Source organism: Balaenoptera musculus, chromosome 1 (genome assembly GCF_009873245.2).
Source record: "Balaenoptera musculus isolate JJ_BM4_2016_0621 chromosome 1, mBalMus1.pri.v3, whole genome shotgun sequence".
Classification (NCBI taxonomy): domain Eukaryota; kingdom Metazoa; phylum Chordata; class Mammalia; order Artiodactyla; family Balaenopteridae; genus Balaenoptera; species Balaenoptera musculus.
This window is the reverse complement of record NC_045785.1, coordinates 151,844,712-151,961,423: the sequence shown is the minus strand read 5'-3', so window position 1 is coordinate 151,961,423 and position 116,712 is coordinate 151,844,712. Positions and strand designations below refer to the sequence as shown.

The 116,712-nt window shown below is 45.3% G+C and overlaps 3 protein-coding genes across 6 annotated transcripts; 2 read left to right on the top strand and 1 right to left on the bottom strand.

The window, feature by feature from the left end:
• The first annotated feature begins 38,068 nt into the window (after positions 1–38,068).
• On the top strand, positions 38,069–71,875 carry RBBP5 (RB binding protein 5, histone lysine methyltransferase complex subunit). Of its 2 annotated transcripts, none has more exons than XM_036872365.1 (14): positions 38,069–38,236; positions 48,834–48,859; positions 49,705–49,877; positions 57,469–57,609; positions 58,413–58,575; positions 59,767–59,876; positions 60,935–61,054; positions 61,143–61,296; positions 61,394–61,465; positions 62,103–62,220; positions 63,501–63,570; positions 64,286–64,515; positions 65,255–65,446; positions 70,921–71,875. In XM_036872365.1, the coding sequence occupies exons 1-14, from the start codon at positions 38,218–38,220 to the stop codon at positions 70,947–70,949; spliced, it is 1,617 nt and encodes a 538-aa protein (XP_036728260.1). In that variant the 5' UTR covers positions 38,069–38,217; the 3' UTR covers positions 70,950–71,875. The 2 variants fall into 2 exon arrangements, with proteins under 2 accessions (XP_036728260.1, XP_036728270.1); XM_036872375.1 differs by having other exon boundaries at positions 38,087–38,236; positions 65,255–65,332; positions 70,921–71,874.
• A 2,481-nt stretch (positions 71,876–74,356) lies between these two features.
• Positions 74,357–76,501, top strand: TMEM81 (transmembrane protein 81). Its single transcript, XM_036824820.1, has one exon. It carries the CDS (start codon positions 74,512–74,514, stop codon positions 75,328–75,330), a length of 819 nt encoding a protein of 272 aa, XP_036680715.1. The 5' UTR covers positions 74,357–74,511; the 3' UTR covers positions 75,331–76,501.
• Positions 76,502–79,504: 3,003 nt separating this feature from the next.
• CNTN2 (contactin 2) lies at positions 79,505–111,678 on the bottom strand. Of its 3 annotated transcripts, none has more exons than XM_036831462.1 (23): positions 111,596–111,678; positions 102,266–102,421; positions 97,859–98,003; positions 97,600–97,775; positions 97,345–97,440; positions 96,757–96,966; positions 96,371–96,470; positions 95,050–95,225; positions 94,495–94,631; positions 93,924–94,053; positions 92,399–92,549; positions 92,150–92,277; positions 91,642–91,817; positions 90,998–91,118; positions 90,338–90,496; positions 89,708–89,857; positions 87,534–87,604; positions 86,983–87,217; positions 86,525–86,637; positions 85,233–85,419; positions 84,779–84,891; positions 84,123–84,291; positions 79,505–83,715 (listed from the first exon to the last, which is right to left on the bottom strand). In XM_036831462.1, exons 2-23 carry the CDS (start codon positions 102,333–102,335, stop codon positions 83,606–83,608), a joined length of 3,123 nt encoding a protein of 1,040 aa, XP_036687357.1. In that variant the 5' UTR covers positions 102,336–102,421; positions 111,596–111,678; the 3' UTR covers positions 79,505–83,605. The 3 variants fall into 3 exon arrangements, with proteins under 3 accessions (XP_036687357.1, XP_036687347.1, XP_036687337.1); XM_036831452.1 differs by lacking the exon at positions 111,596–111,678 and adding an exon at positions 111,202–111,332; XM_036831442.1 differs by lacking the exon at positions 111,596–111,678 and adding an exon at positions 102,578–102,644.
• Between the last annotated feature and the right edge of the window lie 5,034 nt (positions 111,679–116,712).

The window sequence follows — 116,712 nt, the reverse complement described above, 5'->3', positions numbered from 1 at the left end:
CGGCACTATTCTAAATGCTTTACCTATACTCACTAACTTAATCCTCACCACAACCCCATTTTACTGATGAGAAAACTAAGGCACAGAGCGATTAAGGGTCATGCAACTGATACGTGCCAAAACTGGGATGTGAAACTAAGGAGTCCGGCACCAGAACCTCTGCTTCTACAGAGGACCACTGCACTGTGCTGCCTCTAGAAGAAAATGTATGTAACTGTGTTCACTTATAGTTGGGGGGGTCAGGAAGAACTTTCTTGAATATGATCAGGAACCCAGAAGCCATAAGGAAAAAAAGTGATAGAAATTATATAAAGAACATGTATAAGAGCCAAAGACACCAAAACCAAAATTAAGACTAATCACTAGTTTAGAGAGAAGAATTGCAATATATAACTGATAAAAAGTTCATACTCCTAATAATATGAAGAAATGAATCAAAAAAATCTAAAGGCAAATTGGTTAATAAATATTTGAAAAAAGATGTTCATCCACACTAACAATCGGGAAAAACCAAGAAGATATTTCATCTATCAAATTACTAAAAATAAATATTAAAAACCTATTCATAAGTGTGGAGGATGAGCATACCTATGTTGTCGGGAAGTGGATACAGCCGCAAAAGGGCAATTTGGCAGTAAATATTACAAAAAATGTTAATGTATATATCCTTTGCCCCAGAAATGACTTCCAAGGAGTCCCTACCTACAGAAATATTTGCACATGTGTGCAAAGCTATGTAAGTACAAGGGTGTTTATTGCATCATTATTTGTAATACTAAAAAGTTGGAGGCAGTGTTAATGTCTGACAACAGGGGAAGATTAAATTCTGGTGCTCATACCATGGAATGCTATACAGCCGCTGAAAGGAATGGTGTAGATTTCTCTGTACTGACAAGGAAAGATGTTTATACTATATCATCAGGTAAAAAAATAATTTATATAAGAATATATTTAGTATGACCCCTTTTTTGGTAAAAATCCCTTCCATTCTTCCATAACCCCAAATTATCTGGAGATCTAGTCCATCTCTCTCTATATATGCATAGAAAAAAGTTTGTAAGGATATATATCAAAATGATAACAGCGGTTTTCCTAGGGAGAGAACTTCCAACTTTTAGTGTATTGAATTTCTGTTATTGTATTGTTTATCTGCTATGAACATCATTTTTTTTTTGTAATTTAAGAAAATGAATGAAATGGCTAATTTAGGAGAAGGGAAATATGTATTGGAAAGACTTTAGGGGCTCACAAAATCAACAGGAAACTAAAAGTTCAGGCTCATAGATTGAATCAGTGGGTTGGAACCAGAGCAACTCTTCATCGTGGCTGTGAAGAACCATCTTCACTCCTGATGCGTCCACAGCCAGGGAGGATTTTCTCAACTGGCCCAGTACAGGCCCCAGGCCTATCTCCTACCTGTACTGGTTCTGAACTGGAAGGCTCTCTCCCCTCCAGATTCCATGGTGGGAGGCAAGCGCCTGGATTTGCCTGCTCACTAAAACCGCATTCAATGGAGAAGTAATTCCTGAAAGGTAATCAAAGAACAGTTAGAAAAGGGACCTAGATTCAGGGCAGGCTCCAGGTTGACAGATGTCCACTATAGTTCACCTCTTGGGCTGCTCGACATCCATATCCACTCTTCTGGCACTACTGGGAGGCAAGGTCGTGGAAGGAGATTTATAGATTGGAGCCTGTGCATGGAGGGGAAACAACTGGGTCTCTGGTAAGTTCATTTTTATTTTTATTTTATTTAATTTATTTATTTATTTATTTTTAAAAATTTATTTATTTATTTATTTTTGGCTGTGTTGGGTCTTTGTTGCTGTGTGCGGGCTTTCTCTACTTGCAGTGAGCCGGGGCTACTGTTTGTTGCGGTGCACAGGCTTCTCACTGTCGTGGCTTCTCTTGTTGCGGAGCACGGGCTCTAGGCGCACAGGCTTCAGTAGTTGTGGCACGTGGGCTCAGTAGTTGTGGCTCACGGGCTATAGAGCGCAGGCTCAGTAGTTGTCGCGCACAGGCTTAGTTGCTCTGCGGCATGTGGGATCTTCCCAGGCCAGGGCTCGAACCCGTGTCCCTTGCATTGGCAGGCGGATTCTTAACCACTGCGTCACCAGGGAAGCCCTCATTTTTAAATCTCTGGACTTTTTTTCATTGTAAGAAGACCCCCTTAGCTTTTGTTTCCTTTCTTCCGCCTTCCTTGTTTTCCTGGCATGGCTTCCCAATGAGATTAATCACAAAGGCCCTCTGTGCTCTTCCCACATGCCAGTCCCCTGCCTCTCTCCCCCACCTCAAGGTTACTATTGTGCTTATCATTCTCTTGCTTAAAAAAAATTTTTTTTCCCCAAATACACATGTACCCTAAACAATACATAATTTGGTTTTGCATGTTCTTGAGCTTTACAAAAATGCTATCACCTGTATTTAACCTTCTGTAACTTTATTTTCACTCACATGTCTCTGATTTTTATCCAAGCTAATTTGTTGTCACTGTAGTACAATACACTTCACTGCAGTGTATTATTCCAATGTGCACATGTACTGGAGTTGAGCCATTTGCTTTTTCTCAGAGAACCAACTTTTGGTTTGGTTGTTTTCCCATTGTATCTCTTGTTTACTATTTCATTAATTTCTGCTCTTGTCTTAGTTATCTTCTTTGTTCTCCTTTTTAGGATTATTCCATTGTCCATTTTCCCAGCACCTTCTTTTTTTTTTAATAAATTTATTTATTTATTTATTTTTGGCTCCCTTGGGTCGTGGTGCGCAGGCTTCTCATTGTGGTGACTTCTCTTGTTGTGGAGCACGGGCTCTAGGCGTGCGGGCCTCAGTAGTTGTGGCACGTGGGCTCAGGCTCAGTAGTTGTGGCACACGGGCTTAGTTGCTCCGCGGCACGTGGGATCTTCCCGGACCAGGGCTCAAACCGTGTCTCCTGCATTGGCAGGCGGATTTTTAACCACTGCGCCACCAGGGAAGCCCCTCCCCCCATTTCTTGAGTTGGATGCTTAGCTTATGGATTTTCAATCTTTCTAATGTAAACATTTTACAATCTTTCAACCTTTCAATCTTTCTAATCTTTCAATCTTTCTAATGTAAACATTTACGTTCAGAATTTCCCTTTAAATACAACTACTGCTGCATCCCATAAATTTTAATATGTAACATTTTTTGTTATTATTCAGTTTTAAGTGTTTTCTCATTGCCATTGTGATTTCTTCTTTACCCTGAGTTTTACATAGGCATGTTTTAAAATTTCTAAGTGTGAGGATAAATTCCTTTATGTTTTTGTGGGCAGACAGCATGGTCTGTATGATGCCAGTTTTTAAAAATTTGTGGGAACTTGCTTTATGAACTAGCTCATGGTGAATTTTTTTTTTAATGGTTAAGATGATAAATTTATTTTATGTGTATTTCACTGTGATAAAAAAATTGGTAAAAAAAAGGATTGAAGTTCTGATACACATTACAACATGCATGAAGTTCAAAAACATCACACTAAGAAGCCAGTTACAGAAGACCACACATCATATATTCCATTTACATGAAATGTCTACACCAGGTAACTCCTCAGAGATGGCGCAGTTTGGTGGCTGTCGGGCGCTGAGCGGAGGAGCTGTGACGGCTCGTGGGCACGAGGTTTTCTTTCTGAAAGTGTTTCAGAAACGGCAGAGGTGGTGAACCTACTAAATGCCACTGAATTGTTCAGTTTAAAGTGGTTAAAATAGCACATTTTATGTTAGGAGTACTTTACACCATTTAAGAAAAACCCTATAGAACCGATTAAATTCAGGCTGACAACCCGCACAGAAGGTGCTGGAAGGGGCTTTGCTGCCATGAACACAGGCCCGGCCGGACATGCCCAGGCATGACCTCGAGGCTGCATCTCTGCCGTGTGTCCCTGTCTGGCTACCGCCCGTCAGACCCGCCAGCATCTGCATGCGGTCCTGACCCGGGTCAAGGGTGCCATTTGTCCCACCAGCCTGACCCTTCTCACTCGCCTGGCCTTGGCAGTGAACACCAACGCCCACGCAGGTGCCAGGATCACGCCTGCACCCGGGCCATCGGGGGACCAGCGCAGGGCCGTCCTAACTGGCCAAGGTCATCGTCACGATTGAGCCAGACGAGCAGAGCCCGGGAGGGGATGCCACCCCCACCCTCCGTCCACCCCAACCCCCACCGGCCGCCGAGAGGCTGCTGAATGTTCCAACAAAAGCGAGTGGCCCGGAGCTCGGAGCCGCCCCTGGTGAGCATCTCAAGGACCTGCTTGCGAGTGGGGATGGCCCCACATTCTCCGCATTCCGCCGCGGTGAGGCAGCCCCTGCCCACGCGTCACCCCACGTCACCCTCCGGCAGAGACCCCGTGACCCCCACGACCCCAGGAGGGCACCACATCGGCTGTGCCGACCCCCATCACCATCCCCTACATGAGGCCCCAGACAGGGCGGCGTCCACGCGGGGATGAAGCCAGGAGGGCACCGAGTCAGGGACAGAACGGGCAGGCCCAAGCCCCTCGGGGCGGCACTGCCAGGGCCCTGGCCTGAGCTGATGGTCGGGCAGCCGGAGACCGAGATGCAGAGATGCTTGGGCGACCCCCGCGCCGCGGGCCAGCACGGGCTGCTGGCGACGGCTCTGGGCAGAGAGACAGCCTGTCACTGTGGTTGAGAGCCATCAAGGGAGCACAGGAACGAGCTGGGGGACGCCTGGTACAGAGCACAGTGGAGGGGACCCTCCTTCCAGCAGGAAGGTCTACCTTATTTTGTCCTTTTATGTGTCTGAAAAGACAACGTGAACTATCAAAAGTGTGCCCCTTCCGTGAGACGTGGGTACCCCGGGGCGGGGGGTCACGGGGAGGGGCACCCCGCGGGGATGAGGACCCCTGGGAGGCCCACCCGCCTCCGAGCCCCCCACCGACGAGCTCCTCTCTGGCCACCTGGGGCTCCTGCGGGTGGGCTTCTGCTCATGGGGTCTGCTCCCAGCTGGCCGCACTCCCCACCCCCTCAATGTCCTGCCTTGACCCACATCCTGGCAGGTCCAAAGGCCGCTCGCAGCGAAACCGCACATGCGCACAGGAGCCTGCTGTCCTGGACGGGGCGGGCGGCGGCCAGAAAGTCTTACCCGTGGGACTGACTCCCCCCACCCACCTTCTCAGGGCGGCTTCCAGGCCTCAGAAGCTCCAGGTTCGCCCCCCACCTCTAGCTTTATCTACCACCATCGGACATCTGCCTCCCAGCCAGGACGCACTGGGACTCCTCAGTCTCCCCCCAGTCTTCCCAACCCTGCCCCTCACGTCCGCCCCCACATCCACCTGCTGGGGCAGCACCTCCCGCCGGCCCCTGGGCTGCTCTGGCCTCTTCAGACTGCCTGCTCCACTCCCGCCAGGAATCCACGATCGGGATGTCTCCATGGCCTTGCTGACTGCTCCTCCAGGGTCCCCTGTTCTCTCTGGGAGACCCCAGGGCCTGGCCCTCATCACTGGCCACAAGGGCTCCCAAATCTCTCTTCAGCCCCGACTGCTCCCCGAAATGCAAGACTCACGCACCCAAGTGCCCACTGAACAGCTTCACTGGGTCTGACAGACCACAGACTGAGTCTGGCCTCTGCTCAAATCTGCTCCCACCCCACACAGGACACTGCTGGCACCCAGAGGCCGGGCCCAGGGACCTGATCCGGAGCCCACCCTGGGACCCCTGCTGGCAGGAGGCTGAGCCAAGTCCCCCTAACTGAACAAGAGGCCACCGTGGTCCAGAGCCCCTCAGCACCAGGCCAGGTCCCAAGGAGGGTCTGGTGATTGGTGTAAAGTTTCTCTATGCCCCATCCAGTGGGGGCCCTGCCCTGAAAGACGAGGCAGGGCACACTGTTCAGGGTTGGGGGCCTCCGGGGCGTGGTCAGAGCTCTCCTCTGACCCACAGCCCCTGGGACTCTATCTTCAACCAACAGACCTGCCGTGGAGGAGGAACGGATGCCTCCCTGGGGGGCCCAGTATGGACTGGGAGGGGCCGATGCCCAGGTCTGGGGGTGGCCGCAGCTGGGACAGACACACGGGAGCAGTGTCCAGCCATCCCAGCCAGGGCCCTTCCCGCCGGGGGACATCAGGGCTTCTCCTGGGCTTTACCTCATGGCACCACTGACCAAGCCGGTGCCCTGTCTGATGGTGGATACACCCCTAGCCAAGGGCGAGGACACCAGTGAAAACCCCACACGAGGCCACACCAGCTGCCCACTCTGCTTTCAGACTCTTCGCGAGGAGCACCTAAGCCTCGGGCCACCAAGCTCCATCCTTCCCCGCCTTGCAGAGCAGACACGTCAACCCATCACCGTGACACACGTCATGGGAGGGGCGGTACTCACTGTCTTCTCCCGGACAGGGCATGCCTGGCTCCTCGGGGATGCTGGGGAAAACGTGAAGGATGAGCCCTTAGTCCTTGCGCTGACAGGACAGGCGGAAGGGCTCCTCCAGCTCCATCTGGGAGGACACAGTGCAGGGGTCACCTTCACTGTCCACCCACTTGAGGGTGAGCGGGTGGTCCTGGTGGAGGTGGCACATCTCCCGCACCTCCTCACAGAGCTTGTCAAAGGTGGTGGCGGAGTCCAGGCCGGTGATCAGAATGTCCCCGCTGTAGTGCGCCTTCAGGCGGCCATGGCCTCCGCCCCCGTCCATCTTGCGGCCAGTCCTGCTGGGCATGGCGCGCTCCGCCGGCCGCCGTCAGCGCCGCACCCCGGACGCTCGGGCCATGGCGCGGGGCCCCAGCGGCTGGGCCGGGGCGCAGGTTGGGTAGACGGCGGAACGCGGAAGGGAGCGCGCGGCGCGGGGACCGAGGAGCACGGGCCCGGCCAACTCCGCGGAACTTGGCGGCAGGCGGGGCGGGGCCTCATGGTGAATTTTAAATAAGAGTTTTATGTGAACATGAAAATAATCAGTATTTTCATTACTTTTTAATGATTCATTGATGGAAGTCCATTTTCCCCTTTGAGACTGTAAACAAGACGAGGGCACTGCTATTCTGTGTTGTTCAGTGTCTGGCACACAACAGGGATTATGCTGAATGATTTCTCCTTGCCCCTCCAAATCTACTCTTTTACCTCTCCACCCAGCTCTGTGGACCACATCATTTCTTCTGGGGTTTCCAGCTGGGTTCAGCTATACCAGTGGGAGTTTGGAGGGTGGCGGGAGAGAGAGATTGGGGTATTTTTCACCCGAGCTCGCTTCCAGCTGGGCTGGATTGGCAATGGCTGCCTGCTTCCTGAAGGTCACAGCTCCTGTCGGATGGGTCTTGCCTGTAGCTACAGCTCTGGCAGTGTAGCTTCCACTAACCACTCTTCCCTTTACCCCATCAAGCCTAGGAGCTTCCCACTGCTATTAGTCTTAGGATGCTTTGCTGATTTCCCATAACCCTGCTTACATCTTTTAAATAGTCCCTTCATTAAACTTCCTTCAGTTCCTCCTTTTGAGTATGCCATCTCTTTTCTGATAGCATCATGATTGATACAGTAGCATAATGAATATTTGTTGAATGAATTATATGAAACCATCACACAAATTTGCACAGAGCAAGAGAGAACTTGGTGTTTGAGTGATGCTCAAGTTGAGTGATGCTGCAGAGTAGAGTGCAAGGGGCCACTGGAGAGAAATAAGACTAGAAAGACTGGCAGGGACCAGATCATGAAGGACCCTGTAGGCCATGAGTTATGTTCCTATAGGTCTAGTTCCCTGAGAAACAGACTCTGAGATCGATATTTATATGCAGGAAGTTATTGGGGAGATCTCTAGACCACTTAGGATCAACACCTTAGAGACACAAAGGAAGCGAGAACAAGCAGAGGAGAACTCTGAAGTGCAATGAAGCTGCAAAGGAGGCCCGAGCCGTTCCATGGGGAGCTGTGGACCTTTAAGAATACTACAAAACTGTCCTACCTTGAGACTGCAGGGAAGAAGTCCATGGTCTCTGCCACTTTAAATGTCACACAGTACTCAGGAGAGGGCACAGCCCATGTCCTTGGCCCCAAGGCTGGAGCCGGAGCTGGCAGACCTTGGAGCCTGCGTTCTTCAGCAGAGAGTTACACTTTTTTCTCCTTCAGCTTCTGGTGCCAGAACCAATTCTGGACATGCTTTATCATTTAGCACCATGAAGACCTAGAAAGTGGAATGAGAAACTGGGAAAAAGATCTCTGCTGTTTCCTCTTTTCTTTCCTAAGAGAGGTGATCCCTGGGCAGCAGCTCAGGCTTTTAGAGACAGACTTGGAGTTGGAAAGACTTTTTAAAGCACCCTGTTTAAGCCCCTCTCTTTCAGCAGAGGACACTGTGATCCAGAGAGGAAAGGTGGCCACACAGCTAGTTAGAGGCCAGGACAAGACTAACACCCATGTCCCTGATCCCCAGGCCAGTTTTGCTTTTTTAATTATTCCCTTTGGCCCTCTGAGCTGAAAGGAGGCTGGCAGATGGGCTCCTTCATCTCTTCCAGCCATGGGGTCTGGCATAGCCTCATGTATGGAACCCCCATCCAATGTCAGGCACTAGAAAGGAGTCTGTGACAGCTGATGTCATCAATCCCGTGGGCCTGGGATGCTAGGATGTGAGAATAGCTCAAGAACAGCTTGCTGAACCAGAAGCTAAGGTGAGGGATGCCGGCCAGGGCAGGTAAGGGGAGAGGCAGCCTGAGGATGTTACCAAGTGCTCACAAAGTGAGGGTTGGGGGATGGGGCACCAGCTGGGCCAGGGTTTCCCTGAGGGGTACCTTTTCCCTCCCCAGACACAGGGGAGGAGAACCTTTGGCTGGACAACACTGCAAGCTGGATCCAGAAGAGCCAACTGCAGCAGGAAGAGAAGGGCCTGGCAGAGAATGAGGGCTTTGGGCAGCTAGAGAAGGTATCTGTCTTTGGTGGGCCTGGCGAGCTGAGTGAGGTTGGAGACAATCTCAGAAGGTCAGGCTGGCCCAAGGAGGTGGAAGATTTGTGCCATTCGTGGCTTTCAATTGTCAGCTGTTGGCTGCAGGTCCTGGAATTCTTGAGCTTGTATTCAGGAGAGCTTGTGTTCAGGAGAGCTCTGTGTGCTGTCTCTGGTGTGTGTGGTCCTAACAGATGTTTCTGAGTAATGCAGAAGAATCTGTAAGTCATAGGCCTGTTCCATGGGCCAAGCCACTGGACGAGAGGGACAAAGGTTTTCATGTCAGCATTTGGATAGAGGAAAAATGTGGCAGAGGTTAGGTGGGTGCTTTCCCTGATGCTGGAACCCTGGAGGGGAAAGAGATCGGGGTAGATGTGAACCTACAGGTCAAGCCCGTGACTGCCTTTCCTTCTCTCCCTCTTGAACCTGTACTATGTCCAGACTTGCAGGGCCTGGCCGTGGGACCTACCATTGTGTCCTTTGAAAACAGGAGCCCCTGATCCTCATGCTCAAGGACAAGGTGGGGGGAGGGAGAGTGACTGGTGTCCTGCTGTGATTAAGTGGTGAGTCTGAGTGGTCATTACCTCTTTCCCTTCCCTAGACTGTGAACCTGGTAGGCAGAAAGGGAAGACTGCCAACACGGTGGGAGGACGAGAGCATGGGTGACAGAGCATGGGCAGGAGTAGGCAGATGGGCAGGGAAGGTGTGGTGTCTAGCAGGGCGCTCAAGCCACTCATTCTCAGCAGGCTCAGTGGGACAGTAAGGTGGAGGCTTTCTGAGAGATGCTCATCCCTGTGTCTTATCCCTCCCTGGCCACACACAACAAGGAGCTTGAGCAAGAGGGCTGCACTCAGGCCTAGTGGCCCACGTGCCCCAGCTTGTCCTTAAGTATCTTAGTGTTCAGGAAATGTGCAGTTCCTGGTGAGGAGCCCCCGGCTGCCCACCCACATTCTAGAATTGGGAGAATACACCCATCTCCTTGGGGTGAAGTGCTGATTCAGCTGAAAGAGGTCTAGTGTTCGCCACAGTGCTTGGGGCACAGTGGAGTAAACTGTAGCCCTTATTAGTCTCTAATTTATAGGAAGAGCATCGCCTTGGGGTCAGACACAGCTGAATTCAAATTCAGACTCTGCCCCTTAGCCAGGCTACGTGTCAGGCGCAGGTCATTTTTCTTCTTAAAACCTCAGCACCTCATGTGAAAATAGTGATGTCAGTGGCTATGTTTTGCAGAGTTATTGTGAGGTTGTGAGGACTGGTGATATAATATGTGAAGAGTTGCTTGTGTGTGTGTGTGTGTGTGTGTGTGTGTGTGTGTGTGTGTGTAATATATTTATATATATAGAGAGAAAGATAAAGCAGGAGAGAGATCAAGCGAGCCTGTTGCCGGCCCTGCTCACCTTTTTTACCCTCCTCATCTTTTCTTTCTTCACTCTTTTCCCTCTGTTCTCTTCTCTCACTCCTTCTGCTTCAATTGATCCTTAAGAAGCCAAAGTAGAAGGAGAAGAAAAATGACAAGGAGGAGAAGGAAGGGTGGTATAGATTGAAAATCTGCGCATTTCGATGACTACAGTCAAGGCGGGATTGGCTCCAAGGAGCAGAAGCCACTGTGATGATGGTGGGCCTATTAAAGAAAAAACTATTCAATGACATTTGTTCAAGACTTTATCCTGGACCATCGTGATAGGCATAGGGACCACTGCAGTGGGATTCTTACAGCAGGGGAGAGAGATTAGGCTCAACTCCAAATACAGCATGGGCAAGTGGGAATTTACAGCCAAGGAGCTAAGTGGGGGTCAGTGTATGGAAAATTACTAACAGGAAACAAGGGGGTAATAGGAATTCTGGCTAAGCTGACCTAACAGGATTCCTGCTGAAGACAAGGCCAGGGTGATCAGACATCACCTGGGGGATGGGGGAAGATGAGGAAACTGATCAGATATCGAGGGTGATCAGATATCGAGGTCGGGGATTCTAGTTAAACTAACTTAGCAGGGTTCTTGCTAAAACTAGATTTTACAAGGAAGTGCACAGATGGCCCTAGGAGAAGGTTCAGGAGCCTGACTAATGTTTGGTCAAGCAAAGAATCTTTGTCAGGCCCCATTCAGGTAGATTTGAGGACTATATCTGTTGAGGGATGGCAGGCTTCCTGCGGAAGCCTCTGTCCCTCATTCTGCAGGCTGGGGCTATCAGTGAGTTCTTCGGGCTAAAGAGAAGTCCCCGTGAGGGAGAAAAGGAGCCTCCTCCTCAGCTGTCCCCTTCCCCCCCATCTGATGTCTGCTTCACAGAGAACACGAACATCTGAAAAAGGTGAGCAGGGCTGGAGGAAGCCATTGAGGGCAGCAGAAGAGAAGGGAGGAGGGAGCCGAGGGCAGAACGGAGGGGGAGGTGTGTAAACAGACATCCTGTTGCCCCATCAATCCTGAGTGGAGATCCTGGAGCAAATCTTCTCACTTCGAGGTAACCGAAGGGGAGCTGTAGCTGTAGAAACAGCTGGAAAAGGCCTGCAGGCTAAAGCAGCTACAGCAGCTCAAAGACAATGGTGAGAAGGTGAAGAGGCATCTCAAGGCTGGATACTGAGCTGGACATTGGTTGGGACACTGAAGGCTAGAAGCTTTGTTCAAAAGTGTATCTGTGGTACCTTTCAGTATTTGTGCCCACATTGGGCTCATCTGTAATTTGGATTCGTTTCCATTTATTTTATTTATGTCTTGTGGCTTTTGTTTTCTTAACATCATCTTATTAACAGATTTCCAGGTTTCTATAGCATCTTCACAGTTGAAGTCTTAATGTGACCTCTCCTCCCTTCCCCCTCCCTTTCCCTCTCTTTCCCTCTCTCCATCCCACCCCCATCCCCCTGAACCATCCCTCCCTTCTTTCCTTCCTACCTTCCTTCCTTCTTCTTTTCTCCCATATTAGTGAGTTACTACTACATTCCAGGCCCTGTTCTTGATGCTGGGGATACAATGGAGAACAAGAAAGTCCCTCTTGGGCAGCAGTCCCCAAACTTTTTGGCACCAGGGACGGGTTTCGTGGAAGACAATTTTTCCATGGACGGGGCTGGGGGATGGCTCAGGCGGTAATGCGAGCGATGGCGAGCGATAGGGAGTGGCAGGTGAAGCTTTGCTCACTTGCCTGCCACTGACCTCCTGCTATGCAGCCCAGTTCCTAACAGGCCACCAACCAGTCCTTGTCCATGGCCCAGGGTTTGGGGACCCCTGCTCTTGGGGACTTCCCTGGTGGTCTGGTGGCTAAGACTCCACGCTCCCAGTGCAGGGGGCCTGGGTTCAATCCCTGGTCAGGGAACTAGATCCCACATGTCACAACTAAGAGTTCGCAGCTCACAACTAAAGACCCCACATGCCACAACTAAAGATCCCACATGCCACAGCTAAAGATCCCGCATGCCGCAACTAAAAGATTCGGCATGCCGCAATGAAGATTCCGCAAGCGGCAACGAAGATCCTGTGTGCCGCAACTAAGACCTGGCACAGCCAAGTAAATAAATAAATAAATATTTTTAAAAAGAAAGTCCGTCTTAGAACTTATTTTCCAATGGCAGTTGATATAAAATAACATACAAAAACACAAGAGAATAAGTTAATACCAGAAAGAGGTAAGTGCATGGAAAACAAGATGGAAGACAATAAAATGAAAGGTGTCATTTTAAATTAGGTGGTAAGGAAATAACTCTATGAGGAATAACTCTGTGACATTTGAGCAGAAAAATGAATAACAAAATTTAATGAACTATACAAAGTTGGAGGGCTACAGAGAGGGCAAGGGAGATTGGATGTTCTAGGCAGTAGGAGCAGCAAAAGCTCTAAATGGGAACAAACTTGGCATGTTTATGAAACAAGAGAGTAAAGGTGGCTGAAGCCCAGAAAGCAAGGGAGAGAGTTTGAGGGTGAGGTAGGAAAAGAAGTTAGGATCAGCTTATGGGCTGTGAAGGCCAGGGTAAGGATTTTAGATTTTTTTATTAGTGCAGTGAGAAAACACTGGAGCAGAGGAATAATATATTTAACTTATGTTATGAAAAGGTCACTGCCTGCTGGGTAGACAATAGGTCATAGAGGAGCCATAGAAGAAGCAGAGAGATGTACTGAAGAATTGTAGTGATACAGCAGAGATGGAGCAGAATAGATGGATTCAGGTTAGATTTTGGAGATTGAGTTAATACAATTTGCTTGTAATTTGGATATGGGTGTGCTGAGGAAGGGAGCATTGAGAATGATTCCTAGGTTTTGGCTTGGGCAGCTGAGTCCCTGATGGTGCCATTTACTGAGATGAGGGAGATGGGAAAGGAACAAGTTTGACAAAGAACTCAAGACTTCTGGTTTCCAGTCTGGTTTGTAAGACTTCTGGTTTGTAAGAAGCTTGGAAATTGCCACTCCATCCTAACAACAAGTAAAACACTGAACAGACTGAAAAATAAACAGATCCATCAGAGAAGTGAGGTCACAGAGCAAACCACTGCCCCTAAAATTGGAGAGAGAGATAGGCCAATACAGAGCAGAAACCTGCAGGAGCCAGTGCCAGGGTATGAAAACCGGAACTGTAACTGACGAATTGCTGGAGGCTCAGTGTGGACAAGTCTGAGAGCTAGAAACTCCAGGGGGACCCAGTCATAGGGGACCCCCACACTTTTATGAGTTTTACCTCCAGTAGCTTGGCCATCTCTCACAGTAAATATTGAAGAAAAATCCCCTCTTGCTTCCAGCAGTGGTGGGGGAAAAGGAACCATGTTGAGCTATGCCAGAACATTCTGTTCTTCTTAACAAGGCTTGCCCTAAAGAGAAGTTATTTTACCAGAGTTTAAACTATTGGGGTTTGTTTTTTAGAGCCCAACCAACCTGGGGGAAGGGAAATACCCAACTCCAGCCCACTCTAGCCATCCTGTGCCACCTAAGGGGTGGCTAGGGGAGGACTGAGAAGCACGTGCGAATTTCACAGTCCAGCGGCACAGGGTTATTAAAAGACTGACACCTAATCACAGGACTACAGAACAGTTCCTCTCCCCACACCACATCATCACACTACTAAAGGCCTATTTACCATAGTTCCTTTTACCCAGTATATCATGTCTTCATCAGACAAAAACTGAGGGAATTTGTTGCCAGTAGACCTGCCTTTCAAGAAATGTTAAAAAAAAAGTTCTTCAGAGAGAAGGAAAATGATATAGGTCAGACATTCAGACTTACAATATGAAAAAAAAAAGAGCACCAGAGAAGGAATAGTGAAGTTAAATAAAAAGTTTTATTTATCTCATTTTTAATTGATCTCACAATAACAGTTTCTTCAAAATAATAATAGCAATCATTTATTCAACTATATATTCTTATGTATGTATAAATATATGTATATATAATTTATATGTTTACGTATAATTGAAATAAATGACAGCAATGATATAAGGAATGAGAGGAAGGAACAAGGATTATTTTGCTATTATAAGGTACTTGTATTACCCATGAAGCAGTACAGCTGACCCAAGGGTTAGGGGTGCTGATCCTCCATGCAGTTGAAAATCTGCATATAACTTTACAGTCCGCCCTCCATATGTATGCAGATCTGCATCCATGGATTCAACTACTGTGGATCATGTAGTACTGTAGTATGTATTTATTGAAAAAAATCCACATATAAATGGACCCGTGTAGTCCAAACCCATGTTGTTCAAAGGTCAACTGTATAGTGTTACTTGAAGGTAGACTTAGATTATTTATAAACATATATTGCAAACTCTAGGAAACCCACTAAAAGAACTTTTTTTAAAGAAATATAACTGATATGATAAAAAAGGAAAGAAAATGGAATCGCTTCTTGGCCTTTTGGCTAAGATCATGTGTAGGAAAGAAAATGGAATAATATAAAATGTTCATTTAAAACCACAAAAGGCGTCCCATCAAGCCTCTTAGATAGCCTCAACCACCAGAGGGCAGACAACAGAAGCAAGAAAAACTACAATCCTGCAGCCTGTGGACCAAAAACCACAGTTACAGAAAGATAGAGAAGATGAAAAGGCAGAGGGCTATGTACCAGATGAAGGAACAAGAAAAAACCCCAGAAAAACAACTAAATGAAGTGGAGATAGGCAACCTTCCAGAAAAAGAATTCAGAATAATGATAGTGAAGATGATCCAGGACCTCGGAATAAGAATGGAGGCAAAGGTTGAGAAGATGCAAGAAATGATTAACAAAGACCTAGAAGAATTAAATAACAAACAAACAGAGATGACCAATACAATAACTGAAATGAAAACTACACTAGAAGGAATCAATAGCAGAATAACTGAGGCAGAAGAACGGGTAAGTGACCTGGAAGACAGAATGGTGGAATTCACTGCTGCGGAACAGACTAAAGAAAAAAGAATGAAAAGAAATGAAGACAGCCTAAGAGACCTCTGGGACAACATTAAACGCAACAACATTCGCATTATAGGGGTCCCAGAAGGAGAAGAGAGAGAGAAAGGACCTGAGAAAATATTTGAAGAGATTATAGTCGAAAACTTCCCTAACATGGGAAAGGAAATAGCCACCCAAGTCCAGGAAGCGCAGAGAGTCCCATACAGAATAAACCCAAGGAGAAACACGCCGAGACACATAGTAATCAAAGTGGCAAAAATTAAAGACAAAGAAAAATTATTGAAAGCAGCAAGGGAAAAACAACAAATAACATACAAGGGAACTCCCATAAGGTTAACAGCTGATTTCTCAGCAGAAACTCTGCAAGCCAGAAGGGAGTGGCATGATATACTTAAAGTGATGAAAGGGAAGAACCTACAACCAAGATTACTCTACCTGGCAAGGATCTCATTTAGATTTGATGGAGAAATCAAAAGCTTTACAGACAAGCAAAAGCTAAGAGAATTCAGCACCACCAAACCAGCTCTACAACAAATGCTAAAGGAACTTCTCTAAGTGGGAAACACAAGAGAAGAAAAGGACCTACAAAAACAAACCCAAAACAATTCAGAAAATGGTCATAGGAACATACATATCGATAATTACCTTAACCGTGAATGGATTAAATGCCCCAACCAAAAGACATACACTGGCTGAATGGATACAAAAACAAGACCCATATATATACTGTCTACAAGAGACCCACTTTAGACCTAGGGACACATACAGACTGAAAGTGAGGGGATGGAAAAAGATATTCCATGCAAATGGAAATCAAAAGAAAGCTGGAGTAGCAATACTCATATCAGATAAAATAGACTTTAAAATAAAGAATGTTACAAGAGACAAGGAAGGACACTACATAATGATCCAGGGATCAATCCAAGAAGAAGATATAACAATTATAAATATATATGCACCCAACATAGGAGCACCTCAATACATAAGGCAACTGCTAACAGCTATAAAAGAGGAAATCGACAGTAACACAATAATAGTGGGGGGACTTTAACACTTCACTTACACCAATGGACAGATCATCCAAAATGAAAATAAATAAGGAAACAGAAGCTTTAAATGACACAATAGACCAGATAGATTTAATTGATATATATAGGACATTCCATCCAAAAAGAGCAGATTACACGTTCTTCTCAAGTGCGCACGGAACATTCTCCAGGATAGATCACATCTTGGGTCACAAATCAAGCCTCAGTAAATTTAAGAAAATTGAAATCATATCAAGCATCTTTTCTGACCACAACGCTATGAGATTAGAAATGAATTACAGGGAAAAAAACGTAAAAAAGACAAACACATGGAGGCTAAACAATACGTTACTAAATAACCAAGAGATCACTGAAGAAATTAAAGAGGAAATAAAAAAAATACCTAGAGACAAATGACAATGAAAACACGACGACCCAAAACCTATGGGATGCAGCAAAAGCAGTTCTAAGAGGGAAGTTTATAGCTATACAAGCCTACCTAAAGAAACAAGAAAAATCTCAAGTAAACAATCTAACCTTACACCTAAAGAAACTAGAGAAAGAAGAACAAACAAAACCCAAAGTTAGCAGAAGGAAAGAAATCATAAAGATCAGAGCAGAAATAAATGAAATAGAAACAAAGAAAACAATAGCAAAGATCAATAAAACTAAAAGTTGGTTCTTTGAGAAGATAAACAAAATTGATAAGCCATTAGCCAGACTCATCAAGAAAAAGAGGGAGAGGACTCAAATCAATAAAATCAGAAATGAAAAAGGAGAAGTTACAACAGACACCGCAGAAATACAAAGCATCCTAAGAGACTACTACAAGCAACTTTATGCCAATAAAATGGACAACCTGGAAGAAATGGACAAATTCTTAGAAAGGTATAACCTTCCAAGACTGAATCAGGAAGAAACAGAAAATATGAACAGACCAATCACAAGTAATGAAATTGAAACTCTGATTAAAAATCTTCCAACAAACAAAAGTCCAGGACCAGATGGCTTCACAGGTGAATTCTATCAAACATTTAGAGAAGAGCTAACACCCATCCTTCTCAAACTCTTCCAAAAAATTGCAGAGGAAGGAACACTCCCAAACTCATTCTATGAGGCCACCATCACCCTGATACCAAAACCAGACAAAGACACTACAAAAAAAGAAAATTACAGACCAATATCACTGATGAATATAGATGCAAAAATCCTCAACAAAATACTAGCAAACAGAATCCAACAACACATTAAAAGGATCATACACCACGATCAAGTGGGATTTATCCCAGGGATGCAAGGATTCTTCAATATACGCAAATCAATCAATGTGATACACCATATTAACAAATTGAAGAATAAAAACCATATGATCATCTCAATAGATGCAGAAAAAGCTTTTGACAAAATTCAACACCCATTTATGATAAAAACTCTCCAGAAAGTGGGCATAGAGGGAACCTACCTCAACATAATAAAGGCCATATATGACAAACCCACAGCAAACATCATCCTCAATGGTGAAAAACTGAAAGCATTTCCTCTAAGATCAGGAATGAGACAAGGATGTCCACTCTCACCACTATCATTCAACATAGTTCTGGAAGTCCTAGCCACGGCAATCAGAGAAGAAAAAGAAATAAAAGGAATACAAATTGGAAAAGAAGAAGTAAAACTGTCACTGTTTGCGGATGACATGATACTATACATAGAGAATCCTAAAACTGCCACCAGAAAACTGCTAGAGCTAATTAATGAATATGGTAAAGTTGCAGGATACAAAATTAATGCACAGAAATCTCTTGCATTCCTATACACTAATGATGAAAAATCTGAAAGAGAAATTATGGAAACACTCCCATTTACCATTGCAACAAAAAGAATAAAATACCTAGGAATAAACCTACCTAGGGAGAAAAAAGACCTGTATGCAGAAAACTATAAAACACTGATGAAAGAAATTAAAGATGATACCAACAGATGGAGAGATATACCATGTTCTTGGATTGGAAGAATCAACATTGTGAAAATGAGTATACTACCCAAAGCAATCTACAGATTCAATGCAATCCCTATCAAATTACCAATGGCATTTTTTACGGAGCTAGAACAAATCATCTTAAAATTTGTATGGAGACACAAAAGACCCCGAATAGCCAAAGCAGTCTTGAGGGAAAAAAATGGAGCTGGAGGAATCAGACTCCCTGACTTCAGACTATACTACAAAGCTACAGTAATCAAGACAATATGGTACTGGCACAAAAACAGAAACATAGATCAATGGAACAAGATAGAAAGCCCAGAGATTAACCCATGCACCTATGGTCAACTAATCTATGACCAAGGAGGCAAAGATATACAATGGAGAAAAGACAGTCTCTTCAATAAGTGGTGCTGGGAAAACTGGACAGCTACATGTAAAAGAATGAAATTAGAATACTCCCTAACACCATACACAAAAATAAACTCAAAATGGATTAGAGACCTAAATATAAGACTGGACACTTAAAACTCTTAGAGGAAAACATAGGAAGAACACTCTTTGACATAAATCACAGCAAGATCTTTTTTGATCCACCTCCTCGAGTAATGGAAATAAAAACAAAAATAAACAAGTGGGAGCTAATGAAACTTCAAAGCTTTTGCACAGCAAAGGAAACCATAAACAAGACGAAAAGACAACCTTCAGAATGGGAGAAAATATTTGCAAATGAATCAACGGACAAAGGATTAATCTCCAAAATATATAAACAGCTCATTCAGCTCAATATCAAAGAAACAAACACCCCAATCCAAAAATGGGCAGAAGACCTAAATAGACATTTCTCCAAAGAAGACATACAGATGGCCACGAAGCACATGAAAAGATGCTCAACATCACTAATTATTAGAGAAATGCAAATCAAAACTACAATGAGGTATCACCTCACTCCTGTTAGAATGGGCATCATCAGAAAATCTACAAACAACAAATGCTGGAGAGGGTGTGGAGAAAAGGGAACCCTCTTGCACTGTTGGTGGGAATGTAAACTGATACAGCCACTATGGAGAACAATATGGAGGTTCCTTCAAAAACTAAAAATAGAATTACCATATGACCCAGCAATCCCACTACTGGGCATATACCCAGAGAAAACCGTAATTCAAAAAGACACATGCACCCGAATGTTCATTGCAGCACTATTTACAATAGCCAGGTCATGGAAGCAACCTAAATGCCCATCAACAGATGAATGGATAAAGAAGTTGTGGTACATATATACAATGGAATATTACTCAGCCATAAAAAGGAACGAAATTAAGTCATTTGTTGAGACGTGGATGGATCTAGAGAGTGTCATACAGAGTGAAGTAAGTCAGAAAGAGAAAAACAAATATCGTATATTAATGCATGTATGTGGAACCTAGAAAAATGGTACAGATGAGCCAGTTTGCAGGGCAGAAGTTGAGACACAGATGTAGAGAATGGACATATGGACACCAAGGGGGGAAAACTGCGGTGAGGTTGGGATGGTGGTGTGCTGAATTGGGCGATTGGGATTGACATGTATACACTGATGTGTATAAAATTGATGCCTAATAAGAACCTGCAGTATAAAAAAACAAACAAAACAACTAATACTAAACTTTCATTGGGTTATTTGTATGGAAATATGTTAATATAAATGTTTCAGACATTACATGAAATTTCTAAAAATCTTATATTTGTATTTGTATGGAAATATGTATGGAAATATGTTAATATAAATGTTTCAGACATTACATGAAAAAAAAAAACCCACAAAAGGCAGAAAAAGAGTGGAAGACAAAAATAGGAACAAAGAACAGGGCAACCAATAGAAAACTGTAACAAATTAGGTAGATACTAATCCAACTATACCCATAATCACTTAAATATCAATGATCTAAATATACCAATTAAAAGACAGATATTGTCAAAATGGATCAAAAAAAAAAACCCAACTATATGTTGTCTACAAGAAACCCACTTTAAGTACAAAGACACATATAGTTTAAAGTAAGTGGATAGACAAAGATATACCATGCTAATATTAATCAAAGAAAGCAAGAGTAGCTATTTTAATTTCAGATGAGCAGATTTCAGAGCAAAGGAAGTTATCAAATATAAAGAGGGGCATTCCATAATGACAATAGGGTCAATTCTCCAAGAAGACATAATAATCTTTAATGTGTATCTGCCCAACAACAGAGTGTAAAAATACACAAGGCAAAACCAGATAGAACTGCAAGGAGAAATAGATGAATCTGCTATTATAGTTGGAGACTTCAACACCCTTCTACCAGAAATGGACGGATCCAACAGGCAGAAAATCAGTAAGAACACAGTTGAACTCAACAGCATATCAATCAACTAGATATAATTGACATCTGTAGACTACTTCATCCAACAACAGCAGAATACATATTCTTCTCAAGCTCACAGGGAACATTCGCCAAGATAGACCACTTTCTGCGCCATAAAACACACCTTAACATATTGAAAAGAATAGAAATCATATGCTTGCTCTTAGACCATGATAGACTTAAACTAGGAATCAATAACAGAAAGGTAGCAGGAAAATCCTCAAATACTTAGAGATTAAACAACACACTTCTAAATAACACATGGGTCAAAGAAGAAACCTCAAGGGAAATTTTAAAATATTTTGAACTGAAAAAATATGATTTATCAAAATTTGTGGGATACAGCAAAGCAACTGTCATGGTTAATTTTATAATATGTCAACTTGACTGGGTTAAGGGATGCCCAGAGAGCTGGTGAAACACTATTTCTGGCTGTGTCTGTGAGGGTGTTTCTGGAATAGGTTAGCATTTGAATTGGTGAACTGAGTAAAGCAGATGGACCTCCCCAAAGTGGGTGAGCATCATCCAATCTACTGAGGGCCTGAATAGAACAAAAAGGCAGAAGAAGAGTGAATTCATTCTCTGTTTAAGCTGGGATATCCATCTTCTCCTGCCCTCAGACATTGGAACTCCTGGTTCTTAGGCCTTCAGGCTCAGACCAGGGCTTATGCCATGGCCCCTACCTGGTCCTCAGGCCTTTGGACTCTGGCTGAATTATACCACCAGCTTTCCTGGTTCTCTAGCTTGCAGATGGAAGACTGTGGGACTTCTTGGTCTCCATAATCACGTGAGCCAATTCCTATAATAAATCTCTCTAAAAATATATGTTCTGTTTTTCTGGAGAACCCTGACTAGTACAGCAGTGCTTAGAGGAAAATTCATAGCATTGAATGTATATATCAGAAAAGAAAAAGGATCTAAAACCAGTCATCTAAGCCACCTTAAGAAGCTAGAAAAAGAAGAGCAAATTAAATCCAAAGTAAGCATAAGGAAAGAAATAATAAAAATATAGAATCAGAAATAAATTACATTGAAAACAGGAAATCAACAAAACCAAAAGCTGGTTCTTTGAAAAAATCAGTAAAATTGATAAGCTTCTAGCTAGGCTAACTAAGAAAAGAAGAGAGAAGACACAAATTACTAATAGCAGAAATGAAAGAGGGGACATGACTACAGATCACATAGACATTAAAAGGATAATAAAGGAATATTATGAACAACTCTATGCTAACCTTGATGAAATGGACCAATTCCTTGAAATACACACTTTGCCAAAACTCACACAAGAAGAAACAGATAATCTGAATCGGTCTGTGTCTATTAAAGAAATTGAATCAATAATTTATAACCTTTCAAAATAGCAAGCACCATGCTCATACTGGTTCACTGGTGAATTCTGCTAAACATTTAAGGAAGAAATTATATCATTTTTCTACAGTCTTTTCCAGGAGACAGAAGCAGAGGGACTGCTTCCCAACTTATTCTACCAGGGCATTTCCCTAATACCAAAACCAGGCAAAGACATTACAAGAAAAGAAGACAACGGATCAATATTTCTCATGAACATAGATGCAAAAATTGTCAACAAAATATTAGCACCAACAATGTCTGTAAAGAATTAATTAATTAATTAATTATAGAATTATACCATGATTTAGTGGGATTTATCCCACATATTCAAGGCTGGTTCAACATTTGAAAATCAATTAATGTGCAGTCATCCTTCAGTATCCATGGGGTATTGGTCCTAGGACTTGCCATGGGCACAAAAACCCTCGGTTGCACAAGTCCCATAATCGACCCTCTGTATCCACGGGTTCTGTATCTGTGGATTCAATCAACTGCAAGTTATTTTGTGGATATGGACAAATTGATTCTAAAGTTTATATGGAGAGGCAAAAGACCCAGAACAGCCAACACAATACTGAAGGAAAAGAACCAAGTCAGAGGATTGACACTACCTGACTTCAAGACTTACTATAAATGTACACTAATCAGGACAGTGTAATATTAGTGAAAGAATAGATAAATAGACCCACATGAATATTGTCAACTGATCTCCGAAAAGGAGCAAAGGCAATACGATGGAGAAAAGATAGTCTTTTCAACAAATGGTACTGGAACAGCTGGACATCCACATGCAAAAAAATGAATTTAGACTCAGACCTTATACCTTCACAAAAGTTAACTCAAAATGGATCACAGAAACTAAATGTAAAATGCAAAATTATAAAATTCCTGGAATATAACATTTTCCTAGGAGAAAATTTAGATGACCTTGGGTATGGTGATGACTTTTAGATACAACACCAAAGCCATGATCCATGAAAAAGAGAAAAGAACTCTTAAAACTCAACCTGATTAAAAGATGGGCAAGGGATTTCCCTGGTGGTCCGGTGGGTAAGACTCTGCTCCCAATGCAGGTGCCCACATTCGATCCCTCGTCAGGGAATTAGATCCCACACTCATGCCACTACTAAGAAGCCCGCATGCCACAACTAAAAAAAGATCCCGCATGTCACAACTAAGAAGCCTGCGTGCCGCAACTAAAAGAAGATCCCGCGTGCCGCAACTAAGACACGGTGCAGCCAAAATAAATAATAAAATAAAATAATAAATAAAAAATAAATATTTTTTAAAATGGGCAAAAGATCTGAACAGACACCTCACCAAAGAAGATATACAGATGGCAGATAAGCATATGAAAAGATGCACCACATCATATGTCATCAGGGAAATGCAAATTAAAACAATAAGAGATACCACTACACACCAGAAAATTGACAACACCAAATGCTGATGAGGATATGAAGCAACAGGAACTCTTATCCATTGCTGGTGGGAATGCAAAATGGTACAGTCATTTGTTTTTTGTTTTTTTAAAAATATTTATTATTTATTTATTTAGGCTGTGCCAGATCTTCGTTGTGGCATGTGGGATCTTTGGTTGAAGCATGTGGGCTTCTTAGTTGCAGCATGCATGTGGAATCTAGTTCCCCGACCAGGGATTGAACCCAGGCCCCCTACATTGGGAGCGTGAGGTCTTACCCACTGGACAACCAGGGAAGTCCCAGTGCAGTCCCAGTCACTTTGCAAGACAGTTTGGTGGTTTCTTACAAAACTAAACATATTCTTAGGGTACAGACCAGTAATCATGCTCCTCGATATTTATCCAAAGGAACTGAGAACTTATGTTCACACAAAAACCTCCACACAGATGTTTATAGAAGATTCATTGACAATTGCCAAAACTTGGAAGCAACCAAGACATCCTTTAGTAGGTGAGTGGATAAATAAACATTGTCTGGTACATCCAAACAATGGAATACTATTTAGCGCTAAAATGAAATGAGCTATCAAGCCATGAAAAGACACGGAGGGAACCTAAACACATATTACTAGGTAAAAGAAGCCAACGTGAAGAGACTACTCACTGTATGATTCCAACTTTATGACATTCTGGAAAAGGCAAAACAGTGGAGACAGTGCAAAGATCAGTGTTTGCCAGGGGTTGGGGGAAGGGCAGGATGAATGGAGCACAGAGGATTTTTAAAGCAATGAAGCTATTCTGATACTATAATGATGGATACATGACATTATATATTTGTCAAAATCCACAGAATATACAACACAGGAGTGAACCCTAAGGTAAACTATGGACTTTGAGTGATAATGATGTGTCATTGTATGTTTACCAATTGTAACAAAAGTACCGCTCTGGTGGGGATGTTGATAACGGAGGAGGCTATGCCTGTGTGGGGGCAGGGGGATGTGTGGGAAATTCCTGTACCTTTTGTTCAATATTGCTGTGAACCTAAAAACACCTAAAAAAATTGTAATACGCTTTTTAAAAAGTGTATTAAAAATTAATAAAGATATTCACTTCTGACTTAAAAAGAAGCTGGGTTCTGGCCTGGCATGAGGTGGACTTCAGGTTCCATTTACAGAGCACTGAGGGTGGAGATATTGGGGAATAAACTTTTCTTCTTCCTCCTATAAAGACTTATTGCCAAACAGAACAGTTGTTCTCTTTTTGGAAGCACCCATAGCTTGAACTCTGACTTCTCTAACAAGTTATCTAACTTTCCTTAAAAAAAAAAAAAAAGGCCCTGTTGGACTAGGGGGTAGAGAGGGTAAACAGAAAAAACTGGGTAAGGGAAAAAACTGCATTGAAAATCCCATCAGGTTTTTGTCTAATGTTCCTAAAGGGCTTTAATTTGAACTTCATCAAGAATATTAGCATCCAGTCCACAAAAGATGATCAAAATAATTAGAATTGGAAAGTCAGAGAATTGAGAAGAAACCAACCTGTTCTTTTCATATGGTTTTTCTTTGTTGCTTCTTCCTTTATGCAATGTTTTCCTGTTTTTGAAGAGGAGCAACTGTGGATTTTCTTTATCAAAGTGATTTTGAATGGCTGGGTTTGGTTTTAGAAATCGTTTTGTAAGTCTTTTCAGTTTGAAATGATACTTCCTTCCCTGACCCCTTCCAACACAAATGGGGTTTGAACATTCTCTGTTGTTAAGGAGTGGAATTAGTTAGGACCCTTGTAATCAACAGAAATGTTTTGGGATAGCACAAGCAAAAGGGTTGTCTTTGGGACTTTCCTGGTGGCCCAGTGGTTAAGACTCTGTGCCTCCAATGCAGGGGATGCGGGTTTGATCCCTGGTCAGGGAACTAAGATCCCACATGCCATGTGGCCAAAAAAAAAAAAGGTTGTCTTTTATAAAGGTCCAAGGCTATTTAACAGAATGAGAGGAATTTAATGCAACATGTTCTGGAAACAAGTTGGATGCAGAGAGCATTATCTTTGACTTGTTTCTGAACCTCTTCTTTATTATTCAATCTGCAGCCAACTACCATGGTTTAGGAGCCAACGGCCCTGTAATACAAATGTATTCTCGTCAATAGATGTATCAGACTATGGAGGCCAATTAGTTCCTACTTCAAATTCTTAGGAAAGGAGTCTAACTGGGTTCAGTTTGGATCAGGGTCTTACCCATAGAGCAATCAACTGTGGCGGGGAGACAGGGTGCACCACGTGCATGGGGTTCTCTTTCTGCAAACTTGTGGTTGATGAGTAGAGGCAAACTAGACTAGCTGTGTAATTTGTGGGGCCCTGTGCAAAATGAAAATGCAGGGCTCCCTTGTTCAAAGATTAAGACTTTCAAGATGGCAACAGCAGGACATTAAACCAAGTGTGGGGCCCTTCTAAGTCTGGGGTCCTATGTGACTGCACAAGTCTCATGCCCTGAAGCTGCTCCACGCTCTGGTCCTAGAGGAAGAGCCTCCAAAAGGAGTTTCTAGACTCCATATGTTGGAACTAGAACCAGTGTTTCCTGTTTTTTGGAAATCGTAACTTTAGATTGACTTATGTTTTCCACCATTTTTCTAGTTCCTTATCGCCTCTTCAGATCCAGTAACTTTATGTGGAATTGCTTGAATGTAAGTTAGTTGTATTTTTAAAAGTCTTTCGTCCTTTCCTTTTATTGTTAGGCAATGATCTTCTGGAAGGTTGTGCAAAATTTGATTCGGGTTAACCACCTTCATGAGAAGAGTTGAAGGAGAAGATAATGTCCTTTTTCTTTCTTTGGCTGTGCTGCCCAGCATGCGGGATCTTAGTTCCCCGACCAGGGATCAAACCCGTGCCCCCTGCAGTGGAAGGGCGAGTCTTAACCACTGGACGGCCAGGGAAGTCCCTGTTCTTTTTCTTTTTAACTTTTTATCTTGAATTAATTTTAGACTTACAGAAAATTTGCAAAGATAGGCTTAAGAGTTTCCATATATCTCTCCTCCATCTTCCCCTAATGTTACCATCTTACATAACTACAGTACAATTATCAGAACCCAAAAAATTAACATTGGTGCAATACTACTAACTAAAGGCCTTTTTTGAATTTTACCAGTTTTTCTACTAATGGCTTTTTCTTTTTCGAGGATCCTCTCCAGGATCCCACATTGCATTTAGTTATTTCTCCTTAGTCTTGTGCAGTCTGTAAAAGCTCCTTAGTCTTTCCTTGTCTTTCATGACTGACTTTTTTGAAGAGTACTGGTCAGTTATTCTGTCAAATGTCCCTCAATTTGAGTTTGTCTGATGTTTTAGAATAGCTAGACTGAATATTACAGGTATGATGTGTGTCCTCAGTGAATTATATCACAGGTTCATGATGTTATGTATCTTATTACGGGTGATATTGACATTTATCACTTAAGGTGGTTTATACTGGGTTTCTCACTGTAAAATTACTATCTTTTCCTTTATAGTTAATAAATATCTTGTGGGAGATATTTTGAGACTACGCAAACTCTGTTTCTTCTCAAACTTCTGCCCACTAATTTTAGCACTCATTAAAGGAACTTGTCTGCAACAATTACTAGTGTTTACCTAATGGTGATATTTTCTATAGTTCTTTTTGTCTTTAGGCTTATAGTATCCCATCAAGATGCTGTTTCCCAGAATTCATCTTAGTTCTTTTCCTCCCATCCTTTTAAGTGTAGTTATGTTATTGCTTTACAGTAGGTTCATTTGTTAGTATTTTTATTCCATTTGGGTTCTCTCCACATCCTAGTTGGTTTTAGTTGTTTGTTTATTTTTGGGGTATGTGATACACCACTATGGTTCTAAGGGTCAAAGCAATACAAAAATATACACAAGATGGCGTACTAGGAGGACGCAGAATTCGCGTCTCTTCACAACTAGGGCACCTACCAGGCACCAGTGGGGGACCACGGACACCTAAGGGGACAGGAGGAACCCCCAGCCACCAGGTAGGACGTGGGGCGTGAGGGGAGTGAAGGGGGAGGAGAAGTGGAGGCAGGACGGGACTGGCGCCCCTGAGGGGCAGCTGGGGGAGGGGAAGGGATCCCACGCCCGAAGGGGAAAACTGGGGAACAACTGGGAGGGCAGAGGATCAACAGGGAGCATGGCCAGGTTTCCCCTGCCCACTTGGGCCCCCAGGAACCTCTGCTGAGATCCCAGGCCTGATCCTCTGCCCACCAAGGCCCCCTCCAGATGCACGGGTCTTGAGGGAGTGGGAGGGGGGGAAGGGGGAGCAAAAGTAAAGGCCGGACCTCCAGGACCAGCACCCCTGAGGGGTGGCTGGGGGATGGGGAGGTGTTCTGACACCAAGTGGGACCCCCCCCCCATGGTTAGGGGTCCAGCGGCGACGGGGGGAGGCCCTCGGGGAGATGGTGGGGGAGAGGCACGAAGGAATGGAAGGGAACGCGGCCAGCGCTTTCCCTGTCCACTTAGGCACTGGGGAGCCTGTTGGGCTCCCAGGCCTATTTCCCTGCCCTCAGAGCCTCCCTCTTGCTGCTCAGAACCCAAGCCCTGCCCCTACCCCACATCCAGACCTCTACACTTGGAGACCCCAACGTGCTGGGCCTAAACCCCACCAACACACCCTCACTCAAGGCCCTACCTCCAAACTCCAGAACTCCTCACTCCAGACGCCCTCCTTTTGACGTGCTGCCTCTCCCCTTCTGCCGCAGGTCCTAAGCAGAAGCACCGCCCCACGCTTGAACGTCGCCTGGCCTAGGCCCCGCCCCATGCTCAAACGTCACCCCCCACACACCTAGGTCCTGCCCCACCATAAACCCCACCCCTGCCTAAATTCCACGCCCGCCTAAACTCCGCCCCCATAGCCAAGGCTTTTCTTTTTTTTTTCCTTTTTTCCTCTTTTAGATTGGGGTTCTGTTTTACCTTGTTGATTCATTGTTGTTGATTCTTTTATATTTTTATTTTTCCTAATAAATATTTTTCTAATTTTATTTTATTCTTTATACTTTGTTACTGTTCTCTCCTTTTGGCTTGTTCCACCACCCCCCTTTTTTTCTTTTTTCTGTTGTGCTTTTATTTTACCTTGTTGCAGTTGTTTCAATTATAGTTTTATTTTTCCTAATATATACTTTTTATCTTTCTAATTTAATTTTGTTTTTTATTCTTTGATATTGTACCGCTGCTTTTTTTCTTTCTTTCTTTCTTTCTTTTTTTTTACTGCGCTACAAAGCTTGCGGGATCTTGGTTCCCAGGCTGGAAGGTCAGCCCCGAGCTCCTGTGGTGGGAGCTCCGAGTCCTCCCAGAGGTCCTCATCTCAGCACCAGGACCTAGCTCTATCCAACTGCCTGCAAACTCCAGTGCTGGACGCCTCAGGCCAAACAACCAGTAAGATAGGAATACAGCACCACCCATCAAAAAAAAGAAACGACAAAAAAATATGTTACAGATGAAGGAGCAAGGTAAAAGCCTACAAGACTAAATAAATGAAGAGGAAATAGGCAACCTACCTGAAAAAGAATTCAGAGTAATCATAGTAAAGATGATCCAAGATCTTGGAAACAGAATGGAGAAAATACAAGAAACATTTAACAAGGATCTAGAAGAACTAAAGAGCAAACAAACAGTGATGAACAACACAATTACTGAAATTAAAAATACTCTAGAAAGAATCAATAGCAGAATAACTGAGGCAGAAGAATGGATAAGTGACCTGGAAGATAAAATGGTGGAAATAACTGCCAGGGAGCAGAATAAACAAAAAAGGAATGAAAAGAATTGAGGACAGTCTCAGAGATCTCTGGGACAATATTAAACGCCCCAACGTTCGAATTATAGCGGTCCAGAAGAAGAAGAGAAAAAGAAAGGGTCTGAGAAAATATTTGAAGACATTATAGTCAAAAACTTCCCTAACATGGAAAAGGAAATAGTCAATCAAGTCCAGGAAGCACAGAGAGTACCATACAGGATAAACCCAAAGAGAAACATGCCGAGACACATATTAATCAAACTATCAAAAATTAAATACAAAAAAAAATATTAAAGGCAGCAAGGGAAAAGCAACAAATAACATACAAGGGAATCCCCATAAGGTTAACAGCTGATTTTTCAGCAGAAACTCTGCAAGCCAGAAGGGAGTGGCAGGACATATTTAAAGTGATGAAAGGCAAAAAACTACAACCAAGGTTACTCTACCCAGCAAGGATCTCATTCAGATTTGATGGAGAAATTAAAACCTTTACAGATAAGCAAAAGTTAAGAGAATTCAGCACCACCAAACCAGCTTTACAACAAATGCTAAAGGAACTTCTCTGGGCAGGAAACACAAGAGAAGGAAAAGACCTACAAAAACAAACTGAAAACAATTAAGAAAATGGTAATAGGGACATACATATTGATAATTACCTTAAATGTAAATGGATTAAATGCTCCAACCAAAAGACATAGACAGGTTGAATGGATACAAAAACAAGACCCGTACATATGCTGTCTACAAGAGACCCACTTCAGACCTAGCGACACATACAGACTGAAAGTGAGGGGATGGAAAAAGATATTCCATGCAAATGGAAATCAAAAGAAAGCTGGAGTAGCAATTCTCATATCAGACAAAATAGACTTTAAAATAAAGACTATTACAAGAGACAAAGAAGGACACTACATAACGATCAAGGGATCAATCCAAGAAGAAGATATAACAATTGTAAATATTTATGCACCCAACATAGGAGCACCTCAACACATAAGGCAAATGCTAACAGCCATAAAAGGGGAAATTGACAGTAACACAATAATAGTAGGGGAGGGGAAATTGACAGTAACACAATAATAGTAGGGGACTTTAACACTCCACTTTCACCAATGGACAGATCATCCAAAATGAAAATAAAACACAAGCTTTAAATGACACATTAAACAAGATGGACTGAATTGATATTTATAGGACATTCCATCCAAAAACAACAGAATACACTTTCTTCTCAAGTGCTCATGGAACATTCTCCAGGATAGACCATGTCTTGGGTCACAAATCAAGCCTTGGTAAATTTAAGAAAATCGAAATCATATCACTTATCTTTTCCGACCACAACACTATGAGACTAGATATCAATTACAGTAAAAAATACAAACACATGGAGGCTAAACAATACACTACTAAATAACCTATAGATCACTGAAGAAATCAAAGAGGAAATGAAAAAATACCTAGAAACAAATGACAATGAAAACACAATGACCCAAAACCTATCGGATGCAGCAAAAGCAGGTCTAAGAGGGAAGTTTATAGCAATACAATCTTACCTCAAGAAACAAGAAAAATCTCAAATAAACAACCTAACCTTACACCTAAAGCAATTAGAGAAAGAAGAACCAAAAAAACCCAAAGTTAGCAGAAGGAAAGAAATCATAAAGATCAGATCAGAAATAAATGAAAAAGAAATGAAGGAAACAATAGCAAAAATCAATAAAACTAAAAGCTGGTTCTTTGAGAAGATAATTAAAATTGATAAACCATTAGCCAGACGCATCAAGAAAAAAAGGGAGAAGACTCAAATGAACAGAATTAGAAATGAAAAAAGAGAAGTAACAACTGACACTGCAGAAATACAAAGGATCATGAGAGATTACTACAAGCAACTATATGCCAATAAAATGGACAACCTGGAAGAAATGGACAAATTCTTAGAAAAGCACAACCTTCTGAGAGTGAACCAGGAAGAAATAGAAAATATAAACAGACCAATCACAAGCACTGAAATTGAGACTGTGATTAAAAATCTTCCAACAAGCAAAGGTCCAGGACCAGATGTCTTCACAGGCGAATTCTATCAAACATTTAGAGAAGAGCTAACACCTATCCTTTTCAAACTCTTCCAAAATATAGCAGAGGAAGGAACACTCCCAAACTCATTCTACGAGGCCACCATCACCCTGATACCAAAACAAGACAAAGATGTCACCGAAAAAGAAAACTACAGGCCAATATCTCTGAAGAACATAGATGCAAAAATCCTCAACAAAATACGAGCAAACAGAATCCAACAGCACATTAAAAGGATCATACACCATGATCAAGTGGGGTTTATCCCAGGAATGCAAGGATTTTTCAATATATGCAAATCAATCAATGTGATACACCATATTAACAAATTGAAGGAGAAAAACCATATGATCATCTCAGTATATGCAGAAAAAGCTTTTGACAAAATTCAACACCCATTTATGATAAAACCTCTCCAGAAAGCAGGCATAGAGGGAACCTACCTCAACATAATAAAGGCCATACATGACAAACCTACAGCAAACATCATTCTCAATGGTGAAAAGCTGAAAGCATTTCCTCTAGGATCAGGAACAAGACAAGGATGTCCACTCTCACCACTATTATTCAACATAGTTTTGGAAGTTTTAGCCACAACAATCAGAGAAGAAAAAGAAATAAAAGGAATCCAAATCAGAAAAGAAGAAGTAAAACTGCCACTGTTTTCAGATAACATGATACTATACATAGAGAATCCTAAAGATGCTACCAGAAAACTACTAGAGCTAATCAATAAATTTGGTAGAGTAGCAGGATAGAAAATTAATGCACAGAAATCTCTTACATTCCTATACACTAATGATGAAAAATCTGAAAGAGAAATTAAGGAAACACTCCCATTTACCACTGCAACAAAAATAATAAAATACCTAGGAGTAAACCTACCTAAGGAGACAAAAGACCTGTATGCAGAAAACTGTAAAAGACACTGATGAAAGAAATTAAAGATGATGCCAACAGATGGAGAGATATACCATATTCTTGGATTGGAAGAATCAACATTGTGAAAATGATGATTCTGAAATACTACCCAAAGCAATCTACAGATTCAATGCAAACCCTATCAAACTACCAATGGCATTTTTCACAGAACTAGAACAAAAAATTTCAAAATTTGTATGGAAACACAAAAGAACCCGAATAGCCAAAGCAATATTGAGAAAGAAAAATGGAGCTGGAGGAATCAGGCTCCCTGACTTCAGACTATACTACAAAGCTACAGTAATCAAGACAGTATGGTACTGGCACAAAAACAGAAATATAGATCAATGGAACAGGATAGAAAGCCCAGAGATAAATCCAGGCACAAATGGTCACCTTATCTTTGATAAAGGAGGCAAGAATACACAGTGGAGAAAAGACAGCCTCTTCAATAAGTGGTGCTGGGAAAACTGGACAGCTACATGTAAAAGAATGAAATTAGAACACTTCCTAACACCATACACAAAAATAAACTCAATATGAATTAAAGACCTAAATGTAAGGCCAGACACTATAAAACTCTTAGAGGAAAACGTAGGCAGAACACTCTATGACATAAATCACAGCAAGATCCTTTTTTGACCCACCTCCTAGAGAAATGGAAAGAAAACCAAAAATGAACAAATGGGACCTAATGAAACTTAAAAGCCTTTGCACAGCAAAGGAAACCATAAAAAAGACAAAAAGAGAACCCTCAGAATGGGAGAAAATATTTGCAAACGAGGCAACTGACACAGGATTAATCTCCAAAATATACAAGCAGCTCATGCAGCTCAATATCCAAAAAACAAAAAACCCAATCCCAAAATGGGCAGAAGACCTAAATAGACATTTCTCCAAAGAAGATATACAGATTGCCAACAAACACATGACAAGATGCTCAACATCACTAATCATTACAGAAATGCAAATCAAAACTACAATGAGGTATCACCTCACACCAGTCAGAATGGCCATCGTCAAAAAATCTACAAACAATAAATGCTGGAGAGGGTGTGGAGAAAAGGGAACACTCTTGCACTGTTGGTGGGAATGTAAATTAATACAGCCACTATGGAGAACAGTATGGAGGTTCCTTAAAAAACTACAAATAGAACTACCATATGACCCAGCAATCCCACTACTGGGCATATACCCTGAGAAAACCATAATTCAAAAAGAGTCATGCACCCCAATGTTCAATGCAGCACTATTTACAGTAGCCAGGACATGGAAGCAACCTAAGTGTCCATCGACAGATGAATGGATAAAGAAGATGTGGCACATTTATACAATGGAATATTATTCAGCCATAAAAAGAAATGAAACTGAGTTATTTGTAGTGAGGTGGACGGACCTACAGTCTGTCACACAGAGTGAAGTAAGTCAGACAGAGAAAAATACCGTATGCTAAACATATTTATGGAATCTAAAAAAAAAAAAAGGTTCTGATGAACCTAGGGGCAGGACAGGAATAAAGACACAGACATATAGAATGGACTTGTGGACACATGGTGGGGGAAGGGTAAACTGGGACAAAGTGAGAGAGTGTCATGGACATAAATACACTACCAAATGTAAAATAGATAGCTAGTGGGAAGCAGCTGTGTAGCATAGGGAAATCAGCTTTGTGCTTTGTGAGCACCTAGAGGGGTGGGATAAGGAGGGTGGGAGGGGGACGCAAGAAGGGGATATGGGGATATACGTATGCATATAGCTGATTCACTTTGTTATACAGCTGAAACTAACACAACATTGTAAAGCAATTATACTCCAATAAAGATGTTAAAAAATATATACAGTATCACTACGTCCTCATCCCTGTTACCCCATTCTCGTTTACCCCCCCTTTTTTCCATTCTTTTCACACCTGCTTCCTATAGGTAACCAGTCTCCTTAGTTTCTGATTTATCTTTTCTGTATTTCTTTTGCACATATGGGCAAATGCAGTATGTTTTCTTATATTCCTTTCTTTCTTAGGCCAGCATTGTATAGATAAATCTTTTGTGCTTTGCATTTTTCTTTTAGCAGTATGTCTTGGCAACCACTTTATATCAATTCACAGAGTTCTTCCTTGTTTTTTAAAATAGCTGCTGAGTATGCCATTGTATTATATACCATAAATGTATGAACACTTAGGTTGTTTCCAATATTTTGCAATTACAAACAGTACTGCAATGAATAACCTGTGTATGTGTATTTTTCCATTGTTGGAGGTGTACATTCAAGTGAATAGCACAGATCTTTCTTCGCCTCCAATTCTTCTTTTCTCCAGGGAACCAAGAGCTATGCTGATGTTACTGCCCATATAATGTTTTCTTTCTTAGCTCTACCTTTGAAGTCTGTAATCTCTGGCAATAAGCACAGATTGTGGTCAAGTGTACACTTTCTGAGAAAGCCTTCACCCCCTGTCTCAGCCAATAATTTGGGTGGCGCCCCCAGCCTTGTACTACAGTAGTGGTTTTCAACCTTGTCTGAACATTAGAATCACCTAGGAGCTTTTAAAATACCATGCCTAGGAATGCTCTAGGTAGATTCTGCAATTAATGCAGGCTCTCTGGGTGTGGGACCCAGGCACCTATATTATTTTGAAGCGCCACAGAAAGTCCAACGTGTGGCTAAAGTTGAGAACCACTGGTTATATCTTTGAAATGCTACAATAATCTCCTGGCCCTCACCATACTGCCTGTGATTTGAGCCAGCTGCAGGAGTGTATCCTAGCTGATTGGGAGGTGCTCCACTCAGAGAATTCCTGATTTTTACCTGGAGAAGAGGTAAATACCTGCTGGCCTAATTTCAGGAGGATCTGTAAAAGTCTTTAATGAAACAGAAGTTCAGCCTAGCTAAAAAAAGTTCTTTCTCACATAGAATCTGAATGACAGGTACAAGTTGCTTCAGGGCGAGAAGGAAGAATATTAAATTTCCCTTTCTCCCCTTCAACACACAAATATGGGTACCTTCCTTTGTAGTTGGTAGTATTAATAAGACTTTGTAGGGAATTCCCTGGTGGTCCAGTGGTTGGGACTTCGCACTTCCACTGCAGGGTGCATGGGTTCGATCCCTGAATGGGGAACTAGGATCCTGCATGTCGCATGGCGCAGCCAAAAAAAAAAAAAAAAAAGACTTTGTAAAGCAAAAGTCGACCAATAACACTGTTTATCATCAAATCAAAGATGCCACAAGTTATAAGACACATGATTATCTTATCTTAGTGATTCTTAGCACTAAGAAACAAACCCACTGCTAAATATGAGATATAATCAAATGTAAGATATATCCTTATTTCATAGATTTTTAAATGTGGAAAAGTGTACATATTAGAATTGATGAAATACAGTAGATCTTTAGACTAGACTTCTTCTTTGAACTCCATGCTTGTAGGATCACTTGAATTTCTCACAGGCTCCTTAAACCCAACTTGTCCCAGTGGGGTACTCTTCATCTACCTTGCCAAAGCTATTCCTTTTCCTGCATTCTCTACTTTGGCAAATGGAACCACCAAACTAGAAACATGGGAGTCACACCAGCCTCCTGATCTTCTAATACTTTCCACATGCAAAAGGTCTTTCCCATTCAGTCAGTTCTGTCTGGTATCTCTCTCTTGAATGCATTGCCTAGGTCTTCCTCATCTCTACAAGATTACTATAGTAATCTCCTAACTGCTTTCCACCCCTCTAATCAAGCCCTGCTCCACACTGTCCTTGTTTTCTTTCTTTAAGCATCAATCTGATCATATTATTCCTTGCTTAAAAATCAAACAAGATGAATACGCCATCCAAAAAATAGAGGATATGAACCGGTCACCTCACAGAAGAGAAAAATACACACTTATACATGTGAAAAGCTGATCATCCTTATTAGGAAATAAATGTAACAATGACATTTTTTCACCCACCCAGTTGGCAGTGTTTGAGAGAACTGATAATAACAAATGATTACAAAGGTGTGCAGAAATACTCCTACATACCATCGTTGGTAGTACAATATTTTAGATGCATTTTGGCCATGTTTTGGATATGTGAAGGAATGCAAACTGCCTGTTAAAAACCAAAATTCAACTGAGTAAGTTTGAAGATCTAATTGGCATTATTAAACTAGATGGGCAGCATTCCATCTTGTAAACAGAAGGGCACTCTGAGGGATGTACAAAATGGAAGCTTTTTATAGGAAGAAGGGTAGGGTAAGGGAGCTATTAGCAAAAGAAAAGAAAGGATTATTTTTAGGTCAACAGACCTTCTTTCTGGGAGGAAGGGAATGGCAAGGGTTTTATCATGCAGATTGCCCCTTCTGGGGGGTGTTGGGTGGTAAGCAGAGGTGGAGAGGGCCCAGGAGACATATTACCTCGTTGGTGCTGAAAATTCCAGACTAGCCAATAAAGATTACATTTCTGGTGAAGGTTGAAACTGCATTTAGATCAGGTATTAGATCTAGATCTGGTATCACGGGCTTTAGCACAAGTGAGGCCATTTTGGGCCTGTGGTTTTCTCTTTAACATGTCTAATTTCTGAGCCTCAATTACTGCACTTGGTCAAATGGGGCCAGTAGCTACCCTAATGTTCTCAAGGAAGTGAGATAATTTTTTTCTTTTTTTAATAAATTTATTTATTTATCTTTGGCTGCATTGGATCTGTGTTGCTGCGCATGGGCTTTCTCTAGTTGCAGCGAGCGGGGGCTACTCTTCCTCGCGGTGCGCGGGCTTCTCGTTGCGGTGGCTTCTCTTGTTGCGGAGCATGGGCTCTAGGTGCGTGGGCTTCAGTAGTTGTGGCACGCAGGCTCAGTAGTTGTGGCACACGGGCTTAGTTGCTCTGCGGCACGTGGGATCTTCCCGGACCCGGGCTTGAACCCGTGTCCCCTGCATTGGCAGGCGGATTCTTAACCACTGTACCACCAGGGAAGTCTGGAAGTGAGATAATTTAGGGGAAAGTAGTAACAGCTAACATTTACTGGGCACTTGCTGTTCTAAGCATTTCATATGTGTTCACTCATTTAACCTTCACAATAACCCTGTAAGCACTACCCCCATTTTACATATAAGAAAACTGAGACACAGAGGATAAAATACTGCCCAAGGGGTGAAGTTAGTACTAAGAGAAGAGCTGGGATTACTGGCTACATAAGAGGCCACGTAATCTACGTAAGAGGATCTAGCGCCAGTCCTATTTTTTTTGCAGCCAACCTACGCCCATCTTTCCTTTTTGTCATAGCCCACAGCATTCATAGTCAAAACCTGTTTATACAGAATTTGCCCATTCGCTAGTTACATCAACTGGCCTCTAGTTGCTTTGGGTATCTCATCACCGTTCTGTCTGATTGAGTTCCAGGGAACTCAGTCACCTCCCATTCCAATTCACTTCCAGGGTCCTGGTCAACGCTGGGTACACGGTAAATCCTTAGATAAATTCTATCGGACGTTTCTGTGGGATCGATGGCATACCTTTACAAATGTGAAATAATTTTCACAAGACTGAGACAGATACACGATAACTAGCCTACATACAGGGCGAGTACCGCCTTGTCGAATACAGCTGCGCTCCACACCCGAGCTCTGGGGCCGACTGTTCCTGCTGTGCTACTTCAGACACTCGGCCGGAACCCTTCCGGCGGCATCTGAGGCAGCCCGCCGGGACAACGCCGCTGAACACACAACACGGGAAGGATTAGTAGTCTAACTATGTGCCTAAACTCTGTAGCTCACTTACATGATCCGAGAGAAAACAGCCCCAAATTCTTGCACTTTTAAAAAAACCTGAGTGACGATAGCATTTTTATCCATTAAAAAATATCATAGTCAAGTGATTCTGAGAGAGTTTTTTCTTCTTTTTGGTTAGGCATATATATGGACAGCCCACTTGAAACGAACAAGGAAGGCGAGGGAAGAAAGCGGAAGCCGTGAGGTCTTCTAAACCAGAAAGTCTCCGGAGCTTGCGCCAGGCTCTTTGCGGCGCCCCCCAGTCAGACGCAGGTTTTGGAAGCGGGCGGGAGAGAAGGTGTCGTTGCTGGAGCTGAGACCGGACGGCCAGAGTCCTCAGGGATGAACCTCGAGTTACTGGGTGAGGAGGACTATGGCTGCTTCTTAGAGAACCTTTTGGTCCTGGAAAGGAGGGAACCCAGGCGGAGGGGACTCAGGCTGCAACATTATGGACACAGTTCTAGATGCATCTTTGGGCGCCTTGATATGGAGCAGCAACAGGGAGAGGAAGGCTAGCTTCTGCCTGAGCGGAATGCATTGCTTTTCCCGAGGCCACTTTGCAGTTCACTTGTGAAGCGTTAGGGACAGATAGTTTGTGACTTAGTTTCGGTTACAAGGATTACAGGTGCTGAAGTAGCCCAGAGCAGGCAGGACCAGAGTAACTGGGGAAGGAATCTGAGAAAGTGAGGCTTGAGGTAAAGCTCTGAACACTTGTCAGGGTTTTGGGTGAAACATGGGGTTTTGAAGAAACATGGGGTGCCTAAGGAGGGGATCGTGTTTATCTTCTAGTACAAGTCCCTCATTGAATAAATTAAAAAAGCCTCAGAGGGTACTGACTTGAAGGCACTAAGCAAGTAAATGGTATAGTTGGCATATAGTTGGCACTGGAATCCAGTTACCTTGACTTTCTATTTAAGGTCTTTATCAGGGACGGTGTGTAAAACACTGAGGGGTGAACTACAAGGCAGTTTCCTTCTGTCACTCTCTCTGATTCATTTCCTCCTTACCCTTTACCCAAGTTGTTTATAAACTGTAGGTTCTTCTGGGTTTTCATTAGGGAATGTTTAGCATCGTAGCCTAAGGATGTCTGAGGTTTTCAAGAACTAAGCGACTTGCTATTTTCAGTGGTTGTGTTTCTCTTTAAAAAAGTTAAATTCAGAAGATATAGTGGCAGTCCTAAAGACTGTAAAGCTATTTAAGAAATGGTCTTTGCTTTTAAGGAGCTTTTTGTTAAGTGTGGAGAATAAGGTGTTTATATAAATAGCCATACTATATTGCAGAACGTAGGTCACCCTTTTTTTAAAAATTTACTTTTTATACAGTAGGTTCTTATTAGTTATCTGTTTTATACATATTAGTGTATATATGGCCAGCCTTAAAGAGTCTTTACTAAGGGCTAAGAACATTTGGAAGAGGGAGTGAATATCTTTGGGGCAGGGGAAGAAAGGTAATCAAGAAAGAACAAAAACAAACAAAAAAACCAAACCTGTGGAGGATTTGGAGTTTTGAGTGGATATTTAAGCTTGGTAAAATATTGACAGACTGAAGTATGAAGATATTGGGAGGAGTGTTTATTAAGAATACGTTTGAGCTAAGACATCAATGAGATGAGTCCTAAAGATATTTTCCAGCTTGGTGAGGTTGTGGGTACTGTGAATAAGGAGAAGGCCAAGAGAGGGGGTTGGTACCATCTACTCCTTGGAGGCTTTTGAATACCCAGCTGAAAAGCTGTGCTCTTTAAGGAAAGTAGGGCAGATCCATTGAAGGGTTTTGACCTGGTAAGTAATTCAATCAGAGCTGTGATTTTTTTAAAAAAGATTTATCTGACAACAGTGTGTAGTTGAGTCTGCCAATTTGGAGGGCTAGAGTAGATGAGGGATAAAGAAGGTCTGAACTAGAAAATGGAAAGAAAAGACATTGAGAAGGTAGAGTTGACAATTTGAAAATTGACTACATATCATGGTGGTAGTGGTGCTGGTGGTGAGGAAGAGAGTGAAGTGAAAAATGGGAACTATGGTGGTGCTATTCATAAACATTTAAGGACATTTGGAAAAGACAGTTAGCATTGGGTATGTTGAGTGTGGGCCTGTGGTTCAGGAGATGGGTTTGGATTTATGAGAGAGGAGGATTTATTTATCATCTCACAAGGTTTTGACTAGCCCTCCTACAGGTGGGCTAGTCAAAACCTTGTGAGGAGACGATAAGACCCAGGGAGAAAGTGGGAGGGGAAGAAAAGAAAACTGCTGAGGACAGAATCTTGGACAATCATCTATATTTAGGGAATAAGAGGAGGAATAAATGATAATGTATCAACTAACAGTTAAATAGTACTTACTATGAGCTAGGCCTATTTTCAAGTGCTTTTCATATGTTTATTCATGTAGAGGTAGAAGAGAATGCAGGTTGGTGTGGTGTCTTCCATAGAAGCAGTTGTAGAGCAGTTGAGGCTAAGAGCTGAGAAAGGGCTACTCTACTCAGTTCGTGGGCAACTTAGTTCTTGGGCAACTTGGGGCTCCTTAGCAACTTGAACAGAAGCTGGGTTACAGTGATTTTAGGAAGATGTGTGAGATGGACTGGAGGCAAAGGGTTGATCCTTATTTTTAAAAACTTAACTATGGAGAAAAGGTGATAGATAGGCTCATACCTTGAAAGAGAGAGCAGATGGGAAAGATTTTTCTTGTATGATACAGAAGATTCATGTGGGTAAAACTTAGGAAGGAATATTTAGCATTGGAAGGTTAGACAATTTAAAAGAAGGCTGGCTGGATTCAAAAGATATAAATCTCTATGGGAATGACTTGAGTTTTACAGCGAGAAAGTTAATTATTGCAGATATAAAGGAGAAAGGAACAGAAGTGATGTGATTGTGGGAGCATACTAAACCATATCTGGCCAGATAAAGGAAAGGAATGATAATGTGTTCTTAATGTGGACACTCAAATACTTTTACCTCTGCAACCACTTTCTGAGCCCTTGCTGTGTATTAGGCAGTAGGCACTGGAGGTAAAAGTTAAATAAGAGTTTTTCAAACTTACTTTTACTACAGCTCATAGTAAGAAATGTATTTTCTATCACAATCCGTTATATATACACACACATAACTGTTTCTGAAAATGATACTAATTGTTGTTATGCTCAGTGTCCTCTGATATCTTCTGTTCTGATCTATTAAAAAACTTGTATGGTATGGCTCACTGAATGGTTTATCCATTTGTGGTGGATTGGCTCCTAATGTTTGATAAACACTGAAATAAGATACAGCTTTTGCCCTGGATAAATACATAAAACTAGGAGGATAGGGGCATAAACAAATAACTAGGATACGGAACCACAATAAATAGTGGGAATCCACTATATTATCCACTATATTATGGGAATCCAGCTGAAAGAGCAATTAATTCTGCATTGTTGGGGTTGGCGGTAGAATTTGGGGATGACTTTATAGAGGAAGTGCCATTTAACGCAGACAGTAAACATGGAGGAGGATTTTTCCAGAGGGACAAATGGAGAAGGTAATTACCAGTGCAGAGAACAGTAGGGGTAAACATTCTGAGGCATGAACATGTGATATATATTCTGGAAATGGTTAGCAGTTTACAGCTGGTGCTTAGGGTGGATTATGCAAGGTTCTGTCCCAGGTGCTAATGAGGAGTTAGTCAAAGATAAAATGGAAAATACTGGTTGGGGCCAGATTATTGCTTTTTAAAATTATACTTAGGAGTTCAGCATATTGTTTAACAAGGGAGATTTTTGAGCAGGTAAGTGACATGATGAGATTTGGGGCTTAGAAAGTTGGCTGTAGCAGCTTTGTTAAGGATTGATGAGGGAGGCCAGACTGGAGCCAAGGAAATATAGTAATTATGGTAGCGATGGCATCAGATTGGGGTGTGGTAAGATCAGTTATTTAGCCACCTGCAAGTTGCATTTCTCTAAAAAGAAATGCTGCTGATTGTGTCATCACCTGTTAGATTGAGGAAGTGGAATGGAAACTGCTACTCTGTACCTAACTATTACAGTAGGTAGGAATTGGTTGGCAAGTCGAAAATACTTCCACTGGGAGAAAAGGACCACGAAATTTTAGAGTTCATGATAACCAAGTTTTTAAGGAGGTGGATGTTCAGCAATTTAGAGAATAGGTATTATTCCAAGACCTAGAAAGCTAAAAGGCAGTTTGGAGAAAGAGTCCTAACTGGGAAAAAAGGAGGAGGCACCTGAGGGAACTGGTGTGCTTGCACTGGAAGCAGTCTAAACTCAGATTCCAAAAAGGCATGTACAAAAGAAGGGCACGTTGCCGAAGGTGAATACATGAGGGTGGCACTAGCTTTTAAGTATAGTGTCAGGAAAGCTAATGTGACTGAAGGCCAAGATTGTAAAAACGAGGCAACTAGAAAGGGTTTTTAACATTATGTGGAGTGCTAAGAGCAAAGAAGTTTCCTGCTTGTTTGGGCTGGATGGTGTAATACCAAAATTATTCATTCAACACTCAACAAATGTCTTTCATGTGCCTACTCTGGGCTTTTATAGTTTATAGGCAAAAGGGAAGTGGAATGCTTAACTTCTTTTTTTAAAAATTTTATTTTATTTATTTTTTTATACAGCAGGTTCTTATTAGTTGTCCATTTTATACATATTAGTGTATACATGTCAATCCCATAGTTGTCCATTTTATACATATTAGTGTATACATGTCAATCCCAATCTCCCAATTCATCACACCACCACCCCCCCCCCCCCCCCCCCCGCCACTTTCCCCCCTTGGTGTCCATACGTCTGTTCTCTACATCTGTGTCTCTATTTCTGCCCTGCAAACTGGTTCATCTGTACCATTTTTCTAGGTTCCACATATATGCGTTAATATACAATATTTGTTTTTCTCTTTCTGACTTACTTCACTCTGTATGACAGTCTCTAGGTCCATTCACGTCTCTACAAATGACCCAATTTCATTCCTTTTTATGGCTGAGTAATATTCCATTGTATATATGTACCACATCTTCTTTATCCATTTGTCTGTCAATGGGCATTTAGGTTGCTTCCATGAGGAATGCTTAACTTATTTTTCTTTTGCCTTCTCTGGGGAAAAGGATTTTTGTTTGTTTGTTTGTTTTTGAACAAATAAAGTGATCATTGGTTATTGCCAAGAAGAGTCCTCAATAGGTAGGGGTTTTAGGTGGGTCACTTAGCTCACTTCTCTTGGTCGAATTATATTCCTTGGCCTTGAAGGAACTTGCATGTGAAATAATGTCGGTGATCTTTGAGATTTGGGGAGAGAAAAGAAGACATGCTGACAGAAAGAAGATGGGCAGAATTTTGACTATTTTCAATAAAGGGCAGATGTGTTTTGCAAATCATAGACTAGTAACCTTGAGGTCAAATTTGGGCAAGATTATAGAGGCTTTTTAGTGCAGTTATAGTTAAGAGTAGGGTTTCTTGGTCAGGTTCCAGTTTTGCCAGTTTTTAACTGTCAGCTTGGGGATAACCTTTAATCCTAACTTTCTTTATCTGTGAAATGGCGTATGATAGTACTCAATAGTGAATTGAGAGGATCAAAGAGACAGTATGTAGAAGACCTTAGTACGGAGTCTGACACATAAGCATTCAGTAAGCGGTAGCTGCTAATGATAAATGCAGGCTTGAGCACTTCAAAGAAATGATAAGCCAGCATGAGTTTAAGTCTAGAAAACTCATTAAAGTTCTTTAAATTCATGCTTTTCAAATTAACATATACAGTACATATTTATCACAACAGTGGAAACAATACAAATATGCATACAGAAAAAATTACCTTTTTCCTCCTTTCCAAATGGTAGCTGTCTGGAATTTATCCTTTTATACCTTTTCCTTGCTCATATGAGTATAATTAAATACAATTTGTAAGGGCTTTGTTTTTGCTTTTTTACAGAAATAGAACTTTTTATACACATTTTTTGCAACTTGCTTTCTTCACTTAATGCTATGAGACACTATTCCTACACATTAGGAGATAATAGAACTAATGATTTTTAATGCGTTCATGTAGATACACACTCATGATATCACATTTTAACTTAACTATAAATGCTTTTTTTTTTTTTTTATTTTTTGGCTGTGCCGTGCAGCGTGCGGGATCTTAGTTCTCTGATCAGGGATTGAACCTGTGCCCTCTGCCTGGAAACACGGAGTCTTAACCACTGGACTGCCAGGGAATTCCCTATAAATGCTTTTTTAAAAAAAGTGTTCTTTTTTTCCCTTGCCTCCTCCATTCTGAAATTTATTTTTATATGTGATATGAGAGAGGAATTGTAACTATTTTTTCTTTCAGATGGATAGTCAGTTGTCCATCCCTGTATATTAAGTAAATTCCCACTAAATTTAAATGTCATCTTTATCATATATCAGAAACCTTACAGTACATTTAGATTTTTTTTTTAAACGTTTGTCTTTAATCTGTCTGGAATTGCTTAAAATTTCTTAGTTTTTGGAGAAAGCCATTAAGCTTTCCCACCCCAGAATGTAGATTGTCTTTTCACTTATTCATATTTTACAGCCTTAACTAAGATTTTATAGTTTTCTTCTTCATACATGGCATGTCTTTCTTACTACATTTTTTCCTTAAATATTTATGTCTGTAGCCATTGTGAGTGGAATTTTCCCCTTCATTTTCATTTCTGGGTATTAATTGCTAACCTAAAGAAAAGCTGTTAATGTTTGAATGTTTTTCTTGTATCAAACCACCTTGCCTTATTTTCTTATTAATTTGGGTGGTTTTTAAAATTAGAATTTCTGTGTTTTCTAGGTATTCAATGTTATCAGCAAAAGAAATAGTTTTATGTCTTATAGTCAATGTTTAAACCAATTGTTTCATTTTCTTATTCCATTGGCTGGAATCTCCAAGAGGAATATTAACTAATAATGGTGATATATCCCTTTCTAGTTGCTGATACTAATTGAAATGGTTTTAACATTTCACCTTTTAGAATGATAATGTTGTGTTTTTGGTTAATAGTTTTTATCATTTATTGTAGTCTTCTGTTAGATGTGGCTGTTATTAGAATGAGCTATTGCGTTTTAGCAAATTTTTTTTTTCAGCATCTACTCATAGGATTGTATGGCTCTTAAACATTCTTGTCCAAGGGTATATTGAATACATTAGAGTGCATTGTGCTATTGTTTGTTCCTTTGGAACGAGTTTGGAGTAGGCCTGTTTTTTTTTTCCCCTTGCTATTCCATTATGCTTTCTTACATGGTAGAATAATAAACTCCAGATTTTTTGTGTTTAGAATTTGGTTATACTTATATACACTGCTAGAAATTACTTTTCATTTCTGCAGAATCTAGAGGTGAAATACCCTGTACTATTTATGTTCTTGTTTTGTTTGTTTTTTTTTTAAAGAATCAATTTAATTAATTAATTTATTTTTGGTTGCATTGGGTCTTTTTTGCTGCGCGCGGGCTTTCTCTAGTTGCGGAGAGCGGGGACTACTCTTTGTTGCGGTGCGCGGGCTTCTCATTGCTGTGGCTTCTCTTGTTGCAGAGAACGGGCTCCAGGCGTGCAGGCTTCAGTAGTTGTGCCACACGGGCTCAGTAGTTGTGGCTCGTGGGCTCTAGAGCGCAGGCTCAGTAGTTGTGGCACACAGGCATAGTTGCTCCACGGCATGTGGGATCTTCCTGCACCAGGGATTGAACCCATGTCCCCTGCATTGGCAGGCAGATTCTTAACCACTGTGCCACTAGGGAAGTCCCACTATTTATTTTCTTAAGTGAAAGAGGCTCTTGTTTTCTTTTTGTATCATCTTATCAGGTTTTGGTATCAGCTATGTTGGCTTTATAAAACACTAATACATATTTTTTTCTGCTCAGAAATAGCTTGAATAACATAGTAATTATCTGTACCTTGAGATTCAGGAGAAATTGCTCATAAAACCATATGGGCCTGCTGTCCTTTTTTTTATAATTAAACATTTAAAAAAAATTTTAATGGTAGGTCTTTAACAACCTTTCAATGTGTTCTTTTCTCATTGACCCAGTCAAGGAATTTTCTTCTGTAATCAGTTTTGGAAATGTGTCATTCATGTTTTTTGAATTATCAAGTGTATTATGAAGTTAAATCTGACCAGGGTTTATTTCTCTTCGGCAGCTACATTTGGGCATCTTTTTTCCCCCTTTCGTGGTCTTTAGAAGCAAGCCTAAGAATCTAATTGTAACAAAATGTTAAATGTTAGATGATGGGTGGTTAGATGGTGGGAGGATAGAGAATATAAAAGTGGCCTTGAGCATCTAGGGGAGGTGGCCTTGTGCTACCATAACCCTACTTGACAGCATTCTTGCTCAGGCTCTTCAACCAAAGTGGCTCAGACCAGCTTAGTCTTTTTTATACACACCTTTTCTTTGTGTTCCTTTAAACTCCTTATTATAATCCTGTTAACTAGGATGACTCTCAAAAAAAGGGGAAAAAAACCAACAACACCTAAAACATAAAGGAAAAATACAAAATCGGGGGTAATCTGTGTTGAAGGGTAATCATACATTAAAATGGTCCCAGGATTCTGGATTCTCTCAGAATCTTTTTGTTGTTGTTGCTTTTTTGGCCACACTGTGCAGCATGCCAGATCTCAGTTCCCTGAACAGGGATTGAACCTGTGCCCTCTTCAGTGGAAGCTCGGAGTCCTAACCACTGGACTGCCAGGGAATTCCTCTCAGAATTTTAAATATGGCTTTCCCATCTCTGAACACAGCAAGTCATACTCTGCTCCTTCCTGAGTACTTCATATTTTTAGGTTGTGTTTTTTTTTAAATTTTTTAATGAATACTCCTTTTTTCTCTCAATCATGTGAATATAGATCTATATTATTGCTTTGGAAATATATATAAGATATTTTGTTAATACATATTATAATACATATATTACATATAATACATATAATATGTGTAGTATTTTATTTAAAAAACAAACCTTAAATATGTTAATGTTTGTGTAAGCATATAGAAATATATGGAAGCTTTTACCTTAGTGAGTGGGTTGCAGGGAGGAAACTATCATTTTTTAATTACACATATCTGTATTACCTACATGTATTACTTTAGTAATTTTAAAAAGGTTCTTTCAGAATAACCTATCTTAATCTGGTTTCAGCTTTTCATTTCATTCTTGTCTTTAGTATTTGAATGCAATCAGACACTGAAGTCTGGTGCACATTAGAGAAACCAAAATAATTGCCTTTTGCGGGGGGCAATTATTCACCTTTATTTTCATCTTTCTTTTAGTTTTCTTAACTTTAGGGCCTGTATTTCTTCTGATTAGTTTTAATGTTTTCACTGTTTTGATTTCTATTAATTTTTATAAAACACAAAATGTAATAAAACTGGTTTTCAGACTTTTTTTTTAAATCAAGTGTCTTTTTTAAAAAAATTGAAGTACAGTTGATTTACAATATTACGTTAGTTTCAGGTGTATGACATAGTGATTCAATATTTTTGTAGATTATACTCCATTTAAAGTTAGTATAAAGTATTGGCTATATTCCCCATGCTGTACAGTATATCCTTATAGCTTATTTTATACATAGTAGTTTGTACCTCTTAATACTCTATCCCTATATTGCCCCTCCCCCTCCCCTTTCTCCACTGGTAACCATGATTTTGTTCTCTATATCTGTGAACCTATTTCAGTTTTGTTATATTCTTTCATTTGTTTTATTTTTTAGATTCCACATGTAAGTGGTGACATATAATATTTGTCTTTCTCTGACTTATTTCACTAAGTATAATACCCTCCAGATTGATCCATGTTGTTGCAAATGGCAAAATTTTATTCTTTTTTATGGCTGAGAAATATTTTATTATCTATATAAATATTCGTAGCTATATAAATATTCATATATATACACATACTCTGCATCTTCCTTACCCATTCATCTGTTGATAGACACTTAGGTTGCTTCCATATCTTGGCTCTTGTAAATAATGCTGCTATGAACATTAAGGTGCATGTATCTTTTTGAGTTAGTATTTTCATTTTCTTCGAATATATACTCAGGAGTGGAATTGCTGGATCATATGGTAAAAAACTAAAAATAGTGAACTTATTTTTTAGATGAAATCTTATTTGGATGTCCTAAATGTAAAACAGCTTCCTTGGATCTGTAGTTCTCAGAGTATAGTTTAAATATCATGCTAATAAAATGTTTAGATAATAACATAAGTAAATACTGATAAAGATGTTGCTACTGCATTAAACTTCTAAACATTAAACTTCTGACAAGCAGGCAATATCATGCTATAGCTCAAAATGTTTATCACTAATGTACAAATACCAAATTTAATATAGGAAAAGTATTCAGGGATGTCTGTACCAAAATGTTATTTGCTTAAGAAATTAATACAGAGAATTGTGTGTTTAACCAACTACCAGATTATGTTACAGCCTAAGTGCTATTATTAGGAAGGGAACCCTGTTGGTTGGCTGTTCTTAATAAAGGTTTTAAGAGAGTAGTTGGGATTTAAGATAAGTTGACTGATTTGATTTTTTAAAGTTTGTTACATAAAAATAACCGTAAAAACACCCCGTTACATGTTTACATTAATAACATTTTTATGAAAAATAACTTTTCTAAAACAAAACTTATATAGTGAGAAGAGTGGCATTGTTTTGCATTTTTACAAATCTCTTTAATGTTTGCCTAAATATCAATAGAAGTTGGCTGGATTCTGCGTTCATACTGTTTCAGTATCACAGCTCGTATAGCCTCAGGAGAACTCATCTGTAAACTTGTGGAATAATGAGAGTAAAAAGGCACATACCATCTTGGTGTGATAATGAAAATAGGTGTGACCTCATGGAGTCCCTGAAAGGGTGCCAGTTCTTCATCCACACTTTGCAAGCCACTACTGTACACTGTTTGTGAGCCGTAGTTGTGAGCTGTAGGATTCCTGGTATGTTGCACATGTTCCATCAACTCTCTTTCTTTGCTTTGTTGCAGAGTCCTTTGGGCAGAATTATCCAGAGGTAAGAGTATTGTATTGTGATTTTAGAAAATGGTAACTCCCTAGCTTTTATGTTTGAGTGGAAACTACGTTTTCATCTTTTTTATTTTTTTTCTTGACAATAGAAGCATTAAATATGATGATCCTTTGCTATAAAAGGGAACTAAATGTTTAATTTTGAGCAGGGGTGGAAGTAGATAGGCAATGTTGGCTGGAAATTTCAACATAATGTTGTAAATCTTACAGTTCATTTCCCTTTAAATTAAAAAAATACTTTTGATTGAAGCATTTTTCACAAACAGTACTATCACCTTCATGTAAATTTTTTTTCTGTGTGCTTTTATAGTTTTGATAAGTGTTTTTGCATAGTAATAATACGTATGCTATAAGTGTGCTTTACATGTAAAAATATTTTGTAATACTTCGAGTGTGTTTAGTGTAGTCATGATTATTTTAAATGGCTTGATATTAATATAAATTTATTTGACTTTCCTCATGTTACACAGGGGTTTTGTTTTATTTTTCTTGGAATAAATTTCAAGAACTATGATTACTTGATCAATAAGATGACTCTTTTAGTGAATCCTGTTTTATTTTGCCTAATTGCCTTCCGGAGAATTTGTATGAAGTTATAGTAGTAATGTAAGGGATTGGTCACATCTGTTTCTAAAAATTCTCTGTTAGCTTTTATAAATATTTCTCCATTTTGGCTAGTTTAATAGATATGAGAACACACATAGAGATTATTTTGGTATACATCATAATTTAAATTCAAGAGAATTATCATAGATGTTAGAGAAACTTTAAGAAGTAATTTGGATATCTGGGTGTTATTGTCTATATTCTTATGTTCATTTTAATCTTTAGGAAGCTGATGGAACTTTGGATTGTATCAGCATGGCCCTGACTTGCACCTTTAACAGGTGGGGCACACTGCTTGCAGTTGGCTGTAATGATGGCCGAATTGTCATCTGGGATTTCTTGACAAGAGGCATTGCTAAAATAATTAGTGCGCACATTCATCCAGTCTGTTCCTTATGGTAAGGAATTTTAAAGTTAATGTATTAAATATGAATTAAATTGGGGGAATGAACGGTGACTGTGTAGTTTCCAGTCTTATTAGATACTTTTCTTTTTTTAAATTTTTTTAATTTATTAATTTATTTATGGCTGTGTTGGGTCTTCATTGCTGCACGTGGGCTTTCTCTAGTTGTGACGAGCGGGGGCTACTCTTCATTGCGGTATGTGGGCTTCTCATCGCAGTGACTTCTCTCGTTGTGGAGCACGGGCTCTAGGCGTGCAGGCTCAGTAGCTGTGGTGACGGGCTTAGTTGCTCCGCGGCACGTGGGATCTTCCCGGACCAGGGCTTAAACCCGTGTCCCCTGCATTGGCAGGCGGATTCTTAACCACTGCGCCACCAGGGAAGCCCTCATTAGATAAATTTTAATATTTAGAGTTTTAAATATACAGCCATTACTAACATAATTTCTCATAGCTTATGGAGACCTTGAATCCATGCTGCTTTCAGCACCTTTGGGGGGAGAAATTCATTGTAATATGGGTCTGTATCAGGCTCTGTCTGAGAATAGTTCAGTACTGAAATGAGACATTTACAGATTGCAGCTGTAGTGTATTTGTGATATTGACCTTTCATTTAGAATAAAAAAATCTTGGTTAGGAGGGCAGCTTGGAAGTCAAAGTGTCCAGCCTTGCCCATCTTCTTGAATTACAGTAGTTTTAGTGATCACAAACATGCCTGTTCCTTCACTGAATTGTAGTTATTAAGGCTTTCCATCAAATATATTGAGCTGAAATCGGGTATTATATAAATCCCATTGATTTCATTCTTATTCTCAGGGACTGTCTGTTTCAGAAAATTTTATTTGGGGGCAGCACTTCTTTTAAATGAACTTGGGACCAAAAACACCTAATCAGATCTAGATTTATTAAACTAACATATTTCCTTTTGTCGAAATATAAGCAGCAGTGGTATTATAAAGCACTGGAATGAGAGGAGGCCTGAATCTCAGTCTAGGTTTGGCCACTGGATTGGGAGGAGGCCTGAAACCCAGTCTAGCTTTGGCCACTAATGAACTGGCGGCTTTGGCCAAAACGTTTCTCTAATATGCAAAATGAGAGAACTGGCCTGTATGATTTCTTAGGTTCTTTCCAGTTCCTTTGCATTTTATTTATTTTTTTTATTGTTGTGCTCTTGCAATAAAGATTTAAGTAGATACATACATTTTTATCAGCTTTATTTAAGAAACATATAATTCACATGCTGTAAAATCCACCCAATTAAAATGTACATTTCATTGTTTTTTATATATTCAGAGTTGTACAACGATCATCACAATCTAATTTTAGAACTCCTATCACTAAAAATATACATATATTTTTATTATAAAATAATAATAATTCAGAAAATTATGGAAAATACAGCAAAGTAGAAGATAGAAGACTATCTCCCATAGTTTTACCATTCTGATATTACTACTGTAAGTATTTTGATTTGTTACTGTATATCATTTTTAAAAAGCATAGGACTTCCCTGGTGGCGCAGTAGTTAAGAATCCACCTGCCAATGCAGGGGACATGGGCTCGAGCCCTGGTCTGGGAAGATCCCACATGCCACAGAGCAGCTAAGCCCGTGTGCCACAGTTACTGAGCCTGCACTCTAGAGCCCATGAGCCAGAACTCCTGAGCCCACGTGCCACAACTACTGAAGCCCGTGCACTTAGAGCCTGTGCTCCTCAACAAGAGAAGCCACCACAATGAGAAGCCTGCACACCACAACGAAGAGTAGCCCCCGCTTGTGCAACTAGAGAGAGCCTGCGCGCAGCAACACCCAACACGGCCCAAGATAAAAAATATAAATAAATTAATTAATTTTAAAAATTAAATAAAAAGCATAGTTTGTAAGTGTGCTATGTTTTATTTTATATTTTGCTCTTTTCCTGTCTAACACTGTGACCAGACATTTTCCTGCTTGTGTAGCCTTTAAAAACTTTTTTTTTAATGGCTAAATATCTTCTGATAGATAAACCATAATTTACTTAACCATTTTTGTTTCTCTGCTACATAGTGTTCAGTCTTTGCACATAAAGTTTTTCTCTCATACAATCATTTCTTCAGCAAACATTGAACATGAATTATATACCAGATACTGCTTTAGGCATTTACGATTAGGGTTAGGGTTAGGGTTTTGGGGACACAAAAACAAGTAAGGAGAAATTCTTGATTGGTAGGGGGAGGTACATGTGCATACAGCTATGTGTACTAAAGCTTTGTAGGTCCTACATAAGAACTATATTTGAGATTTAGCGGAGGCAAAAGTGCAAAGGAGGAAATGATCAATTGTACTGGAGAAGAAGTGTGGTCAGAAAAGCCTTCAAAGATGAGGTAATTTCTAACCTCAAACTTGTAAGATGAGTAGGTGTTTGCCAGTTGTATTCCAAGCAGAAGGTGCTGTACAGGCAAAAGCACATCACCTTGAAACAAGCATGGTAAGATGGGGAACTGCAGGTAGTTCAGATTAGCTGGATTGTGGTATCAGAGATGTGATATGGCAACAGCCAAGGTAAACAGGTCCTCATGGAGCACATTGTGTGCCACACTATGAATTTGAGCTTTATCCTGTAGGTACTGTGAAGCCATTAGAAGATTTTAGGAAGGAAAGTGACACGATGAGCTTTTTATTTTAGAAAGATCTCTAGAACACCATGTGGGAAAGAGATTGAAGGGGACAGTGAATGAAGCTAGGATTGCAGTGGCCTAGGCTGGCGCTGATGAGGATAGGTGCAGTAGGAATGGAGCTGAATGGTACAGATGTGAGAAATGGTCGAAATAAGAGGTCTTAGGTATTAATTAGATAAGGGGTGTAAGTGAAGTAGAGAAGTTAAGATGATCCTCAGGTTTCCTGCTTGGATGAAGATGTTAAATGTAAGATTTGAGGGTGACAATGCTGAATTTGAGATCACAGTCGTGTGTCTCCTGTTGTATTTTATTGCAAGTAGTTGTTATGTGAGTATCTTCCCTGGAACATGGTAGGTGCTGTGATACATGAACCTTGTCTGCCATTTTACTGTAGCATTATACCTGGTATGTAGTAGGCATGCAGGTACTTGTTGGATGGGTGGGGATATCTTAGTGAAGATGCCCAATAGGCATTTGATCTATGTGTTTTCATTAGTGTAGACTTCCAAAAGTATGTTACTGCTAGGTCATACGGTTTGAACAATGAGAGATTTTCCCCCTCTCCCCCCAACATTTTAAAACTTTTTATCACAAAACTTGATTATTAAGAACTTTAAAACATCCAAACAATATATGAGTATATAGAGTAAAAAACGAAAGCCCTTTGTCTACTCCTTAAGATAAGTAGTATTAGAGTATATGGAATATATCTTTCATCTATAAGATATATCTGTATCTCTCTCAGCATGTATAAAAATAAACATACACATATACATGTGTATGTTTTTTAAGAAATGGAGACATACTATATATTTTGTTTCTTAGCTTGCTCTTCCACTTAGTATATAGTGGATGTTTTTCTGTGTTGATATATGTGTGTGTGTGTACATATGATATATATAGTATTGCTTAGTATGTATGCATCATAATTATTTAACTTTTCCCTCATTTTTGGTATAAGTATACATGAGAGTTATGATCAGTAGTTATGTGCATTTTGCATTTTTCTTTGATTCAGCCTCATTTAGAATATAACTATGTATTACTTTAATTGTTGTGTAATATTTGAACATGTTAGGGACTAAGAAAATTTCACCAAAGAGAAGTTTTGGGTAGGCATGATAGCTGTCTTCAACTATTAAAGAACTGACATGTGCAAGACAGAAAAATTGACCTAAGGAGAAGAAGCAGGACTAGTAGGTAGTGAACGGGATTTATAGGGAAACAAATGTTACCTTAGAATAGAGATGAGCTCCCAAGCAAAGGTGCCTATGGATGGGATGGACTGCCCAGGAAAGAACTTACCAGTGGGACTGGCCCTGCTTCATCATGCTGTCTGTTCATAGGGATGCTACAGAAGATACTCAGTCACTGGATACGGACCATAGGTAGAACGAAATGATGTTTAAGACTCCAAGATATTAGACTTAGTAAAGACCTGTCTGTTTTTTGGAAAGAAACAGTATTGTCAGATGTGAGGAGGTATGAGAATCCCTAATTTTTGAATTTACGGAATTTGGAATTGAAGAATATATTGTTAGTTTTAATGGGAAAACCCTTCTTAGTTTCACCTCTGATTATAATTTAATTTCTAAAAATAGATTTCCCTCTATTATAACAGAAATACAAGCCTGCTATGAAAGAAAAAGTTATTAAAATGCAGAGGGTTTAAAGGAAAAATGGAATTATAGCTAACATTCTATTTTGTAGTCAGATTGTGCTAAAATGCTTAGGGGAACAGCAGCAGAAGCTGTCCCTTGTTTCTTCCCATTCCCAATATTCCAATAATGTCCCATTCCCAGTGTACTTCCATTCATTTGGTTTGTTTCTCTTGATATTTGTCTTCATATTTCTAAAGAATTTATGCATATTACTTTTTCTTAGTTTGTTAATTTCAAGAACTTATCCGTGACTTTTTATTACAGTATATGTGAGTTTTATCTCACCCTTTTACCCTCCCATCATCTACTGAAATTGGGTGGACCATTGGCTTTTTTGTTATCAACCCTCAAGTTACAGTATCTGTAGGCATCTTCTTTTTTAGGTTCACATTCTCCAGAAAGATCTTGTAATTGACTGGGAGTGTTCTAGAGGTTGTGGGAGAGAGGCACCTGAGTCCTTTGTATTCAGACTTGAGATTAGTCCCTCCACATTCACTTCCTCAGTTTACTCTTGCCTTCCTCTGCTGTGAGTTACAAGTCTGGGAATACATTTATCTCGTCTGTAATATAATTAATGGTTTTTGAGCGCTTACTGTATTGTACTGAGAGTTTTATATGTATTAAGTCTCTCAAGAGTCTGCAGGTAGATACAATTATTATTTCCATGTTATAAGTGAGAAAATTGAAGCTCAGAAAGGCTGTATAACTTGCCCAAGACCACACAGCTAGAAGGTTGTAATGTCTAGGCTTGAGCATAAATCTGACTTGAGCCTCTGTTCTTAACCATGGAACTGTGTTACATCCTCTAAGTTCCTCAGTAGCAACTCCTCTTCATTGCAAAATTTGAATAAAGACTGATTTGGGGTTTCTTTTTCTGTTTGTCTCTTCTGTTTTTCATTTCTCTGTTGTCTTTTTTGCCTTCCTGTGGGTTACTTGCACTATTTTTAGAATTCCATTTTGATTTATCTGTGGTATTTTTCATTCTTTTTTTTTTTTAATTAATTTATTTTTGGCTGCACTGGGTCTTTGTTGCTGCTCGCAGGCTTTCTCGAGTTGCGGCGAGCGGGGGCTACTCTTCGTTGCGGAGCACGGGCTCTAGGCGCGCGGGCTTCAGTAGTTGTAGCACGCAGGCTCAGTAGTTGTGGCTCGAGGGCTCCAGAGCACAGGTTCAGTAGTTGTGGCGCACGGGCCCAGCTGCTCCGTGGCATGTGGGATCTTCCCAGACCAGGGCTCGAACCCACATTCCCTGCATTGGCAGGCGGGCTCTCAACCACTGCTCCACCAGGGAAGCCCCTGTAGTATTTTTTAGTGTATTTCTTTGTATAGCTTTACAATGGTTGCTATGGTATATACATAACTTATCATAGTCTACTGGTGTTGACATTTTACTAGTTTAAGTGAAGTATAGAAACCTTCCCTTTACATCCCTTTACCCTCCCTTGTTTATAGTATAATTGTCTTAAACATTTCCTTTATGTATATTGATACCTATATAAGTTATAATTTTTGCTTCAAACATCAAAACTCTAGAAAAAAGTATTTAATTTTTTAAAACCCTTTTCATTATTCTTTCTTCCTGATGTTCTAAGATTCCTTCTTTTATTGTTTCCTTTCTGCTTAGAGAACTTCCTTGAGCTGTTCTTTTAGGGTAGATCTGCTGGTGACAAATGCCTTGATTGCCCCTTTGTTCTTGAAAGTTAGTCTCTCTGGATGTAGAATTGGGGATGACAGTTCTTTTCTTCAGCACTTGAAAAACTGTCACTTTCTTTGGACCTTCATGGTTTCTGGTGTGAAATCTGCTGTCATGTGAATTGTTGTTCCCCGTAGGTAACGTGTCATTCCTCTTTCTGCTTTCAAGATTTTTTTCTTTGTCTTTAGTTTTCAGAAGTTTGTGTCTTGGAGTGGATTTCTTTGAGCTCATCCTGTTTGAAGTTTGCTTAGCTTCTTGAGGTTGTGTGTTTTATATCTTTTGCCAAATTTGGGAAATTTTCAAACATTATTTCTTTTTTTTTTCATGTTTATTGGAGTATAATTGCTTTACAATGTTGTGTTAGTTTCTGCTGTACAACAAAGTGAATCAGCTATATGTATACATATATTCCCATATCCTCTCTCAACTATTATTTCTTCAAATACTTTTAAGCCTTACTCTCTTTCTTCTCTCCTTCCAGGACTCTGATGCCATGGATATTAGATATTAGATCTTTTGTTATAGTCCCACAGGTCCCTGAGGCTCTGTTCATTTTTTTCATTTCATTTTTTCTCCTATTGTTCAGATTGGGAATTTTTTATTCTGTCTTCCTCTTTTCCATTGGCTGCTGAACCCATCTTTTGAGTTTTTTATTTCAGTTTTTATATTTTTCAGTTCTAAAATTCCCATTTGATTCTTTTCCCTATATTTCTGTTTCTTTGCTGAGACTTTTTTTTTCCCATTTGTTTCAAGCATGTTTGTAATTGTTTGTTGAAGCATTTTAATGATGGCTGCATTGAAATCCTTGTCGTGTAATACTAACACCTGTGTCATCTGTGTGTTAGTATCTGTTGATTGTCCTTTCCTAGTCCTTTGGCTCTTCTGGAGACTTTGTGTGTGTGTGCCCATTGATGCTAATGGGTTGTTGGCATCTCCGTCACCCGGTCCAGGATGTATGAGGCAAAAAGAAAATCTGAGGACCTCACTGCTGTGTCGTTCCTCATATCCTGTAGTCCCTAGACAGTCTGTCTTCTCTTTACCTTTTTGTGTTTGTTTTCTATATAATGTTCAGGATGTTTAACTGTACTTAGCAGGAGGAATTAATTCTTTCCTTAATTCTTTTCTTAATTATTTTAAATGACAGATACCTATCTGTACTGGTTCGTTTATACTATGATAGTGCTACTTCTGGGACAACTTCAGAAAGCTCAACTACTCCTCCCCCTCCCCCCAAGGGGAAGAAAACCTGTTTTTTGTTAAATCAACACTTAAGGGCCAGCTGATTTTATACTTTTCTAAAATGTTTGAGTCTCCCTTTTTTCACTGAGCCACTTGTACTGTTATCTTGAACTGTTAAGAGCTTCTATTACTAGATATGAAGATGTCATGAAAACATTCTTTTTTATTGCTTAGTTAGGAAAGCTTGTTGTGGATTTGAGTATATGTTTAAAAAATAAAGAAGAAGAAACGTTGGTGACCCATGCAGTTAGGGCAATAAGTGAGACTCATGCATTTTTATCTGTAAGGGTGGTATGATATACTTTAACTTAGAATATGTGCTAAGTTACCCTTTTTCCTTCTCAGCTGGAGTCGAGATGGTCATAAGCTCGTGAGTGCTTCCACTGATAACATAGTGTCACAGTGGGATGTCCTTTCAGGCGACTGCGACCAGAGGTTTCGATTCCCTTCACCCATCTTAAAAGTCCAGTATCATCCGCGAGATCAGTATGTTTAATCTGTGCTATTCTCTCCTGGGGTGGGTCTAATTCTATCTCCAGGCTCATGACAATTTCAGTTTAAGGTTTTAGGATGCAAAAGCCCACATCTCTTCAAACCTCTTCTATATAAAATAATCTTTCCAGATTATCTGGATCTACTGAATAGATTTTAAAGAGACTGTTGTAGTATATAATTAAAAACTGGCCTATGTTAATTAAGACTTCAGAAATGGGCAAAGGTAGAAATAAGTATAATAACTGTTCTTTACCTGGGGTTTTCCTCCAATTTGAATTTCTTTAGTATGGGAAACAGTTCATTATGAAAACTATATTTAAGAAAAAGAGCTACCCATCATTCTATTACTGAGATATAACTATTTTCATTTCTCTAGGTTTTCTTTTAGTCAAGTTCTCTTTAAGTATAAAGTTTATTGTATAGTGCTTCATAACTCACAAAGCACTTACTAGCTCACAAAGCATTTGTCTGTTAGATGTACACAAATATGTATTTTTACATAGTTTTAATTGGTATTTTGCCTTTCACTTTATTTCATACATATTTTACCAGTTTGCTACATCTTCATATTTATTTTTAATAATTACATTTTATCTTGTCAAGGTAAGATCTCATAACTTTACTCAGTCATTTCCCTATTATTAGGAATTTAGAGTTTAGGCTTTTTCACTATTTTAAATATGCTTGGGCTGGGAGAGTTGATGAGGTAGTAGATAGGAATTACAGAAAAGAGCAGAGAGTCAGCCTTCTGATATCATAGCAACAGCCAATGTACTATTCATATTTTTAAACAGGAACAAGGTTCTCGTGTGTCCCATGAAATCTGCTCCTGTCATGTTGACCCTTTCAGATTCCAAACATGTTGTTCTGCCCGTAGACGATGACTCCGATTTGAACGTGGTTGCATCTTTTGATAGGCGAGGAGAATATATCTATACAGGAAATGCAAAAGGCAAGGTAAGCCTAGAAGCTTAGAAGCTGGTGAAATACGCATCAGTCATCCTGTGCATTGGCTCATTTCATGTTTGCTTGTTCTCCTTTCTTTGAAATTTCTTTTATCCCTTGACTAAGCATGCCTCCTGCCTGTGGCAAATATAGCCTATTTTTCTCTCATGCCTTAATAATTTCTGTTCTTTGGATTTAGAACAGTCAGAGGTTATTTGACCTAGAGAAGGATGGGGGTCCTTTACTGGATGCTAGTAATGAAAGGCCATTACTAAATTATAAAATTTAAAAATCATATCATCAGTGGAATACTGCTGATAAAATGTCTGATATCTTGGTCTGCAAATATTGTACACTTTAGGCTAGCTTAGTCTATAGTTTTGTGTAGTAAGTTGGGTTAGGTGAGCTTTAGGGTCCTTTTCAAGCTTATTAGAGTTTGAGTTCCATTGCACTTTGATTTTTTTTTTTTTTTTTTGACTGGGACGTATGGGCTAGTACAGTTTCATGACTACTTTAGAGAGTGGCAGTTTTTTTTTTTCATTGTGGTAAAATGCACTTAACAAAATTTACCGTCTTAACCATTCTTAAGTGTACAGTTCAGTGGTGTAAAGTACATTCACATTGTCGTGCAGTCATCACCATCGTTTATCTCCAGAGCTCTTTTCATCTTGCACTCACTCACCTTGTACTTACTAAATAATAACTTGCTATTTCCTACTCCCTTTCACCCCTTGGAAACCATCATTCTACTTTCTATCTCTATGAATTTGGTTATTCTAGTACCTGTATAAGTGGACTCATCCAGTATTTGGTTTTTTTGTGACGGGCTTACTTCACTTAGCATAATGTCCTTAAGATTCATTCATGTTGTAGCATGTGTCAGAATTTCCTTTCTTTTCAAGTCTGAATAGTATTCCATTGTATGTATGTGTCACATTTTGTTTATCTGTTGATGGATACTTGGGTTGCTTCTACTTTTTGACTCTGGATAATGTTAAACATTATCTTTTAACAATAGGTTAAGACACTGTCCTTTAATTGAAGAGGTAAAAGGCAATTGCAGTTGATCAAGTTGAATACGTGGGAATAGAGATATTCATATTAATATTTTCACCCAGTCTTTGCCCAGTTTTAGAAACAGAAGCCAAATCTAATTACTGTAAGTTATCAGAATACTTATTATTTTTCTCTTTTAAACTTTAGATTTTGGTCCTAAAAACAGATTCTCAGGATCTTGTTGCTTCCTTCAGAGTAACAACTGGAACAAGCAATACCACAGCCATTAAGTCAATAGAGTTTGCCCGGAAGGGCAGGTAAGTGAGACCTGTCTTTTTAGAGACAGTTTTAAAAGTGAGTAGAATGCAAAAATACGTTGAGATTCACAGTTTCTGTGTATATTATCCTTAATTTTTTTTAAAGTTTACTTAAAAAATAGTTATAGAAACTGTCACTATCTGGTTGTTAAGTTGATAAGATTTACTGCTTTGAGCCAGCAGTCACATCTTATCGGGAGGTTAACAGGCAGTTCCTTTACAGAAAAGATGTCTGAGTGGTCTGTGCATAGAACCAGAATGCCTGGCATGTGGTGAGCACTGGGTAAAGATGAGCTGCTATATTATAATCAGAATTGATGTCACAGAATTCACGTAGTAACTGCACTTTACTTACATAAAACCTATTTATTTACCCTTTTAATTTCAGATGTTTTTCTGATGTTTGATTACCCAGCTAGAAGTAGATTTATGTATCAACAGAAACAAGAAGGAAATAGGTGTCAGTAAGAGAAGTAACAGTCATCCTATTTTGTATGGGAACCACCATACATACTTAGAGGACATTCATGTTCAAATTCTCTTGAAGCAAGAGACAGTTAGTGAAGTCTGTAAGAAGGTGGTAAAATAACTTGTATTTTAGACAGGTTTCCAACACTCAGTGTTATCACAGTAAAAAATTGGACAATCCAGAATGATATATTTAGTTTGTTAACTCATTAAGAATATATTGTATATAAAGCAGGCCAGAGGAATGAAGTATTTATATATATTTAACTGTAAGCTTCTGAATTCGGGAAACTGGTTTCAATTTAGAGGTTTTGGATTTTAGTCAAATACTGCTGATTAGTTTGTGCATCTAGGGTTCAGGGATTACACAGGAAGGGAAGTAAAGCGTTTTCTCACTTCACGTTATATTTTGGCTTGGAAGGTAACAGGTAGATACATAAATAGTCTAGTCTATTACTTAGATTTTCACTCAGTCTCTCCCTGATTTGTTAGTTGTCTTATGGTACTATTATAAGTAACTGGTAGCTATGGAAAATGTTAACAGGAACAGATTCTGACCTCTGGTGTTGATATTTTTATCCTTTCTGTAGTTGCTTTTTAATTAACACAGCAGATCGAATAATCAGAGTTTATGATGGTAGAGAAATCTTAACCTGTGGAAGAGATGGAGAGCCTGAACCCATGCAGAAATTGCAGGACTTGGTGAATAGGTATGTATCACAACCTAGAAGAATATGTGGTAATTCATGGCCTGGGGTCGGGTTCCGGTTCTACTTGGGTACTTTCTTTGTCCTTTAGGACCCCATGGAAGAAATGTTGTTTCTCTGGGGATGGGGAATACATAGTGGCAGGGTCAGCCCGGCAGCATGCCCTGTACATCTGGGAGAAGAGTATTGGCAACCTGGTGAAGATTCTCCATGGGACAAGAGGAGAACTCCTCTTGGATGTAGCTGTGAGTAGGATGAGAGGTTGCTGTTGTTACTTATGTAATACAGAAAATCTTGGATTCATTCTTAGAACTGATTTTTCTTTGCTTCATTAAAATTTAGTGGCATCCTGTTCGACCCATCATAGCATCCATTTCTAGTGGAGTGGTATCTATCTGGGCACAAAATCAAGTAGTAAGTATTTTTCTGGTTTAACCGCTTTGAAGCTAGATACCCTTTCCTTTTATCAAAGACCTTTACAACTAGTAAGCCCAAAATTACCTTTTATACTTTCTTTTCCATATGATTCTTCTAATTAAATAGTTCAGTGCATCTAGTTTTGCTTTATTTTAATGGTAAGGTCTTGGTCCAAAGTCAGTTTACCAGCTCTGTTTTCAGGGAGAAAATCTAGTGTACTTCCTGGTACGTTTTTCTGTTGCTCATCTGAGACAGAGTTTTCTTTTGCTTTTCTTATTTTCAGCTCAGTTAGCTTCTGTTTTACATCTTGGTTTTATTTTCAACACCGTTAATTATATTTGTAATCAGTGTACTCATAAGAAAACGTAACATTTTACCTCAGAATTACATCTTAAAAAGATTAAAGAAGGCAGTTATTTATGAGAGAACCACAGTTAATAACATGGAATGTTTAAGATAGGAAATGCCTTAAGGTAGTAAAACTGTAGATACCTAATTTTTATTATCTGCCAAATTTGATCTCAGAATTTTGAGTCTCGTTCATGCTCAATCCTTTAATTTATATCATTAATGTCTAGGTTACAGACCGCTGCTTTCTCATACAGTTAAGTAGTATATTTTGTTTGTGGCATAGGAAAATTGGAGTGCATTTGCGCCAGACTTCAAAGAATTGGATGAAAATGTAGAATATGAAGAAAGGGAATCAGAGTTTGATATTGAAGATGAAGATAAGAGTGAACCTGAACAGACAGGTAATATTTCTCAATTGCAGATAGTATTTCCCAAAGGAAAAATGATTGTTTTACTCAGTACTCATTCTTAATTTGTGTTGAAAATTCACTTCAGCACTTAGTCTAATTTTTTTTTCTAAGCTTACACAGTTTTGACAGTGTTTTTTGAATATTTATTGTTAAGGCATTGACTCAGGGCTTACATGGGCATTACTAGGACTCAAGCAGCTCTCTTAACGTTTCACTTTGTATTTCCTGACTAATTGCAGATGATTAAATGAGGATTTGCATGGGGCACCTAACAAAGCCACCCACATGCTGGGTGCTCAGCTGCTGTTTGGGTATTGTCACTCCTTTGTCAGTAAGGTGAAGGTAAAGAGCGTGGGCTCTGGAGTCAGACTGCCTTGGGCAGAATACTTATTCTGTAAACCTAAACTTCCTTTTCTGTTTCTGCCTTTTCGGGTTGTGGGGAATAAATGAGATAATTCACGTAAAGGGCTCACTATAGTGTCTAGGCCATAATGAGCATTCAAATGTTCTCTTCTACTATGATTATGATTGTGATCATTGTTATTTTTATCTCTTGGCTTCTGAACTTCTAGATAGGAAGTTAGTTGAGAATAAAGATTTCACTTTATAGCCCCATCGTTGTCTAAACACAGGGCTTTGCGTCTGGCAGGGGTTTGTGTGTATGAATGCTTAATGTGCCCAGTTGGCACTGTCAGCTTGAGTAATTAATGCCACGGGTCATTGACTGCTGGGCCACTTGATGGTGTCAGGAATCAGGGAATTGGGATTGAAATTAGTTCTCTCCAGCTTGAAAGTGCTGGTCCTCACTTCTGTGATATTAGATAACTTACATGCCTCCTGTGTCTTAGGAAGACCGTCAGGGCTGCAGTATATTCTGGATTGTATTAGTGTTATTGGACTGTGTTGTACGAAGCCTTCCCAAACTTCCGCAGAAGTTGTTTCTCCTTCCCGTCTCCTTGGCACATTGCGCATACCTTTACTGTAGCACTTACTGTATGGAACTGAAATTATCTGTGTGTATCTGTCTCCCCAATTAGACTTCTAAAATTTTTACTGAAGAACCGTTCCCAACTTTCTGGGGGATTGCTCTATTCCCGGTGCCTAGCGTGTGGTGGAAATTCAGCAGATATTTGCAGAACGACTAAGTAAAGTGAACTGTTTGGTTTTCCTCCTTTGTTTCTCCTGGATTTCAGTTTATGAAAACCATAAGCTATATGTAAAAAGCAGTTTTCTACTTCTTCTCACACCTCTGCTGTGTTTTTGTCCTGCAGGGGCTGATGCTGCAGAGGATGAGGAAGTGGATGTCACCAGTGTGGACCCTATTGCTGCCTTCTGTAGCAGGTGAGCTGCCGCCGAAGGCTGGGCCTGGGGTGCTCCTCCTCCTCAGTCTCTGGTTGTGCTGCTCAGTTCCCCGGCTCTTCCTTCAGGCCCATCTGCCTTTTACCTCAAAGAGATAACTCCTCTGGTGCGCAAGAAATCCCTTCCCTTCTCCCTTGATAGAAAAATCTTAAGAAAGTGAAATAATTTGTTTATGCCATTTATTTTACTACTGATTTTATTAATCTGATCTCCTTTTTAAAAAATTTATTTATTTATTTATTTATGGCTGCATTGGGTCTTTGTTGCTGTGCGTGGGCTTTCTCTAGTGGTGGCGAGCGGGGGCTACTCTTCCTTGCGGTGTGCGGGCTCATTGCAGTGGCTTCTCTTGTTGCGGATCAGGGGCTCTAGGCGCGCGGGCTTCAGTAGTTGTGGCTCGCGGGCTCTAGAGCGCAGGCTCAGTAGTTGTGGCGCACGGGCTTAGTTGCTCTGTGGCATGTGGGATCTTCCCGGACCAGGGCTCGAACCTGTGTCCCCTGCATGGGTAGGCGGATTCTTAACCACTGTGCCACCAGGGAAGCCCCTGTTTGATTTCTTTTTATTTGTCTTGGCTTTCTTGAAATTTTAGATCCATACCTGTTGCTTATGGTTAGATGATTCTGCCCTAGAGGAAGGGTTCATGGTTTAAGCAACTTTCTCCTCTTTTTTCCTATCCCTTTTCTGATCCTGTTCCAAATAGTGATGAAGAGCTGGAAGATTCAAAGGCTCTATTATATTTACCCATTGCCCCTGAGGTAGAAGACCCAGAAGAAAATCCTTATGGCCCCCCACCGGATGCAGTCCAAACCTCCTTGATGGACGAAGGGGCTAGTTCAGAGAAGAAGAGGCAGTCTTCAACAGATGGGTCCCAGCCACCTAAGAAGAAACCCAAAACAACCAATATTGAACTGCAAGGAGTACCAAATGATGGTAAGAGCCACATTTTCTCTCCCTCACCTGACAGACGCCACTCTCCAGCACAATCTGGTAATTTCCTGTTTGGGTGATTTTCCCTTAAAGGAATTTTCCCACGAGTCTTTTTTATAGTGCTTTACAACTTTGTAATAATTTCATCTGCTTTCACTTCTCTTTTAAAATGGGGAGATTCTGCTCTCAGTACTTTGCCTAAGATGACATACTTTAACTCTTCTGACATCTGGCTCAGTTTGTTTAAATACCCTACCTCCCCCGCAAGATTCTCATTAGGTAGTAAAGTACTAGTCAGACTTGGACAACCTTAATTCTTCCTACCTACTTTTACAGTCTGACTCTAGAAGCCTTTTTAATTACATGGTTGAGTCTGGATTCTTACCCTGGTCTGTCGCGTACCAAAGCCCATTCCCTTTCTGCTCTCACATGCCAGTGTGCACATGTGCATTCCTGTTCTGGCTTGTGTAATAAAGTATCAGTGTGTCTTTGAGCTACCTTTTCCATTTAGAGCTGCTGTGGCTTCGTATGAATCACATAGGCCATGTGGCCAAGGAACTGTTTCTCATTTAATGGCCACTCTTCTATAGTTTATAATTAATAAACAAAACAAACTTTTCTTCTTGTATTAGTGGACCTGAGACACAAGAGCAGAATTCTTTGCTCATGGATAGGTGGCATGGCACATGGTCAGTTGGGGTGACGTGTGGATTTCTTTCTGTGCCTATCTGTCCTTTTACAGAAGTCCATCCACTACTGGGTGTGAAGGGGGATGGCAAATCCAAGAAGAAGCAAGCAGGCCGGCCTAAAGGATCAAAAGGTAAAGAGAAAGATTCTCCATTTAAACCGAAACTCTACAAAGGGGACAGAGGTTTACCTCTGGAAGGATCAGCGAAGGGTAAAGTGCAGGCGGAGCTCAGCCAGCCCTTGACAGGTAAGGACACATTGGGAGCACTGTCTGGCTTGCTTCGCGGCCTTGCTTTGTACAGCCCCTGACTCCGTTTACCTGCGGCATTGTTTCCTTCCTTCCCTCCTTTTCCCCAGTGGCAGATATTCTCTGAGTTTTAAGCTACTGCCGAGGGCAGGCTAAACCAGATTTGGCTTAATTCAGTGGCTCTTAACCTTGGGTCTATAACCAGGGGATCTCCGTTCCCTTGGTCTTATGCAAAATATTGTGTGAATATTTTTTGGGGGAAGATGCCTGTATATTTCACTGGATTCCTGTAGGAATCTGTGACCTGAAAAAGGGTAAGAACCCCTGGTTTAATTCATTTTTTAATCTGTGTTTGCTCCTAGGTTTTTTGTTTTGTCTCAAATGAAAGATCCAGACAGATTAACCAGAAATATGAGCTTCTTTATACAGCCCCTGACTATTTAACTGTAGCATCTTTTTTCTCTCTCTTCAAATTGTTGAAATCCCAGAGGTGGTGTTTTTCTCTCTTTCCGTGGTCTAGAAGCAATGATGGAGTTGTTAGTAGTACTATCACGTTAAGGAAGAAGATGAGGTGTTTTGTTTTTTCAAACAGGAGATTACCAAAAAGACAAACTTTGTAGCTTCTTAACACCTAAGCCTCTTGAAACTTACTGTTTTCTCACTTTTATATATGATTGAGGGATCTTTATTGGAGGATGGAGAGCAGTTTCAATTTCCAGTCAAATACTTGTGAATCTAGGCTAAATGGTCTTTTGTTTGGAAAATAGTAAGCAAACTCAAGTTCATTTCTGCTCAAATATTGTTGGGTTTTGGAAACTTTTTGTTTTGTTTTATATTTAGGCACTGCTTTAGTTAATACATTACTCTCAGTTTTCTGTGGCTAGGTCAGTAGATTCAGAGGCAGGACTAACAAAATATCAGTGTTTGTATTTAGGTTTTTTTTTTTTCCCCCACTTTAAAATTTTAATTGTGTTAATCCAAATGTGATGATATGCAAAACAGAATTCCTTAAGCCAGTTAATCATTGTGAAGATGAATTCTCTTCTACAGAGAAGCTGAAACAGACTCAATTACTCATCATTTTGAGTATTCTCCCTCAAGTTCACTAGATTTAGACTTTTCATAGTACAACACCATACCATTGGAGCACTAGCATTTTTTTTCCCAGCAACAATATTTATGGTACTCCACTGATAATCAGTTACCACCTCCACATTCAGTCCACTTAGGGCCATGTCTGTATATTTTTAAAAATAGCCTGGAAGAGTTATATGGGCATTGCCAACAAAGATTGCATGTCAGTAATTGACTAATGTAAATAAAAACCATCCTTCCATAACCCACTTCTTGCATAAGCAGATGCCACGATAGAAGAAACAATTTAAAGTTCAAATAGATTTCCCTGGCCCCAAGAGCTGAAATGCTTCAGGGTGATTTAAAATGTAGGCAAACATATTGAATTAATTGAAATACTCTAAGACATACTTTCCCAGCATCTTCAGAATCTATCTGTAATTAATCATTTGCTTTTTAATACTAAGCATATGGCAAATAAACCATTTGAAGTTTTTAAAAACTAAAATTTTCTCTCTATAATACAGTGATTTCAACTTTTAATTATAGTTGATATGGTCACTAAAAGTTACTAAATATTTTTGGCATTTCCCAAATTGGGTTTTTGTCAAAGGTACCAGGAAGTACTGTTATATTTTACAGCTTAGAGTATAATAGCAGTGGTATTTTTTAGCTATGCTTCAAAAACATCTAAATGAGATGTTAGAAAGTTTACTTAGAAAGTTTACTTAGCCATACAGGAATGGGCCTTTTTATTCCCTAAAGTTTTCAAAATACTGCATTGAAATGTTGATCTGTGTGTAAAATACATAGTGTTTGTACATATCAGCATTTCAGAACTCCCTCTAGCAAGACTGGATATCATTATCAATGGCCTATTAGAAGTTTATTCCCACTCACTCAGCTGACAAGGTTAAAAGAGGTACCGACCTCATTAAAGGCTAGAACTTGTGTCTTGAAACAGCAGGGTGCTTCAGACTGGATTTTTTTTTTTCTGCATTATTGTTATCAGGGACTTGAGTTGGTCAGCCTTAAATAGAGGCAGCTATTTTAAAGGCTTCACCCTTTGAAAGGACTAGAGGAGACTTTTACATAACAAGGCCAGGGTGATGATACGCTTTCTGATAACACACAGACAAAACAACTCTAGATTACTGCAAACATTTTACCAACTTCTCATGATTGTCTGCATCGCCTACTTCCCCGTGTAATCTATACTTCCTTCTTCCCATTTTCTCCTTCTCTTGCCTTGGTTCCTTGGCCTTTTCCTGAATGGAAATGGCCAGATCAAACTCCCAGAGTGTGCTGAGGAGCAGGATCATTAAGAAATCTGGAAAAAGGCACTGTGGTCTAGTCCTAACACTTCCTCAGAAGGGCTTTCAGCCACTAGCTGCAGTGCAGTTTGGATCTTTATGAAGGCTGTGAATCTGGGGGAGAGTGCTGAAACTGAGTATCATAGAATGCGCCATTAGAAGTCTCAGTTTCAGGACAACCTGTCATATCTTTTGTGTGGGTTTCTTTGGGCGAAGGTGGCGCCTCATCCAATACCATTTTCAGCTTGGAGGGCCCAGAGCAGGCAGAGGCTGGCTGACACATGCTGTTCATTTTCACATGGCTCCCCCAGGCCTCTGAGGTAATAAAAACTCTTATGTCTCATGTTCTTCCACACCTTGGAGAGTTTCAGTAAAAAGCAGCATGCTGTCATTGTGGATTTTCCACCAGATATTAAGAAATGAATCCTGATCCTCAGTGGCTGAGGCTGAACCATCTTCAAAGATTAATTCAGTCTGATGGGTATATTTGTAGATTCAGTGCTTTGTGGACCTCCCCTCCCCGCAAATGCCTGGAGCCAAATCGTTTGAAGGCAGATTGTAGGTGTAGGCTATTGCTCAAGTTAGATAAATGCCAACTGTTTGTTAATATCTGCAATTTATCAGTTACTGAAGAAACTGTTCAGTAAGCCCTGATAGGCCTGACAAAGCTGCTATAGTCTGTTGCATGTTGCAACAGGAGATTATGCATTTCAGGTGACAGTTGGAAGACACATAGACCGCCAATAGAAGTAATCTAGCCATCTGGAATCTGGGGCTGTAGAAAATTCTTCCCTGTCACACAGCTCATCAGTATTGAACAGTACCAGTGGACCCACATCCACGAAGACACACTTTCTGTGATGAGTGAGGACCCATCAGTGAAGCTTGAGGGTAACCCTGAGCTGGGGACTTTTCAGAAAGTCCAGGTCGACATAGCACCATCTATCAGATTCCCCCTGGTTACCTCATTAGATACTCTCCAGAGGGCAGTCCTCAGGATCGAAACTTGAGATGTGAGCAGAACCACCAGTGTCCCGGTTGCCCTGTGACCGCTCAAAGATTGCCCCAGAAGTAGGGCTCCTTGGCAGTAAACACCATCGGTAGGAAGTGTGACAAAGTTGTGGTCTGTCACATATGTGGTCTAAAGACCTTGTGGGATGGTGGGCATGAAGGGAATGGTGTGCACCTGGGTCTGTTGAGGGTGGCAAAGGCCAAACTGAGCAGAGGTGCCACTTCTGGGGGCCGACAGGCCCTGCACTGATTTCCCTGCCTTTGGCTGCACCACTGCCCTCCTGGTACTGGCCCCCCACCCTGGGCCTCTGAACCATATTCTGTTCACTTGCTGAATCTGATTGTTTTAAATGATTGGTAGGGGCTTCCTCCCCCACCTTTTTGAAAAATGATCAGTTTCTCAAAGACTAATTTATGAATTCCTGCTAAAATCATATTTTTAGATGGCTAGTTGGGTATTCTCATTCTGTGTGGTCTTATTAGCTGACTAAGGTAATGTTTGAAAATTAATATCCAGTGTTTTCTTAGGCCACCCTGGCTTGGCTGCTTTGGAGAGGTACCAATAACAGCTGTTTACCATGAGCTGAATTTTTCTTGATTTTATATTACTGGAGATTTCTGTCATGTTGCGGCTAAATAATACTTGGGGCAGATTTTTAAGTAGCCTGGAGATCTTCTGCTTTGTTGCTGTTTCTGTGTATTCTTATCTTGCTCACAGACTTTCTTGCTCTGGTATTGGTTTGTTGCCTGATGCCTCAACAAGCTTTGTTTTTGGTCTGTTCACAGGAAAGAGAGCAATAAAGAAAAAACATTAACTGACCTCAGATAATCAGTATAATAATGTAGCTCATTAGTCATCTTGAGTGCCCATTATTAATGCAAGCCACTTTTTCCTCTTATGAGTTAGGCTTAAAATATCAACGTTGTCTATGTTTAAACTGTTAAACTAGATTGGTCAGAGTACCTGTGGAAACAGAGAAACTAACCTTAAAGTGTTAAAGGCCTGTTACTGAGTCCTCTGGAGTAGATTCTTTTATTTCACGATTTTTAAAAAAAATCAATTGAAGAGGTTAATTATTACGTTTTATGTTGAAAGATCTGAAAAACTGATGCTTAAATATACTTTTTATCTTACTGAACTATATAAAGTTTAAATTTGATTTTTAACATGTAGCATCCAGGAGAGTTTGTATCTCATAATTTCAGTCTCTTCTCAGGCAAATTGGAATTTATTTTTATTGCCAGTTTTCATCTGTGCTTGAACTTATTTAAAATCAGGTTAAAAGCAAGGTTTATAAATGGGTACTTTTTTTTTACAACTTGGGCAATTATTTTTAACCATTTTACCTTCAAGTGGCATGTTCTTCCCCATTCCAGATGACACTGGGAGGACTTTCTTCACCTTGTTCTCTTTTTACACTTCCTAGTTAATATTTCACAACAACCCATTTAAGGATGTCCCTCAGAGATTGAACAGCTTCTATGGAGTAATCAGGGAAGTGTTCATTTGATTTTACTATTTAGGATTTTATTTATTGATCAGTTGTTGGCGCATAGAAATGCCGACAGTAGTTTTCGTTAACATTTCACCATATTTGGGATTCTGAGGAGCTGAGAGTATCATTTAAGGAAGAAGGATGTTTGGAAAAGGGTTTGTTGCTCACCGTTAATCATTTAGTGGCGAAGTAGTCTAGTGTATATGAAAGATTGAAAGAGGCAGTACCCTAGAATTTCCTTTCCTCTACTTACTGCACCTTTTGGAATATGAAGCATTATATGTTAACACCTTGGAGAATGGTTAGAAGCTTGGAAAACGTGTAGAAGTCTGATCATTTTGCCTTTTTTTCTCCCTTTGGGACAGTGCTGAGAAAAGTACTGAGGGAGGGGGTGGGGTTTGGATTATTTGTTGCTTCAGTAAAGAGTAATTGGGAGTTGGAGTTGGTTTTAACTTAAAGGGGGGAAGTTCTTAGCCCATGTGTGCTTGTAATGCATCATCCAGCATCTGTATTTGTGTTCTTGAAAGTAACTGGTCTAAGTTGATGCTAAAAGAAATCTTTTTATTTCTCATCTTTTTAGCAGGGGGAGCAATCTCAGAACTGTTATGAAGGCCCTTGAAGTTCTTCGTTCTTCCCTACTTTGCCATCGTGTGGCCTCTGGACACTGTGGTCAGTCATTTGAGATTGACTTTAATTTAAAACAAAGGCCTCTGTCTTCCACCCAGGAGGTGGAAGGAGTGAATTTTATGTTTGAATGAAGAAGTGAATTATGGAAGAAGAATATATGTCCCTTCCCTTTCAAGCATAAGTCCAAATAGGCTCTCAGGAATGAGGATTTGTGAAGACATCAAACAGGAGTTTTGACTCATTTAAACTTTAATGCTTGTTATGTTGCTGGAGAAGAGATTCCTGTTTTGCTCGTCTGTCTTTACTGTACCCAGCATCATTTCGGCCTGTCATTTCCTATCTCCTACTTGCCTTCCCTCCACAGTGCACGTCCTTGCGTGACTTGTTCTTATCTGAAATTTTGCTGCCTGTATCCTAGGAAAACTTCTGTTGCACATTCTTTCTTCCATTTTTAAACTTACCCACTCACCAGATACCTCCTATATTTCCATATTGTGTTACAAAGATGGGCAGAAAAGAAAGTGCTGGAAAGATTTCAGATTTTCCAAAAGGAAAGAAAGATAAGAAAGGCCCCCTCTTTTTTAACATACTATAACATTTTGCTCAAGAAGTTGAGCTATAAGAGGGTCAGGTTTTTCTTTGTATTCTTTTCATTGCATGTTTCCAGTATTGGTTCATTCTCATTAATCGTGGTTTTTGAAGATAGCTAGTTCATTTGTCTCCAGCAAAGAATCATCAGTAGTTTATATTGCTTTACCTGTACTGGCTTCCAGAGCCAGAAACAAACCGAGGTGTCTCTCAGCAGACTTCTTTTTTACTGGGGGTGGGGGAATCTATGCAAGGACTAAAATAAAACCGTCCAAAATCAAAGCAACGACAACACAGTTCAAATAAAAAAATCAAAGAACCTTTTTTTTTTAATCATTGCTCGTGGACATCTGTCCTTCCCATCAGTCATTGCATTTCCCCTCCTTGTATCCACACCCCTTTTCCTTCCTACATGTTTCCAGTCACTTCCTTTCTGTGAAAGGTTGCTTAGCTTTTTTAAAAAAATTTTAATTTTTGCTTTTGCTGTTCTTTGTATAAAAAGTAGCAGATTGGATGGATGTGTACACTAGGTGTTTGAAATTCTCTGAAAATCCAGAGTGAAGAAACCAGGTGTGGAGGGGCCTCTCCAGCCTCTCTTGAGTAGAGCTTTGAGCTGACTGGAAGTGCTTAATCTGGATCATCATTTTCACAGTATTTTCAAAGGAGAGTTAAACACTGTGCTTATTGGGAAATCTCTGTCAGTTGGTGGTTGCTCCGATAGGTAGCCAAACGAGGTGATTACCTTTTGGATTTTAGCATAGAAATCAAAGTAGAACACATCAGCAAGAGCCTCTTCCATTCCGTCTTTAGAACCAAAACATCCAGTAGTTGAAGCAAGAGCTCTCCCTGAGTCAGTGGCAAAATGTCTATATTTTTAGATGCCACTGCTTTTTCCTCAGATGCTCATTTTGTGAATTTCATTTCCTATTTCATATTAGACCAGTGGTTGAGATTGGTAGGTGGGTCACTAGACATGTTTTTGTTTTGCAGACATTATTTCCATTTTGTTTCTCTTTGTACTGTACAGTGCAGTAGTATGCAAACTGTGTGATACAAGAGGTTTCTGCCTTATTTCCACATGCAGAGTAGCTGGGTGTCCTCTGCCTGAGCATTTGGATGTTCAAGCTCTGTCCATCTCCTAAACTGGCTACTGAGAAAATCAACTTCAGCCCTGTCAGAGTGTCTCTGGCAGCAGCTCCTAATAATTATTTATGCTTTTGGAATTTTCTTTCAGCTCCTAAAACCTTATGTCTATTTCAGTTTGATTTTCTCGATTTGTACAATATATGCATATTCTCTTTTCCTTTTGTCATCTGCCCACCCCCCAGTGTTTTGTTTTCTAATGTTCTGTAGTTTTGTACGAGATGAGACTTAGCCTTGGGTACTTCTTGCTGAAGCTTTAATGCTTTGTAAATAAAATCTGATGTTTATTAAAGAACAGGTGTAGGTGTGTGTTTGTAGACACTGGTCACTTCTGAGAGTCACCAGCCACTTCACTGTGTACAACAGAAAAAGCAGCTTACTTTGTTGATGTTAGATCTTCTCCGTGTAGAAATAACAGAGCTGGAAGGGCTAAGGGGTGGCCAGGTAGTCCAGATACCTGCCTTTGGACAAGATTATAAATAAACAATTCAAGCAAAAAGTTAGTGAAAAAAAGATCATGTAGGAATGACCTCTCTTCCAATTCCTTAGCTCAGTAAGTGTGTAACTACTCTGTAGAGGCCGCAGTGCTAGGAGACATTATGGAGCTTACAAAAACACTTGCCAAGAGGGTCCTGCCTTCCAAGAATCTTTCTTAAAGTGTAAGTACAGATAAATTCCTCTTCATTAGCACTTTTTCTCCCTAGATTAAATAGCCTTGAAATCCATCGAATACTTATTGTCTCCTAAAGAATAAGATGTTTCATAAAGTCTATTTAAGTCTTTGATTTTAATCATCTCCAAATCTGAGTGTCTACTTATTAATCCTGTTATGTGACTGAGAATCTTTTTGACATCATAACTGTTTCATAGCAACTTTGACCCAAGTGAATGATGAGCGCCTTGCTCGTTCTGTGGGGTGGGGGGACTGGGCTGAGAGGCAGGAAGAATTATGTAACCTCTCCCCCAGAATATATCTTCGGTACCCTTGGGAAGGAAGAGTGCCTAGAAGTGGGAGACGAGCTGCATTTAACATCCCCTGTCTTGCTGCTAAGCATTGATTCTAAAAGCCCTTTTGGCCCTTGCCTTCATGAATTTTCATTTCTATTTAAAATTCCTTACACACTTTACAAAGTGTTTTCATGTACAGTTTGTCACTTTTGATGCTCAAAGTGACCTTCCTGAAATAGGCAAGGAGGTCTTAATTTACAAAGGAGGAAACAAATTCAGGAAGGGTAAATCACTTGCCTCTCAGTCCAGAGTTCTTAATCCTTTTTATAGAAGGTTTAGGAGCATTTTAAGTTAATAATAACTTAATTCAAGTTAATCCTCTCTTTTTTCTTTTGGACTTGGGATTTGATTTCTTATTTGGGCAGATTTAGCTGGTATTTTGAAACCTTTGAATTCAGATTCTACAATTTGGAGCGGAGGGGAAAGGGTGAGGAATGGTACAGCTTTACTATGCATTGAGGTAATTTGGAAATTCACTTCAGCTTCTGACGTCTTTTCATCTTTGTTTCCCAAGAGGTGGATTAAAATTCATTAAAAGGATGGGAAAAGAATGAAGACTGGTAAGGTGGTGGTTAACAAGCAGTGATAGTAAAGCAGCAACCTTGTGACATTTTTTCTGCCTTGTGGCCTCACCTGTTAATAAGGACTGGACTTTTATTAAGTTGTATTGTTTTATTGACAATGCATGCATCATATCTTTTGACTTTGAAGGCTATCTCATGTCCAAGGAATTAAATTATGTTGTGGAGGATTTAGCTGGAACACCTCGGGTGTTGGCTGAGGGTGGTGAAATGCCTACTAAGACATGAAGAATTTGGCCACTAGTTTCATCCTTGGGAACCTGGTGTTGGCCTTCTATCTACCTTTGGTGGTGACTTTACCTAAAACACTGGCCATTCCTGAGAAACTGCAAGAAGCTGTGGGGAAAGTTATTGTCAATGCCACAACCTGTTCTGTCACCTGTGGCCTTGGCTATAAGGAGGAGACCGTCTGTGAGGTGGGCCCTGATGGAGTGAGAAGAAAGTGTAAGTCTCAGCGCTTGGAATGTCTGACCAACTGGATCTGTGGAATGCTCCATTTCACCGTTCTCATAGGGCAGGAATTTAAGCTGAGCTGTCTGAGTTCAGACATCCTGGAGATTGGACAGGAAGCTTTCCGATTCACCTGGAGACTTGCTCGGGGTATCATCTCAACTGATGATGAAGTCTTCAAACCCTTCCGAGCCAGTTCCCACTTTATAAAGTTTCAGTCCGCTCAGGAGTATGACTCTGGGACCTACCGGTGTGACGTGCAGCTGTTAAAAAACTTGAGACTTGTCAAGAGGCTCTATTTTGGGCTGAGGGTCCTTCCTCCTAACTTGGTGAACCTGAATTTCCATCAGTCCCTTACTGAGGATCAGAAGTTAGTAGATGAGGGCCTGGAAGTGAATCTGGACAACTACTCCAGGCCTCAGCGCCCACCGTGGAAAAAGAAGGTGACCATAGCTGTGGGAATAGGAATTGCCAGTGGTGTGTTGGTGAGCATCGCCCTGTGCGGTGGGCTGAGGGTGATCCACAGCAGTGCCAGCCTTGAGACCTTACAAACCTTGCTGCCGAAGGGCTGGCTGCTCAGGAAGCCAAACTAGCTTTTCAGGGGAGTGTTCTGGCTGCCTGATTGTGGATTAACTAAGAGGCAGGCTTCCACTACCAAAGGAGTGAGTGGGGGTTGTGATGCGGGGCAACATCGTGGTAGCTGTGGGCAATATTCTCTAACTCTGTGTCCCAGATGGATCTCTTCCAGATCTTCCCTGCCCACTAGGTACCCAGGAAACCTGACTGCAGGTATCTCCCTGCTCCTGGGAAGAGTTCTGTCCTCCAAGTTTACATTTATTTTCTACCCTTTACAACTTGTATGCCTCCCTACCTTGATCTCCCTTCTGAGCAGTATAATCATGTAGAAGGATATAATAGCTTTTCTAGTAAAAGTGTTTTTTTTCCTCTTCAATAAAAACCATTCCCAGGTGCTGTATGGAGACCTAACCTTTTCTGCCCTTTAGTTTAAAATTTCTTGCAGTTGTTTAAATTGTCCCATAATCAGTCTGGTTTTGGGTTAAACTCACACACCAGCGTTTTTAGAATAGACATTGAACATATCGCTTTGTAGGGGGCATATGCCCATTTGTGGCAGAGCCGAGGGTGTTAGTAATGACTTCCGACTCAGGTATGTAAGAGACAGTCACTAAATGTTAATAAATTATTTGCACCCCTTATACCTCCCAGGTGAAGCCTTTGTGCTCAGTGCTAAGTTGAATTCCTGGTGAAACACTGGATTCTTCAGCTGGTAGATTGCCCCTGAACAGTTCCTAGGCTTGCTCCGTGCTCCTGTCCTTCTAGCTCTTTGAGTGCCCTGAAGCTTGTGTTGCTGGATGTTTCTTACAGCAGCCAAGGCCCCCTAACGGAGGACTAGTACCTTCCTTCCTCAACAGGAAATCCAATCTTAAGACCTTCAGAGGCCATTCAGACTGTGTCTGAGATAATTGGCTTGGCTTGTGGAACTATCAGGGAAATTGCTCTTGGGCCGCCAGCTGAGCTAATTCTATATGAGAGAATTAGCATTTCTTCCCCTCACTTTTTTCTCAGCACAGAGGAAGTAGCAGAAACAAGACTTGGACCAGTGGTTATCTTCTCTGGCCGTGTGTCTGAATCACCCGAATGAGCTTTTGAAAAATAAGATTCCTGAGCCCTAACTTGAGGATGCTAATTCAATTTAAATTATGACCAATGGATCTCTGTTATTTCTTCTATTTTAAATTAAAAAAAAAAATCCAACCCGTAGAAAAGTTGAAAGAAAGGTTTGATGACATCCACAGACCCTTTATCTGGATTCACCGATTGCAAACGTTTTGCTCCAGCTCTCTTCCTCTCTAAATACATATTGATTTTATGTGAAGCACTTGAAAGCTAGTCACAGACATTGTGACCTTTTACCCCTAAATCATGTATGCATCTCTTAATAAGGACGTTCACCTGTATAACTACAATGACTTCATCACACTAACAATTTCCTAATCTTACAAATAGTTGATACTTCATTTTTCCCAATTTCTAAAATCTTAGAGCTTTTAACTTAATGTTTGATCTAGGATCAAATGAAGGTTCACGTATTACATTTGATTATTATTCCTCTTAAGTCTTATTTTACGATAGATCCCCTACTTTTTTTTTTCATGACATTCATATTGAAGAGGCCATTTGTCTTGCATAGTGTCCCACAATTATTTCCTCATGATTAGATTCCTGAGGAATGAATCTTAAACATTTTTGACAAGAGCCCAACGAAAATGATATGTACTTATTGCATGACCTCGGGAGGCACAATGTCAGGGTGACCCATGGTTGATGATAAGCTTGATCGTTTGGTTAAGGTGGTGACTGCCAGATCTCTCCAGTGGTGTATCTGTATATGTTTTCCTTTTGTAATCTGTGGGGTGATGCTTTGTGATTATCTGGTTTCTGAAAAACGTTCACAAGCGTTTTAGAATCCATTCATGGTCTTTGCCTTATTATTACATGCTGGGGATTGCAAAATGATGGATTCTTTAAATTCATTTTTGTATTTATTACCCTGCATTTTTCTGTAAAGAAATGCTATTCTTTTTATTCTTTTGACGTTTCAATGAATTCTCTTTTTTATTCAGTGAATTATATATAATCCATTACTGTTGTCATATTTTTGATGTTCAAATTGTTCCCAGTTTTGGCCAGAAGTCCCTTCAAGCCAACTCTTTTGTCTCTTTGGTGTGGTCCCACTTGACTTTGAGCATGTCCTTGCTATAGCAAGATGCCTCAGATGCACATTTGGACTTTCCTTTCTCCAAACCTGAATCTCCAAGGGAGATTCTCCGAGGGACTCTGTTTCTCCAAGGGGCTCTTGTTCCTTTTAGTGTGGGGAGTAGTATTTAGAAACCATGGTCTGGGTGCCAGATGTGCTCATTGCCACTGGGGAGTCACTGCTTCTAGGCTGTTTGAGTGTCCTAGGTATATGTAAATCATGAGTTCAGAAGCATCTTTGTTTTTCAGAAGTTTTGTAGATAATTCTCGTATATAGCGAAGGTTGAAAACCACCGGCTTAGACTCATGCATAGGGAGTCTTTAACTATTGCTCTTATTTTGAAAAGGTCTTAAAATTTCCACACACCCTTTCACCCATTCTTTCTACCTCAGATAGGATGTTATTCAGAAGACCTGTTGTGTTCCTGCTATTGACTGTGTAATGGAGCAAGCTAACTGAGGCTTATCTTTGAAACACATGATTGTGAGGATCAAATGAGATCCTGTGAGTAAAACGTCTCTGTAAACTGTGAATGACCAGACATGCGTGAGTTGGGAAATGTCACTAATGAAGCTCATTACTTTAGACTTGGACACTTCGCTGAAGCAGTCAGGAGAGAGCTTGCTCTGCTTTGAGAGAGGACTGTAAAACATTAATATTACATTGCTCAGGAGGGTTGAGGGGTACGGTGTTTCCCATTTTACAGATGGAAAGACTGAGGCCCAAGAAGAGCTAAATAACTTCTCCAGCATACTGTTGTAAGCCGGTAGTCGAACAGGGGATGGAATATTGTACAGCTCTAGGTTTACAGCCCTCTGTGCATTGGGATCTTGAATTTTGACTCTGAGGATGTGAGGGGATTGAACAGGGAAGAGAACAAAACCCCCTCAGATGTGTTAGTGCAGACCAAAGCCCAGTTTAGTTCTTTGAATTCTGTGCATGTGGTCTGCCTCTGGGTCAATTCTGGAGGATCGAGGAGATGCTGCCTGGACTAAGATTTGGGCTCCAGAGTGGCCAGCGCTCCCGACGAGGCTGTGTTGTGGTAACTACCACTATCTATGTGGCCCCCTCAGGGGCTCGTCAGCCTGGGCTTCTTGTGCTGAACAGGCCCTGGGCACACAGCTCAGCACCAAGTAGTGGGGCCTCTGCTTGCCTTGCTTTCTTTCCCTCTTCCCTGAAAAAAGCTGTCAGGCTCAGTCAGCACGGAGCCCTACCTGCTTTGCACCAAAAGAATTGAACACTTACACACCTGCGTAAGTGTATCACACATCTCAGTTGTAATAGAAGTTGTGATAAATGTTGAATGCATGGTAGTGTTGCAGCTGGAAAATGTGACTAGAAATTCATATTCTTTTGGCTGTTGTGAACAGAGGCTAGAGGCACCTTCTCACCAGGAGGAGGTCACTATGTCTCCGCAGGGAGAAGACTTCCCTTTAGTACTGTTGAGTCAATACAGGTATCCCCCGCTTTTTGAAAGTTCACTTTCCACCACTTTGGTTTTACGAGAAACCTACATTAGTACCTGTTTTCGCTAACTGAAAAGAAGTCTGAAGAGGATTTTCACTGTTTCAAAAAAAAGGTAATTGCTTCTTTGCTTTACACCATTTCAGCTTAAGAAAGATTTCATAGGAACACTCTACTTTTGAGGAGCGGGAGAAACCTGTACCTCAAATGTCTTAAAAATCAGGGAAGCTCGGAGCAGTACCATCAGATGAGCACTGTTTACTGCCCATCCTGTTAGGTAAAGCCAGCCAGCCTAGGAGAATGCCTGCTCTGCTCTGCTGAGTCCTGCCTTAAAGTTGCTTGGCCTAATTTTTCTCCCCTCCCAGGACTGAATAAAGCAGTATGGACCGTGTGTTGTGACTTCCTTAGAGGTGACTGTGTGAAGGCTGAAGGTGTTGGGTAAAAGCCTAGGGTTAGAGAACAGGACAAGGAGATACTCTTTAGTCTGAGGATAAAAACACCCACAGCTGGTGCCAGCTGCCTCAGCAGGTTGAGAAACCATCTTTATTTAAGAACTGCCCGCTACCAGAGTCAATAAATAACTACCATTATAAGAAGTGTAAGAGAGACAGACAATAGGTCAGTGGGAGCGGGTCCATTTTAACAAAAACTGAGTTAAGTCAGTGGTCCAATGAAGCCCCAACCCTTGCCCAGCTGTGAGCTTTTCTAAGCTATGCAGGCCCTGGAGGGGGTGGGTCAGTTGGAGTCTGGGGGCCAAAGCAGGGTGCACCCCATCTGAGGGCATGAGGCTTCCTAGGGCTCTGGGGAAAGCTATCAGACCCATTTGTTTTTTCCTCTCCAGTTTCCCTTTATTGTCCCGCCTTCCCAAAGCCTATGACCATATATACAGCTACCAGGCACCTCTTTCCATGGAGCTCTTTGAAGTTCCTTGGAAGTGCCCATCTAATCCCTCATGCCACTCCAGGAGCCTCTCTGGCAACCTTGCTCATCTCCAGGATGAAGCCCAGGTTAGGTCTGAGCCAGGGAAATAGCTACACCTATGCCTCAAACCCAGGTTTGAGGATACGGCTATCCCTCCGATACAGAGGAGCCCAGTAGGCGGTCGTATTCTGAGATCAGGAAGCACACAGTCCTCTAGCTGGGGAAGAGATGAAGGGAGTGAAACATTCTAGAGCCAGCTCGGGCTCTTGCCCAGAGTAGACTAGCCTGGCTCCTGCGGCTGCCAAGAGGCAGCGGTGTGTGCTGGGAAAAGAACGCCTGGGGTGAGCCTTGCCGCGTAAATGACTGTGACTGCAGTCACTCCCCCCTGCATGCTGCAGGGGCCCCAGCAGGTAGGAGCTCCAAGACTCTTCCTGTGCTGAGCACATTTTGATTCCAAGAATCCCAGCCCTGAAGGACACTTGCAGCGTCCCCTCCAGTCTTCACCTACCCTAGACCCCAAGACAAACAGCTGTCAAAATTTCTCAAAGGTCCCTACAAAAGGAAGAAGCCTCTCAATTACTCAGTCCAGGGTCTCCTTGCAGATGTTTTTTTCTGACGTCTCTCCTGTCATTTTATCAAAAAGAGCGTTCCCCCCCCCCCCCCCCCACCGCCCATGGCTCTCCTGTTCCCTGCCATCACCTGTATCATTTGATTCCCTGGATGAAAGTAGGTAACCCAATCGCGCTGGGCCCTGAGGCTCCACCTGAAGAGAGCTGCCCTCCCCCCAAGGGTGAGGTATACATCTGGGCTGTTGGAGCAACCAGGGCCGAGTAGCCAGGGCCGGGGCAAAGGGCGCTATAGGCTGAGCCCCAACGTACGCAGAAAGGAGACTCTCCCGAGCCCTGAAGCGCTGCCTGTCCCTAGTCCTCAGGCACTTGCTGGTCACTAAGCTGTAGGGTGAAGTACTGGTTTGTGGCTGTTTCCCCTTGGTTGCCTGTCTGGGGCTTGGCGTGTGAGAGGGGAGAGATCCAGGATCGAGTCGTTACCACAGCAGGAGCGAGCCTCAACCCATGCGGGCAGCGAAGGCGACAGTCAGTCCTCTTGGGCAGGAAGGGACTCTGAGAAGCTGTCTGATCTCTTCTTCTGCCTCCACACCAGCTCCTGTGCAGTCACCTCACCAACAGGCTGTTCCCTTTTACATGCCTGCGTGTCTTCAAGCCACCTGCTGTCTTATTCAGTCTTAAATCAGCACTCTGCCTGAGTCTTGGCCTGCAGGAACATCCATTTTAGTCCAGCTCTGTGTCCCCCAAACAAGTTCTCCCTGCACGGGGCTTACGTTTTCCTGAGGCTGAGTTCTCCTAGTTAGAAAAACCCTTCCTGGGTTTCCCAGAGGGTCTGTCTGCCTCCACAGAGCTAAGACTCTTAGTCGTTCTCTCTTGCCTCACGCAAGCTTAGGGGCTGCAGCCTCCAGCTGCACAGGTGAGTTCCTGTGCCGGTCCAGCCCAGCCCTCTCGGCCCAGCATCTAGACCCCTGTCCCCTTGCTGCTCCTGCCGCAGCCAAGGCAGTGAGGAAAGAATCAGCTGAACTTTGGAAGAAGGTTTTCTACTTTCAGCACCCCCTTTCTGATAGAGCTGGGTACAGGCCAAACCACAGCCACGGGGGACCAGATTGGATGCTAGACCAAGTTTGGGTCCCTGCAACGGAAGAATGGTCACTCAGCTGAGCCCCCAGCACCTCGCATGGGGGTGTAGGATGGGAGCAGGTGAGGAGGGTTTGATTGGAGGGCTCCAAGGAGGCAGTCCCGGGCCAGGGGCAGGGTGGTAGGTTCAGTGGTGGCAGGGAGAAGGCATGTGAGCTTACATTTTTTAAAAATTGTAGTGGGTAAACACCAACATAAACCTGCCCAGGAAAATAGAGCAGGACTTAAAAAATTTAAAAACCATAACAAAATAGAGCTCTAACTGTAAACTACAGAAACCAGGCTCAGGGGGCCTGTGCCCTACAAGATGCCTGTCCCGCTGCTCCTATATGTGAAGGGCCACCTGTCACAACATAGGCTTTGGAATTTCCTGGTTGTGCCACCACTGCTGCCTGGATTTGGGGAATTCCTGTCCTTGCTTTGGCCTCTTTTCTTGGAGCAAGGGCAAGGGGAACAGGGGGCTTCAAGCCAGCACTGCATATTGAGGTCCCAGCAGAAGCTAGGCTCAGAAGGCAAAGAAAGACTGGGTCTCCTGTAGTCTGCATACGCCTTGGGTTGGGACCCCGCCATGCCGATCACCCCACCATCACCCACCTGAACCTCTTGAAGCAGAATTTTCATAGCCCACTGCCCTTCTTAACCACCTTCTTAACCAGGTCATTGCCATTCAGCACTGCCCCCTTCCTCTGGATAGACAAAGAGCCTGGGACAGGAAGGTGGGGGAAGAGTGCTATCCCAGCCCCATCACTGACAGGCTGTGTGACCTGAGGAAGGCCCTGCCCCTTCCAACTCCATTACCTCACCTGTAGAGTGGGGGCTTGGGCCCAGTGAGGTCTAAAGCCTCTTCCAGCTCTGACGTGCTGTGACTGGTAATACACCCAGAGCGCAAGCTAAGATGTCCCATTTATTTACCCCTTTGTCTTCTGGGGGAGTGCAAAAGAGCATCCGAGGCAGCCTGGGGGACGGGTTGCCAGGTGGCCCAGGGCATTCCTGCGAGCAGGTAGGGCCGCATTTATCCTTTGCCCTTCTCAGAAGACTCCTGACTCCAGACACACAGAATTACAGCTGCATTCTGCTGGAGGAGGACGGTGGAGGCACTCCTGCCTCCTACCCAAACCCGGGAGGGACCGTGCAGGCTGGGGCTTGGTGCGGTGGGGGACCTGCCCAAGACAAGCCCTTTAGTCACCCAGCCACCTGTAGTGGCTTCTGTCACTCTGGGGTGACAGGGTCGGGTTGGCAGTATTGGCTAAGAGGGCAACGTCACCTGGATTGTGACTGTGCCTCAGGCCAAGTCTGGTGCCCCTTTCCACCAGGAGTCTCAGCTTCTCAACCCTTCTTAGCTCCCACCCAGCAGTCGGGAGCGTCGCCCCCCAGAGCTGCAGGGGCTCAGGCCCCCGGCCTCAGACACCAGAGCACTGGTTCTCAGCCATCTAGGCAGGTGGCAGGGGCCTCCAGGGAGTTATCCAGGACAATGTCAGGGTCCAGCCATGCTGTCCTGTAAGAGGAGAAAGTAGGAGAGTCCCTGGCCCCCAGGTTTGGGCCTCTCCTTAGACTGAGAGATGCTGCTGTGTAAGCTTTGTCCCATTCCTGTCCAGTGTTCCCGGGCTTAGGACTCCGCTCTCTGGAGCAGAGGCCATATGCGGCCCCAGAGTGCTATCTCCGCAGATGCGCAGATACATGTTTAAACCCCCTTCTTCCTGTAGGTCTTCCTTCCATCCAGGCACCCTAGAGGGCCCAGGCATAGGGTTCAGTATCATCATGGAACTTACTGTCTGGTGCCTCTTGATTTAAAGAAAAAAAATCCTCGCATGGGTTCTATCCTGTGGCAGAATATGAAATATCCTACCTCCTACGAAAAGGGCACTGTTTAAAGTAGGTATTTAAAACCAGTCATTCTCAGGCACAGTGTTGGGCCACCTTGGCATTGGGAAGGGACTGGGGCCAGCTGGCTGTGTCCAACGGCGGTGGGTGTCCAGCTGTGGCAGAGAGGGAGGGGTGCCGAGATCAGAGCTCCAGGTAGCCTATGAGGATCAGCGTCGCCACGGAGTGACAAAGGACGGTGCCAGGATGTGGGACTGGACAGCCTGCCGAGTTCTCCACCATCATGCTTGTGCCTGAAACCAGCAGGCGGAAATGGGCTGAGTGAGCTGGGCCTGGGACCTGCACATCCCTGTCCCACCCTCAGGACAGAATCCAGACCTTTCCTAAGGAAATTCACAGCGGGCTGGCTTCAGGACGGGGAGGTGTTCTCAGCCCTCCTTCTGCAGTGTTTTGTAGGACCTCTGCTTTTGTTCCCGTGAAAGGAGCGCACTCACCTCTCGGCCCTCAGGGATGTTTGGGAGTGGGAAGGAGGGGTCAGCAAGGGCAGTTCCAGGGCCACTTTGCACTTGGTTCCTGCCTGCCTGCTTTTTTCCCCCTTGGGGACTGGCTGGGTTGGGGTCTGGCTTGGGTGGGAATGATTCCTGCATCAGGCATCTGGATGGACCCTGATACTCCTGGGGGATAAGGGGAGAGACAGCACCTCCATTCCTCACGATGTGGACTTCTGCCGGGACCCCGTCCCCCCCTGGCCCTGTGGTCCGAATCTGCACCAGGGCATGGCCAATGTCTTCAGGAACCGCAATTTCTATCCAGTTCTTGCTGGTGAGGTGGAGCGTGGGAGTCGGGTGTAAGTCGTTCTGGTACAGCATCTGTGGGAAGGGGGTTAGCCAGGCAAGAGTTTCCTTACACCAGGACTGATTCTCCTCTTCCCTAGGCCCAGGAATGGGAGGACCCCATACGGTTCTGGGCCCTCGAGGTCCTGCCTCCTCACCCCTCCTGTTTCCTGTTGACCAGGTCCAGGCTCTTGAACAAGCTTCTCACTGGGACGAGAAAAGCTTGCAAGCAGCTGAACTGGTTTTGCAGACTCCTTAGACCAGAAGGACCCAGACTTCACCCAGTCCATCGCTGCCCCCGTGAAATGAACCCTGCCTTTCCGCAGTCATACCATTTTCTTCTAGTCTCTACTACATGCTCCCTGAAGAACTGCTCGTGAATTTCACGCCACTCACAATCCCAAACTCTTTGCTTACACCTAACTCAGATCCTTCTGGCTAGAAACCGCAGCTCCCTTGTGTTTGCCGGAAATACAAGTGAGCTCTTCCTCAGCGTTCAATGCCTGGTTGATCCCTTCCTTACCTTATAGCCTGTGACTGCAGACTCATTTCGGAGCGGGACCACAGGGTCCCACTTAATACTAAGACTGGAGCTCGAGAAAGTCCAGGAGATGTTGCCAGGGGGTCGCCGTGGAGCTGCCAGAGGAGGGAGAGAGTCGGGGAGACCTCCTAATGTTTCCCCACCACTCACCCCCTTGCTTTTAGCCAGCCTTTTTCTAGACATCTGCCCAAAGCAGTTGTACCCAGAACATTCTGTCACCGCTGCCTGAGAAACAAACTCCAACAAAGGTTGGAGAAAAGGGAGGCACTTCAGAGGCCATGAATTCCATTCCCTTATTATTATTAGACGTGCTGCCTCGTTTCTGTCCCGCCCAGGGCTTGTGGGCTGGAGCATTTGTCTTTCGGGGAAAGAGTGATCCTAGAGGCACCCCCTCCAAAATACACCCCTCCACCCCCATCCAGGCTGACGGACTCACGGGGCTTCACGGTCGTGGCATTGGCGGAAGGGCTGGCCGGCCCAGTGCCGGCCCGGTTGTAGGCCCTCACAGTCACGTGGTACTTGGTGTTGTAGTGTAGGCCGGTGACTAGGGCACTGGTGTCTAGCCCTGCTGTCCTCACTCGGTCAGCAGCTGCTTCTTTGTCCCCGGCTTTCCAGTAGCGGATCTGAAGGGGGCAGGGGTACCCTAGGGTCAGCCGTCAAACCCAGGACCTCGGGGCTACCCTGACCCTGGCTCTGGACCTGCATCCTGCTCCTCGCTGGTGCTTGTAACTCAGTCTCAGGTCTCAGAACCCAGACACTAGATCATGAGCTCCAAGAGAGCAGGGACAAGTTGATGTAAGTTGCTGCTCCCTTCTTGGTGCCCAGCAGAGTGCCCAGTTCAACGAGAGAGCTTAATACGTGGGCTGAACGAGGGAGTGGGGGTGTGGGCACAGGCTCAACCTAGCGATGGCCTGCTGAAACCAACCCCATTTAATTAATTCAAGGAATCCCGTGGGGACTCTGTTTAAAGGCTATGAAATGCACATTGTACTTGCAAAGTAGTCCCCCAGCCCGCACTCCAGCAAGCTTACGAGGGCTGCCTAGTAAATGCAAACCCATTGTCATAGACCTTGTAACACCAAGGCCTTCTAGATAGTCTTCCAAATCAATGGCAGAGTTTGCAGCTATCTCCTCAGTGGGGCTCGCCTAACCCATCGTGCTAGAGCCCAGGGCTGACTCTCCTGAATGGAATTTACAACATCACTAGTATGATGATTCTCCCTTAGACAATGACATTTCCTGCTTGTCCTTCTGTCCCTTCCTCTCGCTTTCTCTCACTCTCCATCCACCCCCACATGTACCCCAGTGTGGAGTCACCAGTGGGCCCAAGTCTAGGGTCAGAAGCTGCCGGGCCCCGAGTTCCTCAGGGACAGGATGAGCGGCTGGTACATAGAGGAGGCCATGCTGTTCTCTGCAGCCCTGAGGATGCCAGGCTAACTGGGCTCTGGCATGAAACGGGCAGGCCGTGCCCCTTCCAGAAACCGCTCCTCCTCCCCTGGGCTCCCACAGCGTCCAGGGCCGGCTTGAGCCAAGCAGTAACGTCAAGGCTGTCCACAGGCATCAGCCAGAGGGGCTTAGCTGAGGTTGCGTCCACGGTGCTGCATAGACTGCGTGCTGTGTGCCTGCTTAGTGGATGAGTGAGTCCAGGAGGAGGACTAGCAAGCCATGAGGTGCCCCCGCGCCTTGACCCCCCGACCCCTTCCTCTCCCAGCCCAGGTCAGTGCTCACCTCGTACCCCAGGAGGATACCATTCATGTCCTGCCGCACCGGTTCCCAGGTCACGTTCATCTCTGAGGATGAGACCCCTTTGGCCCAGACCTTGGTAGGGGCCACCCTGGGCTCTGGGGACCGACACAGACTGTGGGTTTGGATTCCCAGGCACTCCCTGTGCCCTACAGAGCAGCTGCCAACTGGGACTGCCCTCTCTTAGGATTTTAAAGAGCCCAGGGTGCAGGGTGCAGAGCATCTCCCGGGGCCCACTTCTCTTTCCAGAGAGCCTCCCTCCGCTAGGCCTGAGGGGAGACGAGGTAGCGAGGGCTGGGAAGGAAGCCAGTGGCTTAGAAGCCAGGTGTCCTCTCCACCCCACCTATGGAACCCAGCAGGGGTGTGAGGAGCACTCCGCCACCCTACACCCCGTGGACAAGCTGCTGGGGTGGGGACGCCGCACGGGCCCCGGGGTGGCCCACCTTCCTCAGCCGAGTACACGATCGCGGTGAGGCTCTCAGGCCCATCCCCGCGGTGGTTGTAGCTGCGGATCTTGACCTCAAAGGGCGTGTAAGGCCGGACGCTCTCGTTGCTGTAGACGAAGTACTGGGCATCGGCGCCGGGCACCCGCGCGGTCTGCCAGCTAGTGCTGCCCTGCCTGCGGAAGGACAGCAGGTAGCCGAAGCCGTCTCCGTTCTGGTACTCCCGGGACATGGGCTGAGGGGCAAGAGCGTGGCGTGGGCGAGGGGCCGCGGCTGCGTTTCCCTGCCCGTCCTCCAGCCCCACCCAGCCTTCACCGAGAGGGGTGGCCCCAGGACTGCGGTGGTTCCATCCTGCAGTGGGTACCAGGGGAGGGGAGGGACCTTGTCTGCTCTGGAGTCAGGACCGTGCAGTGGCTCTGTCTGGGTCCTCTCTGCACGCCGCTCAACTCCTGAGACGAGTCCCACCAGGTGCGGGTGGGGGTGAGGGTGGGGTAGAACTTGTCCCCCCAGAGAACGGGAGGCATAGTCCTGCCTCTGTCCTTGCAGCTTACCGTCCAGTTGACAATGAGCTCTCCAGGGGCTCCACCACCTCCTCTGAGACCTGAGGGTGCCACCGAAGGGGCTGTCAGGGCCAAGGGACACAGGCAGTTAATGGGCAGTGAGGGAACAAAAGCTCTGAGTCTGAGACCGAAAAGCATCCTAGGCCAAGGACACCCTTCCAGTGGGCCCTGGCTATACGCCAATAAAATGGACAACCTAGAAGAAACGGACACATTCTTAGAAAAGTACAATCTCCCAAGACTGAACCAGAACCAGGGAGAAATAGAAAATATGAACAGATTGATTACCAGTACTGAAATTGAATCAGTAATTTAAAAACTCTCAATAAACCAAAGTCCAGGACCAGATGGCTTCACAGGTGAGTTCTACCAAACATTTAGAGAAGAATTAACACCTATCCTTCTGAAACTATTCCAATGGGCCCTGGTTTTGTCCTTCAAGAGTCCCTCTGGACGTGGGCTTTGCAGTCAAGCAGACCTGAGATCAGATTCCACCTCTGCCACTTACTAGCTGAGTTTCTCTGGGCGAGTTACTTAACCTCTCTGAGCCTCTGATTCCCCTCTCCGTAAGATAAGGATAATAATGTTTCTCTCAAAGGCTGTAAGAAGAATAAAATTAAACAAGACAGTGGCTAGCATATACATACAGTATACACTCCATAAATGATTATCCTCATCCCTCTTGTTGGTTTAAACTAAGTAGCAGAGACCAACTCCAATTTGCTTTAGATTAAGGGGAATAAATAATTCAGAACTGCAGTTAATCCAAAAAACATTTCTTTTGGGTTACAGGGTGTTTTATTATTATTATTTTTTATTTTCATGGCAGACTTAATTTCCTAATTGTCTCTAGTATTCAAAAGGCTGATATTAAAACAAGAATGTATTTAATTAGATAGTGAAGCTTGGCAGGGGGTAACTTGGCTGAGGGTTAAAATATATCTGTAGATGATCCAGCAATTGGAGACTTATCACTTGGTTCTGATGATACTTTAAGGCCTTCTCATTTGCAAAGGGCACTTAAACACATTACCCATTTGATCCTGTGAGGTGGGCATTAATATTACCCTTTTCAGAATGGAAAGATTGAGGTCTAGAGCAGTTAAGTGCCTTGCCTAAAGTCACACAGCTAATAAATGTCACAGTTTGAATTTGAACTCAGCTCTTCTGATTTGAAATCTCATCATCTTTCTTCTGCACCATAGCTGTCTTTGTGCTCAACTCCTGGATACTACAGTGAAGGAGACCACTCCTCACCCTTTGACTGTCCAAGAAGTTCAATCAAAGAAAGTGCTCCTTCTGGAATTCTTTACTCAGAAGAGGTACCAGTTAAAAATATTGAATGATTCCAGAAAGAGCCTGGAGAGTCAGCATGGGGCACATAGGAAACCATGTTTATGGACACAAAAAGGCAGACCCTCATTACACATCCAGCGGGGCAGGCCTGGGTGGGTGTGGAGGGGAGGCAGGTCCTGATTCCATGCTGCTGGTCTCAGGATCCCAGGGTTCTCGTTCTGGGCCTTCACCTTCACCTCTTCCCTTCCTTCCCCACTCAGGTTCTGACACCTACCTGCCTTTCAGGGAGGGTTGTGGGCAGATTGTCCATTCCTCCTGCTCCCAAAGAAACCATCTAAAGAAGGACTTAGAGCACCGGCTGCTTACTTAGTGCCCTGCGCAACACACACACACACACACACACACACACACACACACACACACACCCCTTCCTCATTAACTGATTCCTGCAGCTCGTGCACTTCCAGGGAGGATATCTGCCCATCACCCCATGGTCCTGGGTTCAAGTCCAGGCGCTGCCAGTGTGACCCTTCCTTCCTCCAACCTTTGGTTTTTCCATTTTTAAAAAAATTAAACTTTTTACTTTGCGACAATTGTAGATTCACATGCAGTTGTAAGGTTGGCCTATTTTTTAAATGAGGGGTTTGGACTGGCTGGCTTCCAGCCCTGACAGGCTGTGGCCCAGGGCACAGTACGTTGTGCAGTGTTGCGGCCTCGCTCTGACTTGTGTTCCTTTCCCATCTGTTTTGTTAGAGTCCGAAGCCTGGTGAGCAGGGTTGGAACTCCATGTAATTGCTGCTTGCTTGGGGCTCCCTTTAAGGAGGGCTAGGGTGTGTGCCCTGACATTACTTCTCACCCAGGGCTCTGACCTGCTTCCTTGGTCCGGATTTTGCTGGAGGGCCCACTGGGCTCCCCAGTGCCCAGGATGTTGCTGGCTGAGACCCGGAACTCATAGTCCATCCAGGGCGTGAGGCCCAGCACCTGGGCGGTCTCGGCGTTGCCCTCGATGTTGGCGGGATCTGCAAGGCACCAGGGAGTCAGTGTTCTGCACTTCATTTACTGATCTGGATGGAAAGGGGCAGGGACTAGGTATGAATCACTTTTTTATACCCAGCTTTCACGGTGGTACCCGCTATATTAAGAGTTCAATACCTTTTTCAGGAATGATTGGGAAACTCGTAGACCTCCCTGCCTTGGAGCCTTTGTAAGATGTTGTGTGCACCCCACACCCACATGAATGTTTTCATTGACCCATTAATAGTTCTGCCAATGCTTCAAGGGTGCAGACTGAGTGCCTCCCCCTCCAACTCTCTCCCCATTCTTCTGCCGCCTGTGTGACCATCTTCCCTAATGGCCTGGGAGCTCCCTGCAGGCAGGGGGTCTACACTTGTCCTTCTTCGAAGATCCAGGCTCAGCCTTGACCTCTGACCCCCAGCCCTCCCCGCCCCCCCTACAGCCAGGCCTAATCAGTACTGACCTGGGTGGGGCCTCACACTTACTGGTCCGAACCTGCTTCCACTTCCCTGCAGGTAGAGTGCGAGCTTGCAGGGTGTACTTGGCAATGGGGCTGTGGTTGTCAAAGCCACGGCTCCAGCTGAGCTGGACAGTGGTGTCACCGATGTCTCTCACAACCACGCCTCCTGGGGGACCTGGCGGACCTGCACCAAGAGGTCAGAGCAACAAATTTGAGCCAACCTCCTTCAGGCTCGCTTGGGCTGGTGCAGTACCAAGAGGGAGCAGCAGAGGGCGCAGGAAACACACACCGGGCTGGGAGGGCAAGGAATGGGGGCAGTAGTGAGTGGCGCATGGGGTGTTTTGAGGAGGAAGGATGTGTCCAAGGCTGGAGGGGGTCACAGAGGCTCTCACACAGAGATGTGTATAGATTTCCCAGCATGAGGCTTTGAAACTTCTGGCCTCAGCAAGTTCTCCAGTCTTGGGATGTGTTAGGAGTGGATTTTTTACAATTTTAGCTTTGGAGGAAGAATATTTTATTCATTTAGGACCTGCGAAGAACCACGGGATGAGTTCAGCTCAACAGACTTGTTAGGAGCCCTTCCCACAGCTTTCAGGGAGAGGTGGGAGTTAGGGAGCGAAGGTCAGACTAGCCCAGCCGGCCCCTGAGGGTGTCACGGTGGGGGTGGGGTGGGAAACCCCATCACCTCGGACCAGGACTGTGGCCTCCTTAGATGCACTGTCCACCACCGTCTGGGCCATGCATGTGTACTTCCCACCGTGGCGCAGCTGGGCGTTCATGATGGTCAGATCCCCAACCGTCTCCTTCTGCACACGGGGGACAGGAAGCGGGGCAGGTCAGAGGAAGCAGCCCTGGGCTAGTGCCTGAGTCAGGGCACAGGAGGCAGGGCTCAGAGTGCCCTGCTCTGCTACTCCCCCAGACCCCTTGCACCTCGCTCTTCCTCTCTGTTCCATGGGAGGGATCGGCTACTCTCTACTTGGTACCACTGGGGATTAAACGACATTTTTTTACAGAAGACAGTCAGTGATGGTTCAAGTTAATGATATCATCTGCGCTAGGGGGCAGGATAACAACAGTAGGGGAGTGAGTCTTGTTCGGTGTCTGGAATTCCAGGTTTGACCCTAACCCTCTTCTAAATGCATAGACGTCGGGTGGAATCCGGGGAACTGCCCGTCTAAGGGAGGGTGCTTATGAACCCAGGGATGAGCTTGCCGTCATGGCATTCCCGGGGGAAGGGGGAAAAGCTTTGGGGGTGTTGATGGCTCTCGTGGGTCCCCTGTCTGCCCAGAAGGAGGGAGGAGCCCTGGGTTCTCTGGCCTCAGGCCTTACCACACTGGCCCTTCGGTAGTGACCCCCAGGCTTGTCGAAATCGATGGGGAAGTCGTCCAGGGTCCAGATGAAGGTGAGGTCCATGGTGGGGTCGTGGGAGGCGTGGCACTGCAGGGTCAGGTTATCTCCCGAGTTGATGTCGGCACTCGAGGGGGCTAGAGTGATCTTGGTTGCATCTGCCAAGACAAAGGGCCCCTGAGTGGAAGGGGAGGAAGTAGGCCCAGGCAGGGGCAGCAGGGCAGGGTGAGAGGCTCTGTCTTGAGCCCCAGGAAAGAGAACAGGCAGCGTGGCCAACAGCTGCATCCCAGCAGCCCCATGAGTGCGTGGGAGGGAGGCAGGAGCATATCCTGGATGGCGGTGTTTGGGGGCAGTCCCAAGAGAAACCGAATCCTGGGGTAGCCTCAAAACCAGACTAGGAGGAACATGGGAACACAAGAGCCCAATGGCGAGGAGGGATGGCACCCCGTGGTGGCTGAGTCACCAACCTCAGCCAAACCATGGTCCTTACCTCGCACAGACAGGATGCCCGTGCTGTTGGCTTTGCCCATGAAATTCTCAGCAAAGCAGGTATATTTGCCTTCATCTGACCGACTGATGTTTCTTATGATCAAGGTGCCATCCGGAGTTACAGTCACTCTGCAGCAAGGACAGAGCAGATCTGGCCAACCCAGTGACACACTATAGTCATGGGAAGGGGACTCACCTCCAAGGAGAGTGAGGGTGGGCAGGAATTTCTCAGGTGGGGTGGGGCTTGTACCTGCTGCTGTTGACCAAAATCTCAGTGCCTTTGCTCCAGAGCACCACGGCCTTCGGAGCTGCCCTGGGCTGACAGGGGATAACGATCTCTCCCCCTCGGGCTGCGGGGATCAGACGCCTTACAGGATTCAGCCTAAAGTCGGGGGCAAGTGCTGGAAGGAAGGGGGAGTGCCCCACAGTCATGCAGGGAATCAAACCAGTACTCGTTGGCCTGGAGTCAGGTGTCACCTGGCTACATGTTAAACATTTTATGTTCCCTCTATGGCCAATCCACGAGTGACCCCTAGCAGCACCACTTCCAAAATAGCCAGAATCCAGCCCCTTCTCATCACCCCCACTGCCACCAGATCTCCGCTGGTTGGCCCTCCTGATTTTGCATTTTCTTTCTACAATCTCTTCTCCACCCAGCTGCCAGGAATATCATTTTAAGAACACAAAACAGACACTCAGAAAAAGTCCAACGCCTCCCAAGGGCTCACAAAGGAGTCCCTACCTCTCTGATTACATCCTGCTCCATTCCTTCCCTCACTCATTGTGCTCTATCACCTGGGCCATTTGTTTCTTCTTCTTTTTTTGGTTCCGTGAAGATGCGATGATTTTTCCTGCCTCAGGACCTTTGCACTTACTATACATTTTGCTTGGAAAGCCCCCAGATCTTCACATGGTTGGTTCACATCCCAAATGCAACTTCTTCAGAGAGGTCTTCCCTGACCATCCCCTCTAACTGGCCCACCTTACCTCCAGCACTCTGAGGGAGTTTCTTTATACTGTATTTTTTATGGCTGTCTGAAATTATCTTATTTAATTGTTTGATTTTGTGTTTATTTGCCCCCCTGTCTCCACTGGATTGTAAGATACTTGAAGGCAGAGACCTTATCTTTCGTGTTCACTTCTTAGGAGGTTTTGAAGAAATATTGGTTGAATAAATGAATGAGTCTTAGTTAAGCCTCACTACAATTGGATGAGGTAGGTACCGTTCTGTCCATTTTACAGATGAGGAAACAGACTACAAGCTTAAGTCACACATCTAAGGATACTGGACTAGCTGACATTTACTGGGCACCTGTTATGTGATGGGCAGGTTCTTTATGCTTTAGCTCTATCATCTCCTTTAATCCCCACAGCAGCTTATGAGGGCTGGGCTATTATTGCCCACATTTTATTATTCAAGAAACTGAAACACAAAGAGATTAATAACTTGCCGAAGGTCACACAGGCAAAGGGGCTGCATTAAACCCAAATCTAGCTGATTTGGTGTTCAGGGACTTTTGCCACCTTGTTTTCGTGGCGGCAGACATTTACTTTGTCCACGTCAGACGCGGGTCAAGTCAGAGACCCTGTCCTCTGGGAGCTCCATCTAGTGTCTCATCTCCTGTCTTAAATCCCTGAGTTCTACTCAGAAGCTGTTGGAAAACTAAGGAAAATTGCCAGGTGAGTGTGTGCGTTTAGAAATGCTGCAACTCACAACCCCTAACGCCCCCCACCTGGGTGTCCCCGGGGACGTCCTCTCTCCCTGGGCCCCTTACCTTGCACGGCCAGCTCGGCACTGGCGTAGATGGTGCCGTGCTTGTTCTCCGCCACACACTGGTACATGCCTGAGTCCTCTAGGCTCAGCTTGGAGAATCGCAAGTCCCCGGCCAGCACTTCTACCCGGGCCTGTGCAGAAGATCAGGACCACTGGGTGGGGGCTTATGGGGTGGATGCAGTGGAGAATGGGCTGCCTGGAGGGAGCGCCTGTATGCCCAGTCCTATCCAGGGCCACCTGGAATCCCAGGACGCAGAGATTCCCCAGGCCTCCCCGCACGTCTGCACACGGAAGCCAGAGGGGCGAGTGACACACTCAGGACCACACAGTGCTTTTGTGGCTGAGTTGGGCCTGGACTCAGGTCCCTGGACCCTCCAGACTCTATCCAGTTGACCAGCCTGAGGCCATGTGACTCTGGGATGGAGAGAAGCACCTAGAACTACCCTGTGGCACCCTAATTGGCCCAGAAGGGTTGCCAGTGTGCGGAAGGGGAGGAGATCTGGAGGGTGAGGGAACCAGGTGAGCAGAGGACGGTGTGCTGGGTGTGTGGAAGGAAGCCCCAGGTCTCCTACCTGGGAGGCCAGAGGATCCCCATCCCGAAGCCAGCGCACTGTGGGCCGGGGCTTGCCGGCGGCTGCGCATTCCCAGTGCAGGTTGGAACCGATGTCAGCCTCCATGTCTGAGATCACCTTGAGCCACTCGGGCTGAGCTGCGGGGAGCAAGGGAGAGCAAGGCTGGGGAGGGGCTGAGGAGGAGCTGGGAGGAGCTCCGCGGATTAACTGGACTGGATTTGCAGGGCTGCAGCTCCTGTGCCAGACAGCAGAGGGCGCCAGCCGCATTCCGGGATTGGGGGGTGGGGAGAAGCAGGTTCAAGACAACTGGCACTTCGTGCCTGTGTCAGTAACTGTTTTAGCGACTTAAGTCATTCTAATCCTTTCCATGTGCTTTCTGCAACCCTGACTGAAGCTCTGAGCTGACCACAGCACCAGCCTCATCTGGTCCCATACCCAGTGCAACCCGTGGGCAGGAAAGTTTCAGCAAGGGGCTGCCTAATCTCCTCCCTGACTTTTGGGTCGGCTTCCTCAAGGACAGGGGAAGGCAGGGGGTGAGCGTGTCCGGCCCTGTACCCTGCACGATGATGCGGCCCTGGACGGTGTCGCGGCCCTTGGAGTTCTCCGCCTCACACTCGTAGGTGCCTTCGTCCTCAAAGCCTACGCTGGGGATCTGCAGGGTGGGCTCGGCTGTGGCCCACTGTGGGGACAAGGAACCATCCACTTTGCGCCACTTGATCCTGGGGACGGGGCTGGCAGGGGAGACAAAGCCGGAGGGGGTGCGCTGAGCTAGGCAGACTCCCTTGTGCCTGTAACTCCTCCCCCAACCCAGGCCCCCCTGAGATGCTGGGCAGGTGGGGACGACGGGGAGGAGGGCCGGGAAGAGACAGAGGGAGAGCGGCCAGGAGAGGAGGACGGGCCTCTCCCAGGGAGGCTCAGAGCATAGGTGGTCTGTTCCCTGAAGCTGACTTGCCCTCCCTGCCTGCCCCCACCCTGCCCTGGCCTCTTCTGAGCCTGCCCTCCTCAGCAGTGGCCTGCAACCTGGTTCTTTATGGGTCCCCTTCCTCCTCTCCCCAACAGGGCCTTGCCTCTACTTTTCAAAGGGGATTTGGTTGTTAGTAATCTGTGTAGGAAAATGGACTGAGGTATCAGTGAGTCTTAAAGGGTAATGTATTACCCTTCATGTGTTTTAAATATGGATTTTCTGGAAGACCAATAACTTTCCACAAAGCAGGGGGCATCTTGGGTAACCACAGGAGATATGTGAGGGAGGAGGGGACCAATGCACAAATCACATTCTTTCATTCATTCTACAAACATTTATTGAGTACCTGCTATTTGCTTAGCCCTGTTCCAGTGAGTCCTTTTTCTGAGAGAGTAAGAGTTCTATTATGTATTTTCTATTTTAAGAGATAACTGTTAGCATCCATAGAATACTAACTAAATACCAGATGCTATTCTAAGCACTGTACATATATTAGTTCATTCAATCCTCATAACAACCCCATGAGGTAGGTACTATTATTATCACCATGTACAAATAGGGAAACTGAGGCACAGAGAGGTTAAGTGGTTTACCCAAGGTCTCCCAGCCAGTAAGTGACAGAGCTAGTATTTGAACGAGGCAGGCTGGGTTGGGGTCCACACACCATGCTACCTGCCCCCAGCCTGGGGTGTTGTATAAGCTGCCTGAGCCTATCATGCACGTTGCTGGGAAGATGCCTCACCCAGAGAGTTAGTGCCCAGTGAGTGGCGGTTGCTACCCACTGTGGGTCTGGCACTCTGCTAGACCCTGCGAAGGCACCAAGATGGCTGAGAGCTGGCCCTGCCTGCCCTCTCCCTGAGGGGCTCTGAGAGGCTGTGCCCTGGCCTGCCCCCTCCCTCCCCTACCACTCACTTCCCGAAGGCGAAGCACTCCAGGGTGACCTGCTGCCCCACCAGTGCATAGGTCTCTGCTGGGAACCGGGCCTTGATGCTGGGGGCAAAGAGCCTGGTGTCTGGGGAGAGAGGGTTCACATGTCAGATGTAGCTGATCCAGATCAGGTGCTCCTGTGCTTAGGATTTCAGCACAACTCAGAGCCCACACTTTCTTGACTCCCTTTCCCCTTGGGGGCATGCAGCAAGGGTCTGAGGCCATGTAGCAGGAAGACCATGGGGTCCAGGCCCAGACCCCGGGGTCCAGGCCCAGACCCCGTGCCCTTTGAGCTGCTCTTCACAACTTCAAAGGGAACGCCCCCTGACCCCTTCAGCTCCCTCCTCCTTGCCTTGCCCGCTGACCCTGACCTTCTGCAGCCAGGTTGAGCTGAGCAAACTTGCTGAAGACGCTCTTGGTGGAGAAATCCATGTGGCTTGTGGCCAGGCAGGAGTAGTTGCCCAAGTCTGAGGCATTGGTCCGGGCAATGTACAGGTTCCCTGTGGTCTGGGACACGAAGTGACGCCCGTCCGTAGGGATGAAGTTGGGGAACTCGTTGAGGAGCCAGCGGTAGGACAAGCCTAGGAATGGGGAGTTTGAGGAAACCGGGGGTGCTGGGCTAATGGAGCAACTCTGGGTAGGACCTCAACGTGCTGCTGGGGATCTGTAGACCCTGTCCTGAGAGCCCCTGTGCTCTGAACTGGGGCTGAGGGGAGACCTAGAGGGAAGATGCGACTTTATCTCTGCCCTCAGGGAGTGCTGTCTGCTGGGGAAACAGCCCCTGCCCTTGGGGACCTCCCAGTCTGATGGGGGTGGGGCACAGAATCATTTAGAGTTGGCACCCAGGGATCAGTGCTTCCAAGGGTCACTCACCACCTCTTATTCCATCCCTCTTCTGCTGAGTGGCCAGACGCCCCTCCTGTGCCCTCCGTCTAACATGGTCCAGGGGCCTGACTCACCTGGGTAGTGGGCGGGTGGGTTACAGGGCAACATCACACCCCAACCTTCGTGGGTTTTCACTGGGTCTCGCTCCTCCTTGGAGAATTCCTGCAGGACTGGAGGTGGAGACCCTGTGCTCAGGCTTTGTCCTCCAAGCCTGGGGGACCCTCCCCAGCTCAGGCTCCATGGGGAAGTAGTCACCCGCCCTTTCTGGACACTTTTTCCAGCCCTTTCTTCTCTACCCCCAAAGCGTCCCGGCACCCCGTGGGGCTCACAGCCAAAGCGGAGGACAGCCTCCCTGCTGACAACGGTGCCCACTGGGTTGGAGGCCAGGCACTGGTAGACGCCGGCGTCCTGGGCTTTGGTGGGGTTCATGATGACCAGGTTGCCCCCAACCAGCTGGTGGCGGGTGCCTGGCTCCAGCTTCATCTCGGTGCCATTCATCTTCCACCTGCAGCGGGGGCGGACAGGGGCTGGTGTGACGAACAATTGCCCACTGCCCAGGGCCTCCCAGCACCACTGCGGGGGTCTCACCTGTAGGTGGCCGGAGGGCTGGCCCGGGCACGGCATGCCAGTGTCACCTTCTCCTCTGTGGACTCCTCTGGGAATAGCAGACCGAGGGGCTGGTCTTCAAAGACAGGCCCAAAGGTGGCCGGGGATCCCCAGGCTGAGCTCCAAGCTGCAGTTGGGGGACACCACCAGAGGTCTCAGGGCCGAGGGGCCAGCTGGAGCCTGGCCTCCAGGGCAGTGCTGTCCAATAGAACTTTCGGCAGTGTCGGAAAGGTTCCATTTCCTGCCCTGTCCAGTACAGTAGCCATTGTGCCCCTGAAATATGGCTAGTACAGCTGAGGAACCAGATTTTAAATTTTATTTAATTATAATTAATTAAAATTTGAATTTCAATAGGTTGGGCAGACCCCATCTAGTCAATTAGTTCAGTCAGTCACCCCTCCTATACTCAGATATTGAGTACCTGCTGTATACTTAGCACTGGGCGAGGCACTGTGTAGCAAAATGAGTAAGACACAGTCCCTCTTCCTCAAGGAGCTTGCGATCCAGGGAAGAAGACAGAAAACTGACAGTAGGCGAGAGCCGTAATAGTGGTTTAGTTTCAAAAGCAGGGACCCTTGGAGTGGAAGCAGTCAGGGGACTCATGGAAGAGCTGACCTGCAGGGTGTGAGATGGGCCTTGAGAGATGCATGGAAGCCACTGGCTGAAAAGGGGGAGAGAGGAGGTGTGGCCCTGGAGCCTAGTGCCCCTTCTGGGGAGGGCATCCTGAGAGAGCGTGCTCTGGCTCTGGGCCTCTATTAGCTGTTACAGGACCCTTCTAAGCCTCAGCGTCTCCACCTGTGAAATGGAAAGAAGATGAACCCCCCTCCCAGGGTCTGTAGCAGGGCTCAGCCTGACACAGGGTGTGTACTCAGCCTCTGTCTCCTGGACCCAAGTGAGGGGGTCGGGTGGGGGTCAGGGGAAGAGGAAGTCTCAATGGTGGGTGGACGACGTACAGGTTGCTTTGGGGCATTTTATAAAATTCCACTGTGACATTTCAAGAAAGAGAGGCCCAGAAAAGGGAGCGACTTGCCCACGGTCACAGGGCAAGCCTGTGGCACGCGCAGTTCTAGACCTCGGGTTCCTGCATTTGCTGGGCAGATGGGTATCCCACATGCAAATGGCATTTTCCTGCCTGGCCCCCTCCCGGGCAGATGCCTTGCTCTTCACGTCCCCTCGTCCAGGCTCACCGGGGCAGGGTCTGAGAGGCACAGGGCAGCGTTTCACACCTGCCTCCGTTTGCTGACTGGTGCGGCCGGTCATTCTTTGCCTTTGTGGTGTCAGGCAGGAGCCAGGCCACCCCTAACTGGCTCCTAACCCTCCATGAAGCTGATTTCAGGCCCTCCTTGGTGGGTCGTGGGGGGATCCCCATTAACCAATTAGTGCCTTCTCTCCTGGTGCACCCAGCTGTCAGCCTTAGTCCAGGGGTGGGGGTGGGCCCCATGCCACAGCTGAGGCCCAGCCTTGGACCCCTGGGAGTGATGGCAGCTGTTAAGCAGCTCTCAGAATGAGGAAGGAGGCACGGCTCCCTGAAATGGCATCCCCCATCCCCCCTCCCCACCACCCATCACTATCCCTCATTGCCGCCCCAGGCCTCGGAGGCGCATCTTCTCGGCTGGAGAGCCCAGCTTAATCCTAAGTTAATGATGGTGGTGGAGGGTAGGGACCGTGCCCCAGCTGGGACTGCCGGGAGGGGAGGGAGAGGAGGGGTAGCGGAGGCGGCCACGCTGCTGGGAACAATCTTGCATAACAGCAGCTTCCAGTAACTCTGTCTGGATGGTGGGGTGGCGGGGGGATGGTGGCTGAGTGGGCCTGGGGCACGCTGATAATTTAGCTTCCGGAAAAAGCATTCTCCCCGGCATTCAGCCATGTACACACCCTCACCCCAATATCCACAGACACATGCTTTCCACCTCTCACGTACACACACTTCCTTACAGGCACACAAGACACCACACATATATACATACATGACTCTAAACTACTCCAGTAGTCAGATATACACATTTATACACACATCTGTTCCCATGCACATATGGCTACAAATGTCCACATATACTTATTTATATCTACATCTAGGCATTCATAATAACAAAATAGATGCTATTTATTGAGGGCTAACTCTTTACCAAATACCATGCTCCACATTTCTTTCTCATAACCTCTTTACAAGGTAGGCAGTGCCATTTTCTCGTTTGGCTAATGTGAAAACTGAGACTTAGAAGGTTAAATAACTTGCCCCAAGTCACACAGCGAGAAGGAGCAGATCTAGGGATGTGGACCCTGGCCAGCCTCCCCCCATAGCCAGCGTCCTTAACCACAGGGCTCAGAATTCTTGACTTCAGTTTCCCATCAGGACCATCAGAGATACTGTTGCATCCTGGGGGTACTGAATCAGAATCTCTAGGAGTGAGGCCCAGGAATCTAGATTTTAAAAGGGCCTCATGGGCATTCTGAAGAGCAGATAGAGTTGAGAGCCATGGCACTGTGTGTAAGGCCTTCTATACACATTCATCATCCCCCCAAATGTAGCATGCCCTCCATGCAATAACTCACTCACATTTCCACCCTCTCAAACATCCACAGACACACCCTCACTCACCCCACACCTCCCTCTGAAGCTACACACACATCCACCCACACATGCACTTTCTCACACACACACACACACACACACACACACACACACACACACACACACACACTCCCAGGGAGAGCCACCCACTCTGTGCTGTCCTTGTTTGGCATCCCCTCTGATTCTCTCCTGATTCCCTATCCTGACAACTCTGCTCCCCCAAACACAGGTATCAGGGCCTCGTGGAGGAAGGAGATTAGGGAGCTGAGACCGTGGAGGGGAAGCCACGCTGCCCTTCTTTGCACTGGGGTGCAGGAATCCAAAGCTGCATCCCCAGGGTAGGTGAGCAAAGACAGCCAAGAGCTGAGGCCCCTTCCTAGGGGGTGGGAACAGCCATGGGATGTTCCACTCCTGCCTCTGCAGTTGCTGGAGGTGGCAGACCAGGTCCCGTCTCCCTTGGCCTTCCTGCCTCTCGGGGTCTATGGACCCCAGAGGCTGCACATACTGCTTACCTCAGATGATGGGGTCCCAGCACTGACTGACCCTGAGGGTGGGGAACGCGGAGGAGCCCAGGAACCTCTCCTCCACTCTCTCTGGGGTGGGTGTCTCCTGCTCCTTGCAGCCTGGGCTCCCCACCCCAGCAGCTCCTCCAGACCTGGGGGGCCCTGGCACTGGGAGCTAGGCCTGGAGCTGGGGGCCTGGGAGGTTCCCCTATTTCCCAGCAGCCTCACTGACTTGGATGCTGGGTTGGGAGGTGGTTAGGACATAATGAGAACATCTGAAACTATGCCAGTGGAGTCCTTCCCTGGTGAGACGAAGAATTTAAAATGTGCTGGTTTCAGCCTTGCAGGGGCTGTGGGATGGGGAGGTGGAGCCTGAGGTAGCTAGAACTCCAGAAGGACACCAGAGAATGGGTACTCTTTCTCCCATGGAGATCTTTAAGGAAAAAAGAAACGTCTATTGATCTGGGCTGGGGGTCAGGGCAGAGAGGCCAAGCAGTGGTTCCAGCAGGCCCCTCCGAGCAGCAGCAGGCTGTTGGAAAGTTCCCCCAGCTCAGACAGGCTGGGGCTCCCATACCGCCTCCCTAGCACACTCTCCAGAATCCAGCCAGCCCGGGCCTCTTGGCCTGCACTGCTCGGTTTTCCGTGCCCTCCTTTTCCTTCTGCCAGCCGCCTTCCTCCCCTCTCCCCACTTGAAGCACCCCTGGCATGAGAACTTTTGCTTGGGTCCCTCTTGCCTTTTTCCTGGGCCACGCCCTGCTCTGCCTCATCTCTTCCCAGATCCCGTTCCACATTTGGTCCATTTGCCAGGCTTCATTGTTGCCCTGAGGAACCCTCCCAGAGCTGTGTGGTCAGGGGACCCTAGAGCAGTACTATCCAATAGTACTCTCTGTGATGATGGAAATATTCTATAATCTGTGCTATCCGATACGGCTATGAGGCCTTGAAATGGGGCTAGTACAACTAAGCAACTAATTTTAAATTTAATCTTGCAGCCTTAAGAGGCTGCAACTCTGGGCTGATGTCATGGAGATCTGGTTGTGCCATAGTCTTGCTGTGTGGCCCAGGGCAAGTCCCTCACCCTCTCTGGATCATGCTTTTCTCATCTACAATACGACAAAGACTCATTCCCTCTCCTCCTAATCTCAAAGGGAAAGTAAAATCCACAAGCAGGAAAATTCTATAAGGAAATGGCCTCAAACTGAAGTGCCACAGCAGTGCAGTCAATTATTTCTGTAGTCATCACTAACATAATAGCAATGATATAAAGCTATGATCATGCCTGCTAGGCTTTGGAGTCCAGACAAGCCCTCTTACCTGGAGTGGAGACAAGGGCCACAGCGGCCAGCATTAGCAAGTGTGATTTCCTCCTGGTAGGTGTCCCCATGGTGAGCGTTCCAGGCAGAAGTGGGGAGCGGAGGAGAGGAGCCTCAGCCCTGCCCAGGGAGAGTCTGGCCGGAGGCTGAGAAGGACCTAGGGAGGCAGAAAGACAGGGGAGGACTCAGCTGAGGAGCGCCCCTCCCAGCTCCAGGCACATCTGGGTCGGCGATGCTTTTGCCTCAGCCTGGGGAGAGGCTGGAATTGCTCTCACCCTCCCCAGGGCCCCAGGGGAAGGGGCTTGGCCATTACCAAGGAGCTCTTCCCAGGGCCGAGTGCCTCCTGCTGGCCCCCTGGGAGTCTGGCTCTGCCCTGTACCCTCACCCCACCTCCCGTGCAGCCAGCAGGGTGTTGCTCAGGGAGTGAAAGCAGTGACTAATTGGGAGGCGAGCAGCCACCGCCTGCTCACCCGGTAATAGCTCTCAGCGCAGGGCCAGAAGAGAGCAGGGCCCGTGCCTGGGTTTGGGGAACTAGTAACATCTTCTAGGAATCGGGCCCGCTTTCCCCTGCCCCGCACACAGCTGCCTGGGTTGGGGGTAATAAGCCCCTCTGGGAGCTGCATCAAGTCTCTGGGAACCAGCCTTGTTTTTCTACCAGTGAGGAGGAGTTTCATTGATTCGTCCACACCCTCTCACCTGGGCCCCAGGTAAGGCACTTAGGTACTGTGCATGATGGAGCCATAACCTTGGCCCCCTTAGTAAGGCTTCCCAACCAGATGGGCTAGAGGGCCTGGACAGGCCTTCTGGGCTGAAAGAGTTAACGCAGCTCCTAGAGGAGCCTCCCTCTTGCCGAGATGAGCAGAGATTTGGTTAAATCCTGGAGCCCTGGAGAACCTGCTCCCTGGGGGACACCGAGAGCAAGTCAGAGCCCCCCTCCATCAGTCTGAGAGAGGGGGGTCTCATCCTGGGGGGAGAGCAGGTCCAGCCTTCCACCTACACCCCATCTCCAGGCTGTCTTGCCCAGTTTGGGGCGGGGAGAGTGTGGAATCTCAGGGGCCTGCTTCTTGGTTACCAGACTGAGTCTGGGTCACTGGGCTCCCAGGCTACTGGGAGCCAGATCACCCTGCTGCATATTCTGCTTCTCTGCCCTGCTACCTACTTTGCAGAAAACTAAGAGCAGAAGCTGGGGATCTAAGGTTGAGGGAGAGAGCCCGGCCGGGGGCTCTTCCACTAACTGGCTTCAAGACCCATGCCATCTCTGTGCCTCAGTGTCCTCATCTGTAAAATGGGTGCTCTCTCGCGTCTCTTCCAGCTCGGAGACCGTGATGCTCCCAGAGAGTGCAGGGTGGCCGAGGGCCTGGGAGTGCTGCCCCTGGATGGGAGTGGGGCGGCGGAGGAGGCAGGCTGCCGGTGACCTGAGTCTGCCTCTAGGGCCCGTGCAGAGTCCGAAGACCGGTGCAAGCTCAGGGTCTCCCGGCCTCACTGCGGGCTCTATTCCCCGGGAAATAGAGGGCTCCCAAATGCCCTTAAACCTCAATGTTGATCCCCACCACCCCGTTCCTGCCTTCCCAACAGTCACAGCTGGCACCGAAGGAGCAGGCGGGGGGTGGGGGGAAGAGAGGGGAGAAGTGGGCCCAGGGCCCGTCAGGGAGGATATAGGCTGAAAGCTTGGTGTTCCGGTGCGAGTGGCGGGAGTAGTGTTTAAACAGATGGCACTCCCTCCCCCGCCCCAACTCCAGCCTCATACCTACCTCCCTGTGTCAGGAAGGGGGCCAGGTGCCACCTCTCCACCTGTCCCTCCCTATCCTTGCCACTTTCAGTTCCAGGCTTGAACCCAGAGGTTCAGCACTTCCAGCCCGTCCAACACGCCCCCAGCACCCTCAGCGCAGAATAGGTATCACTTGTGTGTTGTATTTAACTGCTTGAGAACAGCTGTGATTGTATGCCTCCATGTCACATGCTCACACTCACACTCACACAGTGGGCTGACCAGTCTTCAGTGCTGCCCAAGGGAAACCCCAGGGCACACACACACACACACACACACCCCTCATACTCCCTCTCACACACATTGTCTCTCACTCACACACTCCCTCCCTCTCTCTCATACACACATACACTCACACAGGCTCTCAGGTTGCTGGGGTCAGCAGGGTGCTTAGCCATGGAAGAATCTAGAAGCAGGACCCTGGATGGTACACAAATGCAGGAAGCTGTCCTCATGACAGGGAGCCACTGGGGCACTGGGAACCACAACAGGCTTTGGAATCGATGGACAGGAGTTGGTGACCTTGGCTTCATCTCCTAACAGTGTTGGGAGCTTGGACAAGTTATCTCCCCTGGTGGACCTGCTTTCTCATCTGTGAAGTGGAGATCGTAACACTTCCTTTGCAGAGCTGTTCTGAGTGTTGAATGAGGTATGGAGTGCCCTGCAGAGGCAGTCTTGGGGCTGTTTGGACTCGCCTTGGGGTAGCGGTGAGGATAGGGGCGTGGAGAGAAGATGGGGCGCCAGGCCCCCTTCCCACTTCAGCCAGAGTAACTCCACTTATACTTGCTTTATCTGCCGGACTTCCCTCCGAGGTTCCCTTTACACAAAGGTTTCCGCAGCTCCGAAGAGTTTGAAAACGCCCCTTTGGCACAGGTGTGCCCCGTCCGGAGTCTGGCACAGAGAAGGTGCTCAGTCATCGTTTGCTTCCTGCCCTTTGTCTGCCTGCCAGTCTTGAGAGCTCAGCGAGGGGGTAGGGTGTGGGCTCGGGGAGACAGGCACTTATCCTGTGTGTCCGAGCAAAGCGGAAACAGACGGGCAGGGACCTGCAGCCGGGGCTGGAGACTCCGGGGACGAGCCTGCTGCTGCCCGTCTGCCGTTGCCCACCAGCAGTGCTGGAGAGAGTGGGGTGGGTGTGCGTGTGTGCGTGTGTACGCATGTATGGGATGTTTGTGCATATCTGTGTGTTCTGTCTCTATGTCCCTGTGTACATGTGTGGTCCAGTCTTGTGTCTCTGTGTATATGCATGTGTCTGTATATGAGTATATCTGGTCTTTGTGTATTGAATATATGCCTCTGTGTGTGTGTGTGTCTGTGTCTTGTGTCCCAGCCCTGCCTTGTTTCCCGGTGATCTACCAGGAGCCCTGCACCCTGGATCATTCACCTCCACCCCACAGTGGTCAGAATTATCTGTTATCTCTCTTACCATAAGTAATTACCATACATCATGGATAATACAATCCCTCTGCTCATCCTAAACTTCGATGTAATCCAGACTTTTATCAGTCACCTCTGGGCTCAAGGGCCCTGGGCACCCCCTGGGGCCTGAGACCTGCAGCCTCAGAGGAGACATGGGTCAGGGAGGGCCTGGTACCAGGAAGCACCTAGGGTTGCCCTCGGGGAGCATTAGAGGCTGATCAACCCAATGAGATGTACATTGAGCCAAGGCCACTGTGTGCTAAGGCCTTGTGTGAATGCACATCCCCACACCCCCAGAGCTTGGGTCAAAGGTTGGAGCTTATTTCCTCCCTGACACGAGGCAGTTGGTATCCAGTCTTGCCCTGCGTCCATTCCCATTGTGTATTTAACACCACGTGCCAGGCATTGTGCTAAGTGCTGGGGAGGCAGGAATAAAAACACCGCCTTTGCCGAGCTCCCTGCCCAGCTGAGTGCAGCGGGAGATGTGCTCACAAGCTGCATGGGCCAGTCGTCTCCCCATAACATCTGCCCTGTGACACATTCTAGAATACCCAGGATGGAGGAGGCCTTTTTGTCAAGAGCAAGGCCAGAGTGGAGCTATGCCAGGCCTAGAGCTGGCCCTGTGGACCCTGAGCCAGCCAAGCCTGGCCCCGGCCAGCTGCCCTGGTGCAGGGGTGCAGGCACAGGCTGGCACAGGCGGACACAGGCTGTCACCATTCAGGGCCGGTCCTGGGAGAACGTGGGGGGCTCATAATCTGCTTGGGGTTCCGGGAGACCAGGGGGAGCTGGCCGAATTGCTGGGCCCAGGAGACAAAGGGCCTGGAGGACAGCTGGGGGATGGAAGGCTGTGAGCTGGACTCCAGGGTTTGCTGGGCTGAGGACCCTTGCACAGAGGCGTCGGAAAATGAAAGACACACTCCGCCCAAGTGCTTTCCCTTGGGGTACTGAGCTCCTGGCCCCAAGCCTGTCTCTCCTTCCCCCTGGACAATGGAGATTTGAGCAGCTTTGGGATGGGTGGTGGTAGGAAAAGAAGGAGTTTGGAGCCCATTTGAGGGCAGAGACTAAGTGACTTGTTATAAGCTGACAGGTATTATAGGAGCCCCTCAGGTCCCCACCGTGCTCCCCCTAGCAGCGCAGCACACTGGCTTAGTGGGGTGGGCTCTTGCATTGACAGGCCTGACAATTACTAGCCAGTGTAACCTTAGTATAACTAACCAGCGTAACCCCTGTTATTACGTTCATTACTTAACCTCTCTGAGCCTCAGTCTCCATCTGCAAAATGGGGATGAGAGGGGTAGTACCCACCTCCCGGGACCCCTGTGAGGTCAGCACAATTCCTAGCCCACAATAAGTGCTTGCGAAAGATCAGAGCTCATCACTGAGAACCCTCATGGGCCTTGAGCACAGACCCCAGCACACCGAGGGACACACAAGTGTGTCGACAGACACTGTGCCCGCTGTGAGTCGGGCTCACTTCCACACAGTCGCGACATCCGGCCAGGCTCACATGTGTCGAGAACGCTGAGAGTCTCCCACAGTCTCCCTGGGCGGGTGCCTTCCTGCTGTACCCCACAGGCGTGGCGGGCCTGGGCCAGCACTGGCGGGCAAGCCGTTCCAGACAAGGCACAAGGACACACAGAGACTCGCCCAGACACCACGTGTTCAGGAGAGCACGGGGCTCGGACACCCACGTGGGCTCCCCCAAACAGGTGCTCCTCCTCAGCCACCCCACCTCCTGCCTGTGGGGTGTACAATGGGAGGGGGACTCTACCTACGAAAGGAATTGCCACCTGGGATGGGACCACTGTCTTCCGGGAAGGTCTGAGCCATGCCCACACCCCATGGGAGGATGGGGTGTCCTCAGTGGCCTGGTGGGCCCATGTGCCTGGTGGCAGGAGCTGGCAGGAAGAGGACTGGAGCTGAGAGGCCTCGGTGCGGGCGGGGCCGGTGCCCTGAGCTGGAGGAGGTCCTTCAGGCATATTTGGGTGGGACAGGGACCTTCTCAGTCCCCAGGGGGGGACAGGGACTGCTTGGTGACAGGGCAGCCTTGCAGCTGGGTCCCTCCCCAGCCTGTTCTGTGTGCTCCCTCTCTTCCCACCCCTCGGTGTTCTCTGCAGGCTCTTTGTATTTGCAGCTGGTTCCCTGAGGCCCCAGCCCTGGCACTGCCGTGCCCTCTGGGGAGAGCTGTGACTCCCAGGCTCATGGGTTTGCCTGAGCTTGCGGCACGGGGCCGGGGAAGTCCGGCCCTTGATCTGCAGCCGGGAGTCTTTGGCCCTTCTGTCCCCACCCTCTCCACTGAAGAGACCCCTCAAAGTGGGGAGTGGGCAGAAGGGGAGAGCCTTGCATTCTCCTGGGAGGACCTGGGGGTGGGCAAGTAGCACCCAGACTCGAGGTCTTCCTACTTGCCTGCCTACTCCGTGTGGGGTCTGGGGGCAGAACGAGTGAGGGCTTTGGGAGGAGGGCCCCTTTTGAGACATCAGGCGTAGGAGCAATTGTTTCAACTTGGTTCAGAAGATCCAAATCGGGAAGAAACTAGTGGAGCAACTTTGCATGTCCCCTCATCTCTGCTGAGAGGTGACTCCCTCTAATTCCTGGACAGGCTGGTTCAGAACCAAGCCTGGTCCAGGTGGGTTTGAACTTGCTCCTCCCCTCAGGCTAGTTTCCGCTCTAGGGCCCAGATTAACTGCACCTGTTGGGCTGCACCGCAGGAAGGCCACCCTTCAGCCAGAGCCAGGGTCGGGGAGCCTTTTGGTCTATGAGGTCGGCGGACATTCAGAGGATGTGGGCTGGGCTGGAGGAGACCCAGCAGGTTTCATCTGGATGGGTGCCCCAAGTGTGGGGTGGGGCTCATCGGATAAAGATGCTGAGGTGCACTTGGGTCTGCATGTGTTCTGGGATGGAGTGTATTCAGTTTTGGGTGAGAATGTCACACACTTTTGCCTTTGTTTGCATCCTCTCTGGGTAAACAAGGAAACATGGGCTCATTTTGTATCGAGAGAACTCATTAAACCCATGGAAGTACTTCTTTACTCCAGGACAGTTACCACTGGGGCACAGAACCCATGGAAACTCCCATGAATGTTCCAAGTTAGCAAAGTCCTGGGGGGTTTGGTCTAGATTAGGGAGGTCCAGAAGGTTGAGAGGTGGCCAGCATGCAGGAGGGAGAGAAAAGGATATCTGTCTTCTTATGGATTCCTGAGTCACCTCCCCCTGTACCATTTGCAAGAGGATAACCTGAGGCTGGGAGAAATTAACAGGTCACCTAGCCCAACCTCTACTTCTAGGCAGGACTGTCTCTAAGCTTGGACAGACTCCAGTTCTCCACACCCTCATAGAGTCATTGGAAAGGAGGTTGCCCTACTTCCTCATGGCACGTCTTCCTGGTGAGGAAGTGTCTCCTGCAGTCTAGCTTCAATCTCTCCTGCTTCACTGGCATATCTTTTGCTCTAGTTCTTCTTTCGCTGTGTATCAATCCTCAACCCTGTGGTTCCAACCTCAGGCATAAATGTGTGTAGATAAGCTTTCTCACAAACATTTGGCTGAGGATGTTTCTGGGAGGTGAGGCACAGTGCATTCTCCAAACCACCCCAAAGGTATTGCTTCCCTGATGGCCTTAAAGTCAGAGCGGATACCTTGGGGGGCACCTCCTTCTTTGTACTTACTCCTGAGGAGCAAGTCTGGTCAGTCGGTCAGAGACAATGTGTGCAACCATCCCGTTGAGCACACTTCTTCAGAGGCCCATCCCACACGTGTCTCTATTTGAACAACTGCTGGCAGAGAAGGTGCTGGAATGGAGTTGCATAAGGAGTGAAATCTGGCAGGGGGAACGGTGCGGGGTAGGTGGAGGAGTGCATTCGACCAGGAAGGGAATGTGAGGACAGAGCTTGGCCGGGTGGGGCAATAAGATGGGTGGGGAATAAGAGAGAGAGAGCAGGGGACACCTTTCCTAGGGCAGTGTGCCCCTGCTTCCCTCACGGCTCACGGTGAGCCCCAGAAGGACAGGTGGACCTTGGGTGACTTTGATGCCATGGGCTCTGCGGCCCCTCCCTGTCTGTCTCACCTGCCACCTCCCTCTTGCTGGCTGGTGACTCCTGATAGATCTCATGGGAAATTAGGAAGAACTTTGACCTCGTGGTCAAAGCCTTCCTTGAGTGGTCCTGCAGCCTGGCTAGAAGGGGTTAACTGTGGGGCACCCTGGGGAAGGGCTTGGATGCTGCTGTGTCTAAGGGCAGAACTCCCTCCCCCCGAGGACAGGAGTCAGGGCACCATCTCCCTGCTCCACCTCCAGCCTCTCCCACAGGTGGCCCACCCTTCGCTGCCCTTGATCTCCAGTGGCTCTGAGTGCAACTGGGAGGCGGGGACTCAGAGGCTAAGTGGAGGTAGGGGCTCTCTGGCCAGGAGGTTGGGAGAGGAGCCTGAGACTGCTGCCCAGAATGAGGTCAGATCACTGACCTCCTGGGTTATTTGGGCTCTTCCTCCTCCTGCTTCCCTTTGAGCAGAAGAGAAAGGATGCCAGCTGGACTGGGAAGGGAGTTTGGGGCCTTGGGGAGTCAGGCTGAGAGGAAAGGGTGATAAGAGTCTGACCAGTTGCAGGCTGGACATGAAGTGGGGGAAGTTAAGGGCAGGAAACCTGGGGGCTAAAAAAACCTGCCCTTCTCCAGGGCAGGGGCCATGGGTACTCACAGCTCACTCCATCCTGGTCTGTCTAGATTCCCAAACCTCCAAACAACCTTGACTGACAACTTTTCCTCCTGGGACACAGGCTCAGCCCCCAGTGCTCTGTGGCTGAAGGGTCCCTGGCTTTGTGCCTGTGTAGGGTCAGGACTCTCTCCTTCCACAGGCACTGTCTCAGCTCACCCGTTTCCTTGCCTCCCAGACCTGGGAATCCCTCCTGGAGAAGGTGATGGGATTCATCTCTGGACACTGGCTGGGGCTGCTTCCCCCACCCCTGGCTATTATGTAAGCCCCACGGTGCTGGACAGAAGGATTGTCCTCTCTTTCTAGACTCCCTAAACGGTGCCCCTCCCTCTTCTAGCCTAGCCCCTTTCCCCACTGGAAAGCCAAACTTCTGCAAATCCTTTCTTCCCACCAGTGAGGATGAGGGGGAGGGATCCGAGGAGAAGATAAGGTTGGGGAGGGGGGAAGGGATGTGACTTGCCTCAGTTTCTCCTCCCTATGTCCCTGATCCAGGACAGGGCTTTGCCCAAACTTGTGCTCCAGTCTCTCCTTGTCTCCCACAGCCTTCCCCTCTGTCGAACAGAAGCAAGACTTTGCAAAGAGGCCACCCTGCACAGGCAGACCCAGGGGGACCTCAAGTCTGGGCAGTCAGGCTCAATTCCATCCAGGGATATCTGGGGGCAGGTCAGGGTCTGGGACTTGGCCTCATGGACGGTCAAGCCCTGGACCAGGGATGCGGGGCAGGCCCATAGCCTCTGCCCTCTCCGGAGGCAGTTGTTGCTACCAGCCTGTGGCTTGAATTCCTGGACACACTGCTGGGGTCCAGCTTCCGGGCCAGGCTTGGCCTGCTAGGGCCCTCAAGGATGCCACCCACGTAGGGCGGAGGGGATCTCCAGTCCTGGTGGCCCCTGTGGGGCTGGGGTGAGAAGTCAGACTGGCCCCTGCCAACCAGCTGGGGTTCCTGCCCTGTCCCTGCCCCCTCCCAAGTTGCCAGGAAACTGAACGCGGAGCCCCTGCCCACAGCAGCGCCCTGGGAAGCCCCAGGACTGGAGGAGACAAAAGCGGTTGGCACCTACCTGGGGTGAAAGAAGGGTGTTGGCTGCGGTAGGTGGACGCTGCTCATGCCGGGGAGCCAGAGCCAGCCCAGCCGCCAGCCCCCTGGGCCGCCCTCCTCTCCTCCCGGCTTGCCTCAGCCTCAGCTGATCCCTGCTGTCCTGGCGCGGCAGCGGCGGCAGTGGCGGTGGCGGGTGAGGGCGCGCGCGTGTGTGTGTGTGTGTGTGTGTGTGTGTGTGTGTGTGTGTGCGCGCTGGAGCCACTGCAGCATCTCTGCATCAAGATGTGCTCCTCCCTCTCCCAGGCTCCGCTCACTGGCTGGCTCCCGTCCTCAGCCAACGCTCGCTCGGGGCCCTGGAGACGGCTTCCTTCTGCCCCCCTCCCACCCCCTTCCCGTCCCCACCCTCCTGGCTTTACCTCATTTGCTGTCATTTAAGGGCTAGGGAGTGAGCCAGGGCGCCCGCGTCTTCCATAATGCATGGGCAGCTCAGCTCCTGGCGCTGTCTGGCCTGCCTGCCCCCACCTTCCCTGCCCAGCCCAGAACGGAAGGGCTGGAGAGGGGTGCGGTGAGGAGGCAAAAGAAAGTGGCTCCTATCCTCAAACCCTAGAGACCTATGGAGCAAACTCCTTGTTTCCTCCAGAAATCCCCTATTAGAGGAAGGGCTACAAATCAGAAATCCCCAGTTAGTGGTGCAAAGCAAGTGGGGTGGAGGGCTGCCTTCGTTGCCCACATTACGTGTTTATTTTTATTGTTTCCCTTGCTTATAAAAGTAACACGGGCTCTTGGTCAAAATATCCAAACATTAGAGGAAATTTTAAAATAGATAGTGAAAGTACCTTAACAAATTTAAATCACATGCCTCCAGGTTTATTATTTTCATGTATATAATTTCATGGGTTATTAGTATTATTTTATGCAAATGATCACACAATACATCATGATTTGCAAAATATTTTAAAATTATATGATAGATCTTGGGCACCTTTTCACATCAGTGCATATGGATCCAAGCCCATTTTCAATCAGCCAGCAGTGTGTTGTCACGAAAAGCTCACTAGATTGGGGGTCTGAATGTCTGAAAGGTAGTCTGGGCTCTGCTAGTGACTGGCTGTGTGTTCTAGGGTAAGTGCTCTGTCCTCTCTGAGCCTCACTGGTAACCCGAAGGGGTTAAAGATGGCCAAGGCCTCTGCCAGCTCTGAGATTCTAGGTGCTCACCCAGGTGAGTGACACATCTCTCCTGCTCTGCTCCTGTCATGTGGCAGGTGTGCCCAGGAAGGCTGGGGCCTGGAGGAGGAGGGACAAGCCATCTGTGGTGGCAGTGGGTCCCGTCAGGCTGTCACTGTTCTCTCACCCCCCTCTGGTCCACCTGCTGTCCAGCTCGCACAGACAAGACTGGTGAGTGGTCCAGATGCTAGAAACAGCTGGCAGGGCCAGGCCAGCGTCAGAGTTTTCAATAAGCATACCTGTCAAGCCTGGAACATGGCTCCATGTTTTCCTGAGTGGAGGGGGTCACAGGGGCTTGGGACAGACCTGGGCCCACAGAGAAGGGCCTGGAAAGGGAGAAGGAGATGTGGTGTGGAGGAGGGTCTGCTGCGCAGCCTCCAAGGCCTGAAAGCCTGCCCAGGTCCCATATGCTCTCCCCTCCGGTCCTCCTGCCGCCCCTCCATAGAGTTTTCCCAAATCGGGAGACAGTCTTCATTGTTCCTGATGGAGACTGTGTGAGCCACGTCTCTTGGATAACTTGGACTGCTGCTGTGCAAGTCCCTTCCAGGATGTCCTTCTTTTTTCTGCCTCTGCCCACATTGTCCTTGTCTGTTTGTCTGTCTGTCTTCCTGGGGCTGGCACGTTGACCCCGAGCTCCTGAGGTGAGCCCTGCCCTCTGACCCCACCCAGGTCAGCCCAGGCTCTGAGGAGAGGGCTTCGAGTTCTCTCCAAGCAGAAACGGCTGCCAAGAGGGGATGGCTCAGCTGCTGCCCTGGGACTGACGGACCAGCCATTGGCTGACTCAGGGGCCAAGGGTCTGGAAATGCATGCAAGGAGGATTGCTTTAGATTGACACTGCTGTCTTTGTGACTCTGTTTTAGGACAGCTGCTGCCCTTGTGGTGGGAGCTGGGTCCTTGGGGAGGCCACAGTTCCCGTCCCAATGACGCAGGTGGCTGGGGTCTCTAAGATGCTCTCAGATCCCTCTGCAACCTGCATGCCCTGCCCTGCCCTGCCCTGCCCTGCCCAGGTGGGCTCCAGCAGCCACAGTAAGTGAAAACAAGAGTGCTAACTAAGCCTAGGACTGGATTTGGGGAAACATTTCCCGAAGTTTCACCTCAGATGGATCTGGGGGATTTGGGAGGCTCCTCACTGCTGGCCTCTATGGTGCATCTGTTTCTGACAAGAGAGTGGGCTGAGCATTTGGGGGTCCAGGCTGAGTTTTGCTTGTGGGTCCATTAGTTCGATAATGACAAGAATGTTTTATAATGGTATTATTAATTATTGTGTAAATTATTAATAATAACTTGAGTGTCTCCAACGTGCCAGGAACTGTACTAAGTGCTTTACCTGAATTATCCACCCAAGGGGGTACATGTTGTTATTATTATGCTCACTTTACAGTTGAGGCTCAGAGAGATTAAGGAACCTGCTCAAAGTAAACAAGTGGAGAAGCAGAGACTGCTGGTCTGGCTCCATCACCTGCCCTTCTCAGGTGGGCAAAGCAGGGGACAGGACAGTTCACTCTTTTTTGGTGCCTGTCAGATCCCAGAATCCTCAGCACGGTTGACTGTAAGGGGCCCCTCTCCTTTCTGTGGCTAATCAGTGTGTCTCCCTGTTGTCTAGAGCGGGACACCTCATCTCCAAGTTGAGTTTCCACAGACGTCCAGATGGGGCAGAGAAGGGCCGTCCGAAGATGATCAGGCAGCTAATCTAACGGGTCACTGATCTGTCTGTAAGCACGTGGTGATCCCAGAGCGGGGGGTCCCAGAAGGCACCCTGAGGGCCACCCAACCCTGCCCAGACCATCTGCTCCTTCCTCCGGAGGCCCTACCAGTGGATCTCCAGTGGTCAAGGAGGGGCCTCGGGCCAGCCCCAGGGGACCAGAGAGGAGCTGAGACCTTGCCAGGCCCCAGGGCCCTGACGGTGTTGATCTCCTCCCTCGTCAGTGACAAGCCTCACATAGCCTTTCCTGGCCCCTCCCCCCCGCCAGCCTCTTTACCTCTGGTTTCAGGCTTCAGACCTTTTCTAGAGCTCCCAGGAGTGTTTATGTGTTTATGGAGCTATGTCTCTGCCTAGAACAGTGGGGGATTTGAGAGCCACAGGATGTGGTCTGCCTTCAGTGTGCCTGTAACCTTTCTGGAAGCAGTCTGACGGTGGTAACAGGACGGTCCGTCCACAGCTTTGGGGAAGAGTGACAGGCAGGTTGGGCAAAGCTCTGAAACCGGACCAGCTTGACACATAGTCGTGCTACTTCTGGGCTGCGTGGCCCTGGGCAAGCCACTTACCTCCTCAGAGCCCCAGGTTCCCCATTCGGAAAATGGGGATTAAGACACAAACCTCGCTGAGTTGGTGTGAGCGTTGAATTAAGCACATAGTAGGTGCTCAATAAACGTCACTACTTCCCTTTGGACCCTTTTAGGATTCAGCTTCCCCATCTGTAACGAGGGTGGGCACCTACGAGGCTGAGCCCTTCTCCGCTTTGAGGGTTGGGTGGCTCTGGATGCACATTCACGAGAGCTGGACTCTGTCACTCCCAGCTGGATGACAATGGCAGGTCACTGAAGGACAATTAATTGCTCTGGGAATCCAGTTCCTCATCAGTAAAATGGGAATAATCCTATTCCTACTTAGAATAGTTGTAAGGACATGTGGATAAAACATTTTAAAAGCAGTTTTTGTATGAACAAGTGCCATGCAAAATACTGGTTATAAGTCCCTCGACTGTGCAGTCTCTGAAGGCAGAGCTTATCTCACTAATGTCTCTTCCCCCCACCCCAGGCCCTGGCTTAACATAGTGACTGGTGCCTAGTAGAGACTCAAATAACTATTTGTTGACTGGTGAATGAATGGTGGAGAATAACCGCTGTGACAGTTCAGATGGGGGGAGAGAGGGAGCTAGGAGGTGGGTGAAGGTTTCCATCAGTGGGGCTGGGGTGGGGTGCATCTTGAATCGGGCCTGGATGGACAGAGCAGAGGTGGAATGCATTCCTGGCATGGGGGTGTTGGCGACTGGAAAGAGTATGATTTGTGCAGGTCTAGGAGGAGCCAAGTTGAACTGAGCGGGGGGCTGAGAATCTTACTACTCCATCCACATTTGCCTTCCTAATTTTGCTTGAGGGCCTGAAGGGGTCTGCGGCCCGGAGGGGCCTCATTATTCTCTTAGCCATTTCAACTCAGGGCTCTCGGAGCTTCTTTTCAGGCTTATAATAGACAATGCTAATGTCATTATTAATATTTAATAGTAATGATGCTAATAATGCCCTGCATTTATGTGGTCTCTCCAAAGAGCTCAAAGAACCCTGAGATCTTTTTTTATGAACAATTTGGCCAGTGTGGGAGGTAGGAGGGTGGGAGGGCAGGGGCAGCAGAGAAAAGATTGAGTCATAGGGAAACTGAAGCCCGGAAACGTTGGGCCAAGGTCACAGAGTGGTGGAGGTGGAGCTGGGACTAGGATTGGGTGCTTGGGTTCCCTGCCTCTCCAGGACATCTGGGTCTGAGGAGGACATCCTTGGTGGGGGAATCTTCTGGCAAAGCCAAATTGTGACCCTGGATGTGGTGGGGCTGCTGAGCAGGGACCTCTGAGTGCTCTTGTCAAAGCCTGTCCTGGGTGGCTAATGTGCAGCCTGGGAACACGGGAGCCGGAAGAGGCAGGTGAGGGCACTAGGAGTCCTTGGCCAGATTCTGCAGGCCTCCCTGAGCCTCAGGCCAGGCCCTTGTTTTCCAGTATCCCTGGATGGCTGACGTATAAGGTCCTGGAAACAGCTTCAGTCAGCCCACGTCAGGGCAAAGACCCTCTCTCTACTCAGCCTTCTTGTGCTGACGTTGTCAGGGCCAAAAACATACCCCAAATATATAGTTACAAAAAAGCTAGCACATTGGAATTTCAGGGCTGCTGTGTAGCACTGTCCAGGGAACTGCATTTATATACGAACGGTGGGTGGTGCTCCTTGAAGGAGACAGTGCAGAGCAGAGTGGACGGCAATGGGCTTTGGCATCTGGCAGCTATTGATTCCAACCCCACCCACTCTATTGATTGGCTGGCGACCTTAGGCTTCTCTAAGTCTCAGTTTCCTCGTCTGCAAAATGGAGGTGAGATTACCTGCCTCAAAGGGCTGTGTGGATCACACGAGGTGAGGTACACATGTTGGACAGCAGTGGAGGGGGCAGTGGGAATCTCAAAGTTCTGGCACCCTTGGAGGGAGTGTCCAGTGTGGGCGACGCCAGTGGTGGCATCCTGATCAGGCTGTTCCTGAGATGTGACCTCCATGTGTCTCTGCTGGCTAACCTCCCTCAGTTTCTGCCCGTTTCTGAGTTGGCTTCTATAGCCTC

Coding starts and splice junctions, on each gene's coding strand:
- RBBP5 (XM_036872365.1), top strand. Junction 61,297..61,393: donor AACTCCTCTTGGATGTAGCT/GTGAGTAGGATG, acceptor ATTAAAATTTAG/TGGCATCCTGTTCGACCCAT. Junction 62,221..63,500: donor GAGTGAACCTGAACAGACAG/GTAATATTTCTC, acceptor TTTGTCCTGCAG/GGGCTGATGCTGCAGAGGAT.
- TMEM81 (XM_036824820.1), top strand. CDS start 74,512: ATGAAGAATTTGGCCACTAGTTTCATCCTTGGGAACCTGGTGTTGGCC.
- CNTN2 (XM_036831462.1), bottom strand. CDS start 102,335: ATGGGGACACCTACCAGGAGGAAATCACACTTGCTAATGCTGGCCGCT. Junction 97,776..97,858: donor AGCCCTCCGGCCACCTACAG/GTGAGACCCCCG, acceptor CCCCCGCTGCAG/GTGGAAGATGAATGGCACCG. Junction 94,632..95,049: donor GGGCCGCATCATCGTGCAGG/GTACAGGGCCGG, acceptor TGCTCCCCGCAG/CTCAGCCCGAGTGGCTCAAG.